Here is a 144,179-nt window from a genome sequence, read left to right on the forward strand (position 1 = left end):
TATCAATCTTAACATTAGCAAAAATCTCATCATAATTTGAATAGTAATATTCTAAACGTCCAGTTTGATAAAATAAACTAGTTAATACACTACATGTTACAGCATAAGTGAGAGGAAGCATATTATATGTTACTCCCTCAGAAACAGAAGCAGGTAACTTAACACAGACATAACAGTCTTTTGCATCCATTACCTTTACATATTCACTCAAAAGCTTTGTGAATGTATTGCTTGAAAAATCACCTATTGATTTATCTTGATGAATGTTAGGCTGATGATCAATTACTTTTGCAGATGCACTATGTTTAGTTTGGCTAACCAGAGCTTTGCTTGTTAAGTTAACTTTGTGTAATTCTCTATTCATTTCTAAAGGTATAATCACAGCTAGTACCAACCAGAGCAGAACCAAAATGAGCAGACATACCAGAGTCATCTTACAGCATCTTTTAAAAACAGAACATTTTGAAGTGCTCTCCTTAACGTAAGGCATTTTTAGGTTAGTTTTAGCCTCAAAAATAAAAATAAATTTTAAAATTTATATACACCCCCCTTTTAAAATATATTTTTCTTTTATGACCCTAAACAAGATTTCTTCGACCTTATGTCATACATAAGTTTTCTTCAACTAAACAGTTTTTCTTCGACCTTGTGTCAACTAACAGGATTTTCTTCAGCCTTTTGCCAATTTAATAATTTTGTACTTCAATCATTGTCACTAATTTCTTGGATTTCGTTTTCTTCTTCACTACTATCATATATGTCAATAACAGGTGGAATTACTAAGTAAGTCCACTCAGGAGACTTGTATTTCTGGTTTGGTCTAATTATTCTCTTCCCTTTTCTCGATATCACTTCAATTTTTCTTCCAACTCCAACTTCTTTTCCTGGACTCTTTTGACTACTTATTTCTTCAACTTGTTCTATTGGCTTTTTGATCAATCTGACTCTCAATCTTCCACCAGGCCAGTAGTCTGCTTTTCTCACGTACTTCTTCTTTGGTTCAGAATTATTTGATTCTGACTTCCAAGTCCTTTTCTTTCCGTTTTCACTTCCACCCTCCACGTCACTTTCTTCAGTTTCGTAGTCTGAAATTTCAATTGACTCAGGAACTTCTCTATTCGGCAATTTCACTCCTTCAGGAACTTCACTTTGTCTTCCATCACTGGTACTCGGTAATTCGTTCTCCTCTTCTTCTTCAATTACCTCTAGCTTCCCAGATTTCGGATTTCTGTTCCTTACTTCAGAGCTTGTTCTCTGCCTTTCGATACTCTCCTGGTCTGAAACTTCTTTTGGTTCAGCTTCTTTGTCTTCAATAGAGACAACTGAATCCTCAGTTATCTTTCCTTTTAACAGATTCTCTTCTCCTTCAGAATCTATTTCAATTATTTCTAAGTCTTTTCTTGTCAGATTTCCATTCACTGGCACAGTTTCCAGATGTCGACTTTCTTGTCGATCTTCAGAATCTGGAATTACTTCACCTTCTGTTCTGTCTTCTGCTTCAGAATCAGAATCATCTGTGGTATCACTTTCAACATCAGAACTCTCAGGAGTTGGTACTGGAATAGTATGACTTGGATGAATCCAGCGTTTCAATCCTCTGCACTTTACAGCATTAGTAGTGATCAAAATTATCTGCCTAGGTTTCTGCCATCTAGGAGATAGACAATTCCTTCTCCGATGTTCTTTCGTTCTGACCCAGTCTCCAGGTCTCAGATCATGAGTCAAAACTTTGTCATTTGATTGAGCTTCAGTTCCCACCTGATTAGACACAGAAGTTACCATATCAGATAACCTTTTACAGTAATCCAAAATTGCACTGTCATTTATGCTCAACAGTTTACCTACAGGTACAAAAGCTTGCCTCATAACTCTTCCCATTAAAATTTCATGAGGACTCAGACCTGTCTTTTTATCTGGTGTACTTCTTAATGACATCAAAACAAGTGGAAGAGCATCAGTCCACTTAATACCTGTCTCAAGACACATTTTTCCAATTCTGTTTTTGATAGTTCCATTTATTTGTTCAACTACACCTGATGCCTCTGGTCTGTATGCACAGTGTATTTTCTGCTCAATGCTCAAAGCTTCACAAATTAACTTCAACAGTTTGTTATCAAAATGGCTTCCTCCATCACTCTCAATAGTGACTGGAAAACCGTACCTTGGGATGATTTCTCTGAGCATTAGTTTTGCTACTGTAATTGAATCACAATGTCGTGTAGGGAAAGCCTCTACCCATCTTGAGAATAAGCATACAATTACAAGTACATATTTCAAACAATTGTGTAAAGGCATTTCAATGAAATCTATTTGTAACCTGGTAAAGGGACCACCCTCTCGACCAATTATTCCTGTCCCCACCACTGATTTTCTGTTTGGATTCATTTGTTGGCATGACAAACACCTTTGACAAAAAGATTCTGCAATGGTTCTAAATTTGGTATTGAACCATGTTTCTCTAAAAAGTCTGACCATAGAATCTCTTCCTAAATGTGCAGGACCATGATATAATCTGGCCATGTCAGCAATCAAGCAATTTGGTAAGACTATTCTGCCATCTTTGTAAACCCACACTCCATCTTCTTCACGTGGTCTACAATCTGATCTTAACCATAGATCTTTTTCTTCATCATCTGCTTCGTTTTGTAAATCTCTAATCTCATGCCATGTTTCTACAACAGTTGTTAGCATTAATGAATTTGAATCAGTTTCTTTACTCCTCTCCCGATTGTATGAATAATTTTTTCTTGCGCAGTACTTTGCTGTTTCGTCTGCGAAGGCATTTCCCTTGGAAATATAATCAGTTCCTCTAGTGTGCGCTGCACACTTGACTATGGCAATTTCTTTTGGCAATTGTATTGCTTCAATTAATCTTCTAATGAAAACTGCATTTTTAATTGGTGATCCTGTTGATGTCATGTATCCTCTCTGTGACCAGAGTTGTCCATAATCATGCACAACTCCGTACCCATACTGACTATCAGTAATGATGGTAACTCTTATATCTTTTGATATTTCACATGCACGAATTAAAGCAATCAATTCAGCCACTTGTGCTGAACGAACTCCTTCAAGACATGATGCTTCTTCAACATCTACAACTGTACAAACTGAGTATGAAGCTTTCAAGACACCTCCTTCGGATCTTAAGCATGAGCCATCTACAAAGTAGACAAAATCCGATTCAGACAAGGGTCTGTCTTTGATGTCTTTTCTGGGTTTAGTGCAGAATTCCATGACATCTAAACATTCGTGTTCAGTTTCAATGTCATCAACAATTTCAGAATCAGGCAGTAATGTAGAAGGATTCAGATTCAAACATCTTGAAATCGAAACATTATCTGCTCCCAATATGATTTTCTCATACTTTGTCAATCTGCTACTTGTTAAATGTTGAGTCTTACCTCTTGTCAGTAATATTTCAACTGAATGAGGCACAAAAACTTTCACAGGAAATCCCATAATGATTCCTTCACTTTGTTCAAGGCTGATACTAGTAGCTGCAACTGCTTTCAAACAACCTGGTAATGCTTTTGCAATTGGATCAAGAACTGCAGAGAAGTATGCAATAGGTTTCTTTAAATTTCCATGTCTCTGTATTAATACAGATAATGCACATCCTTCTCTCTCACTGCAATACAGTTCAAAATCTTTCTCATAATTTGGCATACCCAAAGCAGGAGCTTGGCATAAGCTCTTTTTCAGGTTCTCAAAAGATTCCATCTCAGCATCATTGAGAATAATTGGATCTTTTACATCTGATTTGGTCAATCTTTGTAGTGGTTTTGCAATTACTGAAAATCCACTTATCCATTGTCGACAGTAACCTACCATTCCCAGGAACATTCTGACTTGTCTTTGCGTTCTTGGTGGTAACATTGCTTGAATCATTTTTATTCTCTCTATTGTTACTTGTCTTTTTCCTTTTGCAATTCTGTGACCAAGATATTTTACTTCTTGTTTGCAAAACTGTAGTTTCGCTGGGGACACTTTATGTCCTTCTTCTGCAAGGCGATTTAACAGAATTATTGTGTCTGTTACACAATTTTCTCTTGTCTTTGCAGCTATTAACAAATCATCAATATACTGCACCAGCGTAGACCTACCTGGTAAATCTAAATCTTCTAATGATCTTTTTAACAGTTCGTTAAAGATTGAAGGACTTTCTGTATAGCCCTGAGGGATTCTTGTCCATCCAAGGGTCTTACCTTGGAATCTGAAAGCAAAGATTTCATAACTGTCTGGGTGTAAGGGAACAGTAAAGAATGCATTGCAAAGGTCAATAACTGTGTACCATTCAGCATCATGTGGAATCTGAAATAGAATTACTGCTGGATTTGGAACCACAGGACAACATGGAATGACAATTTGATTAACCTTTCTCAAATCTTGTACGATCCTAAATGTTCCGTTAGACTTTTTAACTCCCATAATTGGTGAATTACAAGAGCTACTCTTCATTTCCTTTAATACACCTTGCTTGATTAACTTTTCAATTATAGGTGTAATACCTTCAATTGTCTCTGTTTTCATTTTATACTGTGGAGTGTTTGGAAATTCTATTCCCTGTTTCAATGCAATTTTAACAGGATCTACGTTTTTCATCAGACCCATCTCATTCCCAGTAAAATCCCATATTTCAGATTTCACTGTTTCCTTTAGCTCTTCAGGTAAATCCTTTTCTTCAAATGCAGGAAACAATTTTGTTTCTTCTGCTTCCATCATCATCATTGTCATTCTGTACAAACCATCTTCCTCCATTGTTTGTAACTCAACTCCTTCAGGAGAACAATATATTCTGCAATTCATTTTACATAGGATGTCTCTACCTAATAGATTTACTGGACTACTATTACAAACCACAAATCTGTGTTTGTCTCTGTAATTTCCAATTTCAACTGGTACTGGATCAGTTAAGTCTGTTTTAATTTGCTGATTACTTACTCCCACAACTTGGATGGTATCCCCAGAGAGAGGTAGGTTTTCAATTTCCACTGATCTAACAGTAGAACGGGTAGCACCAGTGTCCACTAGAAAAGTGATGTCTACATCATTAACTTTCCCGTTTACATAAGGACCAGACTGGTCAACCTCAAGAGTGGCTCCAACAACACACTCTTCCTCCTCTCTCGGGCACCGTCAGCAATAATCATCAGAATCACTGTCTTGACTTTCTGTTAATAAAAATTGTTGTGAAGCATTTTGCATTTGAACCTTTTGCTGCTTTTGCTGTTTTTGTGGTTTTATTACCTGTTCACATCCCTGAAATCCCACGTTTGGATTATATTTTTGAACTCCCCCACAATTCGGAAAAGGTGGTTGTGGCAACTGGTCTTGACGATTATTCACCTGTTGTTGTTGCTGTTGTTGTAACTGTCGCTGAATATTAAATTCATTTAACCCCTGTTGCATCTGTAGCTGTTGCTGCAGGTTAACACCATTCTGCATCTGTGGATTCAATAAGGGATTCTTTGAGTTTCTAGGAGGATGAGGACACTCGTCCCTCCAATGTCCAATTTCGCCACAATTAAAACAAGGTAATCTTTGTTTCAGTTCTTCTATCTTTGGGCTAAATTTCTTTGGGAAATTATTACCTTTAAACTTTCCTTGTATCTGGTTTGTATTTCCAGTTTGAACAAAATTAGTGTTCTTATTTCCCATGCTGGCAATCTGTTGCTCAGCCACCTTTACCTGAGCCCACATGGCTTTCTCCTTCAGCTTCTTCTGTTTTACTTCTAATTCATCGCTACAATATTTTGCTTTTCTTAGAATATCATCTACAGATAGTGCTTGCCATCCGACAATACTAGTTCTGATCATTTCTCCAATTTCAGGTTTTAGTCCATAAACAAATCTATAGATAAAATGACTCATGTCTTTTTCATCTAATTTTTCATAACCACTGTATTGTTTAAAGATTAACAATAGTCTTTCATAAAAAGAATGAACTGATTCTTTTGTTTCCTGTTCTGTTCTTTCTATTTTAACCCAATCAACTTCTTTGGGTGGAATTTTGTTTTTCATCCAAACAATTACTTTCTCATAGAAATCCATTACAAGTGGATTTGGGGCACCTGTTTCTTTAATTCGTTCAGGTTCTGCTTTTGGCCAACTAATAGATATTTTACATTCTGTCCAAAGATCAGATGGAACTACAATGTCAAAAAATCCATCTAAATCAATCCACAGAACTTTTGACACTTTGATAAATCTATCGACTTGCCTGTACCACTCAACTGGTTTCTCCCTCAATTTTGGAAAGTCATTTGTGAATAACAGAATGTCTTGTCTTGACCATGGGACATGAACATATCCTCCACCTGCAACTTCCCTCATTGGAAATTGTTTTGACAATTTTTCCAATCTTTCATCTTCCTTCCTTTTGGTCCATTTCACTCTCCATTTGTTCAGTTCTCCTAGCTTTTTGATATAGACAATCAAATCTTTAATGTGAACTATTCTTCCCATTGAGTTCAAACTCTCAATGTCACTTTCTGAAAAATCTAATCTGTAATGCTTTGCAAAATTCTTTTGTTTACTTACATCGATTTCAAGTTCTGCAGCTAGATCCTCTAATTGATCATATTTATTTTTCGTTTTCCACTGAATACTTTTGCAAATGAATAGTAGCTCATCATCCCGATTGTAATTTAAACTATCTGGGCCAATTGTTCCAATTATTAATTCTTCTATATTCGCTTTTAATTTGGCCACATCAAGTTTTGGTGTGGTTACCCTAACTTCAGGACTTCCTACATCTGACATAGCACCCATTGGTGTTTTTGGAGATAAATCCTCATTAAAGGTTAAATCAGGCATTCTCGATCTAGAAGTGTTTAATTCAGTCAAGTCTGAATAAAATTTTTCAGTAGGCTTTTGAATTTCTGTATTTAAAGGAATAGTTAATCCGTTTTTGTTTGTATCTCTTTGATCAAATACAGGCTGAACAGGACCTATTGTTACTGGAACTGTGACAGCTTCCATGCCTTTTGTCATTCTTTTAATTAATTCTTCTTTAGACCTTAAATATTCATTATAATCAACATCCTCAACATTTCTTGTCTCTCTTGCATAATCTTTTGGAGGTTCCCTTGCTCTTGGAGTCATTGAAAAATGTCTACCTTCATTTCGAGCATTCTCAAATTCTGATCTTCTAGGAGTTTCAGTGATTTCACTATTATTTGGATAAAGTTTAGGAGCTTCACTAATTGGAGGTGCACTCGGTGAAGTTTCAGTAGAAACCACCGGAGTAGACCATGATCTAGGAGGTCTCAAAGGCTGATTAGGCTGTTTCTTTCTAGCAGTTGTATATATTTCTTCCATAACTGCATCCTCAGATTCACTTTCCATAGATTTCCCTGTAGGAGAACCCATTACCATTTCATGAATTAAATATAATCCTTCACTCATGTTTCCCTGTCTCCACATTCGCAATCTATCTTCATGAGTTTCTCTTTTCCATGATGGATTTTTAGAAGGTCTTTTAATTCCACTAGCTTCTCTTTGTAACTGATACATCTCGTCTTCCCACTCAACTAAAGCTTCAAATTGAGTTGGTCTCGGTTTTGGAACAAGAGCATTCATTTTCTCTCGTAAGTTTCTTAAAACTCTTACATTAAATGAACCATCATCAGGCCAAGCTAAAACACCGTCGTTTTTAGTATAGCGTTTCCAACTGTCGAACCATAAGACAGTATGATATCCGTATTCACCTTCCATGTATGCTGCAGGTGTTTTATACTTATGAAGTAGTTTACCACCTCGAGTTTCGATTTTCTTGTCAGGTGAAAATAAATTCTTAAATTTCTGAAATAATGTTGTCTTTTTCTCAACATGTTTAAAATGATAACTCATCTTTAAAAGTTAAATTTAATTCACAAAATCGTTCGTAAAATATTTCCGGGATGTTCCGCAAAACAACCAATCCGTGCGCGAAACACACCAACAGGCCAATGGCAGTTGAGCTACGTCACTTTTCAGCTCGACCAATACATTTGGAGAATTTTCGAAGGACCAATCAGCTCACAGGCCGTCAGAGACTCAGGAGCCAATCAGAATACAGCCTGTGACGTAAGTCACCCAATCCCAGCGCGGCTCTGTGACGTACACAGCAGCTGCGGTTTCTCGCTTCTCACTCCTGGCGCTTACCCCTCCTTCACAAAATCTTTTCACAGCGCCATTTTAAGGACACTTTTCAGTGTAAATTAATTCTTAACAATGACTATAAAGACAACATCTGTTCGTTTCACTAATTAGGATAGTTTACATACATTCAAGTATCCACACTTCGGAATAGACGGCGCTATTCACACTAAGGATAATATTCAATTGTCAGTAGAGTAACCTTACCCCACCCTTCTAACACGTATAATTATGAACTCGCTTTGCTCTGAACCCACCGCGAAGTGAAAGTTCTAAGAGTTCCACTTGAACATAAAATACAATTCAAACTCGCACTTTTACACGGAAAATTCCCTAAATTCAAACACACATGAAATCCGTACAGGACTCTCACCTGTTTATAGAATTCATGCACCGTTAGCAAAATAACGACGTTATCCGTACAGGGCTCTCACCTGTTTATAGATATGAAACATGTACCCGTACAGGACTCTAACCTGTTTATAGATAATCATGCACCGACGTTAATTTTACCCTTCACTCAAGCTCGGTAATAACTAATACTCTCATCACAGTGAGTTTTATGGAAGGCGCTTTGTCCCTATTCTCATGCTGCTTTGATTTCTTAGAAAATCCTCACTATACAAGATTCAGACCTAGCCCTAAAACTGTGCTGCTCGGCGACAACACTATGGTACACGGCGATACCTCTTGTGATACTCGGCGATATCACTACAAACTGAACAGATGGCTTGCGTGACTAAATTCTCGCCACACAATCTATACCGGTATAACTTACAGATAGGCACGAAAAACGAACTAAACATGTGTTAAAACATCGATCCTATTTCCATACCATGACGTAACCCTTAGCAACCAACATATTACCTTGGTTACCTCTTAGCAACCATCAATTTCTGCTACCAGAGAATTGATCCAGCGGGCTATAGAAAATATATCATAAACTACGCTACCCAACTTCATAACCTATAAACAAAATTCTATACTAAATATGGACCCATTTATGAACCTGATATATTTTGGGCCTACTGAATCAAGTGGTCAGAATAAATCTATATACACATTATCTACACACTATATACATATTTATACATTTGCAGAAAGAATATTGTCATTAGAATAAAACCCAATCATTTAAACGACCACCATAGGTGACGTGATCTAGCTAAAGGTAACCTACACTTCTGAATAACCAAGACCAGCTTGTTTGTCAAAAGTAAGATTTTATTTACTAAATTATGGTATATAAGTTGAAAGTTTTATAAATGAAATTTATTTGCAATATAGCAAGCATGATGGTAAGAAATATGAGAAAAATACAATTTAAGCAATTGAATCAATTTTAAAGAAATTATATATAGTTTAGTATTTCTAAAACCTATTTCCCTAACTGAGCTAAATAGACAGAAATTAAAGTAAAGATCTTTGAGGATTCTTACGTGCTCCACGCAAAGTCCAGCAGCACATCACCCTCATCGGAAAGTCAGAAAGCAGCAGCCAGCCCAACCCTAAGGGCATGACTTTTTATACCTTTCTACGCTAACTAAACTAGCAAAGGAAAGTTTTCAGAAATCCTCGACGTCCCATTGGCTGAGAGTGACAAGTGACATGTCACCCGATTCTTAAAAAGTTCCACAAAATCATGTCTTACAAAGACCATTGTCTCTTCCACGTGAAGCCAGAAACTTCCTGCGATTGCAACTTTGTATTAAGTCATCCTCGCAGCTTCCATAGACTTTCAGTACAACTTCCGCGGATGCCAAGTTAAGGACTGACAAAAAGTTCACTTTCGACCTTGGCCATGTCCGACAGAATGATGTCAGCTCATCAGTTTTTGCTTTGTGAATGCAGCTTCAATAAACGTTTTAATTCAGAATGGGCGTCTCGTGACTTTCTGCAGAATTATAGATCAGCTCTTTTTCTGCGGCTCAAATAACTAGGCCCAAAAGCAGGCAACTTATGTTTTCTAGTATAAAACAAACACAAGAAAAGTATTAATGTAAGAAATAAAGTATATTCTGTATCCACCCCATGGTTTACTAATTAGTTAACCCACCCGATTAATCAAAATGTTACCTAGCCATTGCAAACAAATAAAGCAGCGTTTATATTTACCAGTCTCCGTTTTTCTATGAAACCCATATGCACCTAGAATAGTAGAAATGACATCACACAGACAAGGAAAAGCAAAACAAGCACATGCTTCTTTTAAGTTTGCAGCAGTTAGTAATGATAAAAACGAAAACAATAAATTATTTTATTATTTTGCACGAACAAAAAGATGCAACAAATATGCACGTTTATGAGCACACATGTTAGTCCCCCCACGTGTAAAGTTTAATCTAAGTTGTATTAGTACGACATATCACAAATCATTAATAATTTTATTCAAGTTATGGAAATGTGACTTTGCGAGTTTAAACAAAATTTTGCTTTCTATCTCGCTCCATCAATTGCTATGCTGTGTTTTAACATAAAGTAAAATGTCCATCACAATGCATTGGGTCAGGGTTGGGTACAGGGCCTGTCTTGCAGCCAGGGCCTGTATCCAGCCCTCCTGTGGCTCCCACTCCACCCTGCTAAGCAAGACATTATAAAGGGTGTCATTTTACGTGAGGCAGGCCTATTGGCTTTGTCAAAGGGTTAGCATACTTACTGGCTTCATCAAGGTGTCAGCGAATCAACATATTTAAAACAGACCTATTGTTTTGGTCAAAAGTCACCAATTACTATAATCAAATATATATCCATAGATTGACTCACTGCAGTGTATAATGACAGGGATTATATTTTCAATAAGCATTATTTAAAATAAAACATGTATTTGAGTAGTTTTAAAAAACTTTTTAACGTTGGAGAGTACAGCCATAGAACTAGCCACAAGAGGTCCTAGCACTTCTGCTGGAGGTCATATAGCTACAGCTTAGAGTGGTTTAAAACAATATGAAAGGCTCTCCTGGGGTCAAGGATTCAATGACCCAGAAGACTTACTGTGTTTTTTAAAATGCTGTTGAAGGGGTCTGCTGTGTTCCCAGCAGTCTTTAAAATCATTAATAAAATGTTTGGTAGTAATGATGCCTCTTCTAGGAGCAACACCAGGATCTGAAAAATAATGTAAGCTCTCCTGGGGTTATGGATTCAATGACTCAGGAGACATACTGTGCCTTTTCGGTAGGTTGCTGGTGGGGCCTGCTGTGCTCCCAGCAGCCCTTCCAAACATTAAAGAAAATGCCAGGAGGTTCCCCCGCCCTTTCTAGAGACACAGCCAGGATCTAAAATGATTATGAAAAGCCTTCACAGGGTATTATGGGGAGCTCCTTGCATGGAAAAATTAATAATAAATGAGCAGACAATTTTTTTTAAAAAAAGAGTGCGCCTATTCAAATCATTAGGGCCTGCATGGGGAGTCTTAAAGCACATACAGCCCCTGCTGACTTCCTAGTCAGCACTCATACCGGGTTCCAGCAGAAGATGGATATTTTTCTTTAAAAATTGTGCCCACAAATTGTTGGGGGGGTCTCATGAGTTCAAAAAGGCCTCCAGAGCAACAGCCGGCTCCCCACTAAACCCTCATTGTGGTATATATAATTTCCTTTCCTATAACATGTGTGGTAAAGACATCTGTGGGGTAACGGATCTATTGTAAAGGCATGCATGGAAAAGACTACATGGTAAAAGATGTTTGCCATCCTGGAATTTCATCAATGTCCTTGCTGCGGGCCAAAAATCTAAAGTATCTGAGCCTATGGTAAGACCAGTTCCAATGAGTCAAGACGTTAATCTTATAGGACTCAGATTGAGAACTGTATCTGTTGACCATAGATATGGTCACACGAGGTTAAACTCATGGAGGAAGCTAGGGAAAGAGAGGTAAGGAAGCAGAAAGTCAAAGAGATTCCTAGGTGTCAGAGTTTAAACAAGGAAATTCAATTTCTCAAACTGAAATCTTGGGCCGTGCCATTGTTAGAAAATATTACCAGGGAGATAAAAGGCAGGAGACACCTACCATTATCCTAGGATAATATGTTAAGATTGGTTTTAAAAACATTTTTTTAATTTTCTAAGTTTATATTTTTTTATTTGAATTTTTATGTATCACTCTGTATCCATATATACATACACATACATGTAACACATAATTAAAAAAGAAGTTAAGAAATTCAAAAGTTAAGGGGCTACCTTCAGATCCAAAATGGCTGAACTCAATTTCATCAAGCTATCAAAAAGGAAAAAAAACAATAACTGAAAAACTGCCATGCTATAAAAAGTTGATGAGTATTGATCTAAACTTTCAGAGCTATGTGAGGAAAACTTCCTCTATGGGAAGAACCATTATATTGGCCCCATGTACTTATAGGTGTTTGACCATTTGTTTGTCCCTCAAAATTTGGCCTAGATTGGTGAAGAAGTATCACAGTTAATAGGAACATAATCACATTTCCTGTGGGGTATATATTACCTACTGGCGGTCGCCATAGGTAGTTATAGTTAGGACCTATTTTCTATAGGAAATCCGCAACATTCTATTCCCAATAACTTTGAGCCGATTGACGAATCTTCACAAAATTCTCAAAACTCGTGGGGTGTTCCAGTCCGCTCCTATCCTGAAAGTTTCACGTGATTCGTCAAGTGGGGGCAAAGAAAAAAGGGGGGTCCCAAAACGTGTTTTCCCTATGCAATTTCCGATAGGAACCTTTAGCCGCAGCTACAGCCCGAACTGTTGAACGGAATTACACCAAATTTGGCAAAGAGGTAGCCCTTGGTTCAGAGTCGTGCCTTTTTGTTAAATGGTGTAAATCTGTTCAGTAGTTGCTGAGAAAATCAAAAGTAAAATCACATATATATCTATGGCTGCGCAGGATCCTCGCTCCCTCCTGATGACAAGCAGTATGCTAATTGGATGTCAATACTCCAAACCAGGAAGTGTCGACAGCAGAAAAAACACGAAAAAACTAAAAGGGGGCAGGGTAGAAACACTCTGACCCCCTAGGCCTGCTTAGGACCCCCAAATCCCCAAAGCCCCCAAGGACCCCCAAAGCCCCCACCAACTTTTTTTTTTTAAATCGGCGAAATCCATGCAGGGGATACAAAATAAAACAGAAGCGCGGACTCCCGCTCTTCTTCAATAATTAGCCCCCAGGGGGCCAAATCCCGGGGGCAATGTTAATTTTGGGTGGGGTCCCAAAGGGGCCCCCAGCCCCGGGGGCCACCACCCCTGGGGCTCCTGTATAATATATGAGGGGCTCATAGCCCACCCATCCCTGGGGACCGCCACCCCCGGTGCTTATAACATAAATGGTTAGGGGGGCTCAAAGGCCCCCCAAGCCCTGGGGACCGCCAGCCCCGGGGCTTTGAAAAAGAGTGAGTGGGGGGGTTCAAAGGCCCCCCAAGCCCTGGGGTTTGACACCCCCGGGGCTTTTCAAACACATTTGTGGGGGGCTCTCGGCCCTCCCGCAGCCCCGGGGACCGCCACCCCCTGGGGCCTCTATTCTTTTATTTAATAAAATTGTGTGGGGGGTTACACCCCCCCACATGTCCCGGGGACCGCCACCTCCCCGGGACATTAAATAAAAAAATTGGGGGGTCCGCGACAGACCCCCAAGCCCTGGGGACCACCACCCCCGGGGCTTTGTACATGGTGGAAGGGGGGCGCGCTACTGCACTCAGTCTGTCAGACCTCTGAACACGCTAGTAGCATTTAGAAACTACAAGCGTGCAACTTTACTTTAATTTTAATCGTCGCTTTTAAAACTGTTGTTTTTCACATTGATTGCACTCAGCATACCTGGCATACTCTTGCATTCATTTTCGCCGTACTTAGACGGCCACAGCCGATCTCAGGGCTGATTGACCGAGCATTCAGGGACAACATCGGCGGCCATATTGAGTGAGGGGCTAGAACGGTGAGAGCGCTCTAGTGGCCGGTACTTAAGGAGCCCAGGTACAACAAGCGCGAGATCCTAGCGCTACTGCACTCAGTCTGTCAGACCTCTGAACACGCTAGTAGCATTTAGAAACTACAAGCGTGCAACTTTACTTTAATTCTAATCGTCGCTTTTAAAACTGTTGTTTTTCACATTGATTGCACTCAGCATACCTGGCATACTCTTGCACTCATTTTTGCCGTACTTAGACGGCCACAGCCGATCTCAGGGCTGCTTGAACGAGCATTCAGGGACAACATCGGCGGCCATATTGAGTGAGGGGCTAGAGCGGTGAGAGCGCTCTAGTAGCCGGTACTTAAGGAAACGTCCGCACTCCGTGCTAGCGGTCGCGTTTGCGGACGCGCCTCATCAGCGCCTGAGTCAGCCCGTCTGCGCCCGTCCGCGCCTCGGACGTGCATTAAGGCCATGGCAGAACCTTTTGTTCCAGTGACCAACACTACACAGCTATTTCCCACAACCAATACCATAGCCCCTACTTATATTAAGTATACATCTACCTTTATGAAGGCCTTACAACCGCCAAGATTACCCTCCTGCAGGACGCCTACACTGGGTTGGGAGTCAGACACTTGTCAAAATTGTCAACTACACATCAATCCAGTAGGAATAAAAGCCACCTTGATAAATCCTTCCAAAAAACTTGCGGTACCAAAATTAAAACCCTTTTTATTTCTTAGTCTTAACAGTCGCTCCCTACCGATGCATAAAACTGAAATATTCAATTTATTAATGGATGAAACTCCGGATGCACTATTTTTAACAGAGACCTGGCTTAAGGAAAGCTCAGGGCCAGATATAGCCATGGCACTTCCAAACACATATGCCATTATAAGATGTGATCGCGATAAAAACCTGGGGGTGGAATCGCCATTATTTTTAAAAAAACATACAGCTGCGAATTGATACCACTCAGTTGGGATGGCTGTGAAGCTGCAACTTTTAAACTCTCACTGGCCCCCAATTTTACTTTCTCAGGAGCCCTCATTTATCGAACCCCAGGGTCAGCGTCCAAATGGTTGACTAACCTCCTAGACCTCATGGGACCACTTGTTATGAAAACTGCGAATTTCACAATCCTGGGGGACACTAATTTACATCTTGAGGATGAAGACTGTTCTCTGGCTAAAAACCTGATTGGTGACCTAGCATCTCTGAACCTGATTCTTAGAAACTCAGGACCAACACATCGTGCAGGCCATCTGTTAGATCCCATATTTTCCTCCCTTAACAATATCACTATATACCCTGCTCTGCCCTGGACAGACCATTACTTGGTTAAATTTACATTTCAAGGCGATACAACTAATAAAAACAACATGCATACACCTTTCGAGTACATAAGGAAATGGAAGCAATTAGACACGGACAGTCTCAATGCTCTCCTAGAAGAACACAGTCCCTGCACCAAATCTTCAGTTCAACAGCTTTCCTCTACAGTTCAGAAATGGCTCTTAGAAGCCATTGACCTCATCTTACCTAAAACAAAGTTAAAACAAAACTTACATCGTTGCCCTGCCCCCTGGTTTAATGAAACCTTAAAACAAGAAAAAAACAGATGTAAGAATCTAGAGAGACAATGGAGAAGGACCTACTTTCCTGAAGACAAGGATAAATATAAAACACAGTAAACAAAATATCAAAAGATGTGTAGCACAGCCAGAGCAGATTTCGTCAATACTAAAATTACGAATGCCTTGGACCAATCTAGAACACTTTTTAAATTGGTGAAGGAGTTGGCAGGCTCCAACACGTCACAACCCCCACCGGAACTTAATAAAACACAATGTGACCTTTTGGCCACCTTCTTTAATTCATCAAGACATCAACCAAGATCCCAATAACCATTTTCCAGTCACTTCAGCCATAACTAATAATGCACTTTCCAAACCCATCAATGACATATATATGTCAGATTGTTCCACTTCATCAAATGCATCGATCGCTATTCTTGCAGAATGGCCTCTCTTGAATCCTGACATGGTTCAGAAGTTGCTGAAGACAATTAAATCAGGCTCACCTAAAGACCCGCTGCCATGCACTGTTTTAAGGTTGCTCAGTGGCAATGTTTTTGAAACCATCACTGATCTTCTGAACTCATCGCTAACTGAAGCAACTGTACCCAGTGAATGGAAACACGCTATGATCTATCCTCTTTTAAAGAAAGCCGGAGCTGACCCCAATCTGCCATCCAATTTTCGTCCTATTTCATTGCTGCCCACCTTTGCCAAAATATTAGAAAAGCACGTCCACCGTTGCCTCACAGATTTTATCACCACTCACGACCTACTACCTTCCCATCAGTCGGGATTCCGTTCAGGATTCTCCACCGAGACCACCCTGTTGGGCGTCACCGAAAACATCCGCCGTTTGGTTGATCAGGGTGAAACAGTAGCACTTGTGCTGGTTGACCTCAGCGCGGCGTTCGACACCGTGTCGCACGTGGTCCTCGCCCAGACACTCCATTCCATAAGCATCAGGGGCGCGGCTCTCGAATGGATAAAATCATTACTGAAAGACCGCACATTTCAAATTTTTTCACAAACCGCCTGTTCTGATATCATGTCATTCAAACACGGAGTACCACAGGGCTCTATCCTTAGCCCGTTACTCTTTAATGTTTACATGAGCCCTTTAGCAAAAATAGTGGAGGAAACAGGACTGCTTATGTTTTCGTATGCAGACGACTCCCAGCTGCTTTTTTCTCTTTCATCAGCTGACCCGAACACTTCCTCCTCGCTACAGCTCGGACTCAGCAAAATCTCAGAATGGATGAACAAAAATGTTTTTTAAATTGAATAGCGGTAAAACGGAACTAATTCTGCTGGGAAAGAACAAAGGGCTATGGGGCCCTCAACATTGGCCATCTGAAATGGGTACCCCCCCCCCCCCACCCCTGTTACACATGCTCGTAATTTGGGCGTCATCATTGATGACTCGCTCAATTTACACAAACAAGCGGTGAAAACTTCGGCTACCTGTTTCACCATACTTAAATGGCTAAAAAAGATCTGCTGGATGCTACCCGAAAACACCAAAAAGATTGTTGTCAATGCTCTAGTAGCATCAAGGCTTGACTACGGAAACGTTCTGTATCTGGGGGCAAATAGGATCACAGTCCGTAGATTACAGACAATTCAGAACGCTGCAGCAAGATTATTATGCAAAATTCCCTTTGCGAAGCCCACTACAAAATACATAAGAAAGCTCCACTGGTTAAAGATCGAGAACCGAGTTAAATTTAAATCTCTATGTTTCATGCACCAAATTTTCACCAATAACGCCCCCAAATACCTGCAAAATCTAGTGCGTCCCTATCGTCCCACCAGATCTCTTCGATCCTCTATGGCTAATTTTTTCGAAATTCCAAAGTTCAGATTGTCACGCATGGGTGGCAGGTCCTTTTCATTCCTTGGACCATCACTTTGGAATTCAATGCCGCTGACACTACGATCGGAGCTGAGCTATGTCAAGTTTAGGAAATCCTTAAAGACCTGGCTATTCGACATCTAGCAGGCTATAGCCCACTATTATTGGATCTGTTGCGCCGGGAAACCCTTTGTTGGGTAGCTGTGCGCCTTATAAATGTAATAAATAAATAAATAAATAAAATTCCTCCTGGAGAGCTCGAAGGCCCTGGGGACCACCACCCCACAGGGCCGGCTCCTGCAGTGTCCCATTCCCGGGACACTGCTGTTTGCTATGGCAGGGCGGGAGCCTCGTGGCTCCCGCCCTGCCATAGCAAGCTTGGTATGAATTTTGAAAGAGAGAGCAGGAAAACCTGCTCTCTCTTTTAGGATTCAAACCAAATTGCTTTTCCACATAGGGAGCTGCATCTTAGCAGCTCCCCATGTGGAAAAGCAATGCCAGCTGCCGAAGGACGTGGGGAGGCAGCAGGACCGTGGGGGGATGTAAAAAGGGGCATGGCCTCTGAACACATCTGCAACGTCAATCAATCAATCAATCAGAGCATTTATATAGCGCACTACTCACCCGGGGGGTCTCAAGGCGCTGGGGGGAGGGCGTCCGCTACTGCTCGAACAGCCAGGTCTTGAGCTGCTTCCTGAAGGCGAGGTGGTCCTGGGTCAGGCGGAGGTGGGTCGGAAGGGAGTTCCAAGTCTTGGCGGCCAGGTAGGAGAAGGACCTTCCTCCTGTGGTGGCTCTTCGGATGTGGGGGACGGCGGCGGGGGCGTGGCTGGTCGATCGAAGCTGGCGTTTGGGAGCGTAGAAGTTGAGGCGGCTGTTGAGGTATCCTGGTCCTTGGTTGTGTAGGGCTTTGTGTGCGTGGGTGAGGAGCCGGAAGGTGATTCTCTTGTTGACTGGGAGCCAGTGCAGGTCTCTCAGGTGTCCGGAGATGTGGCTGCGGCGGGGGATGTCCAGGATGAGTCGTGCTGAGGTGTTCTGGATCCGCTGGAGTCTCTTCTGGAGTTTGGCGGTGGTTCCGGCGTAGAGGGAGTTGCCGTAGTCCAGACGGCTGGTGACGAGGGCCTGGGTGACCGTCTTCCTGGTCTCGGTGGGGATCCATCGGAAGATCTTACGTAGCATGCGCAGGATGTTGAAGCACGACGAGGAGACGGCGTTGACTTGTCTGGTCATGGAGAGGGAGGAGTCCAGGATGAAGCCCAGGTTGCGTGCGTGGTCTGTTGGTTTGGGTGCGCTGCCCAGGGCGGGGGGCCACCAGGAGTCGTCCCAGGCGGAGGGTGAGGATCCCAGGATGAGGACTTCCGTCTTGTCCGAGTTCAGTTTCAGGCGGCTGTTCGACATCCATTTGGCTACGTCTGTCATCCCTTCGTGCAGGTTGGCTCTGGCGGTGGCGGGGTCGTTAGTGAGGGAGAGGATCAGCTGGGTGTCGTCAGCGTAGGAGATGATGTTCAGGTTGTGCTGGCGTGCGATGGCTGCGAGGGGGCTCATGTAGACGTTGAAGAGTGTTGGGCTGAGCGAGGAGCCTTGAGGAACGCCGCAGATGACTTTGGTGGCCTCCGATCTGAACGGGGGGAGGCGGACTCTCTGTGTCCTTCCGGCGAGGAAGGAGGTGATCGACTCCAGTGCCTTCTCCTGGATTCCGACGTTGCTGAGGCGCTGTACTAGGGTACGGTGGCAGACAGTGTCGAAGGCCGCGGAGAGGTCCAGGAGGATGAGGGCCGCTGTTTCTCCGTTGTCGAGCAGGGCTCGGATGTCATCGGTAGCTGCGATCAGGGCGGTCTCGGTGCTGTGGTTGGCCCGGAAGCCAGACTGCGAGAGGTCGAGGGAACCGTTCGTCTCGAGAAAGGCGGCCAGTTGCTTGTTGACGGTCTTCTTGATGACTTTGGCCGGAAACGGGAGCAGCGAGATGGGGCGGTAGTTCTTGAGGTCGTTTGGGTCTGCTGATGGTTTCTTGAGTAGAGCGCTGAGTTTGGCGTGCTTCCAGCTCTCCGGGAAGGTGGCGATGTCGAAGGAGGTGTTGATGATGTCCCGCAGGTGGGGTGCGATGACAGCGTCGGCCTTGTTGAAGACGTGGTGAGGGCAGGGGTCTGTCGGAGATCTGGAGTGGATGGAGTTCATCGTGTGGATGGTGTCTTCGGTGCTGATCGGGGTCCAGGCGCGGAGGGAGGTGGTGGGGGGCGGTGGTTCGGTCGTGGCGTGCGTCGGTTGAGTGCTGAAGCTGTTGTGTATGTCCGCGATCTTGTTGTGGAAGTAGGAGGCGAGGGAGTTGCAGAGGTCTTGCGAAGGGGTGATGTCGTTGTTTCCGGCGTTGGGGTTGGAGAGCTCTTTCACGATGTTGAAGAGTTCCTTGCTGTTGTGTGCGTTGTTGTCCAGTCGTTCCTTGAATGCGGTTTCTTGGTGGCGTGGATCAGCTGGTGGTGTTTTCGGGTGGCGAGCTTGAGGGCAGGCATGTTGTCCGGTGTTGGGTCTCTGCGCCAGGTTTTCTCGAGTGCTCTGCAGTTCTTCTTGGAGCTCTTGAGTTCGTCGTTAAACCATGGGGCTTTCTTGCTGCCGGGTCTGCTCGGCGGGGTCTTCAGCGGGGCGAGGTCGTCTGCGCAGTCGCTGATCCATTTCGTGAGGTTGGTGGCTGCTTGGCTGGGGTTCGTTGTGCTGGTGGGAGGGTTCTTGCTCAGGGAAGTAGCGAGCTGGTCTGCAGTAATCTTGTTCCAGCTTCTGCGGGGAGCCTGTTGCTGGTGATGGTGGAGCGTGGTCCTTCTGAAGCTGAAGTGGACGCAGCTGTGGTCCGTCCAGTGGAGTCCCGTGGCGTGGCTGAAGGCAATGTCCTTGCTGGAAGAGAAGACCGGGTTGAGTGTGTGTCCAGCGTAGTGGGTGGGGGTGGTCACCAGTTGCTTGAGTCCGAGGGTGGCGAGGATGTCCAGCAGGGTGGTGGTGTTGCGGTCGTTGTTGTTCTCCAGGTGGAAGTTGAGGTCCCCGAGGAGGATGTAGTCGGCGGAGGGGAGGGCGTGCAGGCTGATGAAGTCGGCGATGTCCTCGCTGAATTGGGTGCGTGGTCCCGGGGGTCTGTAGAGGAGTGTGCCTCTGAGGGTGGTCTTGGGGTTGACGTGGATCTGGAAGTGCAGGTGTTCGGCGGGTGCGAGGGTGTCGTCGGTGTTGGTCGTGATGTGGATGGTGTTCCTGTGGATGATGGCGATGCTTCCTCCTGTCTGGTTGACGCGGTCCCTCCGGATGATCTTGTAGCCGTCCGGGATGGCGATGGCGATGTCGGGCGCTCAGGATGCGTTCATCCAGGTTTCCGTGAGGAAGGCGACGTCTGGGGCTGTGGTGTCGAGCACGTTCCAGAGCTCGACGGCGTGTCTGTGGACGGAGCGGGTGTTGAGCAGGATGCACTTTAGGTGGGTGCTGCTGGAATTCGGCTTGGTGGGTGCTGGTGTGGCGTGGGTCCGGTTGCAGGTGAACTTGCAGGAGTGGCAGCTGAAGGGTCTGTGGGTGCGTCTCGGTGTGGCTCGGTAGCAGCCCGGGGTTCGGCCGGTGTTGAGTGCTTTGAGTTCGGTGGCGTCGTAGGTCCGTCGGGTCGGCTTCCGGCGGTGGGGGCCAGGGGTCCTGGCACTGGGCGCGATCCAGGCACGGACGGGCGCAGACAGGCTTACCTTTGGCGCACCTTCGGCGCTCAATCGGTGCTCCCGCTGCGCGTGTCCGCTGCGCAGTCGCCCTGGGGGCGTCATAAGAAGGGAGCAGGGAGGGGGGGTCAGCTGGGAGGCGGGAAGGGGTGCCCAATCGTCTGGCAAAGGGGGGGGGCCGCAGGCAGGAAGCGGCGGGAACGGGACCGGCAGAGCAGGCGGCCCAACAGCAGCTGGGGCGCTGCTGTCGGCGTCGGTGATGAGGAACTCGGTCAGCAGGTCAGCAGGGGCTCTGTGGCAGGCACGGAGAGGAGCAGGGGGGCGACCAGGCCAGAGGCGCAGTGGTCGCTCTCTTGCACGTAGCTCTCTTGCACATACTGGAGATACCTGTTGGGCTTTTTGACCCTCAGAATTGAAAAATAATTAATTCCCCAACTTAAAACGCGCCACAGGGCGCGTTTGTACAGTGGTGAATGAAGGGGGCATGGCCTGAGGTGACATGTCTACAAACATGCCCTATGGCACGTTTTAGGTTAGAGAAGTAATTCCTCCTCAATCCTGTGGGTCCATGGGAGCCAACTAGCCCACCAGATACCTTCAGTATGTGCCAGGGGGCTGCGTTTGAGAGAGGTGTTCAGAGGCCACGCCCCTTTTTACAACCCTCTGCAACGCAGCTCCATGGCGCTTACTGGAGGTACCTGATGGGCTAGTTGGCCCCCAGGGACCCTCCGGATTGACAAGGAATCAATTCCCCAACTTAAACCGTGCCACAGGGTGTGTTTGCACACTTGTGAACTCAGGCCCAGCGCCTCCCCTCACCACTGTGCAAACACACCCCGTGGCGCATTTTAAGTTGGAGGATTAACTCCCCTTGAATACTGAGGGTCCCTGGGGTGCAACTAGCCCACCAGCTCCCTCAAGTAAGCGCCACAGAGCTACGTTGCCGCGAGGTGTAAAAAGGGGCGTTGCCTCAGAACACCTCTCTGCAACGCAGCCCCTGGTGCATACTGGAGGTTCCTGGTGGGCTAGTCGGCCCCCAGGGACCCCCAGTATTCAATTGGAATGTGTTCCCCTCTGCAAACGTGCTAGGGGGAGTGTTTGCAGAGTGATGCTGGTAAGGGGCGTGGCCTCCAACAAAATGCTGGCCTTTTCTTTTTTTTTGTTTTAAGAAGGGGGCTGTGTGGCCCCCTTCTTTTCCTAACATTTTGGCCCTGGGGACCCCATCTCCCAGGGCCTGCCCCCTATTTTTTTATTTTTTTTATTCTGGAAGGGGGCAGTGTGGCCCCCCTCCAGAGGCCATAATTGGCCCCGGGGACCCCATCCCCCGGAGCATGGCCTTTTCTTTTAATATTTTTTACTTCTAGGAGGGGGTCTGCCTTGCCCCCTCCTTCGACCTTTTATGGCCTCAGGGACCCCATCCCACGGGGCCGGCCTTTTTTTTAAAATTACAATTTGGGGAGGAGGGCGTGTGGACCCCTCATGGGCCATTTCTATCCATGGGGATGCCATCACCCGGGGCTGGCCCTCTTTGTTGGGGACCGTGGGGGTGTCCTCAATCGCCCCACGGTCCCAGCCGGCTCCCCACCTCCTGCGGGAGCTGGCATTACTTTTTCACACGGGGAGCAGCTAACATGCTGCTCCACATGTGGAAAAGCAATTTGCTTTGCTATTTGAAAGAGAGAGCAGGTTTCCTGCTCTCTCTTCCAAATAGCAAAGCAGTTTGCTATGGCAGAGAGGGAGCAAGGAGGCTCCCACCCTGCCTCAGCAAACTACAGTGTCCCAGGGGTGAGCAGCTCTGTGGCGCTTACTGGAGGTACCTAGTGGGCTAGTTTGACCCTAGGGACCTTTAGGATTAAAGGGGACTTAATCTCTCAACTTAGAACGGTGACAGGGCACGTTTACACAGTGGTAATGGGAGGGGACGGGGCCTGACGTGATGTGTGCAAACACGCCCTGTGGCGTGTTTTAAGTTTGGGAAAAAATTCCACTTCAAACCTGAGGGACCATGGGGGCCAAGTACCCCACCAGGTGCTTCCAGGAAGCACCACTGCACTGCGTTGCAGAGAGGTGGTGCAGGCCGTGCGCCTTTTTACATCTCTCTGCTATGCAGCTCTGTGGCGCTTACTGGATGTACTAAATTCCGATTTACTCACCTATTATCAGGAGGGACCTCAGTGCTGCATCTTTGAGCCTACTACTGATCCTGAAAAGTAATTCTAACCATTCTTACCAGTAACTTGAATGTACTTCCATAGGCTAACATTGACTGGTTTCACTTGGAAATTCTTCTAAGTGTGGAGTTTTGGAACTTTAAAATATTCCTATAAAATCAGCAGAACTACGAATTCTGATTTACCCACCTGTTATCAGGAGAGACCTCAGTGCTGCATCTTTGAGCCCAGTACTTATCCTGAAAAGTAATTCTAACCATACTTACCAGTAACTTGAATTTCCTTCCATAGGCTAACATTGACTGGTTTCACTGGGAAATTCTTCGAAATGTGGAGTTTTGGAGCTTTAAAATATTCACCAAATATCATCGAACAACAAATTCCGATTTACTCACCTGTTATCAGGAGAAAACTCAGTGCTACATCTTTTAGCCCAGCACTGACCCTGAAAAGTAATTCTAACCATTCTTACCAGTAGATGTACCAGTGCTGGATCCAGGACCCACCACTAAGTAAGAAAAAGGGACGATAACACTACTTACCTGCTAAGGAATTTTCTGCCATAGGATAACATGGGTGATTCTATGTGAAAAAAATTCTGTGTCAACTTTTGAAATACAATACTATTCCTTAAAAATCACTACTATAACCAAAACGCTTTTACTCAACTGTTTACAGGAGATGTCCAAGGACTGAATATAGGATCCAGTCCTGTGGTTAGAAAAGTAATCCATAGAGTAAGTAATTGCATTTAACTAGAAATACACATTCATCCCATTGCAACAACTGTAACTACTGTACGTAAAAGTCTATTGCCTATTTGCAAAGTATTTAAACTAAAGTATTTCTTTCTGAGAAAGTATATTTTGTAATGTAATGTATAATGTAATTATAATGTATTTAAAAAAATAAAATATCTAAAAATAATTAGTTAATAAAATGAAGTAAATCAGTATCAAAAAAATAAATATGACAATTAATACATTTAAAAATTACGATTTACAAAACCTTTGAAATTCACTGAATAAAACATAGGTTTCAGACTTGTTATAAATAGGAATTAGTATTTAAAAAATCTTTGAAATTCACTGAAAAAACCATAGGTTTCAATCCTGATATAGTTAGGAATTAGCATTTAAAAAAACCTTTGAAATTCACTGAAAAACCATAGGTTTCAGGCCTGATATAGTTAGGAATTAGCATTTAAAAAATCTTAGAAATTTACTGAAAAAAACAGGTTTTAGGGGTGTTATAGTTAGCTTGACACTTCACTTGTACAAAGCCTTTCAAATTCCTCCAATATAGTTAGTTGTACTAACTATATCTCGCGGGCCCGCAATCCACTGCTGATGATGTCACATATGACATCATTCATGACATGGTCAGTGACATCACTGATGACATCTCAAATGACATCACTGATGGCATCACTGATGACATCAGCCACGTGAAAATCAGATACACCTCATCATATACTAGTAAAACCTTTCATCACTCACTGTAAAATACAGAGTACCATATTTGAATCCATTGACACACCAATACAAGTTTCTAAAAACCCACTCAGTGATTCCTAGATCTACACACACATCTAATCACTTACCTATAGATTCACTCATACATGCTGTCAATGATCAATAGAACACTATCAAATATACTTATACACCTATATCGACATTACACACCAGCACACATTCTATTCACTTATGAAGTCATCCTACTCACTTATGCAAACAATGGATCATACTCACATTTACTTAGCTACACACTTATACAAACACCACTTCATCCAATCATATAGATAGTAACTCATACTTAGAGTGTTATAAAATCACTATTACAAGTATACAGCTATCCATACAGTCACTCATACAATCACTGAGTCTTATGTATACTTATTTATATATAACAACTGACACATACACTGCCTTTTATTTTTCTACTTTGTTGGACATGTAGCATTGAGAGATATATTTGCTCATCACCACACCCATAAAGATATTCACTCACCCAAACCACTGTTATAACATGTAGTTTTAACTTCATATACCTACTGAATCAACTATTCACACATCTTTGGGCAGTCATACCCCCCCACCGAACCACACACGCATTCACTCTCCCATACAAATACTCAGTTAACTAATCAATAACTAATATAGACTTTCGCATAGCTAGTAACCAACTGTAGAAGCAGTTTACACAACAACTGACACAGTGATACAGATATTCACATAGTTTAGTCACTATCTAATATATTTAGTGAAACACTATAAATTAGTCAAGTAAACAGTCAATCACACTGCTACTAAATCCTCCACTCATATATTTATATTTATATATCCACTCATTCTTCAATGCAAATTGCTATATATAATACATATTTAAATAACGAAGCAAACCACATTCACTGGATGATGTCATCAGTGATATCATCAGTGATGTCATTTGAGATGTCATCAGTGATGTCACTGACCATGTCATGAATGATGTAATATGTGACATCATCAGCAGTGGATTGCGGGCGCGCAAGATATAGTTAGTACAACTAACTATATCGGAGGAATTTGAATGGTTTTGTATGAGTGAAATGTCCAGCTAACTATAACACCCCTAAAACCTATGTTTTTTTCAGTGAATTTCTAAGGTTTTTTAAATGCTAATTCCTAACTATATCAGGCCTGAAACCTATGGTTTTTACAGTGAATATATATATATATACATATATATATATATACACACACACACATATAATATATACACACACAGTGGCGGCAGCCATTGTATAGCTATAGTTAGGCCCGAGTTTTCACTGGAAAAGATTTCCTGGAATAGTGCACGGCCAAATGCTTTGCACAGGAGGGGTTTTGTTGCCCACAGTGGGTTTGGGTGCCCTGTGGCCAAAGGCCATAGATAATGTGAATGCTGGGTTTATGCTCAAATTTGAATATGATTAAAACAAATTGAAATTTACTTATGAAAATCAAAGGTAAGGTGTTGAACAACTAAGGTTTAAAAAAACTTTAAAAATCATGAAATTCACCAGTTATAGTTTACTGATCTAACTATAAATTGTGCACCTGTCATGCTCTACTTATGACCTTACATATTGCATCACTCATGACATGTTAAATGACATCATTGATTACATCACTGTCATTGTCACATCATTCCATTTAGTGTATGGGCTTGAAGTATTTTAGCATGCTACACTTGAGGGCAATTTTGTATTCACCTTATTGGTATTACTCTTTTAGAGACTTCCACTTGCCACTAAAAAGATGCTTTCTGCTAGGCCCTATGGACAGCACTCCATAGTTTGGTCAAATACACTACACACATTCCTGAGATGGGCAGAATGTCATCCAACCTTAAAGAGATTTTTCTGTGACCATATTGGTATCCATGTCTTTTTCCCATTCGCTGATGCTTGGCGTCTCAGTTGCCCCCCAACAACGAGCTATATTGCGTTTAGTTGTGTCATCCAAGTCCTTCCCACTGAAGTAATATCTTACTCCTCCCATATATTCAGAAGGCACCACTTTAGTGTTGATTTGGTAGCCGTGTCCCATATGCCATTCTTCCTGTTGACCATTGCCTCCTAAAGGGATTGTACTGTGGGGCATTCTCTTATGGTGTAAAAGAAGTTGCCTTTTTGATTGCATGCACAGCAACAGTTTTCAGTTGGGGCCCTTCCCATTTTCATCAGTGTGGTGGATGCATGGTAGACTCTCTGTAATATATTTAGGTGAATCAACCTAAACCCTGCCTAGATGGCTACTTCTCTAGGTGAGGCCAAAGCTTCTGCCCATTCATCACCGTCTAAACTTCCCAAGTCCTGCACCCACTTTTTCTGCAGTTGGTATTTGTCAGGCGTATTGTTAATAATTTTTTGGTATGGGAGTGACATTGCTTTGCATGTCATATGTCCATTCAATAAACGGTCTTTGAGTGGGGAGTAGTCTGGCAGTTCTTCCCCAGCCGGAATAGCAGTCTACAGCACATGTCTAATCTGCATGTAACAGAAGATCTCTGCATCTGAAAGGTTATATTCCTGACAGAGGACAGCGAAGATGAGTACTGCACCATGAGTCAATAAATCCCCAATTTTAGACAGGCCTATTAGTTCCCATTTGTCAAACCCTGAGTACCCAGTGCCACTGTGTTCCACAAGAGGGTGGACCACGTTAGCTTGTTTTGCCATCCCAATACTTTGTGGGCCACATGCCAGAGATTGACTGTTACTGTCGTCGGGTTTTGTTGTTGCGATTTTGGAGGTGTCGCATATAAGCCTCACTGATTTCCGCCCTGACGCATAACTAGGCGATCCATCCTGATCGATGGTTCCTCCTCTGGCAGATATACCCATAGGTTAATTATGGTTGGTTGCGTAACCCAATAATACCTTTGTATATCGGGCAGGGCAATTCTTCCCTCATACCACCCCATGTTTCGTTTTTTAAGCGCAATTCATGCAGATCCTCTATTCTACAGAAGCATTAATAATACAGAATTTATTGTTTTGAACTATTTCGCAGGAACAGGGTATGGAGCATTGTGGAGGGTGTCTAAGAAGCAGGTCAATGGCACTATTTTAAAAAGGCCGCTCTCTCAAGGAGGGACAGCGGGAATGACTTCCAATGTTGTACATCTGTCTTTTTAACCTCTCTAAATGGAGGAAGGAGATACTTATTATAGGAAAGATAGGGATCAGTGGTGGCAAATATCTTCAAATATTTGAACCCATCTATAGACACTCAGATCTCACAATCTTGGGGCACCATTGGCAGGGTGCCGTTCAGTATATATATGAGCAATCTCATCCAGTTGATCGTGTAGCCAGATACACGGACAAAGCTCCCAATTATGTTTATTACTCTGGATAGGGAGCTTTTGGGGTCTCCCAAATATAGGAGAACGTCATCTGCATAAAGCGATATTCTGTCCTCCCATTGATTCAACCAGTGGAGGCCCCGCATAAGGGGCTCCATACGTATCCAAGCAGCGAGGGGTTCCAAAAATATGACTAAGAGGAGGGGGCTGGTGGGCCTTCCTGATGGACCCCATGTCATAGTGGGAAGGAGCGAGAGGTCTCACCATTGACCATCACTTGAGCCAGTGGTTCAGAGTAGAGAAGATGGATCCAGCTGAGGAACTTTAGCCCAAGCCTGAATTTCGCAAGCACTTCGAAGAGATATGGCCACTCGACTGTGTCAAACGCCATGCAGTCTTCAATGAAAGAATGATTGCATCCGCCTGTATGTATTTTGCTCTGCTATGTACCTCATTCAGTCTCCTTAAATTAAGCATTGTACTTCTTCCTGGCATAAACTCAGATTGGTCCGATTATACCAATCGAGTGATCACTTGTATTAGTCGAGAGGCAAATATCTTTGCTAAAATCTTGGTTTCAACATTGAGGAGTGAAATGGGCCTATAGGAGGCAAACTCTCCTGGGGTTTTCCCTGCTTTGTATATGGTGATAATTGTGGCTATTCACTGGTCTCTAGGAAGAACCCCTTCCCCTCCCTGCATTTCTTAAACATCTTCAACTGATGCAGGGCCAATTTTGATGCATTGGATTTGTAGATTTCTATAGGCAACCCAGTTGGCCCTAGCGCCTTGCCAGCTTTCAATTCTCAGATTGCCTGCAGTATCTCCCCTTGGGTTAAGTCCCCTTCGAGGAGGGATCTTTCTTCAGCAGTGAGAATTGGGAGCGGAATAACTTTTAGGAATTCATTAAATTCCTCAGAACACGCTAGCCCGAAGGGGGAGTAAAGTTGCGCAGATTGAGAAGCAAGCGTTTCTGCTATTTTGAGTCTATTAGTTATGTGCTTAGCCTCACCTGAGTATAGCTTTTGTACCCAGTTATTGGCCTTTTCTTTTTTATCTAACCAGGCCAGGAGTTTTTTAGCTTTATCCCCAGTCTTGTATATACAGTGGATAGTCACTCTATGTTTCGCCTTGCCTTCCTCCCTCACAAGTCCACATTATTCCTGCTGTTCAAGCACCAGTTAGTGTCATCTGAAAGTGTGAACTGCACCTCAAGCTGCTCTTTGTCTTTTGCAATGGCTTTTACTTGTGCCCGCTTGTCTATTTTATGGCCCACTATTACAGAGACACCCTGTCCCCTAATGACTGTCTTGTATCCCTCCCATAGTGTTATTACGGAGTCCACAGAGGCGTAATTCTCCGTGAAATATTTTTCAGTAGTTAATGTGAGTCCTTTTTTAAATGGTGGGAACTTTGAGATACCAGGGATTTAGTCTCATGCTCTGATGCTTCCTTGAGGCGGTTCTGACATATGTCACCCATAAAGTTGTGTGATCTTAGAAGCCTTTGGGTAAATGTCGGATCTCTCTGATTCACGGCAAGTCTTAAGTTAGGGTCAGGAAATAATCTATTGTGGAAAGGGAGCCATGTGCTCCAGAGTGGAATGTAAATTATTGCCCAATTGGTTTATGGGATAGCCACATGTCAGATATACCCATAGTGTTTATGATGTCTCCCAGCAGGGATCGGCCCACCGGAGCTTGCCTATGTGGCCATCGGTCAATTGATTAATTGAGAGTGAGGTTGAAGTCTCCCCCATACATAAAGCACCATCAGGGATGGTAAGGAGTACCTCGCTCACCTCTGTCATCATGGCTTCTTGGAGTTTTCATGGACTGTACACGCTGATACTTAACCCTGGGCGGCAAACTACGCTACGCTCACAAAGTTTGCGTAGTTTGTGCTACTTTGCGCTACACAAATTGCACGTAGCACAGTGTAAAGTCACGTAACGTAGCATAGTTGGCATTTTATGCTTGCTCGCGGTCCTCAACGTCAAGTTGACAACCAGGAGCGAGCAAAATGACATCTAGGCAAGACGTTTTCCTCGTTTGTGATCAGCAACATCAAGTTGGTGATTGCAAACGAGGAAAATAAACCTCCCGGCGAGATTCTCAACGCGGGGAGGTCAGGTTTCTCATTGCGAGTGGTCGTGTATGCTCCCAAATGCTCGCAATGAGAAACTAGCAGTCTGCGTTGAGAAAGCCGCAGCTCGAGTACAAATCTACTCGAGGGGCAGAAAACAACAGCTCGCACTGTGCGTGATGCCGTTTTCAATGATTGCACAGTGCGGACAAGCATCCGGCACTGTGCAATCATCATGAACAGTGCACTGCGCAGTTCGCGTAGTGCTACACATATCTTGCGTAGTGCGAATTGCACTTCGCGTAGCTACCCGTAGTGCAACTACGCAAACTATGCCCAGGGTTACTAATAATGTTAATGGGTGTCCCCTCCCATGTACCCAATACTGCCACATATCAGCCCTGCTTGTCTACCCGGGAGTAGTGTTTTTGGAACACCCGTGTTTTTTGATCAATATTCCCACCTATTGGGACCCAGATGTGTAGGCTTGCATGCGCCAGCATTTTATATCCCCATCAGTGTAGTGCTTTGCTTTTTGCCTCAGTCATGTGCATATCCTGAAAGAGGACAACACTGGGGGCGTGATGTTTCAAATATTAGAGTACAATTCCCCTTTTAATCTTGTCTCCTAGACCAATAACATTCCACAACAATAGTCACCGCAGGGCTTTATCTATTGCCCCTGATATAAAATAGTCCTGTTTATATATCAGGCACTGTATCTGTTCTCCCATTGTTGTCGTCTGGGTGACTGTCGCCTTTTATCCAGAACAATCGTGAGGGCTGTGTATCTGAGGGGTGTTGGACCTTTGTGTGGTGAGCTTACTGGTGTGATATAAACAATAACTAGTTCCCAACCTTGTCTCCCCTCCTTGCCTCCCTTTAAAGTGGGCTCCTAACTGCCCACTACCCCAACTATGCAGAGCTTCTCTAACCCTGTGTAACAGTTCTAACAAACTTTGTAGAGGGAAGAAGCGACTGCCTCCCTCCCTCCTGTCCAATCTCTGCAAGTTTCATTTAGTCTTTTCCAGCTATCCTTTTTTTGTGTCTAATGTGAAATCTCAAACTTTGTTTAGGTTTCATCAAGCTGAGGGGATCCACCCCAGATACTCCACCCATCTGCCAAGCACTGATGGCCACCTTTCTCACCCTCCTGTCTCTGTCTTTCCCACCAAACACGTGCTTTGGAACCATTCTTCAGCCCTTCAGCCACTCCCCGTCTTCATCCGCTGAGGCGAAGAACCAAGTTTTGTCCTCAGACATGACTCTCAGATGGGCTGGAAAGAGCATGTAGTATGTGATATTTTTTTCTCCCAGGGCTCTTTTGACCTTTGGAAAGGAGCGATGCATCTTTTTTTCTTTGAGAGTGAATCAGGAAAGCTGCATTATCTTTTGCATAGGCAAGGCACTTTGGGCTGTCTGTAAGATCACATCACAATTTCAGAAATTGAAGAGACATGCTATAATGGGGTGTTGGGGAGGCCCTCTGTGATGGCCGGATCCTGGGTCTGTATGTTCCCTCTCTAAAGAGAAGAATTTAGGCAGACCACGGCTGTAAGTGTTTTAGTATTAAGTATACAGATGATGTATTGTCTTAAACTGCCTTCTGCATCTTCAGTGGTCTTCTTTAAATCGGTCACTTGGGTTTTGAGTGAGGTTGTTTCTGTTTCTAGTGTCATCATTCTGGCTTCTATGTCCTTGACTCTGGTCCCCATGTTTCACAGATCAGCTCCAAACAGTGTGAGTTTCAAATTCATCATATTGACCTTGCCCTCCAGTGCTGAGCGTACACCCTGAATAGCTGCTATTAAATCTCGAAGCGTGGGTGTCTTATCAGCAGAGGGGCCATCCACGCCTTGTGGCAGTGGATAAGTTGCATCAATTTGGGCAGGACCTCCTTCAGAACCATGTATTTGTCTAGCTAGTCTGATGTCCAGCCTTGAGTCCTTTACCACCGGTCATGGTGTAGTCTGTCTCTTATTTCTGGATTTTGACTCTCACTACTGTCTCTGATCATGAGATGGTTGTTGACAGGAGGCACACCTCATTCACCACCTCCTACCGTGGACCACTTGTTCGCTTAGAATGACTTTTCAGGGTCAGTGCTGGGCTAAAAGATGTAGCACTGGCTTCTCTCCTGATAACAGGTGAGTAAATCGGAATTCGTAGTTCGGCTGATTTTAGAAGAATATTTGCACGTTTCAAAAATTGACACTTAGAAACTTTTCTGGTGAAAACCACACAATGCATTCCTATGGAAGGAAATACAAGTTACTGGTAAGTAGGCTTAGAATTACTTTTCCAGGTCAGTGCTGGGCTAAAAGATCCAGCACTGAGTTCTCTCCTGATAACAGGTGAGTAAATCGGAATTCGTAGTTCGACTGATTCTAGAGGAATGTTTGTACAATGGTGAAGGAAGGGGGCGGAGTCTGTGGTGACATGTGTGCAAACACGCCCTGCGACGTGTTTTAAGTTGGGGAATTAATTATTCTTTAATGCTGCGGTCCCTTGGGGGCCAACTAGCCCACCAGGTACCTCCAGTATGCACCAGGGAGCTGCTTTGCAGAGAGGTATTCAGAGGCTACGCCCTTGTTTACAACAATCTGCAACACAGCTCCGTGGCGCTTACTGGATGTACCTGGTGGGCAAGTTGACTCCTAGGGGACCTCTGGATTGAAGAGGAATTCATTTCCTAACTTAAACACGCCACAGGGCGTGTTTGCACACATATCACCTTAGGCCCGGCCCTACCTTCACCAATGTGCAAATGTGCCCCGTGGTGTGTTTTAAGTTGGGGAGTAAGTCTCCTTGAATCCTGCGGTCCCCTGGCGGCCAACTAGCCCACCAGGTACCTCCATTATGTGCCAGGGAGCTGCGTTGCAGAGAGGTGTTCGGAGGCCACACCCCTTTTTACACCTCTCTGCAACGCAGCTCTGTGGCGCTCACTGGAGGTACGCTGCAACGTAATCAAAATGTCAATTTTCCCAAAATTTCGATATCTCTTTTGGACAATGCCTCTGGTATTTCCGACATTTCGTATTGCAAAAACTGAAGGGTTTGTTTCAGATCCCTATGGGGATATCGAAAGTCCAGAAGGGTAATTAAGTGGATAATTTTTTCTAAGCTTAGGGGTGGATGGGGGGTACCCTGCTTTCTCATATATTATTGAGCTGTACTCCTGCAGCATATGGGGATAGTTGTGATTGGAGCTTGGGCTGAAATTTCGGATGCTCTAAATCCCACTATATATGAGATGTTGCTTGGAGAGGAAGCCAGGCAAATCTTAGTTAAAATATTAGAGCCTAGCTACTATAAAAAGACCAAATTTAAAATAATTAAGTCAGCTTACTCCATTTGTAGGAAGATACGACGCAGATTCAAGATATCAAATACTAATGCATATACCCCGTTCTCGGCGTGTGGTCTCTTTCCATCAACATTTCAGGATAAAATAACTTTTAGTTGGGGTAATGCAGGGATCAATGTTTTGGGGGATGTTTGTGGCGATGGCCTAATAGTCTCATTTACGTCTTTGCAAAGAAAAGTTTGGCCTCTCTGGGCGAGATTTTTTAAAGTTTTACAAATTCGAAGCTTCTTAGACACAACCGTGCAAGGGGCAAATGCTAGTTTGAGAGAAATCGGTCTGATAGAACTGATGCTGAAACGATCTCGGAACGGGAACATATATCAGATGTTACTAGATGTGTTTCCCGATGATTTAATAGCCCACAATGCTAGTTAGGAGAGAAAGATAGGAAAGGAAGGGATGGATATGGAAGGATCATTGGAACTAGCTAATCAAGTGTTTATAGTCGGTAGACTGACGACTCAGCATTTTATCTCAGGTTTTGATTTATATTATACTCCCGCAAAGACAACTAAGTGGGCGAGTTCATGGGGTAGTTTGTGTAGTAGATCTGGGGTATGGGCTGCAGATACTGTACACATGTTTTTTGCTTGTCCCGGTACAGCAGATTTTTTAAGTGACATGGAATTTTTTCTGAACTCGATTCTTGATACTCCAGTAGCATTCACATCATTCTGGGGGTAAACCAAAATGAGGAGGGACATTCCCCTAAAGGGTCTGAGATAGGATTTGTATATATTGCTATGGCTATTATAAGATTATGTATAACTTCTCAGTGGATTAACTCTGACTCCCCAACGTTCATTAACTGACGGTTTAGGATATTAGCCTTTTATAACATTGAATCTTCTGTATATCGGATGCAAGGACAAAGGGGACAAGAATGGTCTCCTATCACTAGATGGTTAGAGAGAACTCTCCAGCATGCTAAGACATTTTTCATTACCAATTTTCTTGTCTCTCTTAAAATATTGGCGGCCAGACTCCTTTTTAATATCTCAAGGCAGTCTAGTGTCCGTCAACATCTGTGTAGTCTACATTGGCTCCCTGTCAAACAAAGGATTGTGTTTAAATCTCTTACTCTTGCGCACAGAGCCATTCACGACCAAGGGCCGGCGTACTTGAGGAGGCGTTTTGCCTGGTATTCACCTAGTCGTCCACTACGGTCCACTTCCCAACATCTGCTGGTTGTCCCTCGTTTTAAACGTTCCCGCCTTGGTGGCCAGTCCATTACCGTTAAGGCAGCCACTGCTTGTAACACTCTCCCTCCTCCACTGCGTGCTATCCAGGACCTCAATCCTTTTAAAAAAAGCTCTTAAAACCCACCTTTTTAAACTTTCATTGTAATTATTCCAGATATTTCTGCCTTTCTGCATTTCTTCACGCCAGGATACTCGTGAGTAATTGAGCGCGCTACAAAACCACCAATAATAATAATAATTATGAATCATGTATTAATACAGTATTAATTTAATCTGTTTTCCCTCTTTTCCTTGATTCCCAAGAATGAGTTGTCCTTTTTGATTCCTATTAATGAACTGTTAAGATAATGCAATGTTTTAAAGTGTATCTGATTTGTTATTGAAGATGTAGTCACAATGACAAATTAACATGTAAGAATTTTCTTTTTGGTAAAAAAAACAATAAAAAACAAATAAAAATTCAAAGGGAGCATGGTAAATGTACCTGAACCTCATAGGCCTCTAGGGGTTGTCCCACAAGGACCCCAGAGGCCATAAAAGCATAATTCAGAGGGGTCTTACAGGATCCTTGTCTCCCACTAGAAATTTTTTTTAAAACCAAAGCCCATACTTCGTTATTTAATCAACCAGATACCAGGTACCTGGTATTGGGGGCATTTTCATATTAAAGGAGGGAGTGCTTGGGCCCCAATTTTGGGGCGTATGTAATTAAAAATGAGGGGCTTCTCATACCCCCAGGCCCTAGGAACCACCACCTCCCTGGTGCCACATTCTAAAAAACATATCTACGGGTCTCTTGGACCCCCATGCCACAGGGGCTAATGAATTGCTATGGGGGGCCTCTCAGACCCCCCTTGCCTTTGGGGACCACCACCTCCCCTCAGACATAATACATTTGTGTTAGGGGCCTTAGGATCCCCAGTGCCCCGGAGCCCACCACCTCCCTGGGACCAAGATTATTTTAAAAAAATGGGAGAGGGCTCCCCTTCCAGGCCATTCATGGCCCAATGGGAATGCCACCTTCTCGGGGCAGGCCCTACAAAAATAAATGAATATGCCCTCCTGGAGCCATGGATGGCCATGGGGACCGCAACCTCCAGGGCAAGCTCCTCATATGTCCCACGGTACCCCACCTGGGACATAAATGTTTGCTGTGGTTTGGTGGGAGCTTTACTGCTTCCGCCAAGCCACAGCAATCGCTCAACGTCCAGCAAGCAAGAGCATTAAAAATCCTCTTGCTTGTTGGAAGCGGAGCACAATTGCTTTCCAGCAACTTTCTGAGTGTGAAAGCAATGCTGGCTCCCATAGGAGGCAGGGAGCTGGACGGAACTTTTTTTAAAAGGCTGGGGCCCGGGGATGGGGACCCCAGGGCAGAAATCGGCCAGGGAGGGGGGCCGTGCAGCACTATAGTAAGCTGGTTCATCCAAGCACCCCGCTGAAACAGGAACTATTATTCTTTTACTTTATTGGAGCAAACAAACACCTATGCCTGAGGAACCAGACACCAATGGCCAGCACAAGCTCCAACTGAAGTGGAACCCCACACATGGCATAAACCCCAGACAATATAACACATCCCCATTCTTTCATTTGAAAGCAATGGCAGGGACCACAAAACAACATAGCAAGACCCCACACAGGACACCACCCACAGTCCACAAAACCCAAGAAATGAACATATAACAAATGCCCAAAGCAGAAAATCAAAACAAGTGATCAGCGGGAAACAAAATCATCAAGCCACCTGGGAGTTCTCACATACCTCTTTCCTCTCCAGTTTGGCACATGGCGACATCTTGACACCTTCCCTCCCAACATCACCCAGTAGAATCACTTGGGACTCTTTTATTCAAGTGTGATAAAGACAGGTCTGAATCCAACCCTACCTGTACAAGACTAACTCCACCACTTTGAAAAAATGACACCCTTCTCATGTTCCAGACTTGTTCATTGTTTAACTTCAACCAATTGTGGCCCACCTGTTTAACCTTGTAAGGACCACATAACTTAGATAAACCAGATTTAACACCACCGGGTTTGACTTTGACCCAGTCTCCCACTTGACACAGAACACAGACATTCCTTGGGGCAGAGAAGATCATCCTTGGCTACAAAGTTACTATCACTTCTCCACATCCTGGAAGAAAACAGCTTAGTGTCAGGTTTCCTGCCCCTCATCATCTCAAAAGGTGTCTTGCCTGTTGCCCCATTGGGTGTGGTGTGGTATGCCCACAACATGTCTTTAATCGCATTCTGCACATTTTGCCCAGCTCTGCTAGCTCATTCCTTGGTACCCTTCACTAATCTATTAATTCTTTCCACCTGACCATTGCTCTGTGGGTTATGAAGGGAAGTACATACGTGTTTCACCTTCACATGAGCCAAAAAGGTTTCCATTTCACCCAAAGTGAGCTGTGTATCATTGTCAGTGATAGGTTTCAGCGGTTCACCTTCCCTCCTAAAGATGTCTTCCACTATGGCAATGGTGGTTTTGGTACTGATGTTCCTCAAAAATATTACTTCAAACTACTGTGATTTAGCATCTACGAAAACAGTAGCAAAACAATCTTGTTCAGACAAAAATGTAAATGGACCAATGAAGTCCCAACTGACCTTTTCCTACATAAAATCCACCTCAGACATATGTCGCTGAGTGTCTTTGATGCACCCAGTCACTTTCAACCTCTTTTAATATGCAACACCGTTCTCAATCCACCTCTTAACATCAGTATCCATTTGGGCCACCATAAATTCCCTTTCACCCTTTTTAAAGTGAATGTTTGTCACATGTCGCCTTCGTGTACTAAGGCGATTAATTTGGGTCTCAGTGTTACAGGAGGAACAAATCTCTCACCCCAGATGATCAGGATTTACGGATAATACTTCCACCACTTTAGAATATGGTCTGACATCATCAGAATATGTCTTCTCCCTTTTGACTCCTTCATTGATCATTCTGGTTACAGCTTTGTGTTCTTCATCCTTGTCTAAGGATTCCATCCACTGATGTTTAGAGACTGCACTGAGCAGATCTGTTAGCCCCCTTGCATGTTGTGCACATTTTCACACTGTGTGGGCAATTTAAATCGTGGGTGGGAATCAGACAGCCAGGGGTAGTCCTCCACACATGCCCACTGTGACGTCGGATGGCTGGGGGCCATCCAAAGCATGCAAGGGGTTAAGACCTCATCCAAACTCACTTCCTCAGGCGTTACTTTGCCCCTTCACACATTTTGTCAGGCAACCTGGATGAACAATCGCGCACTTTATTCTTCCAGCCGGGCAAATATTCAACTGTGAAATCACATTCCTGTAATTTGACAGCTAATCTGGCGAGGCGTGCTGAACAATTCATAAATCCGTTGGGTGCCAGCACCTTTAGCAGAGGCTTGTGATCAGTCCTGAGAACCACTCTAGATCCTTATATAAAAGTGAAAAAATGAGATGTGGCCCACACACCCCCCAATGCCTCCCGCTCAATGACGGAATAATTCCTCTCGCTGTTCGTCAGAGAGAGGGACGCAAAAGCTACCGTGCTTTCGACTTCACCATGTAGCTGCAAAAGAACGACTATAACTAGCCAGCGAATGCTGTCCGCTGTGTGTCCCATTTGTGTATAGTATAGTGTTGGTATAGTCTGGTGTTAGTTCTGAGGCATCTTATGTTGCTTTTGTGTTCCTGGATACGCAACTTTATCTGTGTACCCTTGCAATCGCGGCGGACTCGAGAGAGAGAGTGGGGGAATGTTCCGCGTTGTCTCCCTGCCGGACGCCACCTACCACTGGAGGGGTGAGATCAACCAACCCCTACTACAGGCATCATGATTGCCACGGCTGCCGCTTTTATGCCGGGGCAAAGGGCATTGACAATAGAATTGTTCAATCCAGCCCAGGTTTAGTTAGACTCTCCCTGGTTTTTGACGAACGGCTGCCACCGAGTGAAACTAATTATACCCTTCCTCCTTCTATAACACTCTTTAGGTCCTTGAAGCCCCTGTGCAGGTCCCACAGGAGCAGACTGCGGGGCACCTTAGGGACACTCCTAGGGTAAGCCTTTTGTCCAATCTTCAACTGCTTTTTAATCCATTCCTTTATTGCTTTTAACTCGGCTGAGTCTTATAAATAATTCAGTGTGTATGGTTTATTTATAGGGAAATGCACCTACTCTCTAGAGGAGAATTATACTGACAGTGATCCTTATATGTTCTCCTCCTTTTTAGGTCGCAATTATTGAAGCAGGACCAATTGGCCTGCAGTACAGACCAACCAAGCTAAGGTTGTATACAAATTCAATTTCTCACTGTGTAGTACTAGTCACCAAGGTCCTGAAGAATTGCTAGATTAGCATGAAACATGTCGACCGCACCAGAGGGTTGTAGATAGTTCTGCCAAATACTTCCGTAGCGCTCTATCTCCCCTCCCACCATTTTAACTAAGGGAGTCAGCCACGTCAATAAAAACCCTTGTGGATTGACCCACCTTTTTTAATCACCACCACCTTCTCACGACTACACTGTTCTGCCCTCTCACACGCATGCACCATATGGCTGGAACAAAAGATCTCCGCTAAAGAGCCCCTTCGCGGGTGCCCGTCAGACATTGCAGCGCCAGTCTGACGAGGAGCAGGACCCATATGATGAAGCATGACACCTAGCTTGCTGGGTGTGTGAGGGTTCTAGTTCCCAAGAGGGGATTCCCCCCTTTTTTCCTTCCCCTCTTGGTTTTCCCTATACACCTCTATACTCCCCCTTCTCAGCCCTTCTGGGGAACTTTGTGCTTTATTTTGCTAAACCACTAAATTATTAAGCAAGAGGCCCTCCCGTACTAAGTGAAGCAGAGGCCTACGACGATTGAGCAAAGGACGCTTACCTTTGCACTGTGGGATAAGGCGCGGGGCGCCATGTCATTAGGAGGTCGCGACCGCGGCTGGACCTGACTGACCTGGTGATCGGCCACAGCAGGAAGACACTGCTCATGCTCCGTGAGTGCTGTGAATTACGAGAGACAGGTGGCCTGAATGGAGGTCCCCTGCCAGCACTGATGATGGGGCGAGTGGGGAACTGTCTCTTCTCCTGAACAGCTACCATGAGAACTGAGGATCCACACTGTGCTCCCGGCGCGATGTGTAAATTACCTGAGGCACCAGAAATGGGCAACTCTGGGACTGCCCGCAGAAGAAGCAACCGCTGAGGGGAACAAATAATTCAGAACACTAGACAGGGCTCCTTGAATGGTGACACCCATGGAGGGGACAGGAGTCTAATAGATACCCCGGCTGCCCCAGTCTCCTCATTGGGGTGGTGCTGTGGGTGGAGAGCCAGGTAGGCAGTGTGGACAATGTTTTGGTCCCCACCTCATCACTAGCACAAAAGGATAATGCCCCCCAGCTGACACGTGCACTGACCAACGCCCAAAGCTGAAAACTGTCTTATGCCCATGATGCCAGATACTGCACCACTTGATCAGAACATAACTTTGAGAGCTGCAGGCAAGCAAGATGGGCAGGACAGGAACCAAGCAGGCTAAGCTACCTCTCGAGCACTGTAAGATGTCTCAAAGCCAAAGAGACATTGATCAACCACTCATTGACAAGCCAAGTGATGCCCAACAGCCTGCAGACAACGATCTAAAAACACTCCTCGTCACCATGAAACATAGCCTCACCTCAATAGAGTCCAAAATGGATACCATGTGTAACCGGATCGACTTTATGGTCCAAAAACTAGAGAAGAACTACGCATGCATCGGAGAAGCAGAACAACAAATCTTTGATTTAGAATACACGGCGATCACCAAGGAAGCGCAATTGTCACAAATGAACCAGCTGTTAAAAGTTATAGCGCCCAAGAACAAAGACCTTGAAGCACGCTCAAGGCGTAACAATATACGCATCTTAGGAGTGCACGAAAGCTCCAACACCAGCAAGATGGAGGACTACATTGAACTGATGCTCAGCAAACTCTTTGACACCAATGCATTCTCTGCCCAATTAGTGGTGGAGAGAGCTCATCGCTCTTTAGGACCCAGGCTGCCCCTGGGGACACCACCCAGACCTATAATTGCCAGGTTGCTCAATTATTGTCAGGTCCCACACTCTTACCTGGTCTCTTGTGTAGTGATTAGTTTCACTGAGACGCAATGAGTCAAATTCCCTGATTACCATTGTATAACCGGTGTTTTATTTTTATTTTACACTAGTTAACAGATAGAAACTAAGGAGGAGGCTGAATACTGGAAGTCTTTAGTAGGGGGTTCCTGCTGTCGACCTTCCTTAGAACTTTTGACTTTTAGTTTCTTATCTCTGTAAGCCTTTCTCTTCTAGTTCTAAAACTATTAGAAGCCTAACTGCGACCAGAAGTTTGAAGTCCTAACGTCCAAGTATGTCTTTATTGGGCTGGTAAACAGTGTTGGGGAACATGTAGTGAGTCTTTGATTCAAGATGGTGAAAAATTGCAGGAAGCCTTTGAAGAAGAGAACAAAATATCAATATCACTCTATAATCAATTACATGAGACTTTTTGTAGAAATTAGGTTAATGGCTTAAAACTTTTCATTTAGACATAACTCACTTGTGGGGCTTAGTATTCTCTTGTAACCAGCACCTAGGAACAAGAAGAAATGCAGAAGGAAAAAACAACGTGCCTTCGTAATCTTTTCTTAATTTTGACTGAGTACCCTTCTTTAACAAACTATAAAATATTGTTTCATAAATACTTTCCATTGACTATGAAAACAACGCATGAATCAAAAAGCTACACGTTTGCTGTGATTGTCCTTTCTTCCAGTTAAGCGTAGTAAAAACTCAGTTCAAAATAGTTCCAAAAATTGTTGTTTACTTTCTTGCGTAGGGCGCCAGAAATAATTAGTACTTAGCTTTCTTCTTTCTTGTCTTGCAGGTCGCATTGTTCGCCGTGAAGAGAAGAAGATTCTCAGGAAGCAGATCAAACGTGGTGAAGTCCTAAACGCTGACCTTTCAGGTAAGTCATGAAGCAGCAAGAGCTTCCTATCAGCAAAACGAACAGAAGGCCAAGCGCCTTTTAGAACTCTGGTGTGTTCTTATATAGTCAGACCACACCCAAGCGTACAGACATTTGGTTACATTCTCAGCATGACAATGAGTGAATACAGAATCTTCCTGATTCTGGTTGCGAGCAGATGCTTCGCCGGAATCGAAAGCACTGCAACATCCTGAATCGTGTATTCCAAACGTTTGTTTTCTTGAGCTGAAGACAAGCAGTGCGGGAATCTTGACATTGTGTGGTAAACTGTTTCTTATCTTTGATAGCCACAATGAGTTTGAAAACAATTAAAAAACTGTATCATCATACAAGCGGTAACCAAATATAATACCACATCATATTTACAATATAAACATACATAAACAAACAACAGTACATTTATGGACTGCTGGTGCATGGGATAGGGGTGGGTTTTTATGATATGAAAGGCTCAGAACTATTTTGTGCATGCAGAGAGATGTTTAATTACAAAACAGTCTCTAATCATGACAATTATAGAGACTGTGATACAGCACTGCGGATGGAAATAGCAAAACAGCAACTTGTGTACGAGGTACATATCATTGCTTTGTACCCTGACTTTACAACTGCAGTCCAGGGGGCCAGGAAGAAATTTGCACTGGTCAAGAGGAAATGTATCCAAGCACAAATAGACTACGCAATGATGTATCCTGCTCGCCTCCGGGTCACCCATCAGGGAAAACAGCAATTCTTCACCAACCCGCAGCAGGTGGAGGACTATCTAAAGAAACTAAAGAAGCAGCAACCAAATCGAGAGAGCTATGACTCTGAGGCTCGACCATCTCCATAGCTGTCTGATAACCTTTGACTACACTTGTACTGTACTGGTTGTGAGTATGAACAGTGAATGGCATTGTTGTATAAGATCCCCATGCACACTGCCTGACTTACAGAGCGATCAAGCAGAAATCTGAAATAATTGACTGGAACATTTGATAGCCAGGCATAGGCTCAAGTGACTTAGCTAACATGTACATTCACATTACCGGGTACCCTGCTTCCACTCCTTTTCTGACCACGAGGGAGACGGATGTGGGTAGATGCGCCTTCTGATGCTATCCCACAGGGTGATCCCCCAGTTATTATATATTTTTTTTAAATCATACTGGAGGGACCTAGGGTGTCCACTCTCGGCCTCTGTTAATTGATTGTTCTTCCCCCTTCCCTTCCTTGAAGAGTTGCTGAGAGGGTGGATTCCCTTTACCCCTTTAAGTATATTGTAGATTAACATGATTTTATCTGGAACAACTGCACTGATTTGCTGATGGATGATGATTGTAAACAGATTGTTTTTGCAATGCAGCAGCTGTTTTTTCCAATTTTAGGATATGCTGGAGGGTACAGAATTCATGACAAGTTGTGGTTGTCGATGTGGGTGGGGGAGGTAAAAGAGAATGTTTGAGTATGAGTACATTGTATGACAAAACAAGATATGTCCCAGATAGATGCATTGCAGGATATTGAACGATCTGTCCCACATACAGTGAGAGGGGTGCTGCACACATTGAACAGCTTGCAGTCCTCAATGACAGGTGACATGACAGACCAACCAGATGACTGAATCCTGTAATGCTTCTAAGATAGGCTTGATGACCTGGAACATAAGGGGGCTGGGAAACCCACATAAGTGCAGGCAAACACTAGCATATTTGGATAGGCATTCTATACAGGTGGCGATGCTACAAGAAACCCATCTTGACCCCAAACAACCACAGATATTCCCAGGCAGATGAGGAGGGTATAGCTGTTTTGCATCCTATTCTACCTACTTGTGAGGTACAGCGATCCTAGTTAAAAAACACACTCTGTATGTGCACATGGGTTGGATCTCGGATCCTCGAACACGCTTCAGCTTAAGCTGGGGCACGCTGGCTTCGCATTTAATAAAGCTAGTTAGCTGTTAATGGCCCAACACAGATAACCCGATGTTCTTTGTCACTTTATGGGGTAAAATAATAGACATAGGATCAACACATGTAATATGGGACGGAGACTTTAACACAACACTTAACCGAACGCTGGACAGATCACAGAGCGTCCCTTGACCCTTCCAGGTAGGTCGCTCCCCCTCCGCACAGCACCGCCTGTGCCTCCCTACCCAGCTGCCGCTGCTGAGGTAGTTCGAGGCTCTCCTCTACCTGCAGGCTACCACCTGCCCCTCATCCCTGGTGGCCAGTGGCAGGCTGTAGGTTTGCTCATCCTCCATAGTATTGCCTGTATTTTCTTTCATTGCTCCAATTGAAGTGACTGCATTTTCATTGTTGTGTCTGTGGCTGCTGTTGTCTGTCTTCCCCATTGCCTGTATGTGTTCTGTTCCCATTCTCTCCCTCTGTTCCCCTCGCTCCCCCGTGTCTCTCTACCCGGTTTCCCTTCTGTTCCCCTCGTTGCCCCTGTGTCTCTCTGCCCGTTTTTTCCTTCTGATCCCCTCGCGGCCCCCGTGTCTCTCTGCACGTTTTTGCCTTCTGTTGCTTAGCTGCCCCTGCATTTCTGTGACCTTTCTGCCTTCTGTGCCACTCATTTCCCCCATTTTTTGTGACCTTTCTGCCCTTTCTTGTTACCATTTGCCTTCTGTGCCACTCATTTCCCCCCGTTTTTCTGTGACCTTTTTGCCCTTCTTGTGACCTTTTGCCTTCTGTGCCACTCGTTTCCCCCTGTACTCTTGTGACCTTTTGCCCTTTTTGTGATCTGTCTGTCCTCTGTGCCACTCGTTTCCCCCTCAATTTTTGTGCCCTTTTGCCTTCTGTTTCCTTCGTCGCCCCCACCGCTGCTTCCCCCGCGGCTCCGCTCCCCTGACTGCCCATTCTCTGCCCCCACCTCCCGCCTCCCGCCTCCCAGCTGCTCCTCACTCCCACCTCCCCATACATGATGGCCGCTGCGCAGTCGAGCCGCTGGCGCGCGGCAAGCCCGTCTGCGCCCATCCGCGCCTGGACCGTGTCCAGCGCCAGAACTCCTGGCCCCCGCACCCGCCATGACGGATGCCGCCACTACGATGCTAGCACTCTGCACCCTCTCAAACCTGGACAGACCCACAACTGCTTCAAGGCCGCCCCGAAACGCACACACGGTCCCTTCACCTGCTGGAACTGCAGCTACACCAGCCACAGAGCTGACAAACCACCCACCAAGAAAGACCTCAACCACCTCCGATGCATACTACTGAACACCCGCTTTGCACGCAAACACGCCGTCGAGCTCTGGGACCTGCTCAACACAACCTCCCCAGACGTCGCCTCCCTGACAGAGACCTGGTTGAACAACTCCTCTGCACCCGACATCGCCATAGCCATCCAAGATGGCAACAAGATCACCCGCAGAGACTGCTCCTGCGGAGTCGGAGGAGAACTCGCCATCATCCACAAGAACAGCATCAGGGTCCCGACTAGCACCGACGACGCGCTCAACACCGCCAAACACATGCATTTCCAGATCCACACAGACCCCAACTCCACCCACAGAGGCACCCTTGGACCCCGCCCCCAGTTCAGCGACTCCATCGCCGACTTCATCAGCACGCACGCCCTGACCTCCATCAACTACATCCTCCTCGGAGACCTGAACTTTCACCTTAGAACAACAATGACAACTCCACAACCCTGATCGATCACCTCGCCAACCTCGGACTGAGACAACTCGTCACAACGCCCACCCACTCCGCCAGCCACACACTCGACCCCGTCTTTTCCTCAAGCCCGCACGTCTCTGTCAGCCACACCACCGAACTCCTCTGGACCGACCACCACTGCATCCACTTCACCTTCCAGAAACCCACCACACATCACAACAACAGGGCCAGCTGGTTTACCGCAGAACTCCTAGATTCCAAACAAGCCTGCCGGAAACTGGAGAAGAAATGGCACAGTGAACAAACTCGGGACAGCCACGCCACACACAAGGACGCTGTCCGCAACCACCAACACCTCATCAGGGCTGCCAAGAAGACCTCGTTCAAAGACCGACTCGACAACAACACACACAACAGCAAGGAGCTCTTCAACATTGTGAAGGAACTCTCCAACCCCAGCTCCAACACCAATGACATCCTGCCGCCGCAAGCCCTGTGCGACTACCTCGCCACCTTCTTCCACTGCACGATAGCAGACATCAATGACAGCTTCAACACCCTGACAGACCCAACAGATAGCAACACAACAGACTCTCCGCACACCATCGACCACGTCCCCTTGCTAGCCTGGACCAGTGTGAGCGTCAATGACACCATCAAGACCATGAACACACTCCACTCCGGCTCTCCATCATATCCATTTCTGCACCACGTCTTCAACAAAGCAAGCAGCTCCATCGCACCCCACCTACGCAACGCCATCAATCTCTCCCTTGACACCGCGACCTTCTCAGAGAGCTGGAAACACGCTGAGATCAACGCCCTACTCAAAAAACCCAAGGTAGACCCAAGAGTCCTCAAGAACTTCCGACCCATCTCTCTGCTCCCCTTCCCGGCCAAGGTAATCGAGAACATTGTTAACAGACAGCTAACCCAGTACCTCGAAGAGAACAGAATCCTGGACCCTTCCCAGCCAGGGTTTTGCAGCAACCACAGCACTGAAACCGCCCTCATTGCCGCCACCGATGACATTAGGAGCCTGGTAGACAACGGGGAGACTGCAGCACACATCCTCCTAGACCTCTCCGCCGCCTTCGACACCGCCTGCCACCGCACACTACGCACATGCCTCGACGCCGCAGGGTTTCAAGACAAGGCTCTGCAATGGACCACCTCCTTCCTCTCCGGCAGAACCCAGAGCGTCCGCCTCCCCGTTCCGTTCCGAAGCCTCCGAGATCATCTGTGGCGTACCCCAAGGATCCTCCCTCAGCCCGACACTGTTCAACATTTACATGGCCCTGTTTGCACACGTCACCCAAAAGCACAACCTCAACATAATCTCCTATGCCGATGACACTCAACTGATCCTCTCCCTCACCAAGGACCCCATCACCGCCAAAGCCAACCTCCATGAAGGAATGAAGGCCATCGCTGACTGGATAAAGATCAGCCGTCTGAAGCTGAACTCGGACAAGACTGAGGTCCTCATCCTCAGCTCCAAGCCATCAGCCTGGGACGACTCCTGGTGGCCAATGGCACTGGGGGCAGCCCCGACCCCTACCGACCATGCACGCAACCTGGGAATCATCCTCAACTCACGCACTCAATGACCAAGCAAGTCAACGCCGTCTCCTCCTCCTGCTTCAACACCCTCTGCATGCTCCGCAAGATCAACAGATGGATCCCGACAGATACAAGAAAGACAGTCACCCAGGCCCTCGTCAGCAGCAGTCTCGACTACGGAAACACCCTCTACGCGGGAGCCCCGACCAAGCTCATCAATCGACTACAATGCACCCAAAACGCCTCTGCACGACTGTTCCTCGATGTACCATGACACGGCCACATCACCCCCCACCTGAGAAATGTCACTGGCTCCCCGTCAACAAGAGGATATCCTTCAAGCTCCTCATCCACGCACACAAGGCACTCCACAAGACCAGCCCAACCTACCTCAACAGACGGCTCTCCTTCTACACCGCCAACCACCAGCTACGCTCCTCCTACCTCTCACTCGCCACTGTCCCGTGCATCTGAAGAACAACCACCGGCGGGAGATCCATCTCCCACCTTGCCGCCAAGACATGGAACACCCTTCCAAGGAGCCTACGACAGACCCAAGACCTGCTGACTTTCAGGAGGACACTAAAGACATGGCTGTTCGATCAGTAGTGGCCCCCACCACCCCCTAGCGCCTTGAGAACCTACCCAGCTGTAACTCTTTGAAAATGAGCAGTCCTCTCCTCCTTGATTATACTAACCTGGTTCTAGAACCATCTCCATCTGCCACTGGAATGAAGCTCAGCTGGCAGCAGTTGACCCTTGGAAAAAGGAACCTCTTTTCCCCTTGTCTCAATATACAGTTTACTATGAATGGACAAATCTTACACCCTTTCAAGTGTACTAAGTTCCTAACCATCCCCGACTGCCTTGCCAGAGAAAGGATGAGTAAAATGCATCACACACAAATGCTTGAATTCCCTTCACCTGAGATAATAAATGATATACCTACTCATGATGTTTTAATTGAATGGCCATGATGTTATATGCTATTTGATTTAATGTTTGGATAGTATTACATTATTTACCATTAGATAAAAGTTCACAAGATTCTGCCATTTCTTTCGCTGATATTTTTCCTGAAATGATCAAAGTAAAGATTTGTGTTTCACTGGTAACCACAAACCTTTTGCTGCATTTTCTAATTTCTCTCTTATCTACTCCTATCTGCCTTTTTCTGATTGTGGGATTGCAATAGAATATTCAATTTCTTTAATGTTACTAAAGGACATTTTTGGGTTCTACATCCTTAAATTATTTTTTGGAGTTTGCTAGTTTTTTTTGCACTCTTTAACTAACTGGAACATTAGGGGGCAGATGTATCAACATAATCATTTACGATTTCTAAATAGCGAATTTTAAGGAATCGCTATTTAGAAATCGCATAATGGGATGTATGTAAAAAATCGCACATTTTTAGCGATGTCTTAATCTTCCTTATTTGCGAATTCGCAATTTGCGAATTCGCAATTAAGGAATAATTTCCCATTCATTCCTATGGGCCAAGAGGCCCATTGGAATGATTGTGAAAGAATTCTCAAATTGCGAATTCGCAATTTGCTAATGGCAAATTGAGAATTATTTCAAGGGTGCAGGGGTGTCTCAAAGACACCCTGCTGCACCCCTGAAATGTACATGTGTGTGCATATGGCGCACATACATGCCCTATGGGCATGTGTGTGCATCACATGTCACCTTTAAAAATGCCAAATTGTGAATTTTGTAAAGAATTCGCAAATTAACATCAACTACAAGTTCGTGTTAATTTGCGATTCCTTAATCAAAATTCGCACTACAAAAATTCTACATACATAGCATTTAAGAAATCGCAAAAATTGCGATTCCTTAAATGCTATAGCAAAATAGGAAATCGCAAATTTTTGCGATTCCTTATTTTGCAAATTTTTGATGCATGCCAAAACATGCAAATAGACCTTTTGCGATTCGCAAAAGGCTTGATACATCTAGGCCTAAATCTCTGCCTCATTTTACAAATGTCTATATTTATATTTTTTTCTGTTTCTGCTTTTGACCCACAAGCTTTAGCCTGGCTTATCATCTATGTGCATTTCATCATGCATTTAAAAGACATACAGAACATGTTCTCTATATAAATGCACACCCACCATTCATGTATGCATGATTCCTATCTGTTCATTCACCACAGAATGGTCCTCACTGAGCCACAATTAAGTAACCTTTTAAGAAGGAGGTAGCTGCTAGGCAAATGAAGTAGCAGGTCTGAATGATATAGTTAAAGAAAGTTGAAATACTCCCCTCTTTACTGACTAAGACCAAGATTGTGAGTCAGGTTGAGTGAAATTACAGAACAGATTGTAAGTGGGCAGGTGTTCCCGCACAGGTTTTTACTAGGTGTTGAAATGCCCAATTTTACCAGTCCATAATTTCACCTGGAAAAATTGCATGAAGCTTTGACTGGAGCAACAGACATGTCTCTCCTACCATTTTTCCAGCAGAGAGGAGCAATAGCTCTCCCTGCCGGAACATAGCTTCCCTTTCCCTCCTCTACCCCACAGGCCCTCTCCCTCCACCGCACACAGCATATATTGACCACCTCCTCAGAGCAGATGGTAAACATATGCATTACGTAAATTATATTTAAGGAATAAAATAGCCCAGACATAATGCAGGCATAAATAACTGGTACAAGAAGTTCAAAGATCAAATAAGAAATTAACATGATTATAGAATGGATAAAAATTCTCACTCAGGTGATTTACATTTTACAGCTACTAACATAAATGTATTTGAAGAAGCTGAAGTTTTGTGAATGGAATTGTCAAAATATTGATTTCTTATTTTGGTGATGAACAATTTAGATTATGCGATTGCACTAAATGCATTTTTCACTACTGTCATCACAACCTTCAATTTAAAAAATGTATAGATAGAAAATGCAACAAAAATGGGAGGCTTATAGGATATTTTAATGAAAAATAAGTTACAGTATTCGTAATCAGCAGCGCTGAATAGAATTATTCAAATTAGCCATTTCCATTCTAAGCAGGATTTCACCAGGCAGTCAGAAATTCACGTGTTGAATCTTACTATGAATATATTGTATGCAAAAGCGTTTCCTTTCTGAATACAAAATGTAAAACTACATTTACTTATTGCAGATATATATAATAAAGGCTCTGGATACACATATGTACACTCTCACCTACAGATAACATGCTTACTCAAACTTGTATATATATTAAAGTGAGGTTATAGTTAGGTGTTGAATTAAGGTTAAAAATAATGTTTCAAATTAAAGAAAATTCTGAACTTCACCAGTTATAATGGGAAAGCAAACTGTAACTAGTGCCCCCACCATGCACAGCTTATGATCTTACATGTATCACTCATGACATGTGAAATGACATCAACGATGGCATCACTGATGGCATCATTGATGACATCACTGATAACATCATACAATCATTGTGATACTATCCTATGGGGTTGTGGTCTTGAAGTAATTCAACACACTACATCTGTGGACAATTTTCTATTTACCTTGTTGGGATTATCCTCAAAAAGTCTTCACATAAACCACAATTTTAAGTTAAGAGGCTGACCGGTATACATTTGCCACATTAAAGACATCTTCTGTGAGACACTATAGACAACGCTCTGCAGTTTAGTAAATATGCTACATATGTTCCTACGATGGGGATACTGGCATACAACTTTACACCCATGCTTACCATTGCTAAGTGGGACACTCCCATATTCTACATTATTCAATCATCTAAAATTTCTCAAAATCTTTAGTGCAGTTCTGTACATAAACATGCACAGCTTAAACCTATACCGCAGCCTTGCAGCTATTTAACAAGGGCAAATGCCTAAATATCAATTCTAAAAATGTAATTACTTAGAAGAGTGCTAACTCTATTCACCAAAGAGAGAGTACGCTCTTTAAATATATAAGTCCTGGGGGCGTGGCCAAGATGGCGAGCTAGGAGGACGCGACCCTCGTGAGCTCCTGAAGCCTCGGAACCCGCGCGCCGCCTGTAACCGCTGATCTCCCCCGGATCAAGCGGGACCAGGCACCCGGCGCACACGGAGTAGCAGCGACACCATTTGTGGGACCCCACCGCCCTCCGGTGACCGACAGGAGTGTGCCGGACGTTCCCCGGCAGCGAGGCCTGCTGCTGCGCCGAGAGCCCTGACGGTCCGCCGGGCGGTGCCGGCCGGCGGAATACCCAGGGGCACCAGCGGAGCCACCGGGACGCCTGAGGGGACGGCGCTCCCCGATCCGAGCTCTCAGAGGAGCGGCGGAGGGATACGCCGCACCGGGCTAGCGGCCCGCCAGCCGAACTACAGCGTGCCGGACCCGGGGTGCAAGACTACGCGACCCCGGGGATTCGAGGAGTGGCGGGGCCTACCCCGGAGCCTGGACTTCAGAAGCCCGCCGCGGCGCCTCACTCTGCAGGGGGGGTTGACGCGGCGGCCTGGCGACACGCTACGCTGCCCTGAACCGCTTGAGAGGGCTGTGGGGGCCTCAGCGCCGTTCCCCCCCTCGGAGTCCATTGGGGGCCTGCGGAGGTACGACGACGCCCGGCCTAGGAACCTTGCAAGTAGCGGAGCCCCCCCTCCTTCACCACGCCACGCACCGGGGCCGGGCTGGGGCCCCCGGGCACAGACACTTGAGGTGCGGGACTGTTGGCCTGGGTGAAAAGTGGCGCAGCTGCGGTGGGGGTGCCTGCCTCGTGGGTCATAGACTGGTGCCGCCTTTGTAGCGGAGCGGTGAGGGGCCATTCGGGCCCTTCCGGACGGGCTTCATCCCTTTGGGCGCTGCAGGACCGACATAACGGTGGAGCCTGCCTACCATCCTCCCCCACCGCATTCTTCCTCGTGTTAGCTACGGGAGGATACTCCACGCTCGAGGCGAACGCTGCCGCCCACCTTGAGGCGACGACACGGAAGTGGATCCACGGCTGTACCCGATCCGCGGACTGCGGCTGCGAGGGGTGCTCACGGGCACATCCTGGTCCGCCCTTCACGGTACCCTCTGTGTCGCGATCTACGCCTGTCACTGCGATGTCGGGCAACCGTGGGGGTAAGAAAGGTGACCGCACCCTGCCTGACATGCTGAGCAGAGCCACTCCCCGGCAAGATAGGACCCAGCCGGCCCCGAGTCCCGCGTCCGGCTCCCGGGGGGCCGAGGGAGGGGAACCTCCGGTGACCCGATCGTTTCTGGAGTCGTTGTTCAGCACCCTTAGGGAGGACTTCCAGGCACTGAAGCAGGAGGTGGCGGGTGAGGTCCGTGAGGTGCGGCGGGAAGTCGATTCCCTGGGAGAGCGAGTGACCGTCGTGGAGGAATCTAGCCAGGCCCGGGATGAAGAGATAACGCACCTGCAGCAGGAGGTCCTACGACTCAGGGACCAGCAGATTGACCTCCAGGCCCACGCAGAGGACCTTGAGAATAGGTCCAGGCGCAACAACATCAGGATTCGCGGCGTTCCATCGGGAGAGGAAGGGGAGGACGTGGCTGCGTACCTGGGCGACTTGTTCCGCGAGATTTTGGAGGAGCCTGGTGACTTCCAAGTGAGAATAGACAGAGCGCACAGAGTGGGGCCACGTCGCCGTGCCTCCGCACCAGCCCCTGATATCTTGGCTTTCCTGCCGGACTTCCCCTTGAAGGAGCGAATCCTGCGCGAGGCTCGGCGTCGACAGCCGCTTACTTTCCGGAGTCATCCAGTGGCGCTGTTTCAGGACTTGTCGACTATCACCCTTCAAAAGCGCAAATCCTTCAAGATAGCCACGGACTTTCTGAGAGAACACGGCACGCAATACTCCTGGGGTCACCCCTTTCGGCTCATCTTTCGCTGGAACGGCACCCTGCATCAGCTCCGATCCCTTCAGGACACCTGCGAGGTATTGGGGATCACGGCTGCTGACTCCGACACTCCTGCACCATCCCAACGACGCATCACCAGAGATGGGTGGCAAACTGTCCGCCGGCGCCGGTCCACTGCTTTACCTGCACGGCCGGCCTCACCAGCGGCCAGTGCTGAGAGAGACAACGCGATCCTGGCGGTTGCCGGAGCCACGTCGTCTGGTGACACGGCCCTGACGGCCTGAGAACACTCCGGGGGGAGATCCTGATGACCTCATCTTCATAGCAGGTGCGAGGGTTCCGGGAGGGAAGGGGTGGGGGGGGGGTGCTGAAGGTGGCTGGATGTCCACACGAACACACTACCACAGACTTGTCCACTAGGGACTGGACTGGGACAATGTTCTTCGTTCAAGAGGGGTTGGGATGGCGGGGATGTTGGGGTACCGGGTGGGGTGAAGGTGGGAGTGAGTTGGGATTGGAGGGGGGGGTTCGAGAACGCCACAAGTCCAGAAGTTTGGGGTGGAGTGGCCGGGTGTTGGTTTGGTTCGGGGTTGATTGGGGGGGGCTCTGGGTTTTGTGCTGGGCTGTCATCTTTGCTTGCTATTCCTCCTGTTGCTTCACGCCAAGTGCACTGGGTTGTGGTTCCGGTGCTGCCTGGCTCCTGCCTCTACTTGGCCTTCTGCCGCTGCTTCTCACAACAAGCGTCACTGACATGGCCTTATTGATTGCTGCTCTTGTGCCGCCTGCTAATGGCCCTTAAGGTAGTCACACTAAATGTGAAGGGACTTAACAACCCGGTTAAGCGCAGAGCGATTTTGTCCCTCCTTGAGAATGCTCAGGCAGACATCTGCCTTTTACAGGAGACTCACCTTTTGGCGCGAGATTGCATTAGAATGATATCACCGAAGTTCCCAGTGCAGTTTTTCTCCTCGGGGTCCACTAAAACAGCGGGGGTTGCTATCCTAGTCTCCAGTCACTTTAGAGGGGAGGTCCTGCATAAAGTAGCGGAGCAGAAGGGGAGGCTCCTGGCTTATAGAGTCAAACTGGGGGGATTATTGTTCACAGTAGGTTCAGTTTACAGCCCGAATGACCGCCAGGACATATTTTTACACTCAGCCCTAGAACACATAACGACTACACCTGATAGGCACATACTCATCGGGGGGGACTTGAATATGGTTTTTGATTCGCTCCTGGACAGATCTGCGCAACGCCGCCCGCACACCGGGGAATTCTCGCGACTGAGTCATTCCCGCCTAGGTGATCTCGACATGCATGACCTGTGGAGACGCCTGCACCCCACTACCCGGGCCTATTCTTACTACTCCCATGCGCACAGGACGTATGCGAGGCTGGATCACATTCTAGTTTCGGGGCCGATGGCTGCGCTGGCGACGGCTTCCGACATTGGGGTGCTCTCTTTGTCGGATCATGCCCCGGTTTCGGGTTCCTTTCAACTGCCGCCGGTAGCGCCCTCTCGAGGGGTTTGGCGCCTCAGGGACACACTGCTGCATAGGCCGGCAGTGGTGCAGCAGATCCGCGCCGCGATATCGGACTACCGGTCCCATAATGATAATGGGGATACATCCTGTGCGACACAGTGGGCTGCCTTAAAGGCGGTGCTCCGCGGGGAGTTCGTCTCCATCTCATCTGCGGAGAATAGGGACCGGCGGCTGAAACGAGAGGAACTTACGACCCGGGTGCGGGAGCTGGAACAGATGCATCAGAGAACGGGGGCCCCCCGGGTTTGGAGGCAGCTCAAGGCGACGCGGAAATTGCTCTCCGCGCTCGATATGGACAGGGCGGAATATGCAGCGCTCCGCTTGAAGCATGCATATTACACTGGGGGCGATCGTTGTGGCCGTCTCCTAGCAAACAAGCTTCGTGTGAAGCATCAACGCGTGCGGGTTGCGGAGCTCTCCGCTCCGAATGGAGTGGGAGCTACGGAGGACCCTCAGATTGCGGAGGGATTCCGCCGATTCTACGCCGACCTGTACGCAGGTGCTCGCAGAGGCTGAATATCTGGCTTCGATTGACCTCCCTGCTCTCACCCCAGAGCAAGCGGAGTATCTTGAACGAGATGTTCGCCCGGAGGAGGTGATTGCGGCTATCTCCCGGCTTAAACATGGGAAAGCCCCGGGCCCTGACGGTTACTCCCCGCTTTTTTACAAGACGTTCTGTCCGGAGCTGGTCCCTCTGTTGACGAAGCTCTTTAACACCTTCGCGGAACCGGGAGCCATCCCTCCGGATTTGCTCAGGGCGACGGTGTCGGTTATTCCCAAACCTGGGAAGGATCGGACCGAGTGCGGCTCTTACAGGCCGATCTCATTGCTGAACGTGGATCTCAAGCTATATACGGGAATCCTGGCGACTCGCCTGGCGCAATACCTACCGGGACTGGTGGACCCGGACCAGGCGGGGTTTATCCCCGGTCGACAAACAGTGGACAACACTAAGAGGGTGGTGCATGTCCTGGAGAAGGCATCCCGCGTCCCAGGGGAACGCATGCTATTATCTGTGGACGCCGAAAAGGCGTTCGACCGGGTGCGCTGGTCTTACCTTGAAGGGGTGTTACGCAAAGTGGGGATCGGGGAGAAATTCCGTACGCTTGTCTTTAACTGTTATAAACACCCAACCGCGGTGGTGCGGGTCAATGGGTGCAGCTCCGACCGCTTTGCGATTGAACGAGGGACCAGGCAGGGATGCCCACTGTCCCCGCTTCTTTTTGCTCTTTATATGGAGCCGTTTGCCCAGAGGGTCAGACAGAACCCGAGAGTGACTGGCATTCGGATGGGAGGCTATGTTCACACCATCAGCCTGTACGCGGATGACGTGATCCTTCTACTTGAAGACCCACGAGAGGCACTCCCAGCCTGCGTCGCGGAGTTGGACGCCTTCGCCAGGGTAGCGGGCTTTAAAATGAACATGGGGAAATCATCGGCCCTGGACCTCTCGCTGTCTACCGCGACGCGACTTGACTTACAAGGGCGCTTCCCCATGAGATGGTCTAAAGACCTAATCCCGTACTTGGGTGTCTTATTGGCGCCTTCCCTGCCCGCTATGGTGGCGGCGAACTACACGGCATTGAGCAGTAAGATGAAAGAGGAGTTGTCCCGCTGGAGCAAGGGCACGTTGTCGCTGCTGGGTCGGGTTGCCGCTGTCAAGATGACTCTTCTACCACAAGTCCTGTACTTATTTCGGGCGCTGCCGCTTCAACCACCGAAGGGATGGCTCCGTCAAGCGCAAGCGGATATAGCCCGCTTTGTCTGGCAGGGTCGCAAACCCAGGCTTAAGAGAGCCTTGTCTACTCTGGCTCCGGAATCTGGCGGCCTTGGCATTCCCGATCTCCAGAAGTACTTTCATGCGGCGCAATTGCGGTTCTTAGTGGAATGGAGCAAATGGGAATCTGACAGGCACTGGCTTTTTCAAGACCAGGCGGTGGCCGGCAGGACTTTGCAGGAGATTCCCTTCATGCGCAGGGCGCACAGGCCCCCTAACCTCTACGCGTCCCTGGTTACCCGGGTCCCGCTCAGAGTGTGGGACGCAGTGAACATCACGCGGGAGCTTACTACCTTCCCGTCGCCGCTTACGCCGCTGATCGGGAATTCTGACTTCCAACCTGGGATGGAGCCTGGTGCGTTCGCACACTGGAAGGCGGCCAGGTGCTGCGCTTTGTTTCACATGTATGGCCCAGATGGGATCGTGTTGTTCCAGGACCTCAGACGGGATTACCACCTGCCTGAGACCGAACGTATGCGATATTTCCAGGTTTGCCACTGGGCGCTGCAGCCGCAGGTGAGGGAGCTGGCAGACCGGAAACTTACGCCCTATGAGATGTGGTTGGCGACTCGCTCCTCGGATGCCAAGCTCGTCTCCGACCTTTATAAGCTTTTGCAACCCCCCGCCTTTCACATCCATAACCCAGGGAGGGAACGCTGGGAACGCGAACTGGGGAGGGTGCTGAGCCACAAGGAATGGGACGACATATCTTATCGCGCACGACACTCAGCTTACCACACCGGGCTCACTGAGACTTTCACTAAAATAACTACATATTGGTACTACACACCTCAGCGACTACATGACATGAATCGTGCTCTTCCCGACACCTGCTGGCGCGAGTGCGGACAGACTGGTACCCTCACACACATCTTATGGGACTGTCCGTTGCTGGGCCCCTACTGGAAAGACATCCTGGATGAGATCGACCAATGTTTTGACATTGAACTGCCTCGCCTACCGGCCTATGTCTTATTAGGGCTGCCCAACGGGTTGATGTACCCCCTGAGATCCAAGAAGGGTAGGCAGATCGCAATTGCACTGGGCTCGGCGATACAGAACATACTCATATTCTGGCGCACCACCACCATTCCCGACATTACAGGTTGGCTACATAGGCTATGGCATGTTCTTGGTATGGAGAAGCTGTCCCTTACGGTGGCGGGGGAGGTAGATAAGTTTGAGGAGCTGTGGCACCCCTTTCTCACTCTGTTGCAGTCGGAATTCAAAGAGATTACTTGTCCCAGATACCTCAGGCTCCTGCGTTTAACATCTCTGCCCAGTCAGCAATCTTAGTCGCCCTAGAAGTTATCTGTGAAGCCGGAGGCGGATCTATTGCCATGTTAACAAGAGCAAGTGACATTGACTTGAAACATCACCACCCGAGGGGGGGGGGAGGGGGGATTTCAAGGGGGGCGGGGGGGGCAGTTCTGTTGAGGGGGGGTGGTTTTTGGGGTCAGTCGTCATCGCTTCTGCGCCTAGCATGTGATCCTACCACTTGTTTTGACTGTACAGTTTGCATATCTGATGGCGCTCATGCTGTGGTGTCTCTGAACAGCATCTTTATGACGACGAGTTTCTGTTGTATGTATTGTTTTATACTTCTGCAATAAAATGCTTTAAACCTAAATATATAAGTCCTGAAATAGCTCAAGCTAGGCCACCTTTTTTGGCTAATCATGCTCATGTACATGGGTATGTAACTGGGGCATACAGTCTTTTAACCTATGTAGATATTGTCCTGCTGAGATAATTCCATCAAAAACTCTAGACTGCTTACAAAACGTATTATCTACTCCATAGAATCTTGAACCCATTTGAAACCTTGTAGCACAACCAAAGTACTTGTGTTCAAAATACAGAAAACAAGTCATTAACTGTCACATGTTGACAGTGTTAGTCTTGTACACAAATATTTATAGTGAGTTCACTATCCCTCCACATCTAAGATCTATTAGGAGTACTACTATGTTTGAAACAGTTAAGCCCATTGGCAGGATGGGAGCTGTAAAGATTTAGATAGAGAAGTAGGATGATGCTTCTGTCAGGACCTGACTGACGTGCCTACCTGGATGTGAAGGAGGCCAGACTACATCTCCCAGAAGGCCATCCTTCTGGGAGGAACTGAATCATATTTAATCACGTGACACACTTGGAGCGTTGTACGTGATTTTAGTCTTGTTGGAGTTCCTATTGATGCGGATGCCCTGTTCCGTGGATCAGTTCATACCGGGAACTGCGTTCTCGGATGAGACGCAAGTTCCTTCTGTGGCGGCTGCTGTTTATCCCGGATTATCCTCGCGCGTTCCGCTCGGCTGAGCGTGAACGCCTTCTTTACTTTGTTTCCCTCTCGGCTCTCAGCTGCCCTAGGAGGCGCCTTTGGGATTGTCCCCTCCCTTGGTTCGGCAAGGGAGTTCTCGTTGCAGTTCTTGAATACTGCTCGTCTGAGCGACTATCTCCTCATTGTCAGCTTTCCTGTTCACGGCTGGCGGCTCTGTAGCGCCGCTTCTGTTCATGGCTATTGGCTCTTGCGTAAGCTCTGGAAGGAAACGTTTCCAGGAGTGCTCCTAAGGCACAGGGAGAAGCTGTGATTCTGAAGGCCTGGTAAGACCAGTATCATCTGGTGAGGATGGTCTGATTCGAGACTTGTTTTTCTTTTACTTTTCCATTTGTTTATTCTGGGTATTCAAACTTAAAGCTCGGTCAGCTGATCTATTTCTGAATTATAATTTCTCCCCTTCTTTCTGGAACCAGAGGAACCGAATACATGCATTATCTTTTGGCTGGTTCTTATGTCTTAGCACCTGAACTATACTGATTATTGATTACCTCTTCCTGGTACTGGAGTAGGCTTTTGTTTAAGTTCTAGGGTGGATGATAGATGGTACGTATGTGGATTGGTGGCATATTTACAAGAGTCAGACAATGTTGATAAGAGGTATTAACTGTGTACTTTGACTTATAGGGGTGTCTTTTCCTGCAGTGAGAGAAGCATCTTGTCATAGTGAGAGAGGAAGGGTTCATCTCCAGACTAACCTACAGGGTATGGATACACACATAGCGAGAAATACATAAGAGTAGTTAGGAATCTATATCATGTTAATGTGTTGTTTCTTTTGTTGCAGGTATCCCTTTTCCACCACAGTTACCACCCTAATCCTATCCCTCGCTTGATTACCTCTATACTCTGTATATATGATATATTAGTCAGAGTATGGGGACATCAGGAGGTGGACCCCCTTTGAGCATCATCCTGATCCTGAGGAGCTTGATCATTGTGACAGAATCACGTACCCACAAAATCTTCTCCTCCTGGTCAGGAATATCCTCAGAGATGGCTACTTTAGATGATGTATTACAGGCCTTGGTCCTGGTACAACAAGAATTAGCTACCTCACGTGCTGAGACAACAGCTCTGAAAGAGGGATTGGATAGGCAAACAAGTAATCCTTTTGATGCTTTTGCTGGCACTCAGCAAATTCAGGTGACGGTTCCCCCGCCCATACCATTGGCTAGCCCAGAAAGGTATTCAGGTGACCCTCATAAAATACAGACCTTTCTTACACAAATTACACTACATTTCTCTTGCAGACCTGCTTCTTTTCCTACAAGTTTATCAAAAGTAGCCTTTGCCATTTCTTACCTGACAGGGGCCGCCGCCAATTGGTTGGTTCCTCTGGTTAGGAATGATGATCCTCTGCTATCCGATTGGGCAGCCTTTAGGAGAGAGTTCAAAAGGGTGTTAGATCGTAGGGCCACCATGCTTAGCGCTGACAGGAAACTACTTGAACTACATCAGGGCAAGAAAGACCTGGTTACTTACATGACAATTTTCAACCGGTTAGTGGTTGAGACCGCCTGGCCGGAAGAAAAAAGAATGGCATTTTATTACCAGGGGTTAAAAGATTAAATAAAAGTCGTGCCAGCACAAATAGATCCGCAGCCCACCACTTGTACAGACTTAATAAATCTTACATTAAGGTTAGATCATAGACTCGCAGAGAGAGGAGGAGACCGTAAAAGGAGCGAAAGAACTCCGGGAGGATTGGAGCCTGAAACCCATTCTTCTCCCTCCTCTAGAGAAGCGACCCCGGAGCCTATGGATGTAGGAGCGATGAGGTCACCCTTATCCCAAGCAGAGAGGGAAAGTCATAGGGCTCAGGGCCTCTGTATGTATTGTGGGAAGAAGGGGCACTATGTGAAGGATGGTACCCTGAAACCTAAGAAAAGAAACACCTTTTATGCTGGTAAACAAGCAGCAATCACGGTGGTAGAAAATCCCAATAAAAAAGAAAATCTTGATTCCAGGAATGTTTCTGAAGAGAAGGAATGGGGTTTGCCATCTTTAGCGGTCACCGACTCTAAAAACACTGAGTCGCACATTGTCTTGTCCATGATTCTCCGGACAAGACAATAACAATATCCGGTGTGGACCATGATTGACTCAGGAGCCACTGGAAACTTTATAGACTATGGGATGGTGCGTCGTTTGGGACTAGGGAGAGTACGGAGCACCAAACCCGAGAAAGTGTTGGCCGTTGATGGCACCCCATTAAAATCTGGCCCGATTACAGAACACACTGAGATACTGGAGGTGGTCCTCTGAACATAATCGAGGCACCTCAATATGAGATCATCTTGGGCATGCCGTGGCTATGGCAACACAATCCTTTGATGGATTGGAGGCTCAAAACCATTAGTTTCCTCTCAACAGAATGTCAATCTAGTTGCAAGAAAAACACTGATTCACACACCTTAGGCTTAGCACAAATTTTTAAGGTGGCCACAGCAGCCAAGAAAGAAGTTGAGTTACCCTCAGAATACGTGGAGTATAGGGAGGTGTTCAGTGAAACCAAGGTTGAGACTCTACCGCCACATCGCGAATATGACTGCCGTATTGATCTGGTAGACGGGCGGCTATACCGTCATCAAGGGTATACGCTCTCTCCCAGACTAGACATCTACAAGAATATTTGGAGCATTTTAGTTCCGTAGGATTAATTCGCCCTTCCCGATCTCCCGCAGCCTCCCCTCTTCTCTTTACGGCAAAAGCCAACGGTGAGTTAAGAATCTGTATCGATTTTCAACTGTTGAACAAAAACACAGTGAGAAATCGGTACCCTCTTCCACTCATCCCAGTTTTGCTGGATCAGGTAAGGGAGGCCAACATCTACACCCGGTTGGACCTCAGAGGGGCCTATCATTTGGTATGGGTCCGCGAGATAGATGAGTGGAAGACGGCATTCAAAACGAGGTATGGATTATTCGAGTACTTGGTCATGCCATTCGGGTGGTGTAATGGCCCGGCGGCTTTCCAGCATTTCTCAATGATGTGTAAGTATTTTGAATAAATGTTTAAGTTAACTGGGTCAATTAGAAATAATCTATTAATTGGTTTATTGTGGTATTTTTAATTTTCTTCTGTTTTTTGGTTGTTTATTGTGGAAATAAATGAGCAGTATTTTAAATAAATAATAGAGTGATACATTATTCATTTCTTTGAATATTATATTATTTTTTATTATTTATTAACAAAGTGGAGATGACCATCTCCACAACAGAAAAAAAGAGCAGGACAATGCTGGGATAACTAAACCCACCCCTCCTACTGGGAGTACATAAGCTGCACTATCCCAGCATTCATCCTGTTCTTTTTTTATGCCTTCCTACAGAATGGGACGGGCAACTGTTGGTTCTTACCTGTGCTATAATCACGTCGGGCTGCTGGGCTGTCCTTAACGTCATGTTTTGCGGTCTCCTGGCCTGCTGGGCTTGCTGGGAGCCTAGTTGGTAGGCAGTCGGTCCTTTGTGGCTTGGGCACCCGTCCTCCCGGTCTGTTCCGGGTTGAAGGCTGTGTTTTCCTGTGGCTGGGCCTGTCAGAAAGATGTGCTGCTGCTTTTGGATCCCTCGGGACAGTCTTGGGGGTGCCCCTGGCGTTCCTGGTTGCCGGTTGGACCTGCTATTCAGCCTTTTTCCTCCCTGGCTGCTGTGTGGCTCTGCACTAGTTGGTGAAAGGCATCTGGGCTGGTTGGTTGGGGGTCAGTCAGTGTGTGGTGGTGTCTGCCTGCCCCCATGGTGAGTACAGCAAAGCGGTTTCTCTTACATGCTAAACTGCATTCCTGTGCTGTTTGCTGCATGTTCTCTGCCACTTTTTGCAGGTCAGTCGGTGCCGCTCTACGGTTGATGAGGCGTCACCGGACACAGTGCTGACCGTCTGGGGCTTCCTGCCTGGCGGCATTGCCCTTTGTGCACCCTTGGTCCCTGGAGGGGTCATGTCCAGGGTTGTTCCGGGTGATTGGGTCAGTTCTGGTGGTGCTTTTCTTCCTGTGCACAGTCTCCTCCTGGTTGCTGTTTTCCTGAGTGTTCCCTTCGACGGCCTTCGGCCATTCCACTCTGTGGGCTCCTGATCTTTTCTGCTGTGGGTGTTCGGCAGGGTAGGGCATGGTGTGCTTCTGGAAGGGTGCCCGCCTGTGCTTGCCGGGTGCTGTGGGGTTTGCAGCCTACAGCGATTCCACCCTAAATGCACCTGAGCTTGTCTGATTTCAGAAGATCAACGTGGTCGGGCCTGTTTAATACCTATATGAGAGACCGCCCAGGAATATCAGGTGCTGTAGGATAAAAGCCTAGTCTTGTTTGCTCTCGGTCCGTGGGTGGGCTCGGCCTGGTTTGTGCCTCTAGGGGTACCAGCCTGGGCTTTCCTGTTGCTGTGCACTCCTTGGTTCATTCCTGGGATGTGTGCCTGGCCCCTGTTCGGAGGTACCATACATCTTCTTGACCCCTTCCATGGGATCACTGTGGCTGTTGGCCTTTGAATGTCCCGTTGGTCGGTGTGTGGGTCTTTGTTGGCTATCTGTCTCTTTTTGTTGCTGGTGTTCCGGTTTCGCTTCACTAGGGCTGGCTGCTCGGGGCAGGCGGTGGGTTGTCTTTTCCCCTCCCCCAGTGGTGGGTGCCCTGTTGCGGTTGCCTTCCTGTTCTGGGGCCCTGTCTTTTGGGGTTCCCTGCTTCCCGGTTGCTGGGTTTTGCATTTCTGCCTGTTGCCTGGGTTGGCCATTTGTAGGGCTTCTGGCACTGGTGTTTTTTTCCTTTTGGTTTTTCTTGCTCCTTTGTGGCTGGGTCGCTTCTTGAGTCCTTCGTCGGGCCCTTGGGTTTTCTGGCCTTCCAGTTTCTTGGGTTTTATTGTTGCCGGGGGGGTTGTTTTGTGCCCTCCCTCAGTCCTGGGGGGGCCCTTGGCCTTGGTTGGCTGTTGGCTCCAGGCTGTGCTGGTGGTGCCCCTGGTGTGCCTTCTGGCTGGTGTTGGTGTTTGCCTGTTGCCTAGTGCTGGATTGTGTTGCACTTGCCTGGCTAGTGAGGTTTTGGTTTCCTTCTCCCCTCTTGTGTTCCTTTTTTGGTGGTTTGGTCCGCTTTTGGGGATCCTCTGCCTCTCGGCTGCCATATCCTTTGCCGCCTGTGGTGGCTGGGTGTTGTGGGTCTTCCTTGGATTCTGCCTGGGCGGTTCCTTGGTTTCTCGGGCACGCGTCTCTTGTGCCCCACCCTGTCTGCTGGTATGGTCCTTGTTGGTTCCCCCTGGCATGTGGCCTTTTCCGCCCTGCCAGATCTTGTTCTCCCCTGCTTTTGGTGTTTGTGCGGGGTCTTGCTGGGTGCTGCCTGTCTGGGTGTCCTCCTCGCCATGCCTTGTCCTGTTGTGGCTGGTGTGTGTGCTGGTGGGGCAGCTGGTTTTGGGTCTGGTGCCTCCTGATGTGTCTGGGTCGCGTTGCTGCTTTCCCGCTCCTCCTTGTCAGCCCTGTGGTTTCTGGCTGGCTTTGCCTCATCTCTGGGGCTGTGGCTTTACCCTTGGGGCCTGTCATTTGGGTTTGGGCGTTTCTCGCTCCGGTGCAGGGGCTGGTTTTGGTCCTGTGATGTCTCTGGTCCTTGCTCTTTTGTTGGCTCTGGGGTTCTTGCGTCGGCCGGTGTTCGGTCTTCCCTTTTTCTTTCCAGTCCCTCTCTCCTAGGTGGATTGTGCACCTTTGGGGTCTCGGGCGCCTCACCTTTGGTTTTGGTGGTGCCTGGGGTCTTCCAGTGTGTTGTTGGGGCCTGGGCTTTGCCTCTGTTGGGTTTTTGGCCTTGCTGTCCATGTGTTTGGCCCCTCCTTTGCCTCTGCGGGAGGGTTGCTGGGGCTTCTCTGCTTGGTTGTGTCCAGCTTTTGGCTGTGGGGGCCTTTGTTGCTTTGGGGTCGGCTTTGGGTCTCTGCCTGTGTCCTTTACTGGCTGTCCTTTCTCTGGTGCCTTGGGGCCTCTTTTCGGTGAGGGTCTTTCAGACTCTTGGTGGTCGGTGGTCCTGTGCCTGGTGTTCCTGCGCCCTTGGCTGGCCTTCTGTCCTTTTCCCATGACCCCTCCTTTGCCCCTTGCCTGTTCCGCTGGGCCATTGTGTTGGTTGACATGTGTGGGTTGACGGTCTCCCTCCGAGTCTTCCTGCTGCTTCTCATCCCTGCGTGGCCTGGCTGTGGCTGGCTCCTGTGCCCTTCCCTCTGCCCCTTTTTAGTTGGGGGTTTTTGGGGTTGGGTTTGTTGGCCCTGTGCCTCTTCTTCTGGCCCCTGGGGGCGCTGTGTTGGGGGCCTCCTGTCTGGATGACCTGTCTGTTAGGCCTGCTGGCTTCTTGGGTGTTTTTGGGGGCTCCGGTGGGTTGTGCTTTGGGCCTCCCCGTCTTTCTCTCCTGTCTTGTACCCTTCCGTGGCTGCTCTTGGGTTTCCCCTGTGGTGGTTCCTTGGTGTCCTCCTTTGTCGTCCTGGCCAATGGGTCAGCTCTTGGTTTGGTGGGGGTTTCCCTCCTTCTCGGTTCTGGTGTTTGGTCTTCCCAGGTAACATGATTGGCCCTCTATTGTTATCTCCTGGTGAGGGTATTGTTTGGGGCTTCTACTTCCCTTTTGGCCCTGTTTGGGCTTTGGGTTCCCCTGGTTTCGGTGGCCTTGTTTTTTTTTGTTTGTTTCTCTTTTTTTCTTCTCACTTCTCTTGGTGCTGTGCAATGGTCTTGTGCGGGGTTTACTGAGGTCCTTCCTTTGCCTTTCTGTGGACTGAGTTCTGTTGTTGGTTGCATTTGTCTGGGGTGGTTGCGCTTCTGGACTCTCCCTGGCCTTCATTGGGCGGGGTGCTGGGTTCATGTCACGGTGTCTTCCGCTTCGCGGTGTGTGCCTCGGGCCTGGCCTGTTGACCTGTCCCTGTGCCCCAGGTTCTTCTCCGGGTACGGTGACCTTTATGCAGCTGTCCGGTGTCTCCGCTGGGGTTGGTTGGAGTTCAGACGGGTTTGGCCTGGTTTGTCCTTGGTTGGGTGGCTGCCTAGTGGTGACTGGAGCTCTAGGCTTTAATGTTGGCTGTTTCCTCCCTCGTTGGTTGCCCTTCCTGGCTTTTGTTGTGCAGTGTGGGTGCTTACGCTTCTTCAGGCCCCCCTTCAGCTGGTTGTTATGGGGGGGCTGGATGTTTCGGCCCCTCTGGGAGTTCCCTTTGGGCTTGGCTCTGGGTGCTGGGCCTCCTTCTGGCCTTGCCTGAGGTTCTTGTGTACCTCTCAATGCGACCCTGACTCCTTGCGCTGGTTCTTCTTCTGCTGTGGCTTCATCGCTGTTCTTGCGGTCTGTTCCTGGTCCTTTCTTGTTGGTTCTCCTCCTCCATGGCTGGTGGGGGGTCCTGGTGTTGGTTGTCTGCCCTTTGGGTGGCTGCTCCTGGGCTTGGCTCCTTGTTTTGGGGTTTTCCTGGTTGTCACCTACTCGTTTTGGGGATTCGGCTATGTTGGCTTGGTAAGTGGCGTTACTGGTTGTGTGCTCCTGCCTGTGTTTTTTTCTTGTGGTTCTCCATTTTGCTTCTGTTGGGTGCTGCTTTCGGTGTGGTGTCCCTGGTGTTGGTGGGAGTTTGGAAGGCCGGGTTGTTTGCTTTGGTATTCTCCACTTTTTAGAGAATGGGACAAGGACTGAAGGGACTGGGAGGTAATGCCCTATTACTTACTGGTAATCTTTATTACTCCTGGTCCCATTGTCCTGGTCCCATTCCCTACACCCCTCCCTCCCGGACTGCCGACCTTCCGGTTGATGGCTTGGTGTTTCTGGCTGAATGCTGGGATAGTGCAGCTTATGTACACCCAGAGGGAGGGGTTGGGTTTAGGTGTCCCAGCATTTTCCTGCACTTTTTTCTGACGTGGGGATGGTCATCTCCACTTTATTAAGGAATGAGACGAGGACAACTGGACCTGGAGTAATGAAGATTACGGGTAAGTAATAGGGCAATACTTTCCTAATTAACTCAATGTCAAGACCGAAAACTTAAAGGTTATCTCTGAAAATATCTTAGAAAAAGGTTAGGAGAAGCATTAATTTTCAGATGAGTTATAGACGTTTCAAAGTAACCCTTAGCAAATAATGTGTGGCAAACCATCAGTGTGTGGCAAATCTTTAGTCGTGAGTCGAAGGCTATACCCGCTGGAGCCAAGCGGTGATGCGAGTATGGCCAGGAGGCAGACAGTGCCGAGCATCATAAATGCTGCCTAGAAGTTATCTGCAGTGGGCAACGGTGCACTACATTTTCCCCACCATTTACACTACACACAGCTGTCCATGTAGGAACTGTGTGCTGTGGACCTGGCACCATGACTCCTCTGGCAGTGAGTGATCGCCCAACATGATTTGCACTCGCATGCAAACGGGCATGACACTGACAAGTAAAAAAAATGGCAATGGAGGGATGAGCAATTCTTTCAGTGTTTAAAAACCTAGCAGTGAGCTGAAGAAAATGTTAATTACAATACTCTAGTGCAAAGGTTGATAGAGGCAGATTCAATGCCTAATAAGGAATGTATCTGTTTTTGAGAACTGCAGTGAGGGCCCCACAATGACTGCTTTTTAGTGCTCACTTTTAGTGGCATTATGATACGGAGATTACACTGATTTTACTATCTTGGAATGGATATGATCTAGAGTACAAATCTATTTTATCTATTTTATGTATGTATGTACTTTTATCGCTACTTGTGTAACTGAATAAAGATCTGTGAACTGAACTGAACAATTCAGAAAGAGTCTCCCTTGAGCAGCTATGAAAGTCCGAAAATTGATGTTTTTTGAGCATTAGAATGGCAAACAGGATGTTAAGTAAGGATCTTGCCTTAACACGCTCTTTAAAATGACACTCAAACTAAGTGTCCATAGACAGCACTATAAAACGGAATATGTGACTGTCTACTCCTGACATTCCTATCGAGGCTGCCAGAGGAAAGGGCTATTGATCCACATAAAATGTTAATTTTCACTACAAAGCAAACACCGCCGAATTGACTACTGCAATGTATTCCTGAATCCTTCCTAAATGCAACCAGGCCACCAAGGTGAATAGGAACGCCTTATACACAACCATGCATTTCATCCAACGCCTGGAAATGCATTACGAGAAACCTGCTACAAACTTATGAATAAAGTTGAGTCCGTTTCAACATTCAGTAACGAAAATAAATGATGTTGGCTATTGGAATAGCTCACAGGAGTACGAGCAGGTTCCTGAATCTGCTCACCCCGAATTTATTTATTAATTACAATGAGCCAAAATATATGGGTTTTAGCCGACTTATTCAGACAGAGGCATCCATAGCGACAAATTAACTATTTAACATGATTAAGTGAACGAATTTAAAATCTGTTCAAAATATTTTCCAACTTGTCTCTCTTTGGTCCACATTACACTGTTAAAAGCATTTGTTATTGTTAAAAAAATTCTCGAATGATATTCCCGCCCATTCATTTCATTGCTCTCTGGCTGAATTTAAACATCGAAAAAATATCTTGCAAGTTTTATATCCATATCTTCCAAGATACAAAATACATTTATATAGCATTAGTGGACTTATCCTGTATTAGAGCACTTATTAATTAAAAGCTGGTTTATCAATAGCTAAACAAGGTTCCCAATAGATACTGCTTCAAAACTATAAAGATTATGGAACCAACAAGCTGAGAAGTTTGCGCTGTCACATAATAAAGTCACATTTTCAAGGTCCGCACAACAGTAAGTGTTCTACTCAGGGGGGTGTTTGGAGTGTTACACATCCCGTCCCTTAAAAATATATTCTGTAATAAATAATGGGGTACAGGTGCATTCAGTCGGGTATGGTGAGGTGTCTGTGGGGTTTCAACTGGGATTTGTACATGCCCACACTGACAAAAACACACACTAACCAGGGTCGGCCCGTGCAGGTAAGAGTGACGGGGCAGTGGAGCAGGTTGAAGGGGGATTTCGATGGACGATGATGAGAGAAAATTAAATAAAGAATTAATTTTCACTCATCATCGCCCGTTGATATCCCCCTACCCGGCCCACCGCTCTTACCTGCACAGGCCGCGGCTGACACTAACTCTCTATCTCTTGTCCCTGTTTTGAAGACCTTAAAAATGTTCGGTTAGTTTGTAAAATATTGTGTTTTTAGTATCCCTACCAATCTACACTTCTCTGTCTTTCCACTGCCCTGTAAACCACCCCCATATACTGTATTTTAACACGATAAAGCTGCATGATTGTTGGGAAATCAGGTGCTCACCCCCCCCAATCTTACTGCCCAAGGTACACCCCTGGTTCTTGTAGTTATCCCTTCTCATCATGTTGGAGTTCTTCCTAGCCCTCCTGCCATCTGGTGTCATGTAGTTCTTTAACATACATAGAATCTGCACGTTTAGACAACATAAACTAAGGGATTGCTGTCCATACTGATTCTAGACACCCCCAAAGGATATGTTAGCCTTTAGACCAGCTAGCTCACAGTGCTATCATAAGCCCACTAACCTTACCAAGGAGCAGATAGCTTCTGGCAATTATCGAACATGACAACCCTTGATCCTTGATAGTGGAAACAGTACAGTACTTTTCGCTCAGCCAATTGTACTCACTTTGGGCCAGATGTACGACCGCTTTTTTGTGGTCGCAAATAGGTCATCGGCCCGCTTGCAACCGCAAAAGAGGTTCCTGGCATGTGCAAACGCTATTTTGGGAGTCGGTGACTGAAAAAAAATGTTTGCAAATCCTGCTATCTGGAAGGGTGTCCCTTCCAAATAGCGACTCACAATGGAATGTACCCTTGTTTTGCAACAGAATTTGTGGTCGTAGGTTACCACCTACTTCAAGAAGGTGGTAAGCCACTTGCAAACAGGAAGGGGTCGCCATAGTACCCGTTCCCCTTTGTGAGCGTGGGCGAAAATATTTTTTAAGAGTAGGCAGTGGTCCCAGGGACCATTGCCTGCTCTTAAAAATTAAACAGAGACGTTTCATTTTTCTTTTTTAAATACATCCCATTTTCCTTTAAGGAAAACAGGCTGCATTAAAAAAAAAAGACTGCTTTATTAAAAAAGCACTCACAGACATGGTGGTCTGCTGACCCCAGCAGGCCACCATCCCTGTGAGTGCTGGCCATTCCTAATGGGGTTTCAAATAGCATCTGCCTCATTAATGAGGCAGGCAATTGGCGACCCCATTAGGAATCACTAACAGTGTCTGAGACACTGTTGTCAATTGTGTTTTGTGAGGCGCAAATTGTGAGTCGCAAAGCAATACAATTTGCGAGGCGCAAAATGCAAGGGTCGTAAATCTGGCCCTTAGTCTAAGAGATACGCAGAACAAACCATGGGGACGTTTTCAATAAGCATTTATTGAACAAGCATCCATCTAGTATAAAACATGTTTGCTGCGGTAGCCATTAGACTGAAACAGATGTATAGGATTACAAGCACCAACTAAGTAAATGAAATGGAAAATTCTACCATGGTGCTAAAACAGGAATGTATTCAGGCATATAAAAACATGACAGTAATCAAGCGTACTCTTACGATGCAAACCCTACATAAGTGTACCTAAGTGTATCTAGAATGTATGTGGGTGTAAAGCCAAGAATCCCCTAGAAAAGAGCCAACTACATTACCTGATGCGAGAGAACGAAGAACGCCATTTTGGTCTCTAGTTGGCCGCCCGGCAAGGGATGTGAATGAAATGAAATTGGATTTGTAAAGCGCATGGCTGCCCGAAAGCGTCCCAGCCCTGCCTAACAAATAACAGAAAACTCAGAAGGAACAGAAAATTATTTTAAGGAGTTTTAAGGAGATGTCAGAACGCTTTGTCTTGAAGCTTCTGAAGGCCGGGACCTCAGTGTCCAGAATTCGGCATGGAAACTACTCCATTGCCTATCTAGTGTAGGCATGGTTCTTTTATACCATAAAGATAGCCTTAGGGTTCCTTACACAATCGATATGTTGTGAATGCGATTATGTAAATGAGCCTAAATCAATACCTGCAATTATGCAAAGTAGTTACTTCGCCCTGGAATAAAGATGACCATGACTTTTGTACAGAGTGTGTTAATCCTGTTATGTACGTCATGTGCAGGGACTTTTTTAAGAATCCTCATGCATAATAAATGAGGCTAGTTTCAAGGAAACTGATCAACATTTATTCAGTACATAACTGGGTAAAAGGTCAGTGGTAGAACCATTATGCAGAGCAAGGTAAGACAAATGTAGGTAAAAGGTCATGTAGCTACCTAGGTCTAGATTGGGGTATATTGGGGTACATCACACTGGGTCATGTTTCATGACCAGAGCTTAATTTATAGACCAATAAATGCTGGGGATTAAAGTTGTACTCACAAGCCCAAAGCTGGGGCTATCAAAGGTAAGAGTGCTGAATACCAATGCTGTGTAGTCCTGATTCTACCTCCCGACTCTTTCATCCCTCACCAGTCACTCCATTGTTCCACATCAATATGATTCTAGTTAACTTCAAACTATTTCAGCGGTATGATACATATACCTCTTCATTCCATGAAGAAGAAGACAGCACTAAATTGTCTGCTTTGATTTCATGAAAATAAACTTATTGGAAATGGCAGTTGTTAACATAATCTGTGTGCATTCTGTATCCATCCACCATATGTGTTTAAGTGATTTTTGTGCAAATAATTGGTGTAAGTATGTTTAAGTGATTGTGGTGTTGATATATTTTGCTATTTTGTATAACAAGTTCACAAGATTTGTGCAGATAGAAAAAATCATGCCAAGGAATGAAACCCATGGTCTTTGTTTGTCCCAACCTCATTTATTTTGGGGTAGTGGTTTAGTATCTTTGCGATCTACATCTTTTTTCTTTTTGCACCGTCACTCAACTCCTAAAGTGACTATTGAGGGGTACCATTCTTCCGGCTTTCACAAAAAAAAGGTATGAATCTGTATTATAACTTCTTTATTCTTTGCTTAATAAAAGAAAGATGAAAGAACTCCAGATCTGAAATATTTCTACTACTCGACTCAGGAGATAGACAATAACCCTCTAAACCCCCACTCAGATTCTTGCATCCAGCAGGACAAGACTTGATCAACCATTCCCAATTCAGGATAGAGAAATATAGAGTAAAACCCATTAGACTTCAGGGCACAGTGCGTTGGTAATTTCTTTGATCCTCACCTAAGGAGCAAGAAGACACCTTTGCCTCATGTAAATACCCAGTATTGGTCCATTACTTATAATGATATTCTTGCTCCTGTACATTTATATTGCACAAACCACACACTGAAACACCTTTGGTGCTTTAATAGTATGTGTTATCATTGAATAGTTTAATTGTACTTGTTTTATTGACCTCAACAAAACAAAACTATGACCCCTAAGAAGAAGATAAGTGGGTTATAGGTTCCTCACTGCAGCTGGTCACTCAAGAATCTCAAGTACAAAGATGTTGGTCAAACATAGTGCTGTACTTTCTCATAGGAATTTCTTTTGTGATTTTTTTAAATCACTTGAGTACTCTTTTCTACTTGGATTACAAAGTGTTAAGAGGAGTAAGAACACCATCAGGCACTTAGTAGTTCATTAAATTGTGGTCACTGTGATTCTGTTTTTCAAGCTATCCAGTGCGTCCGGTTAGAATTACATGGAGGAAGGGACAGACTGGCCTGTAGAGCAATCAGGCAGTGCCCGAAGGACTGGTCTGACAGGTTAGTGTGTGGGCAGTTTTTCAAATCCGTTTGTGGGCCTGTTTTATGGTCTGCAGGGCAGTGTTTTCATGCTGATCTACCAGATATTAAAACAAACATTGCTTGCAGCATGCTGAATTCTATGCAGTGTTTCACACTGCAACTCACTCATATAAGTTCAAAACTGTCCCAATTTTCCAACACGTGCCACTTTTTTAGCTTTCTAATTCATTGATAGGGGCCACTTTAATGGTGCTGCCTGGGCCTATTTTCTGTCCCAGAATGCATTTTTCATATTGTTTATATAGCAGCTTTGAAACGTAAACTAGTACTTCTTTGCAATATAATGATTTGCCTCTCTAATGCCTGTCATTTGACCACTTATCTTGGAACGTTCTGTGCCAGTGCCGGACTGGCCATAGCGGGCACCGGGCAATCCCCCGGTGCGCCGCACGGGTGGGGGACGGTTTTGGGCATAGCTGTAAAATCGGCCCTGTACCAAAATCGTCTGAAAACCGGCCCCAGCAAAGAGCTCGGCGGCACCTCCGACCACCCCAAGTGGGGAGGGGGGGGGGGGGTGGCCGAGCACTTTTCCAGGGCCGGTTGTGGTTCCCAGTCTGGCTCTGTTCTGAGCACCAGAACTGCAAAACCTGTGTGTGGGGAGGGGCTGGAACTTTATCATGACATCCCCTCCACAGGTCGCCCACTTTACCTTAGGCACGGCAGACAAGTTTTGCCAGCCCATTATGCTTGAGGTAAGAAGGATACTTAGCTCCTTAGGAAAAATAGAGTCCCATTTTGGTTGTGTAGTGTTATGGTATGTTATGTTAAATTGTTTTTGTAAGGCGCACAGCTACCCAACAAGGGTTTCCCGGCGCTAGCAAGGCAGGAAGAACACGTTGAAATTATTGGTTGAAAAGCCACGTTTTTAAGTTCTTGCGAAAGCTAGCGAAATTTGTTTCAAGCCGGAGAGATGCGGGCAGAGTACTCCACACAGTAGGACCGAGAAAGGAAAAAGAACGACCTCCTATCCGTGAGAGTCTAATCCTGGGCACCACAAATTTTCCCTGAGTTGTTGACCGCAGTTGACGTGAAGGATAGTAGGGGTGGGCCAGGGACTGCAGATACTGGGGGCAGTGCCAGATTTGATCAGCAAATGCTCCTTTCAGTTTCAGTGGAAATAGGTGACTACTTATGATATTTGATTTTCTCTACATGAGATTTGTCTGTCACTGAGGTAATCTGATGCAGGAACCTTTATTTGCCTCCTAATATCAGTAGGTAATGCAAGTACACAAAATAGAGTCCTATAGAAAATTGCAGGCCCTTTGAGGATGCAGAGCAGTGCTGAAACTTTTCAAGTGAGAACTAAAGTATAAGTGATGGGGCTGGTAGTTTTAAGCCCGTCGGTATGAGGCGGTCCTACAATTTCAGGCCAGAAATAAAGCAACAAGTATTTGCAAATCAATAGGTCTCGCATTTAAGAGAGTTTCGGCTATTGGAATTGTAAATGACAATGCCTTTTATTTATGTGTTGTTTTAAAAATAAATAAATAAAAGGCATTGTCATTTACAATGCCAATAGCTTAAACTCTCACAAATGTGAGCCCTTTTGCATTGTGTTTGGCATAAAGAGAGAGGGTGCCCTGCCGAGCAGGTAGGAAAATGTTATATCAGAAAATAGTGCTCGGAGGCTGTAATTAAAGACTTAAGAGCAACAACAGACATAACAGGGGGTGTCCTCTTGAGGGGTTACAAAATGATACAAGGAGGTACTAAGGAGGAACTACTAAGCCTACTGACAAATGAAGAGCCACAGTTTACAATGGACAATGATGCAAACCAATGAAAAATACGGGTGGAGAGTAGGCAGGACTTTAAGTCAATACCTCAATACAGCAAGTTTCGCTAAGCAGCGCATGCGCTGCCCAGGCTCGACCTAAAAACTGAAAACCATCACAAAACAAAAGAAGCAATGACAAACCCAAAAGACTGACGGACAATGCTTATTACATTTGATATGTTGCAGGTCGCACGTTCTTAGAGTGTTATACGAAAGGAGTTATTACTACAACCCAAACCCATGATACTATTGTCATCAACCGCAAAAGGTGAAAGGCTGTGTTGAAATTTGAAAATGTGACATGAGTTTGCACACACATCTCTGCGTAAGTGTATTAACCCACTAAACTACCTTAGCAGCTTGCTTTGTGCATCTTATTCAGACATGAATCAGAAAGCTATCCATGCCTTAGGGGTTTGATATATACCTCAGGAGCATTTGCTGAGCAGATACCATGAGAAGCTAAGAGCTGTGGAAGTTCATGAAACGTGCTGTTGGTGGACCCAGCCCCGATCTTTGCAGGCAAAGGACTGGACATTCCTAGTTACTATGCTGGTCGAGCATGCACTGTTTCACAAAAAGTACAGCTGATGCAAAGAACCAGTCTAAGGGGTACTATGCCAACCTAGTGGATGCTTTCCAGTCGTGCGGGTAGGCTAGTCTAGAGGTGTGTGCCAGCCATGCTGGTGGATAATTTGTATTTGTACAAATTCTGCTGCTGCTCCATCCATTGGCACTGATTAAAACTGGTACCAGCCTGTACCGCCTGGTTCATGAGACAGAACAACGCCGTACTTGCTGAAAGAAGCCAGGGGAGCGTGCAGTGCCTTTTGCAGTTATTTAGCTGGATGCTCCGCCCTTTCCAATCACATTAGGGCGAGTGATGAAGCAACATGAGTCACGTCACAGCAGGCCCATCCCTGCTTGCATTTCTGTACCTGTCTTGCCTGTGTTTCATTCAAGGTCTTTCCTTCACTGTTCTTTAGAAGTTAATTCTGTGTAATAAAAAATTCCCCAGTTGGCAGCCCTTTCCACCATTTCCTTCCTCCCCATCAAAAAAGCTCCTTCTCATGCAAGAAGATGCTGTGATGGCAACGGCAGTCCCTGCAGGACAATTTCACCATGCATTTCCAAGGACGTTAAAAGCTTCTAACTGCATGCTCCTGTATATATTTTGGTCAGTGAATGGCACCGGTGAATAGCGGCCACAAGGGGTGATGTCCCGCAATTGCCATGAGTGTTCATAGTGCTCATAGCGCTGCAGCTCATCCCGGGTTGAACACTCAATGTGTGGAGGTGGGGGCTCGCTTCACAGGGGGTGTACAATGCACCATTATTCCCCTCAAACCAGCCCCCCAGTAAAAACAATTTAAATGATTAGGAAATCCATTGGCAAACTAGTGTAGGCCAGATTCGTGTAAACACTAAACACAAGCAAGCAAATAGTCCTCTGAAGGCCATTGGCTGAAACCAGATCACCAAATATACAGGGTAACCAGACACTGCTGAGGAGAGGCCGCCCCAGAGCAATAAGGCGCAACACAAAGACATGAACAATGCCGCTTCTCCCTCATGCCAGGAAACCACACCTGAATACGTCCTTACTACTATTGTAAGGGTTGACAAAAAAACACAGAGTTCATTAATCTGTGTTTGACCACTCGTTGGATGCAGGTAGGTTTCCGAGGGGGCAAGTCCAGTTGACCAGTCACACTCAGTTCCTTCTGTATGCTGTAGCTGGGCCATGAGGAGATGGGTTAGTGGAGGCATTCCTATTGAATCTGGGTACTGGTTATTATTGAAAGGTAGAGTCCATTGGCTCTCCACACTTGTGAACAACCCTTCTGCTGCAGCTGCAATCAATATAGCCAATAAAAAGACCACAGTAGACCTTTCCGAAGCATTGTCCAGAGAAGGTGGGAGTGCACTTTCAGATTAATTTAACCTTATTGCCACTCTAAACTTCCACTTGTTGCCTTAAGCTGTCCAGACCATGTCATCAAATATTTATCCGATTTAGCACCTTACAGTCCATATCAAAATGGGGTAACAGGGCCTTCAGGGACCCCCTTTCAGTTGTGGGGATAAAAAAAAATAATATTTGTAATGCAATAGGTCTCGCATTTAAATGCAAGACCTATGGCATTCCAAAGAAGTGGCTGCCAATGTCCCAGTTGCTTGAAAACAAAAAGCATCCATGGCGCACTAAATGTAAACAGAGCACGTCGTGCCTGCAGTATGAGAAGCTCAATAAAGAAAATGCAGTGCTTACAAGACTAAATAACACTACCGTGGAACAACCGAAGTAAAGGGGCCAGTAGCCATAAGAGGCTACAAAGGAAGACAAGGTGGAAATAAGGAGGGACTAACAAGCCTATTAAGGAATCAGAAGCCAGCATTTAAGAAGGACACCCATACAAGCCAATGACAAACATGGCCGGAGAGTGGGCAGGGCTTCTCCTCCGTACTCCACTACAGCAGTCTCGCTGAGCAGCGCATGCACTCTGATTCAGGCTCGAACTAAAACACACGCAGCACAGGCAAATACAGAAAAGGGGAGATGTAACTGTTGTACATTCAATTTGCTGCATCACCCGAAACGAAACTAGGACTTGTGTTACTCTAAAGCCATTCAAAAGTTCGCTGAAGGTTATGTTTCAAAACTATCACAAAGTGTGAATGAGCCCAATTCACATTTCATGGAGTGTTATATGCTTGTACTTGCAAATGGAAGCACAATAACTGAAGATGCACTATTGCCATTAACAATTGCATAACTAAGCCTGTGTAGATAGTCAAATCGCAATCAGTTCCCTTACAGCAAGGGAGATAGAAATCGTGTTAACTGCCAAATCCAGGGTAGCCCCACTGCCAAGATCAGGAGATCTGCTCTGACTGATAAAACAAAATGAGTTTCAGGTCATGCATACCCTTGACCCCACAGACCAAGCAGGGTCTGGTGGCTCAGTGGACTAATTCATCCACTCCACTGTGTTTGAACTCATGATAAACTGTTCCTGTCAGGTGGATTCACTCAGCCTCTCATTCAGCCATTACCTGTCCTTCAGCCCCAGTATTCCCAAAGGTGGTGGTATGTTTTACAAATATACGTTGTAGAGTTTAGAATAACATCTCACTGGCTGGTTCAATACGTTTGAATACATCACAATAAAGCGAACACTTCAATGCAGTCACAGATTTCTTTTATCAAGTGACTGAGATTTTGACTATTGATAACAAAGGTTTTATAATATCTTTTTAAGAGTGGGAAAAGTTTTGACTATCCTTACTTGTCATAAACCTAACACGCTCAAATTTACCACATCCTACAATTTTAATCAATTTTGCCATTTTAATGCCACTAGGAAATTCAAAAGATCCCTTTAAAAAAACGACAAACGAATAACGTTGGATTTATGCATTAACAATCGGTACAACTTATAAAGATAGACTTAATACTGCCCTAAAAAATAGATATAGCATATTCGTAACACTAAATTCAGGTCACATTTTCAATCTATGTATGAAACTACATATTGTTCAGAACTGAATGCATCTTACAGTCCAACCGTATATGTCCACTGGAATTGCCCCCATAAGAACATAGAAAAAAACAACGATCGATATAATTAAGATTTTCTTCAGCAGGAAATACATTTTAACATACTCACGTTCAATCGTTTTTTATCATTTCATCCTACAGAATGTCATTTAACAGTATGTCCACTTCAATTACTCTTTGCAAAAATATACTACAGAAAGATCTTCAATATTTAATTACTTAGAATTGGCCTAGCATTGATTACATTGACTTAATTTACATCATATTAATTTCACACAATTAAATTGCATGAAGTGTTTGTCAATGGCTAATCTAATTTTTGTTTGAATTGTGCTTGAATATTAAATAATGAAGATTGCTTTTCGGTGTTCTGCATAAATAACCAAGACATTTTGTTCATGGTATCTAATTGCTGAAAAAGAAGTCAGTGAATGTTACCTTAAGTAAGGTGGTAGAAAGTGGAGTACAGACACAACCAACTTCAGGCGCGAGGGGATATGACACTTTAGCCAAGATTTACAAATAGTTAGTTGCACGAGCCTGGAACAATGCAGTGCTGCACCTGTAGGACTTCTTAAAGGTAAGTAAATTGACGCAGTGCGTTGGGCCACTTTGTGTAACCCGTGCGCCCACTGAAAACGTTAGCAAATAGCCATTTGTCTCATAATCATTATTTGCTCGCCATTTTCCTGAGTGCTCAACATTGATGCCTCCATGCAATGTAGAGCCTGGAAGTAACTTACTGAGGACAGTGGTCATCAGCATACCAAGGGACATATTTACAAGCGCCGATCACCACCACAACGTCACTTTTCTCGGCATTGTGGTGGCGATAGGGGCTTCGCCTTGTTCACAAGGCAGCGTTAAGCCACTTAACGCAGCTTAACACCGCCTTGTGAATAAAGAATACTTTCACGCTATACTTAGCGTGAAAGCGGCAGTCAATGAGTGTTGTGATGGGCGTTCCACCCCAATATCCATTGATTTTGATGCTGCCCCATATTTACAAGGGTGGCGTAAATATGGGGCAGCGCCAAAATTGGGATCAGGGAAAACCTGGTCTTACCCTGGCGCAACTAGAAGAAATGTATTTCTACTCGTTTTTGCAGTTTCCATGTGTGTTGTGTTGTGCAGCACACATAGAAACAGCAAAACACCGTTGATTGTTTATGTGCAGGAAGATATCCCTTACTGCACATAAACAATCATTTAAAAAAATTACATTTTGCAACTTCTATATGTGCTGCATTAAGCAGCACACATAAGGTGCAGCCCTGCATTTCAGAAGTGCCGGAGTTTGGCATTAAGCCAAGGAGGACAACGCCATGCTCCGCCACTTCCTTGGAAATATGCCTCAAGCATTTTAAAGTTATGTTTTACTTTCATAACAAACATAAATGGCACTTTCATAATATATACACAAAACAATTTAAATATAGTTAAGGCGGAGGAGCGTCGCCCCACTGAGCAGGTCAAAAAGGAAAAAATAAAAAGATAATAACTCATTGTTATTATCATTTTTGTTTTCTGCTGTTGCCCAGCTGGCTAGGGGCGGGATGGGCTCTCACAGAGGAGCTGGAGGAGGAGTGGTTCGCACTCTCTTCAGTGCACATGATAGTTTGGCCAGCCGTCTCAGGCCAGCCAAACTGTCTTGCTCCCTTTACATGCTCTCCATCTAGTCTGCATTGCAGCCTGGGTGGAGATCATACCCAGGCTTCCTGTCCCCGTATGAGCACTGAACCATGGCGCTCAGCCTGGAATCTTCCTGTTCCTGCTTCCTGACCTGGAGTCCTGGAAGTGGGTAAAGAGGACCGAGAGGCAACAGCACACTGGTAACAAAATGTTATATTTTTTTTCTTCATTCCATCCCCCTGTGATTCACCCTCCCACCACTGTAAAATAGCAGCCGCCATTGGTTTGGGGCATTCATGGGACTGTTTTCCTCCCTTTCAAAGGGAACCTCAGGTGGCACACTGGTAGTCCACCAACACAATGTGTTGCACATTAAATGCGCCTCAATAGCTTCTTTGCATCTGTATCCACGTCTGCATATAGTAGGGAGGCAATGTCAATGGTTGGCCTCATTTATATGGGGATATGCTCCCACACAAAAGAGCATTACATCTCCTTGAGTTTGCCCCATCACACGTTGTGCCAGCTTGATCTGTATTACAGAAAAGGTCCACACAAGCATTTGTGGCTCCTTCTGTAATACCAAAGTACCCTGTGGGCACAGAAAACAGGCACATAGGCCCTTGCGCAAACAGGGCACTTAGTGGAATAAAGCCTCATGTGCTATTATTCCCTCTACTCAACTTTCTAAATGACCAGTTAAATTTTCCAGCCACTTCTTAACACCTTAGATCTTGCAAACATGTTCATGGAGCTAAAAGCAACATGTGAAATGTTGCTTGACTTAGGGCCTTATTACGAGTTTGGCAATCCTCCTGTAGGACCACAACTGCTGCACCCACAGGAGGACTGCCAGGCCAGTGGTGCACCCACCCACTGGATTCCGACTTGAATCTAGGGCGGGCAGATTGTGCTGCAGAGGTCTCATGGCAAGGCCTATGTTAGGCTCATAGGAAAGCCTTAACAGCAGACTGCCATGGCGACAGCACCTGCAGCATGTTTCTGCAAGGTGTGGCATGCACCATGTTGTGCATGTCACACCATGCAGGTTTGAGGGTACAATTCCAGGTGGGCACAATATGTGCCCCTCCGCATGCACCCCCAGGCCCAGATGCGGCAGGGGACCCTGCTAGGGCACCCTTAGTTGCATTTCTGCCACCCTTTTCATGGCAGGCTCACCATCATGAAATGAGCACTGAAAAGGCAACTCAGAATATGCACGGTGGTGCCACGGCGGCACTGCCGGCATATTCCTGCACCTTCCCGCTGCTCCACCACTGCAAGATGCTGGATCCCATCAGAAGAGGCGGTCCTGTGGCGGTCCGACTCCAAAGTTGAAATACTGTGGGAGGACCTGCAGGAGGGGCGGTGGTCAGACCACCACCACAAGTATGGCAGTCACACATACTCGGAATAAGGTCCTAAGTGCTACAGGTTTTCCAAGTGCACCCTAAACAGACTTATACAGGTCCAGCTCCTTACAAATGTCTCTGTTTTGCTTATTTAGAGCTCCTCGCTATTCACTTGAACAACTAGTCATTCAATATTTCCTCTTCTTTTTTTCTCTAGATATCTTTCATCTTGAGGAACCCATGTCCATGTGCTCCCTCTCTCAGAGAAAACAAGGAGTACATGCGTTAGGTAAGAGGTTTCATTATCTACTAACAGTTCCTTTTCCTTCTTTTTCCTTTGTCCTATGTTTCTGAGACAGAACCTCATGCTCCGGTGCTCTGAGGGCAGTGTCAAGGTCCTTACTCTTGAGAGGCACAAATACATAAGTCATAAACTCCTTTCTCTTTTGCCCTTACTTGTTAACTCTTTTATCCTTTGTGCTTGTGATCCTTTTGTGCCTACCCTCCCTTTTGGTAAGCAATTCTCTTTCCTTCATTGGGTTATTGTTCCTTGCCCCAAATTGCCAAGAGTAAGTAAGCCACTCCATTTCTACCTTAGGTCTTGCTTCTTTCCAACCACCAACAATCTGCAGACCACATCTTCATACACAGTCACCCACCTGGGTAAGCCATGATTTTTCAGGAATGTGGTGTGAGTGCAGTACTGGTCTGGACTGAGAGGAGCTCAGCTTCAAAAGCCCACCTCCCTTCAACTACTTCAGTGGGGCAGTTTTCAACAGTCTTGCTGACTTGTGCCATCTGCTTCGGTTCCCACCTGGAACTTCCTTTCATTTTGGGGCTCTCCCAGTCTCGGTTGTCAGATCTTTCCTTATAGAATTTGCTGTCTTCCAAGTTCCTCTGGGTCATGAATCCGCTTGTGGTCTATTGCATCCTCGGAAATCATGGATAAGAATCTGTTCTCCACTCTGTCTCTCCTCCTATTTGTACTTCTTCTCTTTCCTTGACTTTGTTTATTGTTTTCTTTCTTTACAGGTCATATGGCTTTTGGGGCTCTCTGCTGCATAAAGAGGGTTACAGCATCAGGTAAGTCCTCCTCCTCCCCTTCACACTAAATCTTGTCAGTCGTCAAACCCAATATAAAACCCATGTAAACCTGTCATGTTTTAGACATGGGTGAAACACTTCTTACTATGTTCTTGTCGGAATGTGATGAAGCAACAAGTGAAAATTACACACCACAGGAGTTATAGTACTTTGTGTCCTTCATCGCCTTTAGTCATATTAGTCCAATGAAGGGCCTTCAATGTTGTTGAGAGATAATAAAGAAGACACATCACGTTAAAAAGAAAAGGTCTAAAGAAGCCAAGGCATATAAGCTTGATTTTTCCACCTACAGGCAACATATTTTCCCACAGAAAAGGAATAAAAAGCAAACATGTTATGTTTTATGACTCAAGGATCTGAAAGTCTAATGGATCTATTTAGACATGGGCATATAACTCCCTCCTTTCATATCTAAAAATCCCTTTAGAACAAAATGGTTACTTCGATGTATAACAGTTACCTACTGGATGCTTCAAACCTATACTTTGTAAGATCCCAAAGCTTGAAAGTCATGGTGGGAGCCAATGACTGAATTTAATATGCATGTGTATCACCACTAGCCAGAAAAATGAAACAATAGGAGTAGCATTCAAAAAGAAGAAAGCAGAAAGCCATCAAAGACACTGTACAGTATTGTACCATAGTCTTTTCATGTGAAAAGTAGGGATTGCAGCCAGTAAATATGTTGACTATGTTGACTCTAAGATAGTTTATCTACCCCTAAATCAGACGGAGGGTAAGCTGGACAACTGTCCCAGATTAATAGTATGAGAATGAGTAGAAAAAGCTGGAAGTTCGACCTATATTGTAAAATATGCAAGTTCCTTTAGAGACCCCACTTGAGCTACGTTTTCACTGTTCAGATGTGAGATAAGCAGTTCGTAAACAACTGTATTTAAGTTATTGGTCACCTTGTGATCTTTCAATAACAGGTATACTTTACATGGGAATTGCATGAATGGTGCAGAACCTAAGCTTAGACCCAATGACGTAGTAGTGAAAACATAAGAGGTGGCATTCTATCAAGGGCCAATGTCAAAGACAGCAGAGGAAGAGAAAAGCAGAGTTGCATCTGTTAGGAAAATAGTTTAAGGTGAAGGACAACTATCTAATGCAATTGATGCTTAGAGGAAGCTTGGTGTATAGCTTCTGTAATTATATGTGTGCAGATGGATTCAACATGGATGTACTACTGAAAGGTCACAGATAATGTCTTGATAATGCCTTGACACTTAGAGCATAAGCATGGATTCCATAGGGGAAACTAAAATACCAAATTCAGTACATATGAAGTTTTCATTACAATAGCCAGTGTGAAATTGAGGTCGTAGTTATATATTTAGTGGGTTTAAGGCCTCCCACAAATGGAGCTGCTTCTATAAACCAGTCTTTAGTGTGCAACCATGAAAAACTTGTCCACAACAATATAGGGATCTTGAATGAAAATGGTGAGCATAATATAAAAGAGGTGCTCCTTAGATGTTTCCTTTGGAGTTCCTTGAATGAGCCTTAGTTTTGGATAACCTAATTCACTGATGAGGAGCCACTGACTTCATGGAGGTAGATGGAAAGCACATTAACTCAAGAGTGTGTGATGCTGTGTCTAAACAGCAATACACCTCTGCACCTAGGGTAGTTGGTCCAGTTATTGTATGGTCAAGATATGTTCAAACTTACTCACTGCCATGATGCAAATGAAACTCAGATAAGGCGGTCCAATGGCGATATGGAAGTATGTCTGTTGAATCTCGCTGATGCTTATACACTTAACTTACTAGAAAAGTTTCAGGATTTTTGCCAGGTTGAATTCATCAAAGATGTTTCAGGGACTGGGGATAAGGTAGGCAAAAGTAAGGTGATGTTGGTAACAGACCTGACAAGACAAGGAAAGAGTCAGAGAAAAATAGTTCTCCAATGAGGAATTCCTGCATCAGGTATCAAAGAAAATGAAAAAACATAAAGAAAAGGGAATCAAGAAATCATTCACATTAAAGGCCTTATTCCGAGTCCTAGGACCACCGACTTGCGATGGTGGTCCGACCACCGCCACCGCTGTGGGTCCGCCCTTTGTATTTGTAGATATGGTGGTCTGACCACCACAAGCCCGCCGCCTGTGCTGGGATCCAGGATCCTGTGGCGATGGTGCAGCAGAAATTGGCAGGCCGCTGAGACACCACTGTGCATATTCCGAGTTGCATTTTCACTGTCCATTTCATGGCAGTGAGCCTAACAGGGCCTCCTGTTGCTTCTGGGCCTATGGATGCATGCAGGGGTACATGTTGAGCCCCCCCTGGATTTGCACCCCCGTTCCTGCAGGGTGTGGTATGCACAACATGGTGGATGGTCCCACCCCAAGTGGATGGTCAAAGAAAGGTTGACCTACGATAACATGGTTTAGAAAACAGGGAAACTGCTGAACAGTGCTAGCTATGGAAGTATGGAAACACTGCAAAGAGTGCAGGTTTAAGAAATAAGGATGCACTTCAAGTCAGTGCTGGTTCAAGAAACAAGGATACACTGCTATAAAGTGCCAGGTCAGGTTATAAGGATGCAGTGCAAATCAGTACTAGACAATAAACAAGGAACTGCAATATCACAAGAATCAGGAATCTTTAAATTAGAGCATCAGCCTAACAGGAATTCTGCAATAACGAACAAAATAGCACCCACTAGCCACGTGTGGTGAGTCCTCTGCCCATTCTTGGCATATAAAGGTAGAGAAAAAGCAGTAAGCAGGAATTCTAGGAAATTCAATCTTTGGAAGGATACTGATAAGGGTCACCACAAAATCCAGCATGCATCTGTAATGCAAGTCAAGTCTTGAGTGTTTTCCAAGAAGCTGAAGTCAGCATTGGGAAATGCTCTCTTTGAGAAGAAAGAAATACTGGCTGTCACAAAACCCAGCTTGGAACCAAAATCTGAAGCACATTCTGTCCAAAAAGGCATGCCCCATATAGACTGTAGGTTGTAACTCATGATACACTATCTGCATGCATTCTGGGGAAAAAATAAAGAAAAACTGAAATTCCGGTATCGCAGAAAACTATTGTAACACACCTATTTAGAAAACATTTGAGAATGCACCTCATTAAACCGCACCACTATGTAGTAACAATCCACAAACCACCTACCTCGCCTTTCACTTGCTGACTTTATGGTTGCCTTTGGCCTTGAAGCCGTATACAGCCTTTTCGGCTAGGGTTTGCGCTTTCGAAATACCACATGCATACATGCACACCATCAGTCTAGTGCAATAAGTTCCTTTAGGGAAAGTGGTTCTGTTCTAAAATTCACTGAGACTAAATTGGCTCCTTAATCTTGAACAATCTTTTATATCATTTACAATTTTTAGTACAGCGGATTCCACAATTTCATGAAAGAATAGAAGAATAGGGAATGAAAAGCCTGAAGGTTCGTGATTAGTTATTTTCATTGCTAAAATGAGCACATGGCAGCTTTGTGTAAGGTCCAGCAGATAGGATTCATCGCTCTGCAAACGTTAGAGATAAATACAGGAGCCACTAACAAATCTGGAAGTTTAGGATATATCCTTGCCAGGTATCAAAAACATTGGTCTCAAATATTTTCTTTACATTTGAACTGCAACAGGAACTTTGGCTGAGTCTGGAATGAGCATAATTAGTTTCGGGACCAATTAGGATAAACCCAATTAATCAAACGTGCACTTTACTAATGACTTCAACTTTCCAGCAATGCCAAACACATTAAGCTATATTTAATGTTTGATTATTTGCATGTCCTTCAAGTATGAAAACCTTGCTGACAGGTTGGAACACTTGCTCTTTAGAAGAGATCTCAAAATGTGTCTTTCTTTTATTTACAGAAATATTGGACATGCCATTAACAAATCTCACATTCTCTGGAAGTGTAGCCACACTTCACATGTTACTGCAAGATGGCAAATGAATTACTGATGTACCATTTGAAATTTCGAGCTTTTGTTCTACCTAATATTAAACATTGAGTTTGGTTACATTGATGACTAGCCTTCTTTGCCTTCTTTGCCAGTGGCACCATTTCACAGGGGTAGAGATGGGAATCCATACCCCAGCACCATAGAGGACATAGCTATTTTATAGCTCAGGACGCACACCGCAAACAGGGGAAAATGACGACCTCAGATTGATAGATGGGGCTGGAACAGAGGGCAGAAATTAGTGGATGGAAATGAAGATGATGGGAAGGAACTGGGATGGATTGGCAACAGATTCAGAGCCTCATTGTAGAGTCCTGACAGCGAATGGCTGAGCTGACACCTCTTTGTTTGTTATAAAAATTTATTTTTGAGATTCATTTAAGATTACTGAAGCGCAGCAGACACGTTTTGTACATTGACAAGAACTGCAACTCTTAGCAACAACGCTACCCGGCCTCCGTGATGTGGGCAACGTAGCTGTGAGATGTGCCTTATGTATATACGCTGCCGGCCCCAGGGTTGTAGGTGAACTGCTGTGTTTGTCAGCGATACTTTTCATAATAATAAAGGGGTCAACAACTTGGTTACAATAACCTCCTAATATAAAATTTTCATCTCTAAATTGAATCAATTTCTGTATAATTAGAGGCCAAAAAGAAAAATCTGGATGTGTAGGTCCATAAACATTAAAAACCGTAGAGAAATGTTATCTATTAATAACTTAGCTAACAACTATCTCCCTTCAGTATCAATTTCTTGTGATATCATTTTGTAATTTAGTTTTTTGTGACATAAATTGAAAACACCATATATCTTATTTGAAGTGGGAGAACATAAAAAGAAACCCACCCAACTACGTTTTAATTTCCAAGCTCCGGATTCTGTAAGATGGTTCTCTTGTAAAAGGACCAAATCAGGGTTGTATGAGGCAAGATGAGATAGTATTCTCTGCCTCTTGATAGGGTTAATAAAACCTTTCACATTCCATGAGATAACTCTGAATTCAAATCATCAAAATTACATAAAGAACAAAAGATGCAGTAGTAAAGGAGTGAAGCAAGCAAACGATACATAGAGAGAGAAAGAAATAGAAAAGCGAGTAGAAAACAGGAAAGTAGAAGATCAGTGAGATAGAAGAGGAAATACGAAAGAGAAAGGGAGAAAGAGGGAAGGGAAGAAAGAATTAGAAACAAAATACGACAGTACATGTCGAACGATGACTGTATTACGTACCTTAAGAAGCAAGAAAGAATGAGAGGCTGCAAGGGACACTAAAGGCAGCACACCCAACAAGGGGCGACACAGCACACCAGGACATTCATAAAATGAGTAGAAACAGGAGCGGGAACAAGGAACACAAATGAAGACTGGAGAGATATATTAAACCTATAAGAGGGAAAATAATTAAACATAAGGTAAGTCAGACACAGGGATGCTTATTCCAACAACAGGATGCTTAAGAATACAAAAATAAAAACATGTAGAAAACGTAGATGACACCAAAGTACCTGTAAAGGAAACAATGAGTTCATTAAATTAGATCTAGGAATGTTTGAGTTTAAAAATAGGAAATAAGACAATAATTTCAGTGAAATAATACAACACAGGTAAGATACAAGAGTCAGGAGCCAGACGAGGAGGAGGACGTCTTCATTGTTATAGTAGAGTGAGATTGAATGAATCTGCGAACGTCAGCTGGGTCCTCAAAAGTGGAAATCTTGTTGAGAATGGTGACTTTGAAGATACATGGATGGAATAAACCATATCTTGCACCTAAGGAACGAAGAGGAGGGTGAAGATCCAGAAACTCTTTACGACGTTTAGCAGTCAATAAAGAGCCATCTTGGGAGATGAATACCATAGTTCCATGCCGGGAGAGATTCCTTTTGGCTTTGGCTGCATTGAGAACCAGCATAAGTTCAGTGAATTGCAAAAATAAAATGATTACGCCAAGGGGCTTACAGGGCGCAAATGAGGAAGAAAGACGGGGACCCAATCTAAAATATATTTGTTTTTTTTCCCCGGAAGCAGAAGAAAATGCACAGTAAAGCACCTGGTATGCCTGCTGTTATTCCCATTCAGGGGAGAAAACTTGTAATTGGTTGGATTTTCTTGCAAGAATAGCAGCCAGAATCTGGAATTTTCGATCTTCTAGTATCTCTACAGAAATATCAGCCAAAGTCGTAATGAGGACTTGATCACACATCTTAATAAATTGTCTCAGTTAACTTAATCATCGCTAAGGTCCTTCTGCAGGATTCTCTCCGCGTGCATGACGCACATGTGCAGGTGGGCGGTTGTCCCCTTCCGACTCACTGCCAGAGATCTCTACAGGTATCCTGCGCTTGGTAGCAATGTTGTGGAGTATTGCACACACAGCCACGATGTGGCAGCAGACCTCAGGCTCGTATTTGAGGGCACCACCAGTCTTGTGGAGTATGCAGAATCGGCTCTTCAAAAGGCCAAATGTCCTCTCGATGCAATTTCTCGTGCGTATGTGTGCAGCATTGTAACGCAGTTACTGTGGTGTTGCAGGGTTGAGGTATGGGGTGAGGAGGTACTCACGGAGACCGTAGGCGCTGTCACCTGAATTAAAGGAGCAGAGGGTGAGTGTCTGTTATGCGCAGCTACATGTTCACAGTGTACTATTTGTTGGCATGTGTACTTACCGAGTAGGTGTCCTTTGCCAAAGTCTCCCCTGGCTAGTCGTGTGTGCATGCCGCTGTGCCGGAATATGAAGGAGTTATGTGTGCTCCCCGGGTATTGTGCCACTATGTCTGTGATGAATGTCTTGGCGTTGCACACCATCTGGATATTCAGAGAGTGGTAGGACTTGCGGTTCCGGTACATGTACTCTGTTTGTGCAGGTGGGCAGATGTGGATGTGGGTACAGTCAATGCATCCTATTACATGTGGAAATTGCGCAATGTTGTAGAAATGAAGCTTGGTTTCATTTAAGTCCTGTTGGGTTGTCGGGAATGAGATATAATGGTGTAGCCGGGTCAGCATTGCCTCCAGGAAACTCCTTAGGCAGCGGGACATAGTGCTCTGGGATATCCCCCCAGCAACAGCGACTATCCCCTGGAAGCTTCTGGAGGCCAGTAGGTGCAGGCTGCACAGGACCTGGACATGGGTGGGCACCGCATTGGTCCTCCTTGTTGGGTGCTGCATCAGGGGGTCTAGGTCCCGGATCAGCTTAATAATCATTGCCCCATTCAGGCGGTACTTTGAGTAAATTTGCTCTGCAGTTTGGCACAGAAGGGTGATCCGCTGGCGGAATATTCGCTCCTGGATCCTGCGTCTGTTCCGTGCTGCAGCCTGGAGCCTTCGCCGCCTGACCACCATGTAGAGTCCTAGCATTGTGAGAGTCCTCATGCTCCTACTGTATCTCCTTAAGTGTGTTTGATCAGGCCTGCACCTGTGGCTAGTTTGATTTATTATTTTTTTTCCTTCATGGTTACCACCTGGTTTTGGTTCTCCTTAAATTGCGCGTCGCAAATTGCGATTTTCAGGATTTTCGCAATTTACGAATTTTCATGAATTGCGTTAGCGAATATTTAGCAAGTTCGCAAGAAAATTCGCAGAATCTATGGATTTTCGCTATTTCCGATTCGCTATTGGGGTTCCTCCTAGATTCTGCGAATTATTTTGCGAATTCGCAATTTTATTTTTGCGAATTCGCAATTTCTGTGTTTTTAACATCATGAATTGCTTTTCTGTTAATTGCGATCGCAATAGCTAATTCGCAGTTATTGCGATCGCAATTTTGCTTGATGAATCTGGCTGTATGTGCGTCCACACTTCTCAGTATCCACTGCCAACCATGTACACATATATGTTGGTTAGGCATAGACCAGGGGAAAGGAGAATTGCATACGAGATAGAAACCGAAACTCAATATTGACACTTTGCCTGGTAGTGGAGTCAGGGCCAGATTTACTTAGAACTTATAAAAAGGGAAACAGCAGGACAGCGCCAAATCTACAAAGCGATGTCACAGCTGTTGCATCCCCTGCAATGATGCCTTTTAGGCTGCCTTGGAGACAGCACATATCCTTGCACCATGGTGCAAGGGTGTGTTTGTTTGATGTCCAGCACAGGTTTCTTTCAGGAAAAGTACCCCTCCTACACAATTACTATGCACGTTGACTTCATGGGACATGTTTCCTTCCAGGGCTAAATTTGTGTTTCTCAAGTGGAGCGTTCATTGCCGACACAAAGCTTCTTTCCCGGCAGCTCCCACACTCGGCACATGCTACCAGCCTCTTCTGCTGTAGAATGCATGTACATCCAGGAAATTTGGAGTACCCCGATTCTACGCAGGACCAGAACAAAGAGGCAAGCGGGGGCCTTGGTTAATCACAGTGCTCTTGTACCTACCCATTCATGTAGGTCATTAATTACAATGTTGTTGAAGATGGTTGATTTGCTACCAGCAAGGTTAACAGACATAATTGTGTTCTTTATAGTAAGCATTCCTGCATATTGGCTGGATTAATTCAGCCTTAACAGAAGAAAGGAGTGCACATGGTTGGTTATATTCTTGCCTGGATTATTGAGCCTCACTCGGAGTCAGGAATGCACATAGGTGAATATATTCTTATAAAACCGAACTAGGAGTATTACCCAGAATCTTTCATTTAGTTTGAACAAATCCATTGGTAGTCTATTAGGCCTAGATGCACAAAAAACATAGCCCTTCTTACACTACTAACTAAAAAGCTCTTGTCGTTGTCAGTCCACCATACCGTCTCTTGAGTAACTTACATTACTTGATCAGAATAAAAAGTTAATGTTTTGACTAAATTCTCTTATCAGGTACTTTCCAGAAGATAAGATGTTTCAAGTTTTTAGGAATGATCCCTTATTATCCCCCTATTGATTATCACATTTTTGTGAGATCTCTTTGTGAAGTAGTGTGCAGTTTTGATCAAGGAATCACGCCTTTGCCGAACAAATTGCAAGTATTTAGTTCATTTCAACTACTCTTACATCTCATCATTTTGCATGGCTCTGACAAATTCTCAGCTTGTTATGCGCAACTATTTTTCATTATATGTAATGACTAATCACACCATCCTTTCTTTGCAAGAACCAATTCAGATCAACTGCTCTACTTCTAATGGCTATGAGATTACAATGAATGTTTGCTTATTTTCCCCAGATCGATGTATTTTCAGTACAGGTATTAGATAGATGGTATAGGTCTTGAAAACAATTGTCTGTAATTGATTTAGCCAACAGTTACAGCCAGGTCTTTTGGTATCAGGCAGTGCTAAATGCCTATTATCTAGCAATCCAACCACCTGACCCAAGTTTTACAGATCGTTATGCCTGAGCAAAAGGTAATCCAAGGACTCGGGTTACTTTCTAAGCAATAATTGATGGGAAAATATAAACAAAAAAAGTGCCCCTAAACGATAAGCGTAGTTTAATGTAACAGTTTGTCTCCTGGTGCAGTTAGTGTATTATGGTTGGTACTTGCCAGAAAATTACCTTAAGTAAGTATGAATAAGACACTTTTAAATTGCCCTATGGGTGCTGCACTATTGCTGTTTTTCCTTTACTGTCTTGTCTCTAATGTTTGTATGTCATACATATACACTGTGCTGTCAAAAACTCTCAACTAAATTTTGTTCAGGTGGCACATCTCAACTGAGGTTTCTTTTGAAGAGAAACATCTATACGGGATAAGCCCCTTTACCTCTGCCTTCAAGCTTGTGTATTCCATATGAGATATAAGAATTGTAGAATAAAGATAATTATCTGAATTAGAATGTCACGTTTAGTATACTATCAAGTATCTACTAATTGGAGTTACAGCTACATGCAGCTATGTGTTTATCAAGGTTTATACCCCTCATTTGTTCCTTCTTTCTTCTCAGGGCTAATTTATTTTTATACAAACACTAGCAACCAGATAAATGAATTTGGATATTATTCCTTAGTGAAGCATACATTGCTCATCTTCATATTCTGGAGTCACTTGTCATGATGCCAAAGGAGTCATCCTCCTCCTCATCTACTGTTGTGCCTTCGGGAGCCTCATACGTTTTAATGGGTTTTTTTTCTTACCACCTTGCTGTCATATTTTGGGGAGACAGAATGATCCTCCTGGCTGTGACAAGGGCCCTTTGTGAATATAACTCTCACTCAGAAGATACTGGCCACAGGACTTGATAGATATACTATTGTCAGCTTGCTGGCTTCTGACCAACGTTTAAATTTTCGAAGCCAGAAGATCATGTGCTCATAAAACTGTTTTATCATCACACAATGCCTAAAAACACAGCAGCTGTTGAGACTGAATGTCCCTTGCATGGTGTACAGTCATGACCCCTTCCTGGCTTCAGGTATCTGTTATATTGGTTTTCAGATTGTTGACCCCAACCTCATGATAGCCTAGCATATGTGGAAAGGCCTAAACACACCCTTGACTTATAAATGGTCCTGGACCATCTTGGATCTTGAGGAAGTCACCAAACAGAACCTATGTAGTGGCAAGAGAAGTATTATCCTTGCCACGGGTTCACACATGAAGCATTGTGATGTTAGCACACCTTTTTTGATAGTGATTATAGTATGATTAGGCCTTTTTACCGTGCCATGTGAATGGGAGCCCACTGGACCATTCACTTAAAAATCTGCTAATATTGGTGAACCTAGAATCTTAATGCTGAGATCTTCTATGACTGGATGCATGGTGTCTGTTAGGGATGTTTAGTATGCTTTGCGGTAGTGTCTAAGTGAACCAGAGTGACGCAGGAGTGTAGAATTAATTTTGAAATCTCCTGGCCTGTGCATGTATTCAAGGTGCAGATGAGGTTGCTTTCCTAAAAAGTGGTATTGTATTGCTGACATTCCTTCACCCGTAGGGAGAGGACACAGACACAAAAATTGGAAAAGCGGAGCAGGGGCATAGCTTAGGGTTTCATTTAGATTTCGGAGGAACAAGTTTGATACTGATTTGCATTAGGTAGGTTCTCCCCAGAGTGCCATAGCGGGCGTAAAACAATGGGTTGGAATGCCACCCCAAGCGATTGTCACAGGTTATACTATTTGCAGAACATTCACCCCATCACCTTTAGGGTGCTTAGTTGCCAATAGTATGTCTGGAAACTTGAGAGTGGCATAGCTTTCGAAGCCTACTACTGCCAATGTAAGTGAATGACAAAAAGTAGCATATTAGCACCCATTTAAGAAGCACTTCTATGGGAGCAGATTTACTACTTTTATGTTAAACTGGTCACTATAAATCCCAATCCAAAAGTTAGAATCTCTTAGTGAAATGAGAATGATTAGAAAAACTAATAAAGACAGAGCAGACCTAACTCAGTCCCCACACACAACTACCAAACCAAGAATGCATTTGAGAGATGCCACACCCCAAACACCCCCATTGAAAATGTGCTCATGCACATGCCACCTGAGCCCCATATTTTCTTCGGGGAACTCCTGACTACAGTCATGTACAACACAACAGCCTGGAGTCCCTGTCCTGGGATCACTTACTTCAAATGCATTTTCATTGCACACACTCTTCTTTGACCATACTGCAAGAAGCCTTGATGAATGAGTTGTCAAATTGGTGCAAGTGGGTAGGGCTAAACGTTTCCAGTCTTAATTTTTTACAAATCATTTCCTAAAGTGAACAGCACCCTCATGTACTAACCTCAAGTCACAAATAGAGGAGATCATTCAGAAAAAATAATAGGGCAAAGACCACCAGAATCGTGCCGTGGGTCTGGCTTGGCTCTACATGTTAGAGCACAGTCCAAGTCATGAAAATGTTTGTCATTTACATTTTACAAGAAACATAGGATACAATCTCTTCAAAATTCAAAAAGATATATTTCTCTCCCATGTGGAAGTGTCATTTGGGGGGTGTCCTACCCCAAACACCCCCTGGAAGCAATGCCCCTAAAGAGAACACAGGCTTCTAATTCTATTAGGTCCTTTCGGATAAAGAGGGCTCTTCAATAGTCTTCCTGAGATTGCCATTTGGAGTGTGGCAGGGGTGAGGGTTAGAACTGCAGGTTCTATGTCAGGGAGTAAAGCATCCTTTAGAAAAGAAGCAGCACTTTTGTCTCATTTGATAATTACTGTCAACTCTGGCTGTTGATAGTTGTGTGTAGCCAGCTCTTTGTACCTTTAGCATGCATACTCCATCCTTGAGAAGACCCTGCTGTTGTAGAGTATCACTCAAGGCAAGACAAAAACTAAGGCTGGAGGACATGCTGAGAAGGGCATATGAATGGAGAACTGACCAAAACTGGTTTTGAAAAAGTGGACAGAGAATCCATATTCACTGTCTGCTAACTGCATAGAATAGTGTGAGCTGCTGACCAACTTGTTGATCCAGTTCCAAGTGCACTCTGACCAAGGATTGGGTGCTCCCCAGAGAAAAAGTGCATCACATAGGAGCCCAATCTGGAGGAAGGACTGCCTAACTGGTCTTGGGAACTCAAGCAATTAAGCCTGAGTGAAGGGAAAGTGATGAACCTACTGTGCAGGAGGAACTTATGGTTGCAAAGGGCTAGAAAAAGTTGACCCTGCTGCACAGGCCCATCTACCAAAGACTAGCTTATTATATTGTTGTTATGATTGATGCTGCAGACCAGTCCCAGAGAATCTTAGAGGATTGAGGCATTTTGAAAGTGTGTTCAATTGGTCTCACAAGTCATCCCTGTCATTGCCAACATGGCACTTGAAAGATTTTGACCAATCAGTTGGCCCACCTAAAGGCCAGCATCTACATTGCCATGCATTTCTCATGTTGAAGTTTTTTATTAGAATTTGCAGATGAAAATACGAATACAAATGCAATAGTAAATCAGAATAATATAATGATATAGGGAAGAAAATACAAGTGAGAAGGAAAAAATAATTTTGACCAATCAGTTGGCCCACCTGAGGCCAGCACCTATATTGCCATGCATTTCTCGTGTTGAAGTTTTTTATTAGAATTTGCAGATGAAAATACGAATACAAATGCAATAGTAAATCAGAATAATATAATGATATAGGGAAGAAAATACAAGTGAGAAGAAAAAAATAAAGAAATAAGAAAGGAAAAGAGAGGAAAAAAGAAAGAAAGAAAGAAAAGAAAGGAAAAGTAAGGAAAAGATTACCAGAGTAACAAGAACAGATAAGAGGAGAATTGGTACAAAGGAAGGGGAAAATGCATCAATAGTAAAGTAACAGGAAAGGGATCATGGAATGAATAGAGTTAAGCAGAAACAGTATGTGTGGAAGAAGAAGGAGTAGAGCAGAGTCATCATCCACAGTGGTTTCCAGGAAAGGGGACCAAATTTGGAGAAAAACGGAAGCCTGATCTTGTAGATTATAAATTATGCGTTCATGTAAAGCGGTTTGCATCATCGCCACCAACCACTCTTCTTGAGAAGGAGTTGAGGGGGATTTCCAGTGACACAGTATACAAATGTTGGCCTTAGCCAAAGCAGTATGAAGAAGACGAATTTGCGGGTTGGAAAGTTTCAGAAGACCTCGAAAATTGTGTAAAATAATGTTGGCAGGTGTAAAAGGTAAAGGTAATGACTTTGTAGAAGCCAATATTTTCCTTACAAAAAGCCAAAAGGATCTAGTACGAGGACATTCGCAGATGATATGTGCAATATCACATCCGGGAGCAGAACATCTCCAGCATGAAGTATGTGATAACAACTTAGCTTGGTGTAATTTAACAGGAGACCAATGCCATTCATGGATGATTTTGAAAATACAGAATTTGAGACGAGCTTCTCGAACCCCCTTATGTAGCCCTTCTAAAATTTGATCCCATTGAGTATTGGAATATACAACTGATAAACGGGATTGCCATTTCAACTGAAGAGCTTGTGAAAAAGGCTGTGAAAATAGAGGGTGCAGAAATGTCTTATAAAGACCAGAGGTCACACCTTTAAGATTTCCCCATAACTGTAAATAAGACAAAATAGGAGACACTGAGAGTAAGTCTGGTGGAGAGCCTAAGTGTTTCGTGATAGATTGTTGAAGTTGGATATATTTATAAGATTGTGTAGATGGCAAATGGAATTCCTCGCTAAGTTGGGAAAAGGATTTAAAAGTTTCATCATGAAAAAGTTGATCTATAGAATTGATGCCAGCTTCTTGCCATAAAGGCCAGGACAAAGTGCGACCACCAATACGAATAGCTGAATTGAGCCATAAAGGAGCTTTAACGTGAACTCGCGAATTAGATTTAAGTATGCGATGACCTCTCTTCCAAGATTTATGCATTGCAGATAAGATAGGGTTTTTAGGATTGGAAAAACTGGTCCCCTTGCCATATAGAAGGGACAAAGCTAAACCAGGAGCCAAAAGGTGACGTTCAAGTGGAACCCATTGAGGTATATCTTTAGATTTGGGCAGAAAATACGTGAGTTGTGAGATATGAAGGGCAAGTGAATAATGCTCAATGAAGGGAAGACCTAAACCCCAATGTAGTTGATGAGCCTTTAATCTGGCCAAAGCAAGGCGTGGTTTAACCATACCCCAAATAAAGAGTTTTATTTTGTAGTCAATGGATCGAAGAGTAGTTAGGGGAACGTGGAGAGGGAGCATACCTAAAACATAAAGAAACCGTGGCAGAGTAACCATCTTAACCACCTGAACCCATCCCCAAAGAGATAATCCCAGAACTTTCCATTTATCAAAGTCTCTTTGCATTTGCGTGATTAAAGGAGTCAAATTATCCGTGACCATATTATCCAAACCTCTATTAATCAATATTCCTAAGTACTTAAGTCGGGATGATTGCCAATGAAAAGGAAAGCCAGAGATTGCCAATTTTGTAGTGCCAATGGACATGGGTAATGCTTCACTTTTATCCCAGTTTATCTTGTAACCTGAGAAAGAAGAGAAATCATTGATAATTTGGAGGAGAGCGGGAAGAGAACGGGAAGATCAGTAAGGGTAAGAAGAATATCATCTGCATATAAATACATTTTAGAATGGCCAATTGGAAGAGGGACTCCTACTACTTCAGCAGATTGTCGTATTGCGGCAGCCAAAGGTTCCATTGCTAGGAGAAAAAAGGAGAGGGGAAAGTGGACAACCTTGACGAGTACCTCGTCGAATTGTAAATGGGGTAGACAGAAAACCACCGCAGTAAACTTGAGCTATTGGGCTATCATAGAGAAGACGTACTTTATCTATAAATTGATCACCTAAACCGAACCGTTGCATAACTGTAAAAAGGTATTCCCATTCAATGCGATCAAATGCTTTTTCAGCATCAAGGGAAAGAAGCAATGCATCGTCTGCAAGATGTTTAGCTGACCATAAAGCATGAGATAAAGTACGGAGATGATTTCGAGATGAACAACCTGGAACAAACCCTACTTGTGAATTATGAATTAAAGAAGGTAAAACTTTACGGAGACGCGATGCAAGAATGCTAGCTAGTATTTTAATATCAGAATGCAAGAGAGATATAGGCCGATAACTGCCACACAACAAGGGATCTTTACCAGGTTTTGGTAAAACAGCTATAATTGCTTTGTTAGAAAGAGATCCGAAAGAGGATTCTTCAACGGCTTCTTTAAACGCGGCATGTAAGGTATCAATCATGCTCTGGCCAATCCATTTATAAAATTCAGGAGGAAAACCATTGTCTCCTGGAGTTTTATGGTATGGTAAGGCAGTTATAGCTGAAGAAATCTAATCTTTTGTAATGATACCATCAAATAAGGCTCTACCGTCATCTAAAAGTCGTGGAAGATGTATCACATCTAAAAATTTTGACATTTTGTGTGTCTCAATATGAGTGCTGGGAGAATAAAGAGATCTATAAAAGGAAGCAAATTCTTCAACAATTTCTTGTGGTCTAGAAAGTACGTCGCCACACCTGGATTTAATAGCTGGAATCACCATAGCGGCCTCCCTCTGTCTCAGCTGCGCAGCCAGTAACCGACCAGCTTTTTCCCCCTGCTCATAGTGTCGCCCTTTCATTTTTTGCAGAGCGTATTCAGTCTTAGAAGTAAAAAGACTATTAAGAGACATTCGTGCCTGTTCCAACAATTTACGATTCTGGAGAGTAGGATTTGAGATATATGAGTGAGAAAGCCGTTGAATGTGTTGCTCAAGATCTACTTGTTTGGCAGTGTTGTTCTTGTTAATAATAGCAGCATCACGCATTAGTTGACCTCTAATAGTCGCCTTAGCAGCTGCCTAGACCGTTCTCTTAGAGAAAATGGAATCCTCATTAATAACGAGATAGTCTTGGAGGTTTGATTGTAAAAGAAGTTTACCTGCTGGTGATTTAGATTTGTTTATGTTCAATCTCCATGGTTTGCGTCCTGGGCTAGAGAGACCTAAATCAAGAGACAAGGAGAGTGATCGGATATGGCTGCTTCCAAAATCCTCGACTCTGTAACCAACTGAACTGCCTTGTACGAAAGAAGGAAATAGTCAAGACGGGAAAATGTGCCATGAGTAGAAGAAAATAACGTATATTCTTTATCCTGTGGATGACTAAGCCTCCAATGGTCAACGAGACCATTGTCGGCGAGAATATCACGCAAAATGGCTCTATCTGAAGCGTTAATAGTATGGAGGCAGCCTGTTTTGTCAAGGGCAGGATCTGGAGCCAAATTCCAATCCCCTCCAATGAGAAATTGAGAGGCATTTATTTCTGTGAGAAGGCGATTCATTCTAAGGAAAAATTATTTTTTGGTACCGAGTGGAGCATATATAGATCCGAGACAAATAAAAGAGTTCCCAATTTTCAATTTAACAAAAACATATCGACCCTCCGGATCAGACCATGTCTTGGAAATTGTGAAGGGAAGTGACTTCCGGAAAAGGATGACACCATGCATTTCGGACCGCCTTGAGATCAAAGACTGCAAACCTGTGGTGCCCACTATAGGTACCCCCAGTAGTGACTAGCCATATACTAACTCCCATTGGTGACGAGTGCCATTTGCTGCTCTTAAGATTGAGGCTGTTACCTTGAGAACACCATGTGCTGAACTTGTGCCTTGCAAATTATGTGCTGCAGAGCCCATCACCCAATCAGTGTGATGTCATGCTTTCCTTGTATTATAGAGGGAGAGCAATAATGCATCCTGGTAGTAAATGTAGAAATGGGAGAAAAAAAGAAGCATAATGGCAGAGCGTGAGGGTAATTCTCCTAGCAACTAACTTGGCTCACCTATGGGCCTTTAGACAGGCACCACCGTGACACCACCACAGCACCGCCCACCTCCCAACGATTATAATCATAATCCGGCAGGTGGTGTGAGTACGGCTTAGGAGGACCACCAAAGCCGTAATCAGGCCCAAAGTCCCAAAACAGTGAAAATATCCTTAAAACAATAATCCAGATCACCCACTGTAGTGAAAATATTATAGGAAGCAAACAAGGATTTTAAGAAGTTTTTACACAGTAAAACTATCCTTATGTAACAGATGAATATTATAACCAAACTTCTTTTTCAAAGTCTTTCCAGGAAAATAAAAACCAAAGAAAGACCCCATAAAATTGGTCTTTCAACTCGAATGAGTGGAGTAGTGTGATGAATCCACACCAAAAGATTGTGGTCAATACAAAGGCTAATTTCTGGCATTATCACCTCCCCCCTACATGGTACTGGCATACCCTACATGGAGATGCTCTTTCAGTAAAATATACACCCTTCTTTGGGAAAAGGCCAATAGTGGGGAACGGGAAAGAAAAATGATCCCAATATACATAGGGAAGACAGTACCCCGATGGTGACCAGGCCAAAGACACACAGCCAGGACCCAGCAAGTCAACAATTTTGTTGGAGGAGCTGTGGGCCAACAGCCAGAGCAGCTGAACTTGGAACTTGTGTACCAGATTTGAGTCTCAGCCCTAGTGCAACATCCTTTGATTCTGAACAAATCACTTCATCTCCCTGGGCCCACAAAATGTATGGTGTAATCTGGTGCTAATGTAAAGCTCTCTAATGACTTTTTCCAACATTTGCACTATATATACTATATAAACCTGCAAAACAATAAGAATTAAATTGGGACAAAGGGGCATATGTACGAGAAAATGTTGGCACGCAGAGCTGGGCCAGATTTGGCAGCGCCATGCTCCGTCATTTTCAAGACTCAGGAATGTGCCGTATACCATGCACCCCTGTGTTTTTCCCAGCACAGGCACTAAAATTAACTTCCTAGTGCCAACACAGGCACCCTTCCATCCCGTCGGTGAGATGTGTTCCAAGGAGATTGTGGAATAAACTTAGGCTAGAGGATTTTCACTACCTTCTAGCGGAAGATCCGTTGGGTCCACTGGAAGATGTGGAGGAGGGGTATGATCGCTTCTGCTCCTGGACTACCAGGGCTCTCGACACTCTGATTCCCATCATATCGAGTAAAATCAGTACTAGAGAGTCGAGCCCCTGGTACGACAGTGCCCTGCGTGCCTTGAAGGGAGTCTGTAGACGGGCAGAAAGAGCTTGGCGAAAGACATATGGAGCTGATTTAAAAGCTGCATATGCGGTATCCACCAAGATTTACCATCGGGCCATCTGTCGAGCTTGGGCAGCTTATTATGCTGCAGAATTTCGCTGTAGCCAAAACCCGTAGAAGACTATCTTTAAGGCCGTGAAGGACCTGGTAGCAAAGCGAACTTCCTCTGTAGTGGTGAGTTCCACCTCCCACTGTGAATCCCTGGCTGCGTACTTTCTGGGAAAAGTCCAAACAATCTATCGGGCATTCCCTAATACAGGGATCGACTTGGGAAGTTCTAATGAGACGCCACACTCTACCACCCTGCTTTCCTTCCCCCCTCTTCCCTTAGATGGGTTTGACAAACTCGCTTCGCGAGTTAAATCTGGCTCTCCATCTGATCCAGTTAGACCTGCTCTGTTTAGAGAGCAGGCCTTTATGGGGCGCACTGTTGTGTGTTCCCTTGTCAACCTATCTTTGGAGTCAGGGGTGGTTCCAACTAAGTGGAAGCAGGTGGTGGTGTCTCCCATCCTCAAAAAGCCTTCCTTGGACCCATCTAAGCCCGAAAACTATCGTCCCATCTCGCTGCTGCCTTGGCCGGCGAAGATAACAGAGGCCCATGTCAACTTGGCCCTGTCTGAGTATCTCGCACGAACCAATGTCCTCGACCCCACACAAAACGGCTTCCGTGCTGGACACAGCACGGAGACTGCCCTTCTTGTGATGGTGGAACATCTCCGTGCGGTGCTGGATGCTGGACAGACGGCGGCGCTGATACTGTTAGATCTCAGCGCCGCCTTCGATACAGTCTCTCACAGCATCATCCTGCATCGGCTCGAGGAGATAGGTGTCGGCGGACAGGCCCTGCAGTGGTTCCGCTCCTACCTTGGCAATCGTTCCTTCTGTGTTTCCATCTCCCCCTTCAAGTCCAACTTCCAACCACTGGCCATGGGGGTTCCGCAGGGATCCTCGCTGAGTCCCACGTTGTTTAATCTCTACGTGAGACCGCTAGATGATGTCGCTAGGCAGTGGGGCCTAACATTGGTCTCATATGCTGACGACACACAGCTGGCGGTTACTCTCAGCGGGGATGCGGAAGTGGATGCCCCCAGGTTTCAGGATGGATTGAAGGCAGTGGCTAGCTGGTTGACAGGGAACTGTCTCCAGCTGAATGCCACTAAAACAGAAGTTATGGTTGTCGGTAGGGGAGCGGAGCTCTGGGGTGACCAATGGTGGCCATCTGAGCTGGGACCTTCCCCGGCGCCGGTTTTGGAGCTGAAAAATCTGGGAGTGTGGATAGACTCGGGTCTGACTTTCGTGGGACATACTAAAAGAACAGCGGCCTGTTGCTTTGGTCTGTTGAGAGGCTTAAGACCTGTTCTTAAGTACTTTGATGCCCCAACTAGACAGTTAATAATCCAGGCCACTGTCATCTCTCGCCTGGATTACGCGAGTTCTCTTCTCGCCGGGGCCAATCAGGCTGAGCTTACTCGATTACAACGGGTACAAAACGCCGCAGCCAGGGCGATTGTCGGCCTCCCTAAATTCTGCTCGGTGGCGAATGTTCTTCGCTCCCTACACTGGCTCCCAATAAGGAAGCGTATTCTCTTCAAGGTACTCTGCCTTGCTTTTAAGATCTTGAGAGGCATAGGCCCTGAAATCTTGTCTGGCTCTCTTTCCCTTTATGTCCCTACTCGCACTCTTTGCTCCCAGGGCCAGGCCCTGGTTGTAGTCCCCAGATACAGACTTTGCCGCATGGGCGGCCGCTCCTTTGGTGTAAAGGCGGCATCAGCCTGGAACTCTCTCCCGGTGGAATTGCGCCTGTTAGAAGATCTTATGGCTCTTAGGAAAGCCTTGAAAACTTTCCTGTTTTAGTTTTTAACCCCTAGCCTGTGTTATGTATTTTAGAGGGGTCTTCCCTGGTTCTCTTTTTAGTTGTGTTATGTTTTTATGCACTTCCTTGTCAAATGCGCCAGGACGCTCCTTAGCTGGAGTAGCTGTGCGCACAATAAAAACCAATAACATAACATAACATAACAATGCAAGAGTGCCTGCATTTCAGAGAATGATTGCTTATGTGCAGGATGGTGTCCCTTCCTGCACATAAACAATCACTAATGGCTGCAGCACACATAGAAGTAGCAAATCATTATTTAATGATTGTTTATGTACAGGAAAGGACACCTTCCTGCACATAAACAATCATTAATGGCATTTTGCTCTGTCTTTGTGTTCTGCAGAATGCAGCACACATAGAAAAAGGAGAAACAAGGAGAAAACAGTATTTCTCCTCATTTCGCAATTCTAATGCCTGCACTTGCATGGCATTAGTTTTTGGCACAGCCTCAGATATACACTTCCTTGTAAATCTGGGGCAGTGTCAAAAGCAATGGATGTTGTGGTGGAACGCCCACAGCAACACCCATTACGCGGCTCCTTCACACTAAGTGATGCACCTAAAGAGGCCTTATTTACAAGGGTGTCTTAAGCCACAAAAGTGGCGTGACTCCGCTTTGTAAATATGGAGAAGGGCATATCGCTATCAGAACGTTGCTAAAAGTGATGTTCTAGTGCTGATATCAGCTTGTAAATATGCTCCCAGATTTACTAACATTTTGTGTCATGGTTGCGCTGCTTTTGTGGTAAAGCCAAATTGCAAAAATGCTAGTAGATATTTACAAAGCCACGCCATGGCCGATTTGCACCGTCTTGCATGGCTTTGTAAAGAATGTAAACCAAAGCAGCAGCTTGCTCTGCAATGCCTTACATTTAGTTTGTGAGGCGTTCCATGGGTCAGGCATCTGCATTCCTGTGCATCCACCCATGGATGTGACACAATCCCAAATTTACAAAGGTTTGTAAACACTGGATTGCGTGAACTCACTACCCTCCCAGAGGATGGCATAATGAGGAAAAAAATCCACTTTCTTCCTCATGATTATCTCTTTTTATGTGTGCTGCATTGTGCAGCACACATAGAAAGAGGAAAATGTCTCTAGGGATTGCTTTTGAGCAGGAAGGTATCCCTTCCTGCACAACAACAATTCTCCTTGTAAAACAGGCACATTTCTGCTCCCGCAGTTTGACACAACGCAGCACAGCAAGTTGCATTGCTGCACTGCGTTGCAAGAAAAGTTGGTAAGTCTGGTCTTTAGTTGTCAACCTTACTGTACTATCCCTTATGGATCATCAACTCAGGCTTCCCAGTAAGCGTTCAGCGTTCAGACGCCTAAGCTGGACTTGATTGGTCGACGAGTTGGATTCATTTGGAGAGTGATATTGCAGTTCTAATTTTACGAATCACATACAGATACAAGCAATATAACCAGCACGGTTTCCATCTACTATTCCACCCAAGTTTTTACCCTATAAAAAGAATGTTACTAAAGAGGTTAACTTGTTTCTACATTTAATGCATTTATGTTATGTGGAAGTCTATTCCTCTCCATGCATTTTTTTCACTTGTATTTTGTCAGTTTGATATAGGTCAAACGTAGATCGACACAGCAGCCGGGCATTTTATACAGAACGTTTTGTTATAGTGGGAGCGTCTCGAAGATGACGTGTTGTGTACGTACACTATTTTTGCGCTGAGTACGTAAAAATGGGTTACGGAAACCAGGTTGCGATTGGTAGGGGGCACATGATTAGGGCAGTACAAAACAGTAAACTGTGCATGTTATGTTCAAGTTACGATTTTCGTTTCTTCATTAACCTAGACAATCATACATACTTACGTTAACATTATATATGTGTCCAATTTTAAGGCACAGTGTCATAAAATGCCAAAGCAAGTATTACAACCTGGGGCGAGACAACTTAAAGAATGCACTGCTGGAAAGATGCAGTAAATATTTTTGGCTGCTTGGGTATCATGGAATCGAAGAAACAAGGGGGCATATTATCAAGGGGCTTTATCTCCGCTTTTTTGGCTTTAAAAGCCAAGAAAGCGGAGATAAAATTATCTCCCTATTACCAAGCTGTCGCTAACACCAGTTAGCGACAGCTAATAGGAGATAGTGACCATCTTGGGCCCCGCTTTGCATATCAGTGATATTTATCACTAATGACATGCAAAGTGGGCGTGCCAAGATGTTAGCGACTGAAAACAGTCGCTAACATCGCTATCTCCTATTACCAACTTTTGGAGGTATTCGCGCTAAGCGCGAATATCTCCAAAAGCTAACACCTGCCCTGAGCAGTTCTTAGCCATGTTATCCAATGGGAGGTGGATAACATGGCTAAGAGCATTTGCTCGATAATGCATGAATATCGCTGACTTTTCAGCGATATTCATGCATTGCGGCCGTTTTTTATCGCATTTGCGATAAACCTTGCTAATAGCAAGGTTTATCTGCGATAAAAATCGCCGATTTGCGGCGATAATTTTTGTCTCTAAATAAGTTAGAGACAAAAATTATCTCTATTGGTTGGTAATATGCCCCAAGGTTTTCTGTAATTCATATTACCCGAAGAGAGGAGCACCAGGAAAAATAAATGTGCTCATGTTTTGCTGTGTTTACATAGCAATTCAAGGTGCATAATAGCGTTTACCCATTTAAAAAAAGAAAAATAATTGAACTAAATATGATTACAAAATCTAATTGTTATATCCCCTACTATGTAAGCAGCAAAATGCTCCAAAACGTTGTGTGCATTTTGCCATATGACCTCTAGACTACCTCTCATCCCTCTTCTTTACAGTAACCAAGCCTTTGGGTTGAGGATGTTGTATTTAAAGCTGCCTCTCATTGTTGTGGGTTTCCTGCGTTTGTGTAATGCGAAAATGCTCTGTTAGATGGAATCTCATTGGGCTTTTGTTCGAATCAGGAAGCCTTTCATTGCATTGGTTTCTGTTTCGTGGTAGTACCCGGAGAATGTCCCTCAAACATGGTGGTTAGACTTCAGCTGCTTTTCCTGTCTCTTATCTCACATGGACACGTGGCCCTAATTTACGAACTGTAACTCGTGTTACTGCAGTAGTACTATAAATCATCGTACTACAAAGTGCTCTTTACAAACCGCACTTTTCTAGTAACTTGCACTTGCAGTGTTGCAGTACCAGTGGTAGGCTAAGTGTAGTGCTGGGTGTACTACAAAAGTGCTAGTTACTACAAAAGTGCTAGTTACTACTAAAGTGCCGTTTGTAAATACCTCAAAATAGTAAACTGTCTTATCTTTGTGAATCATCCCCTCTCTCTAGTTTCACAATGCATGCCTTCTAGCCTGCATGACATATGTGATTGCTGAACTGCACTGTTCCCCCTTTTATTGAATAGGTTTTTTATTAATCTTCATTCTGTACCGCGACCAAGAAAGTCATCAACATAATTTGGATCTAAATAACATTTGAACACACAAATAGTTAAAAAAGTAGTTGAAGTCTTTTAAATGTCAGATCCCGTTCTCTACCACGTTTAAACTGGTTGTAAAGTAAGGCCTTAGTTGCCTATGTGGTTGTAGGAAGGTGCTTCCGTCTCTGTAATAGCATTGAAACAGCATGTGATGGCAATATCTCATTTTTAAGAGGTGTGCGTGAACATTAAAGTATATTTCTTTTTGGCAAATTGTGAACAAGATTAAGCATGATTCATTCCGTGACCTTTTGTTTGAATTCTTGGACAGTGACCACTAGTCGTACATTCACCTGACATGGTGACCACCTGCAAAAAATTACTTTTAGGTCCCACGGGCTAAATTTATAACAGACATCTGTATCTGTTTAAAAAAAATCACGCATTTGCAAAGCCAATCGGTCAGGCCTTGGCAAGCGGTTTAGTGAATAATTGTTATTATTTTTATATTGCGAGTATGGGCCACAACAATAAAGAGGAAAATAAACATGGCACTTCCTAAGAGTGGATGCCACGTGCTTGTGATGTTACAAAAATAAAGTAAAAAGAAAATCACCGATGCACCTGTTTTACTGATAATCTTTTAAAATAGCATTTTTTTTACTTGTATCATGGCTATTATAAGTGTGATTATTTTTACTATCATTATTATTATCAGTGGTATTAGTGGTAGTGGTAGTAGTAATAGTAATAGGAGTAGGTAGTAGTAGTGAAGGAGGAAAGAATAAACCACTAACTACTCAGTATTTACATTCCAGGCAGCTTCATTATTACAATGTTACTTAAAGACTTATTATTGACAACTTTACAAAAGAGATGTAAAATAAATATCCTTCTAACTGGGCATAAACATTCCAGACAAAATACATTTATTGCGTTTAAAGTCACTATAAAAACAAAATAAAAAACAAACTTTGAACCATCTTTTTCACTAACAAGAAAGGAACTATTTTTACATGCATCAGAACAATATGCACATGCTTTGTACAGTCACTCAAAGTGAAAGTACCCACTGGGAAAGTGAACTGTATGCTGTGGTGTGAGGAAACAAAATGTGAATGACAAAAATGGAAGAAGGCTGCAGGGCAAAAACCACGCTATATGTAAATTATGTATGAGTTTTTTACAGAAAACCCCAATAGAGTGGTGAGACAGCTAAAGGGGTTTGAAAGGCCAGACCTAAAAAGTACTGCCCAGTGTCGACCCGCTATACTGCAGAAGGATATTTGTTTTGAGCAAGTACTATAAAGGTCAATAATGCAGGAATTCTAATCATATACATTTTAATAAATCACAAACGTTGTCCATTAGTTAATGAAAATGTAACTAAAATGCTTATACTGTAAATTGCACATACAATGTTTATTTAGTTAAAAGATTTAGGGGAACAGATGTAAATATTAGATAGTACTATACATCACTTAAAATTATGGAAAATAATTCTCAAACTCTGAAACTCAAAAACAGACAGAAATGCCGTTTTCTAATCAATATTTCATGTGTAAATCATCAACATCTAGACTAATTTCCACTCACTTCTGTAGAAAATTACTATCTTGTCCAGGATGCTCACCTCAATTTTTCCCTATCTGTTTTGCTTACATTATACCTCTGTGCACCTTACACCTGCTAAACAGGAGTAAAGTGCCTGCGTGTGCCCTTTAAACATGTCAAAACTGACTTAACATTGATTGGCACAATTAACTTTTCTATAGGGCCATGGTACATGGTGCAGAAATACATCCATAGGGCAGAAAGTTAACTGGACTGCAGCAACTATTGTGCCAACCCCTGCAGTGGCTTTGAAAAAATGGCTGCAGGCCTACTCTGCATAGTCTGACTGCAGCAGCTTGAACTCTTCTGCAAAGTCCTGTCCAAATCACCCCCTTGACATGTAGGGAAACCTGTTTTTAAATATCACCACAAAGCGTGCCTTGCTGCCCACAAGGTAGGGTTTGTAGCATTTAAGAGTGCAACAGTTGTGGCATTATAAATGGCATGTTACAGCAGTAATAAGGCCCAAAACGACATTGTCACTAGCCAGGCTGCAACAAGCACACCAGAATAGTCAATGGATGGAATTTGCACTTTAATCTATAACTTTTGACCTGTACCAGCTACAGACTTTATTAAAAGACACTTGTTTTTATATATTTAATAAAAATACAATCTAACTGTGAAGTTGGATTTTTCTTAAATAAATTGGAAATGTAGCTTTTAAAAAGTTACCTTTACCCTGCCTGGATCTGCTGGAGGCTAATGCACCAGCTCTTCTGCAACTGCCCAGTCTGTACATGGACTGGATGAGGTGTGAAAGAGGTGTGAAAACTGCTTGCAGAGCAAAAACAATGACCTGGGAGTAGAGAGGTGATTTCTTCCACCTCCCCTGACAGGAACACCAGTTAGGGTTGGCCAAGACACTTAATTTACTTCAAAGGGGTCTTCCCTGCAACAATTAAATATTAGGTAGCACCTGGAAATGCAACAGCCTTTGCCCCTATGGTCAGAATAAACCCAGATCTGTGACTGGAGGTGAGTGGCTAGTAAATTTCAGCACTCTGTCAGTCATCTTGTTGTGTTTGCTATGTTTGCTTGTATTTTGTCAGTTTGATATAGGTCAAACGTAGGCTGACACAGCAGCCGGGCATTTTATACAGAACGTTTTGTTATAGTGGGAGCGTCTCGAAGATGACGTGTTGTGTACGTACACTATTTTTGCGCTGAGTACGTAAAAATGGGTTACGGAAACCAGGTTGCGATTGGTAGGGGGCACATGATTAGGGCAGTACAAAACAGTAAACTGTGCATGTTATGTTCAAGTTACGATTTTCGTTTCTTCATTAACCTAGACAATCATACATACTTACGTTAACATTATATATGTGTCCAATTTTAAGGCACAGTGTCATAAAATGCCAAAGCAAGTATTACAACCTGGGGCGAGACAACTTAAAGAATGCACTGCTGGAAAGATGCAGTAAATATTTTTGGCTGCTTGGGTATCATGGAATCGAAGAAACAAGGGGGCATATTATCAAGGGGCTTTATCTCCGCTTTTTTGGCTTTAAAAGCCAAGAAAGCGGAGATAAAATTATCTCCCTATTACCAAGCTGTCGCTAACACCAGTTAGCGACAGCTAATAGGAGATAGTGACCATCTTGGGCCCCGCTTTGCATATCAGTGATATTTATCACTAATGACATGCAAAGTGGGCGTGCCAAGATGTTAGCGACTGAAAACAGTCGCTAACATCGCTATCTCCTATTACCAACTTTTGGAGGTATTCGCGCTAAGCGCGAATATCTCCAAAAGCTAACACCTGCCCTGAGCAGTTCTTAGCCATGTTATCCAATGGGAGGTGGATAACATGGCTAAGAGCATTTGCTCGATAATGCATGAATATCGCTGACTTTTCAGCGATATTCATGCATTGCGGCCGTTTTTTATCGCATTTGCGATAAACCTTGCTAATAGCAAGGTTTATCTGCGATAAAAATCGCCGATTTGCGGCGATAATTTTTGTCTCTAAATAAGTTAGAGACAAAAATTATCTCTATTGGTTGGTAATATGCCCCAAGGTTTTCTGTAATTCATATTACCCGAAGAGAGGAGCACCAGGAAAAATAAATGTGCTCATGTTTTGCTGTGTTTACATAGCAATTCAAGGTGCATAATAGCGTTTACCCATTTAAAAAAAGAAAAATAATTGAACTAAATATGATTACAAAATCTAATTGTTATATCCCCTACTATGTAAGCAGCAAAATGCTCCAAAACGTTGTGTGCATTTTGCCATATGACCTCTAGACTACCTCTCATCCCTCTTCTTTACAGTAACCAAGCCTTTGGGTTGAGGATGTTGTATTTAAAGCTGCCTCTCATTGTTGTGGGTTTCCTGCGTTTGTGTAATGCGAAAATGCTCTGTTAGATGGAATCTCATTGGGCTTTTGTTCGAATCAGGAAGCCTTTCATTGCATTGGTTTCTGTTTCGTGGTAGTACCCGGAGAATGTCCCTCAAACATGGTGGTTAGACTTCAGCTGCTTTTCCTGTCTCTTATCTCACATGGACACGTGGCCCTAATTTACGAACTGTAACTCGTGTTACTGCAGTAGTACTATAAATCATCGTACTACAAAGTGCTCTTTACAAACCGCACTTTTCTAGTAACTTGCACTTGCAGTGTTGCAGTACCAGTGGTAGGCTAAGTGTAGTGCTGGGTGTACTACAAAAGTGCTAGTTACTACAAAAGTGCTAGTTACTACTAAAGTGCCGTTTGTAAATACCTCAAAATAGTAAACTGTCTTATCTTTGTGAATCATCCCCTCTCTCTAGTTTCACAATGCATGCCTTCTAGCCTGCATGACATATGTGATTGCTGAACTGCACTGTTCCCCCTTTTATTGAATAGGTTTTTTATTAATCTTCATTCTGTACCGCGACCAAGAAAGTCATCAACATAATTTGGATCTAAATAACATTTGAACACACAAATAGTTAAAAAAGTAGTTGAAGTCTTTTAAATGTCAGATCCCGTTCTCTACCACGTTTAAACTGGTTGTAAAGTAAGGCCTTAGTTGCCTATGTGGTTGTAGGAAGGTGCTTCCGTCTCTGTAATAGCATTGAAACAGCATGTGATGGCAATATCTCATTTTTAAGAGGTGTGCGTGAACATTAAAGTATATTTCTTTTTGGCAAATTGTGAACAAGATTAAGCATGATTCATTCCGTGACCTTTTGTTTGAATTCTTGGACAGTGACCACTAGTCGTACATTCACCTGACATGGTGACCACCTGCAAAAAATTACTTTTAGGTCCCACGGGCTAAATTTATAACAGACATCTGTATCTGTTTAAAAAAAATCACGCATTTGCAAAGCCAATCGGTCAGGCCTTGGCAAGCGGTTTAGTGAATAATTGTTATTATTTTTATATTGCGAGTATGGGCCACAACAATAAAGAGGAAAATAAACATGGCACTTCCTAAGAGTGGATGCCACGTGCTTGTGATGTTACAAAAATAAAGTAAAAAGAAAATCACCGATGCACCTGTTTTACTGATAATCTTTTAAAATAGCATTTTTTTTACTTGTATCATGGCTATTATAAGTGTGATTATTTTTACTATCATTATTATTATCAGTGGTATTAGTGGTAGTGGTAGTAGTAATAGTAATAGGAGTAGGTAGTAGTAGTGAAGGAGGAAAGAATAAACCACTAACTACTCAGTATTTACATTCCAGGCAGCTTCATTATTACAATGTTACTTAAAGACTTATTATTGACAACTTTACAAAAGAGATGTAAAATAAATATCCTTCTAACTGGGCATAAACATTCCAGACAAAATACATTTATTGCGTTTAAAGTCACTATAAAAACAAAATAAAAAACAAACTTTGAACCATCTTTTTCACTAACAAGAAAGGAACTATTTTTACATGCATCAGAACAATATGCACATGCTTTGTACAGTCACTCAAAGTGAAAGTACCCACTGGGAAAGTGAACTGTATGCTGTGGTGTGAGGAAACAAAATGTGAATGACAAAAATGGAAGAAGGCTGCAGGGCAAAAACCACGCTATATGTAAATTATGTATGATTTTTTACAGAAAACCCCAATAGAGTGGTGAGACAGCTAAAGGGGTTTGAAAGGCCAGACCTAAAAAGTACTGCCCAGTGTCGACCCGCTATACTGCAGAAGGATATTTGTTTTGAGCAAGTACTATAAAGGTCAATAATGCAGGAATTCTAATCATATACATTTTAATAAATCACAAACGTTGTCCATTAGTTAATGAAAATGTAACTAAAATGCTTATACTGTAAATTGCACATACAATGTTTATTTAGTTAAAAGATTTAGGGGAACAGATGTAAATATTAGATAGTACTATACATCACTTAAAATTATGGAAAATAATTCTCAAACTCTGAAACTCAAAAACAGACAGAAATGCCGTTTTCTAATCAATATTTCATGTGTAAATCATCAACATCTAGACTAATTTCCACTCACTTCTGTAGAAAATTACTATCTTGTCCAGGATGCTCACCTCAATTTTTCCCTATCTGTTTTGCTTACATTATACCTCTGTGCACCTTACACCTGCTAAACAGGAGTAAAGTGCCTGCGTGTGCCCTTTAAACATGTCAAAACTGACTTAACATTGATTGGCACAATTAACTTTTCTATAGGGCCATGGTACATGGTGCAGAAATACATCCATAGGGCAGAAAGTTAACTGGACTGCAGCAACTATTGTGCCAACCCCTGCAGTGGCTTTGAAAAAATGGCTGCAGGCCTACTCTGCATAGTCTGACTGCAGCAGCTTGAACTCTTCTGCAAAGTCCTGTCCAAATCACCCCCTTGACATGTAGGGAAACCTGTTTTTAAATATCACCACAAAGCGTGCCTTGCTGCCCACAAGGTAGGGTTTGTAGCATTTAAGAGTGCAACAGTTGTGGCATTATAAATGGCATGTTACAGCAGTAATAAGGCCCAAAACGACATTGTCACTAGCCAGGCTGCAACAAGCACACCAGAATAGTCAATGGATGGAATTTGCACTTTAATCTATAACTTTTGACCTGTACCAGCTACAGACTTTATTAAAAGACACTTGTTTTTATATATTTAATAAAAATACAATCTAACTGTGAAGTTGGATTTTTCTTAAATAAATTGGAAATGTAGCTTTTAAAAAGTTACCTTTACCCTGCCTGGATCTGCTGGAGGCTAATGCACCAGCTCTTCTGCAACTGCCCAGTCTGTACATGGACTGGATGAGGTGTGAAAGAGGTGTGAAAACTGCTTGCAGAGCAAAAACAATGACCTGGGAGTAGAGAGGTGATTTCTTCCACCTCCCCTGACAGGAACACCAGTTAGGGTTGGCCAAGACACTTAATTTACTTCAAAGGGGTCTTCCCTGCAACAATTAAATATTAGGTAGCACCTGGAAATGCAACAGCCTTTGCCCCTATGGTCAGAATAAACCCAGATCTGTGACTGGAGGTGAGTGGCTAGTAAATTTCAGCACTCTGTCAGTCATCTTGTTGTGTTTGCTATGTTTGCCCTAGTTGTCCATGGGTACGCCCAGACGTGGGCCCCTTGCTCACTGTCCACTCCATTCAAGCTAGCCTGGCTGATGAGGGGTGAAATCCCATATCGGTCCTAGGATGCTTGTTTCCAGTCCAGTGAGGACCTGGCCTGGCAGTTCAGTCTGGACTGTTCCCATGAGGAACAGGGTCAAGACTGATTTGCATATGGCTGATTCCAAACCAGGATGGCATAGTGAGCAAAAGAACGATGGATTAAACCCAGATCTGTGACTGGGGGTGAGTGGCTGCTAAGTTTCAGCACACCCGTCCATCATCTTGTTTGTTTCCCATAATCAGGCTGGCACCAAACTCAATGAGAGGAAACCTTCCCCCAGAACCAGTTTCGAGTAACCACAGAGGATGGACTGCCTCAAGGGGAGAAGGGTTTCCCCATCTTGGATTTTGAGAACGAGGGGTACTGTGTGATTGTTTAGAGCATGAAAAACAGGAAATGCTGATAAAAGTGGGTAGGGATTCCCCCAGAAACTTTATCCAATTGGTTAGGAACGGTCCCACTAGTTGGTGCTAGGCTTTTATATGACACCCAAGGCACTATCCTCCAAAGAACTTCTGGACCTGTAGTAGATGAGAAGAGGATATGATTTGATATCTTTGACCTGAGAGAAACCCAGAATGAGTGGTCCTGCTCTTCCCTATACCCAGGGCAAAGAAATGCACTCCAAGGGTCAGTTGGGTGACCTCCTCTGTGGCTACAGTTACAAAACAAGAGCCCTTTTTCCTAAAGTACCCACCTGACCAGTAGCAATGGGACCTAGGATTTTGCTGTTGGTCTCCTGTTCACCCTGATAGACACGAAGTACCTCCCATCAGGACCTGGAGGCCTTAGCAATGTGCTCCTGTGATTGTTTGAGAACCAGATACAAATTTGGAAACTTAACAAAAACGTTCCTCTAGGACTCCGGAACTTCAGCAGGGCCCCCTGAAAAAGTATTGGAGTGGCAGTTCCATGGCATTAGACTGAATGTAAGATTTATCATGGTAAAGGCTCCTATCACTTCTAAAGAAATGACTAACTCCCTTTCTGGCCTTTGGATCTATGGCAGTGTGTAAAATTTTGGCAGCTCATTCAGGGAGAATTTTTCTTTGCAAGAAGTAACAAAGTCCCTTTAAGTGGAGAAACCTAGAAGATATTTCAACACTTTTCTTTGAAAAAGTGCCAAAGTTCCATTCGGAATTGTTACCTAGCATTTGTTACAAAGTTTTAAACATTTTACCTTAACTTTCAGAATTTTTCCCGGGAACAATCCACTTATTGTAGCTGACCAAGGCTTTGCTATGGCCAGCCTCAAATCATTTCTAGGTCCCGGTCTCTCATTTCCATAGACTACCATTGCTATTTTGTTCTTTTTTTTATACTATTTCAACTTAACAAATAATATCTCCTGTTCCTCTTATCAAATTTTTGGTGTATTGGTATTTTTATCTATTTTTCTTATTCAGTTTGGGATTTATATTTCTTCAGGCTTGAATGTTATTGCTCTTTTGGTACTACATAAATACTTCACACATTGCAACATGCTGGAACGTTTAAGTTTGTATATCCTGTTAGTGAAAAACTTCTAAATTCATTTTTCACGACTGTGAGGCCTACCTCTTCCATAGGATAACATTGGGTCATCTTATATCATTTAAGTACTGATTTTTTATTGGAAACAGATAAGCATTTCATGTTTGGTGTCTGAGAAATTGTAATGAAAAATTCTCTTTAATGGTTAAGCCGGATTTTAATAAAAAAAATTTGGGAAAACCATTTTTGAAAATTACCATTTTCCTGCTATTACTTTTTTTGCGTGCAGCCTGTCCAAGGTCATGATGTGGTGTAGTTGGCAGTTGGACTTAGTTCATTTCTCTACCCCTGTTGTAAGTCTCTAGAAGTCCATTTGGCCAAGCTTCCACCTGCCACCCAGGAGATGAATAGCCCCTTAGTTATTAAGTGTGAAGTCACTCCCACAGCTCATCCAAAGAGCTTGGGTGTGGGAAACTGTCCTATTCCTCTGACAGCAAGACCATCTGGGCCTTGGCCAGGCCAGGAACTTAATTAACTTCTAAGGGATTTGTGGTGTCACAGGAAGTTGTAGCCCACGCCTGGGCCTGCCTCCTCTGTTGTCCTTCAAGCCAGCTAGGCACCAATCCCAATGGGAGAGGAGCTTCTCCCAAAACCAGTTTTGAGTGACCACAGAGAAGGGTTTGGTAATTTACCTGGCTACACAGCTAGGGTAGGAGCTCTGCACAGGGGAAAAAAGGTACTGCCATCTTGGTGTAGGTAGAGAGAAGAACAAAAACACTGAAACTGCTGTAGAAGTAAGTAGGGTAACCCCAGGGAACTTTTTCCGAATTAGGGAAGGGAGTGGGAAAGAGTCACCCCACCCACAGAATAGTGCCAGGCGTAATTGGGGGCAGCCCTGGGCACCTGCATCAGAGCAGGAGATCTGTGGAAAACCTAATAGGGATTGCACCTGCCGTTGTCACCTGTGATGAGAAACCTAAGAGCAGGACCTACTCCTGCTTGTACTCAGGACAAAGAAGTGAACTCCAGGGGTCAGTAGCCTGACCTCCTGTTAAGTTACCAAGATACAAAATCTGCAAGAGGTATACTTTTTGAAAGAGCCCAGATCACCAGTTTAAACTATATCTGCCTAGGACCATGTCAATATCTTCTGCTGGAGTGATTCCTGACCCTCAAGAACAGTTTCTGAGGTCTTGACTGGTGTTAAAACGTATTCTTCCTGGCCAAGCTGCAGAAGCCAGGCCTTAGAATTGTTTATATCAACTTTCTGCCTAGAGAAACAACAGATACCGTGGGTCATTGTCAAAACTGTAGCCATGGATGTTGAATCGCTGGTGGCCTAAGCTTGTTGGTTTGCCGCTGAAGGAAATCCACCTTTCAAAAAAGCTTCTAAGTCCAAATGTAGAGGGCTTCGCCAGGCCCGACGCTGAGTAGCATCCAATCAATGTTGAGGCCTCCCTGAGCAAAGACTTTGGACTCCTCATGCTCGCAGCTTTCCTGCCTTCGTCAGTGATTCCATTGTGACAGAGCTCTTCAGCAACCCATCAACATCGAGCCATGCTTCAGTACAAGCTTGGAGTCATCAACAATGATTTTTCATCTATAAAGTTTTGTAAGTCGGAAGGTAACTCTTCAACCGAGACAAACCTGGTCCTTGTATCCAACCCATGTTCCATCATGGTTAGTCTTATAACTAGGGTCAGGCAGAGGTTTCAATTCTGCTGGCGGAATCGGAGTAATTTTGGTAATCCCACATTACTCGTGTAATGCAGAATTACTGATTCATTAAAAATGTCACTGGTTCTCCAGCAGAATTTAATTATGCATTGGTTTCTAAGCTTTACAAACCATTGCATGCGACTCACTACCCTTGCATACTCGGCACCGATTAATATTCAGTGCTTTCTAAACTTTAGAAACCACTGCATACCAGCCACTCAGCACTCTTACATACTCTGGGTGTTTGGAAAACATATGAGAAATAAAATATTGTGATCCAAAGAATAGCAGGATATCAAAAATATTGTCAACAGGAATATCAAATGTAAAAATATTCTTTTTAGTGTTGCATTTCGTATTGTTATACAAAACCTTGATGTACAAATGATTGTTGTATGAGATATCATTTGTAAGGCTTAAATAGTATGTAATTTATTTTGGGGGGTTTGATTGTATATGTGTATTTTTTTAAATAGTGTTTTTAGTTAGATCCTTTTCTAGTTATGATATTGTTGTGATTTGTGTTTTTGTTTATTAATGCATATAATTAATTATTTAATATTTTTTTAATAGCAGGGTATTTTTTTAAGGGGATAAGGGTTAGGAGATCATTCTAAAGATATGAAAAATTATAATTTTGAATCATTAATTTTATTTTGTTATATTAATATTTTAAATACATTTTAAGTTGTTGTTACTTAAAATATATTTTGTTATTAAATAATTTAAAAAGAAATACATCCTATAAAATTTAAAAACATATATATTTTATAATAAAGTAGAATATTTAGAAAAAGTTCAGGGTAAAATTTAACATTGTATTTCATTTTTGTAAAAATATTTCAAATTGTATAAAAATGTAAAACAATGTAAATTTTAAATAGTAATTTTAATTAAACAAATTCTTAAATAATAAAATGTATTTACATTTTTGAAATGTATGATTGTTTTCAACAACATATTAATTTTTAATAGGCATTAATATAATAATTTTATATAATGACATTTAAATATGTTTATAAATGTTTGTAGTTTAGATTAGGCCTCGGCAGAGCTGGCAGAGTTTCACTCTGTGGTATTCAACTGAGTTTAAGGGAAACTCTGTCAAATTCCGTGGAGTTCTGTGAGTGGGCAGAGTTTTGCTTGGCCAGTGTCCACCCCGACCTGGCCCACCAATAAATTCTCTCGACAAGCCTTTTACTCTATTGTATTAAAAAAAAACTCCTCAAGTGTGCACATAGTTAAAATGACCACCTGCCCGCTACTCACTGGATCCTCCGAATCTGTTTGGGGTCCGCTAGTCATCTTTGTAAAGATGACATTTGTATATAATGTCAGTGGTTCCAGCTTATTAGGGAGCCAATTCCATGGCTGGACATATTTTATGGGGGTCGCGAGCTAGAGGGAAGGACTGCTGATATGTAAGGCATCCCAAGATGTCAGGATTGAGGGCAACTCAGCCAAACCTAGCGCACTTCACAGAATTCCAAAGTGCTAATTCGCAGTGGAGTTAAACGTGCCTCAGTATTCAATGTGCGTAAAGACTGCCCATCTGATCAGTCATCAGCTGCTGGCGGGTGTCTTGTGGTTTGGATCCGACAGTCAGTCCGTGACTGGTGTCTCACCTACAGCAAGTCATTCAGAAAAACCATCCAGTAAGCTTGAGTCGGTCAGTGATAGCCTGTCTTCACCCGGGCATTCCCTGTTGCTGTCTCTGATTGTGGAGGATATCCTCCCACAGCACCGGGTGCGAGGTGGCAGCCTGCTGCTTCTCAGGCCGCTGATGTTGTTCTTGCTGTAAAACAGAGATTGAGCCCCTTTCACTGCCCCTTTGTATGAGCACCGGCAGCCCCCTTAGCCCCAGCACTGCCACAGGATGTGACGTCACCGGCCCAGCATTGTGAGTAATGATGCTGTTACCTGGTGGTTTTGTGCATCCATCACATCTGAGTCGCTGTGTCATTTTCCAGCAAGCATACACCCTGCTATATGTGACAGTTCTCTGTAAGTGCATAGAGAAGACAGCCAGGTGTTTATCCTGGCTTTTTAAAACTAGTGTATTTGAAATTAAGTCATGCTTCACATGGGTGGTGGGGAAATTCTATGGCAGTCGGAGCTTTCCTTTGATCCCTGCATTGCTGCCTCCATTTACAAGCCAGCAACCTGATTGTGTATGTAAAATGTTTAGTTTGTACTACCTTGTGTACAATATTTTATTGTGAAGCGGATATTGTCTTTTAAGCATCCGACACCTACCTCAAATTGAATTAGATTGGAATGAGAATAGTAAATGTCACCCCTTTAGAGTCCAACACCTTCCCCAAATTGGTTTAGCTTGGCGTGGGAACAGTAAATGTCACCCCTATAGTAACCAAAATCGTCCACCAATATGTTTAGATTGGAGTGGGAATAGTAAATGTCACTCGTTTAATTTGTTTAATAATTTATGTTGGATTGCGATAATTTTATTTTATTCAAAATATACTTATTTTACTTTTATATGTATGTAGTAGAAAGGCTTTGTTTTATTCTATTTTTATTATTGGTGATTACTGATATAAAAAAATAGTTCTATGCTTGTAGCCAACCAATAATATTATTAGTTACATTTGTTTGTGAATGAAGACATATCACACATTTTCTATTTTTATGCATGTTTTCAATGTTATTTATTGTATATTTTTACATTTCTTTCATATATACTTCGAATAAAAAGCAAAAAGTACATAAAGCTAAGTAAATAATACATTTTTCTATTATTATTTATTGATAAAAAAATGGAAATTATATTATTATTCATTGTATGCTGTACATTTCAACTGTTAGTTTCATTGTTCAAACACATTTGTTTACATTTTGTAACTTTTTATATACATATTGTTAGCAATATTTTGACATATATTTTATTAGTGTATTTTAAATAACTGTGCATATTTTTTGCTAATGTGTAATTTCTACTTTTCATTTTTTCATTTTTTGTAACATTATTTGGCATATTTATACATGTTTATTATTTGTTATTCTTTTTGAACAATTAATTCATGTTTTTACAATATTTCTCATTCATTTCTATGGGACGATAGTGTTTTTACTAGTTTCATTTAGTGGCCATTTGTTTTTTACCACGCTTTGCTATTGTGCAATCTATTTATGTTATTTTTTGTCTATTTCAAGAAGCCAGGTCATTATAAGGTGCTGCTGTTAATTGGTAAGTCCTTTATTTATGGATTTTTTTAGGGTTTAGGATTTAGCTCTAGAAGTTAATTATAGTGTTGTTGGTATAGATTAGGCGTTAAATCCTGGTCTGGTGGGCGGTGCTGTGGCAGTCTTAGGCGGCGATTTATCAGGCTCATTGAAGAGCGTGACATGCAGACCACCGCTGTCAGAATGCCAACTGCATCTTCCTACACGGTGATCATGCCACACCATGCAGGTGTAAAACCAGTGAAGCACAACATGTGCCCCCTGCATGAGCCCCCATGCTTAGAAGCAAGAGAGGGCCCTGTTAGGGCCCCCTTAGTTGCCTCTCCGCCACTCTTTTTATGACATGCTCATCACCATGAAAATGTCAGGTTTAGGGTCTTTCTTACCAGTCTTGAGGCTTTGGGATGGTTCCCGGCTGCGGTTCTTGTAAGTCCTGTGTTGTTCGAGCTAGGAGCGACCCCTTCCGGTAGCGGTAGTGCTGCCTACAATGAAAGTCTAAGCAGCCAGTGCCCTCCAGAAGGTGATTCAAGAGGTAAACTCCAGAGGGGAAACACCTCAGATGATGATGAGACTCCAGGAATGTAGAAAAAGACAAGAAGCCAGTAAACACTGGGAGACCAGGAGCCCAAGAGGAACAAGGAGAATACTGGAAGGCACACTGAAGCAGACGGCACAAGGGAAAAAAGGACCACCAACAGAAGGAAGGGAACACCAAAATAGGAGCCAAGGAACCAACAGGAGTGAGGACACACCAGCAGGAACAAGGAGTGTTGCAAGGCAAGGAAGGAAATGTCCTGACCCCTTATATACTGAAAAATAATAAGTCTCATACAGGAACAGGAAGTGGCAACACAGGAAGGAGAGGTGTGGCCATTTTGGATAGGGAAAGGACTGAAGTGCAGAATAGCAAGATCGCCATGTTAGGAAGGTAAGAAACCTTCCGCCATTGCCTTCTGGGAGCAAGATGGAGTAGAGGAAAAAGCAACAATATGGCACCCAAAGGACTGAATCACCAGATGCCATCACCAAGTAAGTGTCGTGCCCCAAGGTGGTACATGTAGTTGCAGTCCCAGTCTGGGAGCTGTGGTACTCAAAAGGTACCTCGTGATATGCATGGGCCGCTGTGCAAGTATGCGGCGTGCAAGACAGAGAAAACCAACAGGCTTCGAGGGTGCTTTCTGTGATGCCACCAAATGGCAACAGCAGGCTGCCATGTTGCACAGCGCACCCCCGAATGGGAGGGAGGGGTGCCGGGGCTGCACCACGGCACGCAAGGAGAAAATGGGCAGCGCCACGAGTCACAATTCGGCCAGCAGCATAACAAAAAAGGGTGAAGAAAGGGCACTTCCTAATATGCTCCAGCAACCCTATATAGTGATCCTGACCGCTGGGCCACTGCCACAATATTCTCGATCCCCAGCAAATGCAGCAGTCCTATGGCGGTCCAAACACCACACTCCGAATACTGTGGGTGGGCCTGCAGTGTGGCGGTGGTTCGTGCCATCATGAGTACAGCGGTCCTATAGAACGCCCTACTCGTCATAAGGCCCTAAGAGTTTTCTACTAGTTTGAACTTATGTGTTTATAGTACACTATTTTAGTAAAGTATCACTATGTTATGTTAAAGTGTGATATGCTAGTTATATTTTGATGATTAACTGTTATTTATATGTATTTTTGGGAATGTCATTTGTTTGGCTGGGTAGTTCTTTTAATTTACTTTACAGGCTTTTGTATACGAAATATGGGCATTTGGAGTTTTTTTAAGGAAATCAGTTTATATTTATAATGCACCAATGGTTTTTTCTTTGATGTTCCTTTATTGGGTTTCCTGGAGAATTAATTTTTTTTTAAACTTGTTTGAGTGTTTTATGGGTCCTAGATACCTTGTATTGATTTGAGGGGTTTCTATTGGATTTATTATATTTTTTAATTTTGTGGGTCAGTTTTTGGGATATTATTGACCTCCTTTTTCGGTGGATTACTATCTTTTATTACATAAATAGATCTGCAGCTACAGAACAATAAGTTTTCTTTCTTTCTTTTCTGTTGCATGGGAAATGTGATGTTATATTTTTTATGTCAAAATGATGTGATTGTTAAGTGGAATAATTTGGTTTCTGTGTTGTAATTATTTTATGTGATGGATTGAGTTTTTTTTAACTATCTTGGTTGGTGATGATTACATTTAAAATATATATATATATATATATATATAATTTAATAAATATAATTTTTAATATATCAGTCTTTATTAACATTGTGTTTTTAAATAATTGTATGACTGATCTACTCTGAAATATTTTAATTTGATTAAAATATGTGTAAAACAAGTTTCGAGGTTATTGTATATAGTAAAAATCAATATTTTATGCAACGATATTTGTGTTCTCGATATGTATGCTTTTTATAGTTCGTTTTGTAGTTCAATATCATATGCATTGATATTATGTCAGGGATCCATACTCTGCAGTGATTACAAGTTAATCACTGCATAGCATGCAAGGGCACCAAATGGCATTTGGCTGTATTATTTTCAAAATGCACTATAGCATCCATTTTTTGGAAGCCAGGGTGAATTTTGCCAAATGCCCACACCACACCGTTACAGAACTCTCCGGAACCTTGAGGAATTGTAATATAATTTTGCATGATTCAGTGAAATTAAGCTCCATTTCCACCCATCCTTACTTATACCATACCTTTATCCCGATCAAGCACAAACAGTTGCCCACGGTTGCCTACGGTTGGCACTTTGCCCTTTTCTGGCACCATTTTTATTTAAAAGTTCATATTGGATGTTTGTTGTTTTGCTGTAAGTTTGTTAATTAAAATAGTTTCATTTTATATATTGTATTTTTATTGTATTGTGTTTTCAACTTGTTAACTGTTCTGGTATGTCTAAATAATTTACACTTTCTCAAGTTAAGCCTGTCCTGGAATCATAAGCTATTTCTTCTAGGCTGATGTTCAGGTTTTCTATCCTGTCCCTAGTTATTTTCTTGGACCTCTGAAACTCTAGGAATGAGTTGTTTTCTATCCTAGTCTGTGATACAGGAAGACCTCCTTCCAAGATTTTTGCAGTGGCTGAAAAGACTTTCTTATATGTTTTTGCAAGTCACAACCATTAATTGGACAAAAGAAGCAGGGCCAAGGAAACTCTGCAGTGCATCAATGTAGGGGATAGAATGAAGGAAGTGGCCCTTAGGGGCCACCCGGGTTACTTACAACCACCTGCTATGCCTTCCTAAGAATGAAGAGTCAGTCAGACACTAGAGAATACAAGCTTATATCTTTATTAGCAATGTTCTGCAGAGGAGTCCATCATGACCTGTGCCCTAAGATGTCTGCCGAGGGACTGCTCCTTCAACAGTCTATAGTAGATAGTCATTCCTCCCGAGAAGCCTCCAACCATTCCCACAATGGAAAACTACCGGCCTGGGCCAAACATGAACAAAGAGGCACAGTAGGATAAGCTAACACCTGCTAGATGGGTACATGCTATCAGGGATCCAATGCCACAGTGCTGGGTCTAAGCTTCTCCTAATGTGGGAGCAGAAACTACACATTCAGATAGGTATGCAATGGCATAATGGCCTATTCATTAGTAAGTCGAGAAATAGCCTTGAACAGAAGAGAAAATAATAACGAAATACAGGGTTCTGCTGAGGCAAGCAATATGAGCAATGAGGCCTAACTCAAGCACAGTCTAAGCAGCCTGTTAGGGATTACGAAATGCAAAATGGAGTCACACTCTCTAACTGAAGCCTGCACATTACAGGGATAACTCGTTGGGGCGCATACCATGAATTCAAATGGCATCTATTCAGCCACACACTGTTAACCTAATATAGCATGAAACGAGCGCATTGCAGGAATGGGAATTTCAAACCTAACAGACCCTCCTTTTAGCAGAAGTGGCAAAATGCTTTATTTGGCTATCCAGTAGGGTCTTTACAATTCTAAGGGGGGGGGGGGGGCAAATGCGTAAGTGCTCATGTGACAATCATGTAAAAAAAAAGCAATACACTTAATATGAAAATTGAATTAATACTCGAAAATGCCCTCATCAATGAGCATAATCTCCTGAATATTCTGCATCATCATAGTGGAGACTTTATTATCACGTCCTGAGAATTGAGGAGAAGAGGTGAGCTTGCTCAAACAATAGGTGCAACAGGCTGGGAGGCAATTAACACATAGGCAACATGTGAAGATGACACCTGCAATAGCTATCAGGGCAATTAGTATCTTCCAACCCCATGATATCAATAGACCCCAAAGTCACCCTGTGAGGGAGCATGAGCCATTATCTTGGTGGATTTCTGAAGCAAGTCTGTGTATGCTCTGTATTGCAGAGTATACAGTAGGGGCGCTATCAGGAATATACACGCAGCAGCTGCTGTCAATGACGCGACAGGATGATCAGCCAGGATGACATCTAAAACCATCCAATTTTGAAGAGCAACAAGTCTAGTAGCCTGAAGCTCGACTGTAATATTGGTCAGTATACCTGCAGCAGTATTAATAACTCCCTCTACTACTCTGGACAGGTGCCGAATAATATGGCTATTGAACATGGGACCCCAGAACGGCAGAATGCCCTTCATTATGTCAGTAAAATGCTGCAGGGAAGTATCTGTTTTATCAATATCATCTGTGTTGACTACTCTCTTAACTCGGGGGGCTAGGACATCCCTACGTTGTAGGCGATGAGTTTTGTGGTAAATGGGAGGGGCTATATAGACTGGGGGAAGGAGGTAAGAAAGGTGCATTGTCTGGACCAACCCTCAGGGAGCCACACATAACCATGAACACCACAAACAAGATAAACATTAGGCGGCGGGATCAAGGGCAGATTTTTGGGCATCCTCAATATGGAAGTGGTCTTGCACCTACGGTCCCCCATCTCTATGTATCCCACCTCTTGAACAAAAAAAATATCCAGTACATCTATCACCACCAGGGGTATGAGCTTATCTTCGGTGACATTGCATGCTTGGAAGGATTGGTAATATTCTGATACATTGAATTGCGAAAACCTATCTCTATCCATCTCTGTTCTGTTTGCCTTTCTACCTCGATCTGCAACCCTGAAACAAGCATTCAAGAATATTCGATCAAACCACCCATCTCCAGGGGAAACACCAGGTGGGGACCTATGATGGGAATTCATTGTCAAAGTGCAGTAACTGGTGCCTCTGTGTTCCAAGAAGTCAACTTGGGAGAATCAGTGGACCAAACTAAGGGGCACAATATGATGGCGGACGGACATGAGTCCGTCCGCCACCATAGAGTAGGAGGGAACCTCCGCATGGGCTGCGGAGTTCCCTCCTGTGCAATTAGGATGTGACCGCCACCCTGGCGGTCACATCCTCTATTTTTAACATTGCGGCGGGTGCGGCTTCAAGCTGCACCCGCAGCAATGTTAAAAATGCACACATTGCATTTATATGTAGAAAGAGGCAGGCACCGCGCGGTGCCTGCCGCTTTCTGCATACAAATGCAGGGGGGTACCATAGGTACCCCCCATGTGCACCCCCCACCCCCCCTTCACCTAGGGGCCCCGCAACGGGCCACCGCAGTGAAGTTACACATGCTTTTCCACGGCGGAAAAGCCGCCGCGGAAAAGCATGTTTCAGAGCCCATCCTAATCTGGCTGACGGTGTCTGAGAGACACCGTCACCATATTAGTGTTTTTTCGCCGCGGTTGTAAGCCAACCGCGGCGGAAAAGCTGCGGACGGAAACCAGGACCCACCAGCCATCCTAATGTGGCGGTGGGTCTTTGGTGGGTCCGCAGAGGAGTTTCCGCATCCTCCGGGCCGGCGGTGGCTTCCGCCGGCCCGGAGGAAGCGGAAAATCCTCCATCGTAATAGGCCCCTAAGTAAGGTGAACCATCCCTCACAACTATTAACATAGGATAAGGGCATAGGCAGCATGTTCTCACTTCTATGCATGACAGAAGGTAACAACCCAACACTTCGTTGTATTAACAGCTTCATTTGGTGCAACGTTTGAATAAAAACATTATCCTTGTAGGACTTTCGGTGTTCTTCTTTGTGAGGTGCTAAGGTACCAGAAATGTGTTCAGGAGGCGTTGGCGTACTACTTATCCAAGCATGCACAGGATATTTCCCTTCTAAGAAGAACAGCACCCCGAATCCGAATAGCAGGGAAAGCAAAATTATAACCACAAATACTATTTTACTCTTAGTGGACCAAGAGGACCAAAGAGGCCCATCTGAAGTGGGACGCGGAGCCGCAAAGTGCTGCTGCTCATCATGGATAGGGCAACCAAAGGGATACATTTAAAAAACTTCAAGGGCAACCTAGCTGTGTTACAGGGAAGGAAATCACAAGCTAGAGCCACTATTGCAACAACAGCACCATGGGGGCACAAATCACCCAGAGTCCATTTAGAGCCTTGCCGGTAGGCTCCTATTGTTCATCAACAACGGTGCTACGAAGCTCTCCCACGTAGGAGCTGCGCAATCGCAGCCCTTGCAGAAAACAAATCGTCTTCTTTCAGAATAGGGCACCCTCCCTCTTTGGCAAGTACCCTCAACTATTCTGTGCAGTGTCCAGGGCAGTGCACCAGTGTAGCTCACTGTAGTCTAATACAGGCAACATAGGCACGGCATCTACGCCCTAAGCTCAAGCCCTTCCCTAACTTCTGGACTGTTTGGCTGGTACACCGTCCTTCTTTCAGGGCCTCAGATTATATTTTGTCACTCCAGGCACTGTTTCATCAACAAAAAGGGGCATAAACTCAGGGTCAGGTGGGCATTGAGACTCAGAATCAGGTGTATTGGGAACAGAGTTGTCCGAGGCAGCCCTTTTCTCTGGGGGAATAGCCTCATACAGGGCCGCATCACTCTCTGTTCCCCTCTGCTCCCACCTCAATCGGGCATAAGAGAAGGGAACAAAGCATGGCACCCTCTCACATTCCTGATCAGCGATGCCATCATTGACCCAACGGTCATACGGGAGCGTAAGAGGTACCCGCTTAACATGTAATGCATGAATCCAGTGTTTTCTGACATCTACCTTCAGTGCTGTACGAGTGATGAGAAATACAAGAAGAGACCCCTTCCACTTCGGCTCCAGACAGCTTTTTTGTTGAAATTTTTTAATTAAAACAAAATCTCCAGGCTGTATTCGGTGCCCCGGCCCCTCTGGTACTGGCTGCAATGTGGCGTGTATCTGTTGGTGAAGAGAAAGAAGATCTTTAGACAACTCATACAAATAGTCTACAAGCAGGGGGTACTCAATCTCAGAAAAGCGCATGGGTCTTGGGATGGCCCAGACATTAGCGGGGGGTCCAAAAACTGCCTCATACAGGGACAACCCTGTCCTAGAATGCGCTGTCGCTCTGGTAGATAGTAAGGCCAAGGGTAACACATCTGGCCATCGCAGTCCTATGCTTTCTAGCTTCAGTTGGAGAGTACTATTGTACTTCTCACCAGACCTGCTGACTGAGGATGATTTGTTGCAAGAAACCTCTGCTTAATATGCAAGCCGTTGCACACCAATTCAATGACTGTTGAATTGAAGTGACTTCCGTTGTCACTCCAAATCACACATGGCAATCCATAGCATGGGAAGAACTCTTTTAAAAGTGCCTTCGCCATACCCATAGATGTATTCTCTTTAGGGGAATAAACCTTAATTCATTTCCTGAATGCGCAAATCATATACTTCAAGTTATTTGCCCATTCCATTTCAATGAAATCCATCTGGAGAATCCCGAAAGGGAAGGAAGGCGGTGCAAAGTTACCAGCAGGTGTAGGAGTATCTTTGCAAAAACAACAGTTGATGGACAGAATGCAGAACAATGTCATACATTCACCCTAGTACAGAGATCTGGGCCTAAATCCATTGTTTTTTTGCTCACCATTAAGCATGGGCGGATTTTGCAGATCCACGATTCACGGATTTGCGTATTCACGGATCGTGGATCCGCAAAATCCACGGATTTTGCGGATCGGCGGATTTGGGGCGGGGCTTCCATGCCAGGACCGTCGTGCCAGAATGAACCCTGCCCTTCATATTTATTCAAGAAGACGCCACCGTTTTGTGCCATACCTCTACTCAACTGGAGTACTTTCTACTGGATAATCAGTAAGTGCTACCTCGTTGGGTAAATGTATAGTGCTTTTACTACACTACAGCTACCTAAAGTGCCAGAGAGTTGTCTACAGCGACCAGGTGTGTGTTACTATGCAATCGCGCCGAAGGGCGCAGGGGTCCCTTGAGTGAGCTATCATAGTGGGTAAATGGCGGGAAGACGGTGCACACCACGAGTGTGTGGGCGGGGCCAAACGGACTGGGCTTCCATGCGAGTGCACATGCCTCTTGTGTGTATAAAAGGTCAGAGACCGATCAGAGCAGCAGATGAAGATACAGAAGCTCCTGGCCACAGGAACAGCACGAGGATTGCGCTCGTGAAAGTGAAGGATGCCAAGGCCTCTGTCCAGCATCACAGCTGAGTTTCGATTGTATATTTGGGAAGAAGGCACATCTGCCCAGCCTTGACAACGCTCACGATTGTTTTTTGGGCCGATGAATGAGTCACTGAATTTAAGCTTCAACTAGGGCACATGATTAATTGATCTCTGTAAGTGCTTGCGGTTGAGGTTTAATTTTTGTGCCAGGACCGTCGTGCCAGAATGAACCCTGCCCTTCATATTTATTCAAGAAGACGCCACCGTTTTGTGCCTATTGTAACTATTTTACGATGGCGCCGGCAAGCTGCCAGCGCCATCCTAAAATAGTTACTAAATTAGCTTCAACAGGAAGCTCTAATAGATAAGATAAAGCAGGCGCTCGAGCACCTGCTTTATTTTATCTATTAGAGCTTCCTGTTGAAGCTAATTTAGTAACTATTTTAGGATGGCGCTGGCAGCTTGCCGGCGCCATCGTAAATTAGTTACAACAGGCCAGCAAGGCTTGAACTTTTGCCCCCGGAATCCGCCGCTCGCGGATTTGCGAATTCGCGGTAAATTCGCGGGAGTTCGCGGATCGCGAATTTACCGAAAATTCGCAAAATCCGCGAGCGTAACGGATTTTGCGCTCATGCTTACTCACCATGCCGTTCCAGTTTGAACCCAGCCATATGCAAATCAGTCTTGACCCTGTGCCTCATGGGGACAGTCCAGCCCGAATTATCATGCCAGGTCCTCCCTGGACTGGAAACCAACATCCTAGAACTGGTTTCAGGGTTTCACCCCTCTTCAGCCAGGAAAGCTTGATTGTGGCATGGAGAGCACAGGACCAACGTCTGGGCCTACTCTTCCCACTCGGGGTAACAAATGCAAAAACAACAGTTGATGGACAGAATGCAGAACAAAGTCATACATTTACCCCAGTACAGAGATCTGGGCCTAAATCCTGGGACCCAGAAACCGGTACCAGGATGCTTGTTTCCGGTCCAGGGAAGACATGGCTTGGCAGTTCGGGCTGGACTGTTCCCATTAAGGCACAGGGTCAGACTGATTTGCATATGGCCATGTCTGAACTGGGGTGGCAGAGTGAGCTAAAGAATGATGATGGATTAAACCCAGATCAGTTGACTGGGGGTGAGTGCTTGCAATGTTCAACACTCCGTCCATCATCCCCTTTGGTTTTGCTTTGTTTGCCCTAAGTTGGCAGGGTATGCACAGACGTGTGTCCCTTGCTCACTTTGCCACTGGATTCAAGCTAGCCTGGCTGATGACGGCTGCTTAGCCAGAAACCGGTCCCAGGATGCTTATTTCCAGTCCAGAGAAGACATGGCTTGGCAGTTCGGGCTGGACTGTTCCCATGAGGCACAGGGTTAGACTGCCTTGCATATGGCCATATCAGAACTGGGGTGGCAGAGTGAGCTAAAGAATGATGATGGATTAAACCCAGATCAGTTGACTGGGGGTGAGCGCTTGCAATGTTCAACACTCCGTCCATCATCCCCTTTGGTTTTGTAGGAGTACCTTTCCCAGGATTATGCTTCAAACAAATTATACAATGCTTTACTAGGTATGTGGCTACCTTAGAGATATCACCGTTCTGCCATACTGGGTCCACTAGCTTGCATATTCCTTTGGCACTAATATGAGCTGGGCCATGGGCCGTGGTAACAACAGAGAGCACATATCAATTAGGCAGCTACCATCACTGTTTCACAGACAAGTCAGTCCAACACCCATTATCGTTCAAACAGCCTGTTCTCTCCTCCCACATTGCCAATTCATCTAGAGTCGCCTCACCCTGAATTTGCCTGACATTTTCCAATCTGTCCTCGAACATTCCATTGTCTGGGACCCACCTAGCGGGACCTGCCACAAACATCTTTTTCATCTTGGATTAAGCTGTCTCTTTAGCTGTCTGGTCTGTAAACGCATGTCCCCTCCCAACATCATCTCTGATGGCTTTATGAGTGCTACATTTTACTATTGCTAACTTATCAGTAAGTGTCAATGCAGACAGCAATCTATGTATCAATGGGCCATTCTGTATTTGCAGTCTGTGCGAAGTTAAGAACCCTATCTCTGCCCAGAGGCGCCCAAAATGATGGGCCACCCAAAAGGCATACTGGCTGTCGGTGTAGATATTAACAGCCAATCCCTCACTCAACTCACAAGCCCTTAGAAGGGCAACCAACTCTGCAGCTTTGGCCGATTGGTGTGGGATACGGGATGTCTCAACTACAGTGTTTAAAGTTGTGATTGCATAAGCTGCAGTGGAGGTGCCATCTGGTAGTTTAAAACAAGAGCCATCGACATATAGTTCCCCTTGGGGGTCTACCCGTCCTTTCGTTTCTTCCTCAGTCCAAAATAAACAATCATGGACATCATTGTCCTTTTCTTCCGAAGGGGGAGGATAGTAACATGGCTGGGTTCGGAGTGGCACATCTTTTGATGGCAATGTGCGGAGCAAACAAGGTTAGCTCATAATCAGTTAGAAGTGCACTAGTAAGGTGATGTGTCTTTGTCCTATTCGAAAGCGTATCCACAGCATGAGGTACCATTACTGTGAGATCAGTATCAAGGATGAGCCCTGCCGATTGTCTAATAGAAACTGCCACTGCCGCAGTAGCTCTCAGACAGCTCGGGAGAGCTCTGGTGACTTTATCGAGCATGGCAGAGAAATAGGCAGAGGGTCTCTGCTTACCACAGAAACCCTGTGTTAGAAGAAATAGCACGCAACCGTCTGCCTCATGCACGTAGAGCACAAAAGGCTTCTGGTAATGTAGAGTACCAAGCACAGGAGCGGAGCAAAACATGCAGGAGAGATTAGTATCTCTATTACAGCGGGAGACCTCCTCCAAACCGATTCATCTCATTTGGGGAGGTTATTTCAATCTCCATCCATGCAGAGCGGCAACCTCCCAACAATGTGGATTCGTGGACGAGCAAGAAACCCCACTAGCTCATTTCGCCCATAACAAACCCGGCAAAGCTATGAACACCATTTTGTCAGAGTTTGATTTAGTGATTACCAACTCCTTAAAGGCGAAGGAACACCAATTCGATCCAACCTATGTGGGTAGAGGCCACCAGACAACAGTGGACTATATCCTGCTTTCTCAAAGATCGATCACTATGGTCACGGACCATCAAGTACTGGTTAATACATTAAGCGACCACTACGCTCTCAGGATAGAGCTCCTTCTTCCAGACCATAAATCCAAAACCCCTTACATAGCAAAAGCTCTTGCACAAGAAAACTTGCAACTGGGGAAATACAATGGATACTCCATAAAGTGGGAGAAGATCGACCCGCAAAAGCTCACGAAGAAACTAGTGACCCAGACATACTCAAAGATCATTAATTGCCTGGACCCAGCGATGAGCCATGCAGAGGTTCTCTCAAACTTCGGAGAAATTCTGGCCGTGGCCAAGGACCTACTCACAGGGAAAGTAACAAATAAACACCACAAAAGAATAGGCTGGTTCGATCATAATTGCACGAGGGCCTTAATTGACTTGAAATCTGCCCTCCACAAAAAGCCAAGAGACGTAGGTCTCATCCAACGTTTGAGAAGGGAATATAAAAAGGACCGCAGGACAAGATTACTGGAAATGAAAGACAACCTTTGGAAAGAATTAGATAGGAGTTCCTTATCAAAAAATGGCAAGGACTTCTGGAAAACGGTTAGATCCCCATATCTAACAGATAACAACTTACCGAAGATAGAGGTGGCCATCGATGAAGGAACATGGGTAGCCCATTTTGAGAGTATATTCAAAACACACGAAACCCCAGACCATCGATTAAGTCAAAACTTCGAGGTTCAATACCCAATCCCAGTAGCCTTTGACATTTCGGAAATCCTGGTCGCTCTGGAAAGAAGTAAGACAGGCAAAGCTCCGGGCCCTGATGGCGTCCCAGTCGATCTTTTTAAGAGCAATCAAGACTTGTGGGCACCCATCCTCACAAGAGTATGTACAGCCGCAGCTAGCGAAGGCATTTTGGATTCCTGGACAACATCAGTCATGGTCCCCATTTTTAAAAAGGGGGACCGCCAGGATCCAAAGTGCTATCGTCCTATCTCGCTTTTGGACTCCCTTGGTAAAGTGATGGGGAGGGTCATTTTGGAGAGATTCCAACAGTGGAGTGAGGAAAAAGCCATCATTTCTGATCTTCAATTTGGCTTCAGAGAAGGCCTCGGGACAGTAGAGCAGGCACTGAATCTTAGCCTCATAATGGCTAAATACACGCAGGTCAAGAAAGCTACGGTCTACATGGTTTATGTAGACTTATCTGCCGCCTTTGACTGTGTTTCACATTCCAAACTATGGGCAGTTTTAAGAGAAATGGGTATGGAGCTTCCCTTGCTGGATCTCCTGAGAGAGCTATACTCTGGGGCCTCGGCGAGAGTTCGCTTCGGAAAGAGCGGTGAGCTGACGGACTCGTTCCGGGTGGAGCGGGGAGTCAGGCAGGGCTGTGTCCTGGCCCCCTTTCTCTTCTCTCTCTATACAAATGGGCTGGAAGAGGAGATGCTGAGGGGGGCTCAGGACATCCCAAAAATGAAACAGAGACCAATTCCTGCGCTCCTCTACGCGGATGACGCTGTCATCCTGGCCCGAACTCCTCGTGAACTCCAGTCCTCGCTCAACAGGTATACTTCATTCATGAGCTCACTGGATCTAAAGGTCAACATAAAAAAAACTTTTGTTATGATCACTGGGGGTGCAAAGAAAGATACTAAAAACATCTTCCTGGATAACCAACCTTTAGAGACAGCTACCCAATACCCATATCTTGGGATTATGATGGACCACAAGTTAACATGGAAACCAGCCGTGGAAAACAGATGTCATCTTTTTAATCGCTCGATAGCGGCCCTACAATCCTTTTCACAGAAACTAGGTAGGAGACGCCCAGTAGAACTTCTGAGAATTTACAAAGCCAAGTGTCAGGCTATCGCTCTCTATGGAGCAGGAATCTGGGGCCATACGGAGGTTGGCGCCTTACAGAAAATCGAAAATAAATTCATCAGTTTTCTCCTCGCCACACCAAAGGGCGCATCGATCTACGCCATGCACTTGGAACTCGGAATTCCTTACCTCCAGGATCTTATTAAAATCCAACCTTTGTTACTCTGGAGACGCATCTGGGTATCGGACACAAATATATTAACCAAATTGATCGTGACCGACACAATCTCACTTGATCACTCTCCTAGACTGAAATGGCTACGCTATATTAGATCTTTCTTCACCGACCTTGGGCTCGAGAAATACTACCTCCAACCAGAGGCGATTGCATCCCTTCCCAAAAAAGAGCTCAAAGAACTTGCTCTACGACATCTGGAAACACTAAGACTGTCCAGTGACGCTGCAAAACCATCAGTCATCCAAGCGAACATAGTCCAACATTCTCTCGGCATCCAACAATATCTTACTCTACAGACTAAGCTATACGAGAGGATGTTGTTGACTAGGTTCAGACTGAACCTTTTTTTCAGACTGGTCGTGTTTCCTACAAATAAGGCCTGGGAACATAGTCTGCCCCCATGTCCTTGCGACGGGATACCTACTCAATCGAACATCCATGTGATCATGTTCTGTAAATTTTACCACCCTCACAGAAAAAACTGGATCCTCCCGATATGCAAGAGATGGGGTCTGAGACAGTGTCGACCGGCCTTTTATCGCCTGCAATCACTAGAGTCCGAAGAACTTTGCTATCTAGTTACAAACTTTTTAAAGTCCATCGTGAACCACAGGAAAAATCTGTAGCTTTATGTACAAGTAAAAACAATGACTTTTTTAATATACGTATATTGTATTAACTGTATTTTATAAATTGCTGAAATTGTTGTCTTTTATGGTTATCCTTGTGATTAACCGAATAAAGAATTTATTATTACATATCAATTAGGCAGCTACCATCACTGTTTCACAGACAAGTCAGTCCAACACCCATTATCGTTCAAACAGCCTGTTCTCTCCTCCCACATTGCCAATTCATCTAGAGTCGCCTCACCCTGAATTTGCCTGACATTTTCCAATCTGTCCTCGAACATTCCATTGTCTGGGACCCACCTAGCGGGACCTGCCACAAACATCTTTTTCATCTTGGATTAAGCTGTCTCTTTAGCTGTCTGGTCTGTAAACGCATGTCCCCTCCCAACATCATCTCTGATGGCTTTATGAGTGCTACATTTTACTATTGCTAACTTATCAGTAAGTGTCAATGCAGACAGCAATCTATGTATCAATGGGCCATTCTGTATTTGCAGTCCGTGCGAAGTTAAGAACCCTATCTCTGCCCAGAGGCGCCCAAAATGATGGGCCACCCCAAAGGCATACTGGCTGTCGGTGTAGATATTAACAGCCAATCCCTCACTCAACTCACAAGCCCTTAGAAGGGCAACCAACTCTGCAGCTTTGGCCGATTGGTGTGGGATACGGGATGTCTCAACTACAGTGTTTAAAGTTGTGATTGCATAAGCTGCAGTGGAGGTGCCATCTGGTAGTTTAAAACAAGAGCCATCGACATATAGTTCCCCTTGGGGGTCTACCCGTCCTTTCGTTTCTTCCTCAGTCCAAAATAAACAATCATGGACATCATTGTCCTTTTCTTCCGAAGGGGGAGGATAGTAACATGGCTGGGTTCGGAGTGGCACATCTTTTGATGGCAATGTGCGGAGCAAACAAGGTTAGCTCATAATCAGTTAGAAGTGCACTAGTAAGGTGATGTGTCTTTGTCCTATTCGAAAGCGTATCCACAGCATGAGGTACCATTACTGTGAGATCAGTATCAAGGATGAGCCCTGCCGATTGTCTAATAGAAACTGCCACTGCCGCAGTAGCTCTCAGACAGCTCGGGAGAGCTCTGGTGACTTTATCGAGCATGGCAGAGAAATAGGCAGAGGGTCTCTGCTTACCACAGAAACCCTGTGTTAGAAGAAATAGCACGCAACCGTCTGCCTCATGCACGTAGAGCACAAAAGGCTTCTGGTAATGTAGAGTACCAAGCACAGGAGCGGAGCAAAGCACAACCTTTAATTGCTCAAATGCTTGCTGGTATGCAGCTGTCAAAGGCAAGGGTTCATGTGCATCTTTGGTGGTCAGGTAAAGAAGGGGTATTGTTAGTAGGGAATAGTTGGAGATCCAGTGCCGACAATACGATGTTATCCCTATGAACGCGTGTACCTCGCGTTGGGTCTTAGGAACAGTCCCTGATGTGCCAAATGCAACAATAATTTTACTGCGGCTTCTTTACAGCCATCCTCAGTGTTCAAAGCCACAAAGAGGTTGTCAATGTACTGCAACAGCACATTACCAGGGGGAAGCTTCAAGGAATCCAAATGAGCTTTCAAAGCTTGGCTATAAATACTAGGACTTTCTGGATTGCCTTGTGGAGCATGGCAGAATCAAAAGCTCTGACCGGCTATTGCAAATCCAAACAGATATCTGCTATCTGTATGGATTGGTATGCTGAAGAAAGCATTCTTCAAGCCAATTACAGAAAATAATTTAGCGTATGGGGGAATCATTGTTAGGACTGTGGTAAAGTCTGGGACTAGAGGGTACTGGAGAACCACTATCTTATTTACCTCTCTAAGGTCAATCACAAAACAGTAAACGTCAGGGTGGGCTTCAGAAGAATCCAAGGGTGTCTTTTTAAGAATAGGAAAAATAGGGCTATTACAAGCATTCACCACTGTCTCTTCAACCACACCAGACTTAACCAAATACTGTATTATTTGTAATAATCCCTTTTCTTCTGCCTGAGAGATCTTGTACTGCGGAATGCGTGGCAATTTGGCATTGTCCTTTATCTGAATGGAGACCGATGGAATCTGAAGCAACTCCACATCCTTGTCCCCTATAGCCCACAATGTGCATGGCACATTCTTGAACTCTGCGGGGACAGAAGCATCTTTTGCAAAGCATTGCTTTGCATGGACCACCTGTGGTCCAATAGTCCTGTATAAACCATCAGAAAAATAAAATATTGTCGCATGTAACCTTTTTAACAAATCCAATCCCAACAAATTCTCCCCACAATTGGACGTCAATGAAAATGGTGAGTCAACAATGAGGCAGCCAATAGTCAAAGCAAGAGGTTTGGAAATGAGTCTAGTAACCAGCATGCCTGAAAAGTCCACCAACACATTATATTGCCCAGACTAAGCTGCCCCTGGGACCAGTGAACGGAAAACAGAGCACAGTTCCAAGCACAGGAGCGGAGCAAAGCAAACCTTTAATTGCTCAAAAGCTTGCTGGCATGCAGGTGTCAAAGACAAGGGTTCATATGCATCTTTGGTGGTCAGGTAAAGAAGGGGTTTTGTTAGTAGGGAATAGTTAGAGATCCAGTGCCGACAATACGATGTTATCCCAATGAACGCGCGTACCTCGCGTTGGATCTTAGGAACAGGCATATTAGTAATAGCAGCTATGCCTTCAAGTGACCCTCCTTCGACAGTAGGTGACCTCCTGTTGACAATATTGTCATTTTGAAAGTGACACCTTGTGTCCCTGATGTGCCAACTGCAACAATAATTTTACTGCGGCTTCTTTTCAACCATCCTCAGTGTCCAAAGCCACAAGGAGGTTGTCAATGTACTGCAACAGCACATTTCCAAGAGGAAGCTTCAAGGAATAAAATTGAGCTTCCAAAGCTTGGCCATAAATACTAGGACTTTCTGCATAGCATTTTGGAGCATGGCAGAATCAAAAGCTCTGACCGGCTATTGCAAATGCTAACAGATATCTACTATCTGTATGGATTGGTATGCTGAAGAAAGCATTCTTCAAGCCAATTACAGAAAATAATTTAGCGTATGGGGGAATCATTGTTAGGATTGTGGTAAAGTCTGGGACTACAGGGCACTGGAGAACCATTATCTTATTTACCTCTCTAAGGTCGATCACAAAACAGTAAACGTCAGGGTGGGCTTCAGAAGAATCCATGGGTTTCTTTTTAAGAATAGGAAGAATAGGGCTATTACAAACATTCACCACTGTCTCTTCAACCACACCAGACTTACCCAAATCCTATATTATTTGTAATAATCCCTTTTCTCATGCCTGAGAGATCTTGTACTGGGGAATGCGTGGCAATTTGGCATTGTCCTTTATCTGAATGCAGACCGGTGTGATCTGGAGCAACCCCACATTCTTGTCCCCTGTAGCCCACAATGTGCGTGGCACATTCTTGAACTCCGCGGGGAGAGAAGCATCTTTTGCAAAGCATTGCTTTGCATGGCCACCTGTGGTCCAATCGTCCTGTATACACCATCAGAAAAACAAAATATTGTTGCATGTAACCTTTTTAACAAATCCAATCCCAACAAATTCTCCCCACAATTGGACGTCAATAAAAATGGTGAGTCAACAGTGAAGCGGCCAATAGTCAAAGCAAGAGGTTTGGAAATGAGGCTAGCAACCAGCATGCCTGAAAAGTCCACCAACACATTATTTTGCCCAGACTGAGCTGCCCCTGGGACCAGTGAATGGAAAACAGAGCTATTCATAGCCCATGTAGCAACTAGAAATTTCTTAGTTGTAACCTGGAAATCTGCTGTAACATAGGGTCCGCCCTGATCTACAGGCACCGGAACTGGTCCCTCACACTGTCCCTGGCTGTCCTAGCTATGGGACAATCCAGTCACCTCATCTGTGTCATAGTCAGTCTGATAGTACTGTCGGACTCAGGGGTCATCAAAATATTTCTCACTCTTTCGATTGTGTGATGTATTCTCTGACTCGATCTCCCCTCAGCCTCCTCCTCCTCTTCCACATCCTCTAAACCTATGACCTCTCGGGGCCTCACCTTTCTGTAACAACTCCGGACACTCATTCCGGCAAAGTCCTTCTTGCTTACAATACACACATTGGTTAAGCCAAAGGGGTGCACTCGCAGCACCACCCCTATTAGACCTTGGTAACCGCTGGGCCGAACCCGAACCTCTGCCTTTCCCCCTCGCAACCTGCTGCACCAACACCTTTGTCTTCAGATCCTTTGACTTTTTCTCCACCTTCTCTTTGTCCTCATTCTCTCTATGCTCGTAGTACTGTGCCATACTCAAAATCACTGATGGAGATGAGGTCGTCCAAGTACTTTCCGAAGCCTGCAACCTAGTTGCAATCTCAGGAAGCAAATTAGTGACAAATCTGTTAACAAACAAACGAACACCACCCTCCTGTGACAGGTCCTGATCACTAAAATCTAGACACACCCCTTCAAATCTAGTACAGAAATCTGACATACTTTCGTCCTTCTTCTGATGACATGCAGTCAACTTATCCCAATCCACCCTCTTTGGCGGGATAAGGGAGAGCATGTAAGTGATAATACGCCCTGGTAAAGCTAGGAGCTCCGCTTTCAGCTTATCGCCGGGCTTACGCTCCTTATCCCACGCCTTGATCTCATCCCATGTGCCACCCAGTTCCATAGCATGGTCCTGCATATGTACCTGCCTCCATATGTCTACCGGTACTAGCAGACCAAAGAACAATTCAATATCAGCTAACGACACCACTGTGGAGGAGGCCGCCGTCATCAATTCTTTATATTATGCAGTGGGGGTTTTCCGAGGGTAAGGCAGCTGGCTTTTTAGGGATAGGACCTCACTCCTCTTCCAAGGAGTATAGATCCACTGTTCCTGGACCCGAGCATCAACCCGTGGCCTAATTACAGTGTCCGTGGAACCACGCAGTTATGGTATTTCAGGATGGTAAATGGACCTCCCTCATAGGGTGCTGTGTTCCTATTGACAGAACCTTTTGGAGCAGTCTGCTGCGGTAACCCACCAGTGTTGTTACATTCCTAAAACCCTCATTAGGAGCCATACCTGTAGCATATACCCTCTCTTGTATGTCATTAATGATCTGCGGTGCAACACTCTGAAAATACTGTTCCCACAGTCCTATTAGTGTGGCGGACATGTGCGTAAGAGCATGCTGCTGTATAAAGGGCTTATAATCTTTTATTACACTCCACACATCTTCCACACTATAGATCGAGTTTTGAGCCCACTGAACTGCTTGATTCGCTGCGATTTGTTTTTCTTCATCACCCACAGCAAAACGCACCAACACTTTTTCCATGCAGTCTTGTGCTGCTGCCCAATTCGCTTCATGCATCCCAGGCGTTTCAACATTTGACAGTATTTTATTTTATTTATTTTATTTATTTAATTTCTTATATCGCGCTGGAATCAATCCCAAGGGGTATCTCCGCGCTTTGTCTGCCAGCGTGTGTTAGGGGGACTGAGATGCTTTAAAGGGACTGAAATGCTTCCTGAAAGAGGAGTGTTTTCAGCGCCTTTCTGAAGGCCAGATAATTGATGTTCATCCTCAGTTCGGTGGGGAGTTTATTCCACATGGCAGGACCAACTGATGAAAAAGCTCGGTCTCCCTGCCTAGCTCTTTTTGTTGCAGGAGGTTTCAGAAGAGCTTGGTTGCTTGATCGAAGCGAGCGGCTTGGTTGGTACAGTTCAACAGATTGGAATAGATATTTGGGGCTGTTCCCATATAAACATTTGTGAACCGTGCAGCATATTTTAAAACTGATGCGCTGTCGTATCGGGAGCCAGTGTAACTCCATCAACAAAGGCTTAGAGGGGGTCCTGGCCTGCACACCCATGACCAATCTAGCCGTCGTATTCTGGACCACCTGCAAACGACCTACTGCATCAGCGTTTGCTAGCGTCAGCAGGCCGTTGCAGTAGTCTAGGCGGCTAGTAACCAAAGTCTGTACGAGTGTCTTCCTATAGGTGTCAGGAAGATACGGAAACACTCGCCGTAGAAGACCAATGGTAAAGAAGCACATTCCTGCAGTATGATTGACATGCTCCTTGAGGGTCAGCTTTTGGTCAATCTTGACCCCTAGATTTTTTACATGGGGCTTTGAAGTGGGAACTGGGCCTAGGTCCAGCGGCCACCATTCAGGAGACCATAGAAGACTCGCCCTGCCAAAGAGCATAACCTCGGTTTTTGCAATGTTACATTGGAGGCAATTGGCGGCCATCCAATGTGACACTGCCCTCATACCCTCAGCAAAATTTTCCTTGACTGTAGGGCCAAGGGAGCTGAAAGGGTAGAGGAGCTGGGTGTCATCAGCGTAGGAGACTGGTATGAACCCATACTTCCGCACAATCTCAGCAAGGGGGGCCACATATACATTGAATAATGTAGGACTAAGGCATGAGCCTTGTGGCACCCCCTTCGTGAGCGCCTTCGAGGTGGAACGATAGGGGCCCAGGCTGACAGATTGTGATCTCCCTGAGAGAAAACTCTCCAGCCAAGATAGGGCTAAGCCTCCAATTCCCACTCCCTGCAAGCGGCTGAGAAGGATGTTGTGAGACACGGTATCAAAGGCCGCAGACAGGTCCAACAGCACTAGTATCATAGACCCTCCTCTGTCCTGTGACATTTTGATCTTATCAGTCACAGATAGGAGGGCCGATTCAGTGCTGTGGTTGGGCCTGAACCCGGATTGAGATTGGTCCAGGCCCCCTGTCGCCTCGATAAAGTTGGAAAAGATGGTATTAGCGTGTTTCTCAGCCAGCTTGCTAATAAAAGGGAGAAGGGAAATGGGGCGGAGGTTGGAGAGCTCTGACCAGGGAAGGGTGGAATTTTTCCGTATAGGGTTCACAACCGCCTCCTTCCAAGGTTGTGGAAGTTGTCCCTTGGCAAAGGAAAGATTCATAAGCTCCTGAATGGTAGGGCCTAATGATTCCACCAGAGGGGAAATCATTTTTGCAGGAATGAGATCAGTGGGGGAGCCGGTCTTCATGTTACCAATAAGCGTGGTCAGATCTTTTAAGGTAACTTCTGGAATTGTATGGAGCATTTTGTCAGGGGCCATTGAGGGGGGGATCTCAGGGTCCAAAGTCTCCAGAGAGCCTGTAGCTGTCACAATTTTCTTATATATCCCCTCAATTTTTTCCTCAAAGAATTGGGAGATGTTGTTGCAGAGATCTTGAGAAAAAACATCCGGGCTCTCACATATTACAGGGTTGGTAAAGGACTGTATGATTTTAAATAACTCTCGAGTGGAGTTGCCTGCCTCTGTTATTTGGGAGGTAAGACTGGCTTTCCTTGCTTTTTTGACATTTTTATAATAGGTAGTCATAGATGTTAAATAGCAATCTTTGTCTTCCTCCTTATGTGTCCGTCTCCATAGTTTTTCCAATCTCCTGCACCCTTGCTTTTCTATTTTGTCACACCCAAGGGGGAAAGAGCGGATGCAGAGACAGGTACCATCATGTAGGGAGACAGTGTTGGAGCGGTAAAAGGGGGTGTAGCAGTCGAAGCGGAACTAATAGATAGGACAGGGGAACTCACTGCTCCAGTCCCTGTGACTGGGGAGGGTAGAGGGGAGGCAATTGGGGCCAGGGCTGAGGCAGTAGTGCTAGAAGCAGAAACACTAGAGAGAGCAGCACTAGGGGCCAAAGACCGGGACGTCAGAACTGTTGGGTCATCGGTTCAGGTCAAAAAGGAGGTAGGGTCGAGCATCCAATAGCTCTTCTACAAAATCATCACCTTCCACTATAGTAACTAGGCCTGGGCGGTAAATTCCATTCTGCTCATGGAATTTGCGGAATTTGGGTAATTTCGCGTTCCGCAGAGAAGGCGAAATTGCCCAAAATTCAGCGTTCCGTGACTTTGTGAAATTTTTTGCTTGTACGCGTTCTCAAATGCGTGTTCACGAGATATTTCACCCCGAGCACGCAAACAGCGATTGTGAACAGTTAAAAAGCATCGCGAACAAGCAATTCTGCATGTTCGCGGAATTTCTGCGTGTTCCCGGAGATTTTTTACCGTTTCGCGGAGATTTGCGTAAGTCGATTACGCAAATTCCGCCCACCCCTAATAGTAACATAACATTTATCAGTCTGCAGTCAGAACTTTCTATCTACACATTCTATGCCTTTCTCTACCCTTTCCCTCTCATAGACCACTGCTTTCTGTGTTATAGTTTGCATCTGCCTCCTCCGGGCCTCCTTCTCTCCTCTCATACGGCACTGCTTTGCTTCTTTCTGCCACACTCTTAGAAAATCAAACATCGACTGTCTGCTCTTTTTAGCGAACAATTTGTCCTGCACAAATTCAATTTCTGTTTATCAAAGGATCCAATAGGTGGCCACTGTAACTCAGCATTGACACTTGTATATTTATGCCACAACCTGCTAAACATTATAGGGCCAATATGTGTTTGACGTATACGTCAAATTTGGAGAACCCTCCGGAGGCACAGGCTGGCTCTCTTCCAATCGAGTATCAGTAGAACAACATCGACATCCAAAACATCCTAACTTACTTAAAAAAGGCATCTTAATATAAGACACATACGCTATCCCCAACGGACAAAAATAAAACCAACAAAAATAATAAAAGAAAATAAACAAGAGAACAATTGTTCAAGAACCAAAACAAAATGATCTGCTAACCGTCCACTGCAGTCCAGAGACTGTACCAAGTTCAAGATGACAGGCTCTAGCCCCAGACCTTTTGTGAGGTAGAAAAAAACAAAACAAATTACCAATTTGTCTGGAAGGTTGTTTGCAAACACTGTATCAATCAAAAGGGTCCGCAATCCCACCAAGTTGAAACCAAAACAGCCCAAAAGACCGTACAAAGACACAGCCCATCGGCATGTGCCGTTCAAGCAAGGCAAACGAAACTGCACTGAGGCAGTCAGGAGAATGTATCAGAACACAGCCCACAGGCTCATGCTTTTCAAGAATGGCGCCATTTTTTGCAAGAATCAAATCACTCACCTGGTGCACTCAGATCCAGTCAAATTATTCTCCACTGCAGACACTTCTGACCAAATGGTGAACTCCAAGGTTTCGCCTTTTCAGGACCCCAGCCGGTAAACACCAGACAAGGAGTCGCCCGATCAGATGGGCCGGACAGCTACGAGAACCAAGCTCGATCGCGTGGGTTATACCGATCCGCCCGACCAGATGCACCCCTGATCCTGCAAATCACCTTGCAGGGTCCCTGTTCAGGCACCAATTGAAGGAAATGGCCCTTAGGGGCCACCTGGGTTACTTAAAACCACCTGCTATGCCTTCCCAAGAATGAAGAGTCAGTCAGACAGTAGAGAATACAAACTTACATCTTTATTAGCAATGCTCTGCCAAGGGACTGGCCCCCCAACAGTCTAAAGTGGATAATCATTCCTCCTGAGAAGCCTCCAACCACTCCCACAATGAAAAACTACCAGCCTGGGTCGAACATGAACAAAGAGGCGTAGTAGGATGAGCTAACACCTGCCAGATGGTGTAGGAGAGTAGGGTCTGCTTCCTATGGTCACCCCCACTTTTTGCTGTGATTCTCTGGTTTTTCGACTTTAGTGTGGTTGTAGGCATGCTGATCAGACCCACAACCCAGCTGTTCTCTCTCTAAATTGATACCATGTACTTTAGGTACATACCAGATTGGTTACTGTGTCACCCTTGTGAGCCCCTGTATAGTGTACCATAGGTACCCTGGGCATAGGCGCCCCTTAGGCCTACCAGGGCCTGCACTATGTATTGTGCTCTTCGTTTGCCTTACAAACTGACACCACGTGTCTGTTCACACAGCCCGGGAAAGGTGGTGTAATCACCCCTTACTTAGATATAGTATACCTATATCTACCTATACATATAGACACATATACACCTATAAGCCACTCCTATGGTAGGCCTCGACAATCCTGGAGGCAGAGTGCTTGGTTTTATGTGAGAGGGCGCCCTAGCATGAGCTGAGCCCCTATGAAGCTTTCAGAACCATCTCCTTATAGCTGTTCTATGATATAGCCATACCATATACTCTTAAGTGCATTATAATCCTCGCGGTTAATGCTAACTTTGGTTTGGCCTTATCAAAACATGTCGTGTAAGGTGTCAAACACTTTGGAATACTACCCCCCCACCAGTCCTGGTGGCGGGGGTAGCATTCCACTCTTCTAGAAGGAGAAGACATGTAGTTACTGCTTTACCCAGTTAAAGTTAAACAGAGCCTCAGCATCACAAAATGTATGCTGCTGCCACAGACACGAGTCTGACCTCCTGTTGCTGGACGAAACTCCAACAGGGGAGGCCTGGACAATATGTTTCCTGTCCAGGGAGGTGCCAGCACCTCCCCAGACAGGGATTTTGTGTATTGGGGCAGGAAGGGCTGCATCAGCAGATGCTTTTCTAGACACTGCCTGGGGCACACAAGGTGCTCCATGCATAGCCCGGTTCAAACCAGGTGCTGGGGCACTCAGCCCCAGCTCTGGCACGAAACTAGACAAAGGGAAGGGGGTGTAACCACCCCCTTCCCAGGCCCACCCATAGGAGGGACCTAGCCAGGTAGTACAGCCCCCATTCTTAGTATAAGTATAGGAGCTGTGTCCCTAGGACTTTAGATTACCCTGGACGAATCTTTGAAAGACATATCCTGGACCTTCGATGTTCCATTCTGACTGGAAGACTAAAGATTTCTCCCTTGTGGTCAAGGAGTGACCACCCTGTTTAAACAGGCACCAACAGCAACTTTGCCGGTCTGCAGTTTCAAGGCTCCTGTCGGATCCCGAAGACTCTGCGACACAGGAACTGGACTTCCAGACTTCTCTGTCTCCGACCCATATCAACAGCAAAGCTGAGACCCATGGCGGACATGAGAGACGTGGGACTAGACACCCTGGCCATCCTGCATTTTGCTACCTGCCCCCTTTCCTGAAACCTCAGTACGTTGTGCATTGGGGTACCAGAAGCTCCAGCCCGAGCACTATTTGCACCAAAGCCCAGGCCCCCACACTCCGCGAGTGTCCCGTGGGCCCCACCTTTGCATTTGAGCTTGACATGTCTTCCCGGTTCCTTGCCCATTGGCTAGTGAGCCCCCGTAAACCTTTTCTTTGAACTTAACTTGCTTTCCTGCTTGCTCCAGGCTTGC

Source organism: Lissotriton helveticus, chromosome 12 (genome assembly GCF_964261635.1).
Source record: "Lissotriton helveticus chromosome 12, aLisHel1.1, whole genome shotgun sequence".
Taxonomy (NCBI): domain Eukaryota; kingdom Metazoa; phylum Chordata; class Amphibia; order Caudata; family Salamandridae; genus Lissotriton; species Lissotriton helveticus.